Below are 144179 nucleotides of genomic sequence, written 5' to 3'. Positions count from 1 at the left end.
TGTCTTCTCATCTTCAGCCTCTGAACATCTGGTTAGAAGAATGTTATCTGGATAATGTTATTTTCCACTCTGCTTTAGTCATGGTATGTCACATGCATTAGACATTCGAAAGACAAAAATGTGGCCATTTCTTATTATTTCATCCATCCATCCATGCATCCCTCCATCCATCCATCCATCCATTGACTTCATCATTTATTGTTTGCCTATTTACCAAACTCTTTTGGTTCAGACCCTGTGCAGGGTGCTAGATGAAAGGCAAATGTGAGTCTGGCACATTTCTTTCTGCTCAGCTCAGAGGGAGAAGCCAAAATTGTAAATAGATTACTGTATAAAGCTGTGGGCAGGCCCCACCCAGCCTGGGCTTGGGCCAGAAGATTCCAAAGAGATGATAAGGCAAAGAGGAACAGCGGAGAGCAGGAGCAGCGACCTGTAGGCCCCTCACTGAGCTACCCTCAGAAGCAAATAAGAGCCCGCTGTGTCTGGGGTACCAGTGCAGGTGTGGCCAGGAGGAGCCTGTGAGGATGAAGCACAACACAACCCTTGGCCAAGGTTATCTCACTTTTTCTCCCAGGAACCCTGTGACTCACATACTGCCCTAGCTGCTCTGTATGAGGAGCAAGAGGGATGAAGGAAGAAATTCTGGTGGCCCTTGCCTACTGTGACCTTGGAAAAAGGAACTTAAACTTTCAGGGCCTCAGTTTCTTCATATGTTAAATAGGGATCAAAACAGTTTCTACCTCTCAGGCTTGTGAGGATGAAATGAATTTATACATGCAAAGCACTGAGAATAGGGCTTAGGTTCAATACATAGTAGCTATCATTACTAAATCCACTGATTAAGCTTCGTGAGTATAATTAAGTGACCCGAATCAGACAGATGAAAAGGAGCAGAGCCAGAGGTCAAACCACTTCCCCACCCACAACGCTATGTATTGTACCGCAGGACCATGTAGGTCAAAACAGTGCAACCCAGGAAGGCTTTCTGCAGAAGTGGCATCAAGCTGAGTTTGGAAGAAGGGCTAGGGATTTGCCAGGGAAAGAAAGTGGAAGAAGGCATTTCAAGGAGATGGAGCTGATTGTGTGAAAGCACGCCTGGTGTGTTGGGGGGAACTGGGAAAACCAACGTATAGGGGGAGGGAGTGGCCAGAGCAACATGAAAACCAGCTGAGGAATTTGGTGTGGATCCTGAAGACCTTGCAGATTCTTTGTTTGGGTTTTGGTGCTAGTTATGTGTGTTTATATGAAGAGTGGAAAAGAGTGAAAGGGAAATTTAAAAAATATAGGTCATCTGTATTTACAATTTATTTAGTACTTTTCTTTAACGGACTTGCTCTTTTTACTTAAATTTATTTTTAAAAGAAGCTTTGCATCACAGCCATAAATGGAAGGCTCAAAGTACCGAATGTGTTTTGAAATTCAGATTTTTTTCTGATTCAGAAGGTGATATAACGTGTATACTCAACATGAGCTAACACCCACCCCAGGGAGGCAAAAGAATCAATGAATATTTCTGCAAAGAAATGAATGAATATTTACACTAAAATAAAAACTACATATTGCTTGCCTCAAATTAGCTTTGGCTCCAGCCTTACCAAAAAAACCTTTTATTTCAGAGTTTTTTGGATTTTGGAATGTAGATGAGTAGTATCACTTGCTGGAAATAGAAGGTAGCAGAAAATGTATTCATGGCAAAGGAAGCCATGTGATCTGAGTCCAGCTCACCCTCCCTGCTCTGGATGCTGGCAGCCTCTGCGGGCAATGTCAGCAATGCGGGGAGCTGGGTTAGAGGAGACAGAATCTCTAAGTGATATTCTTGCAACTTCGCTAGAAAGCTGAAACTACCTTAAAGTTAAAAGTTCATTTTTTTTTTAAAAGTCGACTTTCTCCTTGACATTAAGAACTGACAGAGAATAAAAAGCAGAATCACCTTCTCATTCCATCATTTCATTTGTTAATACTCTGTCCTCATTCCACCCAAAATCACCTCATGGACTCCCCAACACCTAGGCTTTTGGAAACCCTGGCTGGGGCTGGGCTGGGCCACACTGTCTCTGAAGGTCCGGCCAAGAGCTTAGGCTTTTTCTGTGGATGTTGAGGTTCCCACTACTGGTATGTAAGTAGGTTGGGAGCTGCCCTTGAGAGTTTCATCTGGGAAAGAAGGGTGGGCATTTTGGCGGGAGCAGGAGAACTTGGGCAAGGGAAGGGGAGGGTTGGTGGTCACGAAGGGGTAGACATGGGACAGTTGCGGGAAGACATGAGGCGTCAAGGGGGCAGGAATCCAGGCCCATTAGGGGTGTTAGGCCAGGGCTGGAGTACATAGGACAGTGTGTTAGGGGGCTGGCTGGAGCAGGATGCTGACTTTGAGGGGGCTAAGGGCACCTTACGGAAAATATCTTTCATGGGACTGGAAGCCAGAGCTCAGAGCCAGAGATGCAGGTTTGGATGTCCTCCTTTTGCAAAACAGGGCCCTGGAGCTAGAGGGCATCTCTAAGAGAGAGAAAAGAACCTTCCTCTCCCCCAACCCCTTGCATTCCCAACCTCACCCGCACCATGGTTTAAACTGGGGAGGAGACCCAGGAGACCTACAAACTGGGAAATCGGCAGAGGGGTCCTCATTCTAGGTGGAAAAGGAAGCTTGGTTCTTGGTTATTAACAGTGAAGCCAGTAAAACTGGGATCTGATTGACAGAAGATGGAGACCCTCCCTAAAGGACCCGATGGCCTGGGCTGCCAAAGCAGGGAGTTGTTTTACCAAAGACAAAGGAAAGATGCACATGGAGACATCCTGGAGGAAGCAAGGAAACAGGACTTGCCTTTCAAGGGCCTGGGGACCTGTTTGCGCACAGAGGACACCCATCCTGCCCGAGTGCCTATTTTTGCCCCCAAATTCTCTCCTGTCCATCAGCCCCTTGCCTGAGACACCAACACCAGGAACCCTGTGCCGAGCCATTGCCATTCTGGGGCTTAAGCCAGCTGCGGGGAGCAGGAGAGAAAATGAAGACCTCAGGGCTGGTTGCTGAGCCAGTTGGATCTTGGCTGAAGGGAGAACAGTCCTGAGCAGGGGCCACCCTGGCCCTGGCCTTCCCTAGGGCCCTGGACCCTGGGGTCAGCCCCCTGCCCCCCAGGGAGGGCTGACTGGCAGCTGGCTGTGGGCCTGCGGGAAGCCGGTCAGCCTGACATCCCCAGCAGATGTCAGTCTGGGAACAGGAAGCAGCTTGTTTGGGGCTGCTAAAAATAAATAAATAAATAATAACCACAACCACAAGAAGAGTCTTTTATTCCAAAGTAAAAAAATGCTTTAATGACTAGAGCATTTAACACATCGGGGGTTTTCATTGTTTTCAATTATGTGCAATTCTGAAAGGAGAGCACAAATTCTGAGCCTGAATGGAGAATTGTGGGGCTGTGGATTGGTGCTGTTTTAAACATTTGCTTTACTACTTTAAGAAGAGAACTGTAAAATGGAAATAATGATATATTATTACAAGTAAATTACACTGTGGAGTAGCATTAATATTGCAGTTGAAACCTAGAATTTGAAATAAAGATGGAAATATTCATTTGTACATAGTTTTTGTTCTTAGAAAAATGATTTGGAATTAGGCAAGAAGCTTCCTTCTGTGTGTGCGCCCCCGGCGGGCTGAGCGCTCCCTGGCCCCCACCGCCCCCACCAGCCTCACCGCCCTGCCCGCCTGAGGCCAGCAGTACGGACAGGAGTTCTCAGCCCCTAGGGGCGCTGGCACGGGGTGGGGGTCTCCCAGCTCCCCCCAGCGAGGGGGGAAAAGTAACTCATTGCAGAAATATGGGATTTGGAAAGTGGAAGTCCCTGCCGTCTGGGGTGGTGGGTGGACCTAACAGTCTAAGGTGCTTGGGTTTAGAGACTGGATAAGGGGAGGGTGACAGGCAAGCTTTACTCTTTGGCAATCACTTTCCCTAATGGGAAGAGGGCTGGGAGAAGGGGGACAGGGGAAAGATTGGGGATACAGATAACTTCCTTCTGTTTGTCAATTCAAGTGTTTTTCATTTTTATTTTACCTTCTTTTTTTTCTCTCTATGGGGGAACTATCCTCCCTTGAGTGTTTTTAAAACCAGGATAATACAGCTGGGCTCTGCTGACTGTTTTCTGGACTGAACATCAAGGTCTGCTGTGGTCAGTGACAAAAGACCTTTGGAAACGCATCCTTTAGCGATGCCCCATCGTCCTAGACCCAGGCCTACAGGGCTCACGAGGCCTCATGCCCATTTCTTGCCCTGCCTTGCCCGCTCGGCCCAACTCTCTTCCCCTGTCCCAGCCTCTGCCCCTGAGGGCCGCTGTGCAGGTCACTCTCCTTCCTCATCACCCATGAGGTTCACCAAGCTCACCATTCCAGACTGTACCGCCTCTGTGAAGTCTTCTGGGACATCCTGTCACCCCACCTATCCTACCTACCAAGTCTGTGTTCCTCTAACACCTGGCACTTATCTTTCAGCATTTTCCATAGTGTGTTCCTCACACTTGATCATGAGTTTCCTGAATGAACCTGGGGTCACATTTGTATCCTTTGCCCATTGCAGGGAATAACAATAAATGCTGAATGAATGAATGAATGAATTGACAGTTTGGGAGGTGGGACTGGGAAGTATTATTTACTGAGCATATACCAACCATCCTGCAGTGTAAGCATGATCTCTCTTTCTACAAATGAGGAAACTGAGGGGCAGAGATGTTTAGTAACTTACCCCAAGAGCAAGGATTAGACAGAGCAAGTCTGTCTGACTCCCTAAATCACTTTTTCATCCATATGATGGAGTAAGGACTGACTCAAAGAATCCGAAACATGTACACTGAGCACCACCAAGAGACCTTTATGGCACTTGGAATCTTTAGGACAGTCTGGCAAATACCAAGGGTCTTCTTCATGGAGATTTGCATTGCGTTCCTGATAACCACTCCCTCTCCCACACTGTCTCCCATTCTCATGACCGTTTTTTTTTTTTAATGAAGGTGCTGAGGATTGAACCCAGGACCTCGTGCATGCTAAGCATGCCCTCTACCACTGAGCTGTACCCCGCTCCACAACCTTTTATTTGGAAAGCTTTAAACCTAGAGAAAGGTCAGTAAGACAATGAACATGATTATATACTTCATATTTGCAAATATATATACACACTCACATATATGTATTTTTACATTACAAGTTTTGGGGTTTTTTGTGTTTTGGCTTTTTTTTATTAAACGATTTGAGAATAATTTGCAAGCTCAAATATTTTGGCATGCTTCTGTTACGGAGAAAGATTCTCTTCTGTAGTCACAATACTATTATCACACCCAACCAATTAACATATATTTAATGGTTAATATATGGTCTGTACTCCAATTCCCTAATTGATTCAAGAATGTCCTTTTACAGTTATTTTTGGTTTTTGGTCCAGGATCCAATTGAGGGTCACTAATTTCATTGAGTTATCTTTTTTCTGTAGTCTCCTGTAACCTGAAACAATTTGACTTTTTTTTTCTTTTTCATGATACTAACATTTTTGAGTCCAGACTAATTTTCTTGCAGAGTGTCCCACATTCTGTATTTCTCTGTTTGTTCCCTCGTATTTTTCCCCCAAGAATACTACATGGTGACGTGTATATCCCACTGCGTTGTATCAATGTCAATAATGTCAGTTTGTCCCATTATCAGTGATGTTGTTATATTTGCTTGGTGTGATGGGCAGCCTCTAAGACGGTCCCCACATCCAATGGTCCCCACCTCCTGGTATTCACACCCTGTGAGTCCCCCTCCCTTTGAGTGTGGGCTGGAATTAGTGGCTCACTTCTAAAGACTAGAATATAGCAGAAGATATAGAATGTCCCTTCTGAAATTAGGTTATAGAAAGACTGTGGTTTTCTTTTTGGGAACTGTCTCTGTTTGCGTCACTTGCCCTGGGGGAAGCCTGCTGCCGCATGTGTGTTTGTGTGTTTGTGTGTTTGTGTGTGTGTGTGTGTGTGTGTGTGTGGTGAAGCACTGTATGGAGAGGCCCCCAGGAGTGATATAATTGATTATCATAACTTCTTTCTGATAGCCAAGTTGTCCCAAATTTGGTTAGTAAAAGTTCGTTCAAGCTGAGGTCTGTATCCTTTTGACATGTTTCCGTCAGTCTTTGAGCATTTTCTTACTTTCTGGCTCACTTTGTATTTTCCTTGCCCCAGACCTGGAATCAGCCATCTCTCTCTCTCCAAGGTTTCTTTTAGTGGAGAATGACATTCAGAAACCAGGCCCTGGCCACTAAGTCTGCTCATTGCTACTGAGATATCATTGCTTATAGACCTTTTCACGGACTGAATTAGGAAATGCATTTTTAAAAAGAAGTTTCCTCCAATTCAAATCCAACTCGGTAGGGTTCTTCCTCCCCTTCCCATTCCATGTTTGTGTCTCTTCCTCCAATTCCCAACATCAGTATATTTAATCATTTGCCATATCCTACAACAAACTCAAAATAGTTTCAGAATTGCTACTCCAATACCATTTCCATCAAGAAGCCTTCTAAGAAAAATTCAAGCCTTTGCAGTTCTATTTGTTCTTAGACTGTATCCCACTAAAGGTGCACAGTCAGAGCACAGTATCACTAATCATAGAAATTAACTCTGTGTATGTATGGGGTTGGGGAGGTTCCATTATCAATCTGATATGCAGTTAAATTTCTTTGTTTCTATTTACATTGAGTTTCAGGGTTTGCTTTCTTCAAATCTTTTTAAATTTAATATATTTTTAATATATAAAACTTTCACATGGCTCAAAAGTCAAAACTCTGTATATAAAAAGTATACTCAGAAGTTCTTTCTCCCATCTTTATTCCTTCCACTCCATTCCTGTCTATCCACTATAGACAACCATTTTTATTAGTTTCTGGTTTATTCTTCCTATGTTTCTTCTTCTTATACAAAAAGTAGCATACCATGTCTACTCTTTAGCACTTTGCTTTTTTCACTTCAGTATCTCTCAGAAATCACCACATGATAATTCACAGAAATATTCCTCAACCTTTTCCATTTTGTATTACTCTGTTGTGTGAATTGATCATAGTTTACTCAGTTAGTATACAAATGGGTGAGCATTTAAGTTGTTTCTAATATTTTGTTATTATAAATAATGTCTAAGTAAATAACCTTATAAATATGTTGTTTTATGTTTGTGGAAGTGTACCTTCAGGGTGAATTCCTGCTATTAGGATTGCTGGGTCAAAGGGTAAATGCAGATGTAGTCTTGCTAGCTATTCCAAATTCCCTCTATGCAATCCCACTTTGCAATCCCAACAATGATAAGAATCCCCTTTTCCTTACAGCCTTGCCAACAGAGTGCATTACCAAACTTTTGCATTTTTGATAATTCCATAATGACTAGTATCTTTATGTAGTTCAAATATGCATCTATAGCATTATGAGGGAAGCTAAACATCTCTTCATATTTTTAAGGTCCATTTACATATTTTGTATGTGTGTGTGAACTGTCTATTCATGCTTTTCCCCAATTTTCTATTAAGTCTTAGCCCCCCCCTTTTTTTGATATTTAACTATTACTTATATTCCTAACATTACAGGTTAGCCTGTATCTGTGAATCTGTGAATCTGTAATAAATGTTACAAAACTTTTCTCTCAGTTTGCACATTTTTTTTTTGCCATGCAGAAGGGTTTTTTTAAAATGTTGTTGAATTAATTAATATTTTATTTCTTGCATCTGAATATTTTAGTTTTCATTAGAAAGCATTTATTTGGGAGTTGGGCTGGGGTTGGGCTGGGGTTGGACTGGGTTTCCCGGCATGTTGGTGTTGTGTCTCCCTCTTCTGAGGCTCTAGGGTGAGACCTCGTTCCCCTTCTGCCAAGAAGATGAGGGCCATGAGCCAAGCGAGTCTGACTGGTTTTTCTCTCCTCTCTCAGGAATTCCACAGCCCTCCTTGACCCAAGAAACCTTGTTTGGGGAGAGTCACTTACCTCTCATTTGGAGGGGTAGATGCCACACAGGAGAGAAAGCTGCCCCACATCTTCTCTTTCAGCCAGAGGGGCAGGTACCCAGAGCTGCCCTTGGCTTGCATGGGGTTTGAGTCATAGACAGGCTTTTCCCACACCCAGAGTATAAATAAGTCCACCCATATTTTCTTCTAATACTTGTGTGGTTTAATTTTTTGCATTTAGGTTTCTGGTCCATTTGGCGTTTATCCTGGTGGATGTTAAGAAGTATGGGTCCAATTTTCTGCTCGGCAGGTTGGCCCCTTGGAGAGGGACAGGGCGTTGGTGAGGAGGAATAAGCGGCGATCGCCCTTACGGTGTCCACCGCTAGGTGGCGCTCCTTTAGACTCATTCGTGCGGGACCGTAGGAGGAAATGCTCTAAAGTCTTGAGAAGAAAAAGGAAATGACTGGTTAGGTTTGATTGGCCAAGGGGAAGCCTCTACTGGGAAGTTTCCCTCCATCCACACAACCTAGGCTCATATAGGCCAGCTCGGTACTTCTTCCTTGTGTTTGAAATTACGACTTCCACCATGTCTTTGTTTCTTTCCATCAGGAATGCTGTGTGGGCCAAGAGTGTGTGCCCACAAAGATTGCCCTTGCAGTGTCTCCAGGCCCTGGGGTGAGGCAGTGGGGAGAGAGGTCAAGGTGGCCACTGCCTTGACCTGTGCTCCCTGGGGAGCCTGGGCCTGGGAGTGACAAGACTTGGGCTCCTCTCCCAAGCCACTGCCAACTGGCCCTGTTATCACAAGCCGCTTAGCCTCCTGTTCCTCAGTGTCTTCATCTGTAGAATGGAACAACGATGCCTTTCCTACCCATATGACAGACAAAGCTGTCAGAGGAATACAATGATATAAGTGGAAATGTGTGTGCAAAGTAAAACACTGTATAAATGCATTTTTATAATCATCATAGTCACATTTTATCATATATGGATTTGTCTCTCTGGAAGATATGAAGGTCATAAGAATTTGTAGTGATAGCCTACTTTACTGTATAAGATGATTTTTCTTTTTCTTTTTCTTTTTTATAAGATGATTTTTCCGTGTATCCTCTCATTAAGGCTGTGGAAGCAACACAGCCTTAATGAGAAAATGGACTAGGTTGGCTTAAAAAGGACTGCCGAAGTCGAGGTCCTAGAGGAGGTCTACAATGAGCTTTCCTAAGGGTCCCTACACCCCTGAAATTGTGTACAGAGTTATGTTACGTATGTGTGTCTTTTTTGCAGCTTGTGCCAGATTGCTAAGGGGGCTCTCAGTTCAAAAGTGATTAAGAACCACCTGGAAAAAGGAGCCAGGCTGGCCCCAGGGCCCCCTCCTCGTTTGGCTCTGGAAGGACTGAACTGGTTCTAGGTTATCCCTCAGCCCCCAATTGAATCTTCTGGCTATGGTCTCACTTCCTGCTGGAGCTGGTCTGGAGAGAAGGAGAAAAGAGATGTGGGAAGGGTCTGGAAGGGGTCTGTAGTGTCTAGAAAGCAAAGATGAAACCCTAAGGCACATGTGCAGCTCAGCAAATAGAAAACAATTGTGTCTTGCAAAACACTTGTCATGCCACAGTGGTCTTCCCTGTTCCTGAAATGTGCAAGGTCGTTCCTGTTTTGGGGCCTCATGCAGAAGTGGTTTTGATTACCTAGAATGTTATTGCCCTGGCTTGTCTCCTGACTGGTTTCATATCATCCAGGTCTCAACTGGACTGTCACTTCCTCAGAGGGGTCCTCCCTGATCACACAGTCTCCCCAGCCCCAGTTCTCTTCAAGAGCAACCAACACGATGGGAAATCACCTTCTTCATTCGCTTACTTGTTTGTTGTCTGCACTGCCAGCCCCCCACCCAGCAGAGTGAAAACACGATTTGGGCAGTAACATGTTATTCCCCGAGTCTCCAATAGTAGCTGACACAGGGAAGCATTCAACACAGACTTATGGAATGGATACCTGTTGTATAAAAGGAATGGAGTTCTGGTTAGAAAGTACTGCAACAGCGTTTTGACTCCTCTTCCTCCCTAAGTGCCAGTGTCAAAGTTGTCCGGTGTGTGTTCTGCTTTTGCGAAATGCCTCACCACCATCTCTCCAACCTCTACGGCCGCTGCTCACTCACCCTGGACCTCTCACCCTGCTGCCAGACATTCCTCAAACACAGGTCTCCTTGCCCCAGCGCCGCATCCTTCTCCTCTGCTCTGGTTCAACCCCCACTCCTGGGACAGCCAGCCTTCTCATGCGGCCTCCTGGTCATTTTAGGGGCTGAATCAAAGTGTCTTTCCCCTAGTAACTCCACGCCCTGCTTTCCCAGCCAATAGATTTTTTGCCTCTCTTATTAGTGGAGCCCAAGCATGGTGGGTGGTGTAGGCAGCTCCGTAGGAATCTCTGGAGAAGAAATGTGTCTGCCCCTGAGGTGCGTGGGGCTTCTGAAGGCAGCAGAATGGGTGGGTGTGTGAGAAGTGGCCGAGGCTGGGGCAACAGCCAGAGAGAGTTTTCTGAGGCTGGCTCAGGAGCAGGCCGAAAACGGCCCCCTGCCCCAGGATAGACCCGGGGGACCCTAGACAGCTCTTGTCGTAGGAGGTGCTGGGGCCTGCCTGCCACAAATCACTCAAGCCCTCGGAAGGGCTGGCATGGAGCAGCACCCAGGTGCCGAGATGGCCTTGTCCCTGCCTGTTTTGCAGCTGTGGATAGCCAGCCAAGGGTGAGCAGGTGGTTGTGTAATAACAAGAAGGGAGAAAGCAAACCCAGTGAGTCAGGAGATCCTGGCTTTGGTGATGGAGGAAACACTGACCACAGCTGGTGATGTGGCCCCTCTCTCCATCAGCAACTGTCGCCGGGTGTGGCTGGCAGGGGTTAGCAAGCTCCTGCCTGCCTCTCAGAAGAACCCACACTGGGACTCATGTGGGAAAATGTTACATAAGCTGTTCAGGCGACGATATTTAGAGACCTCTCTTATGAAAGACACTGCATTTCCTGTGAGTTATTAACATTAAGAATATGTATTTTTCATATTAAATGTCTAAATTCATCTACCCTCTAGAGATCATTTCATCTTGTACTGTGTGCTATCTCAGCAGAAAAAAAATGCTTTCCTCAAATGTGTCAGTTCTAATTTTAAAAAGGTTCAGTGACCTATTTCTGTAAATCTCACAGACACTGAAAGAAGAGCAGTCTATTTAGGCTCAGCTCTGTCACCGAAAAGCCAGGTGTTGGCTACAGAGTCGCCATCTTGCTTTGCAGGAGAGAAGCGTAAACAAATGAGGAGGATTGTCAGAGTGAGATCATGGGAGCATAAAAACACACATGCATACACACACTTCTCCATTTTTTAACAGTGTCATGATGACTACAGCCCAACTTTAGCCAAACTCAAATTAGAGGATTGCTTAAGAGTCAGCCATTTCCTGGACAAAGAACTTGAAAAGGCAATTTACAAAAAAGGAACCACAATTCATTGACTAATACATGGAAAATGGTTAGCTCCTCTAGCAATCAAGGAAATGAAGATTCTGACAATGCCAGTTTCCAAAGCTAACCTACGGTGTGAGATGTCAGGCTAGCAACTACCCCTGGGTGGGGTGGAAGAGGGTGGAAGGGGGCACAACAGGGCTTCTGCTAATGTTCAGTTTCTTGATCAGGGTGCTGGCTCCTTAGGGGTGTTCACTGTGAAAATTCGCTTATGATTTGTATACTTCTCTGACTGCATGATAAATCTCACTATAAAGTTTACATAAGAAATCTCACTTTCTACCTATTAAGTTAGCAGCAAAAAAAAAAAAATTCTTTTTTTTAAGTGATAACAGCCATGCAGTTGAAGCCACTGCAAAGTTGGAATTTTCACGTACAGCTAGTGGCTGTGTACTATAATACAGCCCTCTTTGGGGAACAATTCAGCAATATGGATTTAAACTTTTAGAAAAATTCATATTTGTTATCTCGTTAATTCCACTTCTGAGACTCTATCTTAAGAAACAATTCAAAATGTCAAAAAAAGGTTTAAATCGCGATATCATTTAGAGTAACAAAAAATGTGTGACAGCAAAACGTTAAAAGCAATCTAAATGTTCAACTACAGGGCCAGGGTCAATAAAACTATGCTAAATCCCATAATGACATTTTAGGGACTCTCTAGTAAACTAAAGTGAGTCATGACAGGAGGAAACACAATACAGTAAGTAGGAAAAGCAGGATATGGAATTGTAGGCACAATGGCAACTATGTTAAAAAAAAAAAAAGAGGAACAACTCTATGCAGAGAAAATCACAAGAAGATTAAAAAGTGAGCAATGGGAAGAGGGTATGGCTCAGCGGTAGAGTCAGGATTAGCATGCACGAGGTCCTGGGTTCACTCCCAGTACCTCCATTAAATAATAAATAAATAAAACCTAATTACCACGCCACCCCCCCCGCAAAAATCAGTGAGCAATGCTTGTGTTTGGTTAAAAGGTCCATGTAGGATATACTTTCTTCAATTTACTTTCCTATGTTTTCCAAGTTATATTTAATGAACGTGTATTACTTTGGTAAAGGAGGGAACATTTAAAAGGTCAGCCATGTGCCTTCCATTCAGTCTCAGAAGGCACTGCCCTCTGCTTCTCCCGGGTCCCCTATACCCCTGCCTGTCTGTGGTTTGGTGCCTAATGTCACCACTATGGGTGGAATGGAACCAGCACTGGAAACTGTCACCTCTGGGAGTTTTGAAGCCAACTGTCCTCTCCATCGTGGCTAATGCAGGCTTGGTTCTGATGACCCAGTAAACTCCCTAAGCACATCACCAAGGCTACAAATGTGCCATGGTCCTACTAAAACACTTGAAATCTGGTGGTGTGGGGGTGGGGAAATTATGGGCTCAAAAATACGAGAAGAAAAGTGCAAAATTAAAATTTACAATTTTTATTGCCGTAGCTACAAAATGTAAATGAGGTCGACTCCTTTCTTCGTTCCCTTTGATTTCATAAAAATGTCATTAAATTTAAGATCAATTTGTAGGTTAAATTTTTCTCATATTCAAGAGTTTCTGACTATTCGTGACCTTTGAAAGAAATTCATAGCAAATATATATTAAATTCTTTTTTTCATGTCATACAATTTTTAAAAGCAAAGCGATAAGAGAAACAGTGATACAACTATGTTTCCTGTGGGATAGACATGGGTTTAAATGCCTGTTCCAAGGTAGGACAGGGTTGCTGCAGGCGAGAGTGCCTGAGGCCTGGAGGTCTGGCAGGCCAAGGCACCTTTATTCCTTCCCTCAGGTAATAAGCAATGCATCAAGAGGTCTCCCATCACACCCTTGCCTGCTCCAGGAGGAAAATTTATTCCGGTGCTTTCCTGCTGAACATGCCCCCTTAAGAGAAGTCAGCCTTGATCCTGAGACTAGGTGGACCCCCTCCTACCCTCTTACCTAAGTCCTATGCTTCCTTTTGTCAAACCTCTTTTCTTGTTGAATTGTAATTATCTGCCCCTGCCCATGGCCCTGGGAGACCCCTGAGAGTAGGAAACACTTTGTAAAGATCTTTCTTAACGTTGTGAATGCTCCAGAGTGTTGAGGATTAAATGAATGAATTACAAGATGGGAGAGAGGGGGTGAAAAGGGCAGACAGGGGTTGGAAAAGGGGGGAGGGATGGGGAGTTGGAGACGAGGGTGGCCTGAGACAGGTTTGGATTGAGCGGACTGTGGGACCACTTGGTAGGTACAGGTGCTTGGTCCATGTGGATACTCCAGCCTGGCGTGCAGGCGAGGGGAGGGGCTGGGATGGAGTCATCGGGGTAGTGGGGAATGTGTTGAAGCCACTGCTGTGGCTGTGAAGAGGTCACGTAGGAAGTGTGGGTGGAGAGAGCCTGGGGAACCTCATAACTTGTGGGGTGAGCAGGAACGTGGTAAGTGAACAGGAGCTGTGAAGTCTGAGTGGTTCCAGCAGAAAGAGAAAGAAAGCTGTACCAGGAGTTGTGAACTCCGGGCGGGAGGCCAGTTTGCGGTGAGCACTCCTGTGTGTTGACTGTGTGCCAGGCCCGCGCCCTGTACTTTGCATGGATCATCACAAGTGAGCTACAGGGCAATGTTCAGATAAACCCCATTTTACAGATGAGTGAATCGAAGTACAGATTGGCTGAGTAACTCTCCCAGAGACACATAGGAAGGAAGTGAAGATGCAGGGTTCCACTCCAAACTCCACCACAAGGCCAGGTTACCTCCGCATACAAGTGGGGTTGGAAGACTATCCCGGGGAGATGGTTATTAGAAAGCCGCAGTGCAGTGTCTGTGATGCGGGCCCAAGCCCAGCTGCAGGGGACTGGGTGAGTCAGGGACAGGTCAAGGGGACAGGGAGTGACTGTTTCATGAAGCAAAGGGGTACTTGCAGTTTCACCCACGTGTTTGTTTTCAAGCAGCAATTGCAGGGGAGAGAATAGGTCAGCGGCAGAGTATGCGCTCAGCATACCCGAGATCTAGGGTTCAGTCCCCAGTACCTCCATTAAGGAAATAAATAAACCTAATTTTATTTCCCCTCTCAAAAAAACTAAAATAAAAAATACATAAAAATTTTTTTTAAAAGAAGCAATTGCCAGTCAATTCTTTTTATAATCTTAATGTCTTTTAAAAATGATATTAGCTGTTTTGGGGTGGCATGTGAGGTTTGTAGCCGGGAGCTGCTCCTGCCACCAAGAACATGGAAACTTTGTCCTGAGTCCCGCTCTTAGTGCTCCAGCGTCCCAGCCTGAGATGAAGAAGCCGCCCCGGGTGCCTGGCCACCGTGGTGTGCGCTCTGATGGTAGTGTCTTACTTCTTACCACTGGAGGAATAATTGATGAAGTCACTGTCGCACCTCCCAGGGCTGGCTCCGTGACTGATGAACGTGGGCCTCAGAGGCCCGCTGGTGGAGTACGTGGACAACATACTACGAAGGGCCCACAGCCAGCTTCCTGTTTACAGTGGGAGGTTTAGGTTTCATAATCCTGGGCCGATCCAATGTGCCAAACGTTCCAAAACTCAACAGATGTCTTGTCTATACATTGGATTTGTGTCCTATTGAGTATTTTCGTGGCTGGAGTATTCATGAGAATGAAACTGCCAGGCTATCTGAATGTTCGAGTGCCTTTGGAGAAGAAATCAGTGGAAAATGGATTTGCTCCTGTTAATGAAATTTTAAAGGCTGTATCAATCCTCTAACATGAAATGTGAGAAAGAATGAAAAACAGCAGAAAAAGAAACATCTGTGAAAAGACAGGAAGCAATAAAGCTTGGACTAGAGTGTCTTCTGCTTAGGGAAGAGATAAGCTTATCACAGTATTTTTTTTCCTGCTGACCTGTACGGATGTACCAATGATAAGTGGCATTTTCTTCTTAGTTTTTTGTTTCTGAAAGAAAATATGCTCCGTTTCTACAACTATACTGTTGAATAAAATGATTTTTTCCAACCCCCTTAACATTTTTTGGACCTTTCTGATTTTCAGAAATTAATGTAAAATCAGGAAGCAAGATCCCATAGGCTAAGAACCCTGGGTGGCTGCTCAGCTTTGCCTTTAGATACTGCGTGATAGTACATTATTTCAGATATGTATGTAAGACTGCTTCCTACAGTAGGAAAGGAGCAGAAATTGATAATTTTTCTAATTAAAAAAAAACAGTTAAATTTGAACATAGCAATGAAAACCTAAGCACCTCTCCATTGCTTTGTTAACTTCTTCCTTAATGCAGAACTGGCTGTAACAAACACTTGCAAGCCTTTCTGGTCAATATTCAACATTATGGATTTTCTTACAATTCATTTATCCACAGACACTTTTCCAGAGCCCTGCTGCCTGCAGAGCCGCTTGGAAAGTGAAGAGGGAAGAAGGGCCCTCCACCCCTCCTGGAGACTGGGGGCCTTGGCCCTAGGTGGGCCTGTTACCTAGAACTCTCCCCGCCAGTGTCTGCCTGGCTAACTTCCTTTCCTCCCTCAAGTCTTCCACCACTGCAGTGAGACCTGCCCTGACCATGGTAATCCTGCAGCCGGCCCTCTCCCCCCAAACTGCAGGGGCTCCTGTCTCCTGTTCCCTGATCTATTTTGTTCTTTTCTTCATAGCAACTGCCAGCCACTGAGTAATACTACTTATGCAGTACCTTTAGTGTTTGCTGCACATTTCCCCCGACTACTACGGTGCAAGCTCCTCGAAGGCAGGCATCTTTATCTGTTTTGTTCTCTGACTTATCCCAGGTGCCTAGAGCATTCCTGGGCACATCGTAGGCCTTCTGTTCATATTTTTGGGTTAAAAAAAGCAGTTGTCCCAGTGGGCTGTGACTCCTTCATGAAACAGGAAGGGCTTTGGCCAAACTTTGGAAGATAGGCAGGCTTTCCATATGAGAAATAAGGAAGATGATCGGGTAGGGGAGCAACATGAGCAAAAGCTGGGAGATTGGAACAAGTCAGTCCTTTGGGAGGCAGTGACTAGACTGATTTGGCAGTGCCTGGGGTGTGTGGTAGCAAATGCCAGGATAAAGGGTGTGGATTTTCTTTTGTAGACAATGGGAGGGAAGGGAAGGACCATGGAATGGTTCTGAGCAGGGGAGGTACTTGATGCCAGAAATCTTTTAGGAAGATTGACCTGGAAGTGGAGTGCCTTTTGGGTGGGAGTGGTCCCTTCTGGGATATTTTCCTGGATCCCCACCCGCGTTTTCCCCTTCCTCATGAGCACTCCTGATCAGTCTGGGGCTTCTCTGTGCCCCCATTTTCCCTGTGCTCTCACTGCTCCGCACCAAGCCAGAATCAGAATCTGAAGGTGTGTGGCGCATCTTAGATTTGGAGGGGCAGCTTTGGCTCTGCCGACTCCCCTTTCTCTCACTGAAGTTGGGGGAGCCTCTGGTTAGAACTGGCATGTGGCACTTGGGATGCTTCCTCCTGCTCCTCCAGCTTCAAATTCATGCTACGGCCCCAAGAAGGATGAGAGAATGCTTTGAGATTTCCCTAAGCAACAATGAAATTCCAAAGGAGTAAAAGGCGCGGAGACCTTTGCCTGGTACATCAAGATCGTGGACAGATTTAGAGCTGGAGCCTTGTGTTACAAGTCAGACTCCAAGAGGGGTAACCAGCCCATTAGCGCAGGCACCTGGAAACTGACTTTTCTGTCATCTCTCCAAACACACACACACATGCACACACACGTGTGCACACTCTCATAGACACACGTTCACTGGGCCCTGGAAAGATCAAGGCCAGCTGCAAAGCACCCATTCCCCAAGACTCCTAATTTATATTGGGAACTAGCTATAAAGCTCCCCCTGGCCCCCAGCCTTCCCTTGCAATGATGAAGAGCATGTCACATCACACTAAATGTGACACTTAATCAAAACCCATCTTCTTTAACAAATCCTTAACCTCCAGCACAGGAGAGTCACCAAGGCCAAGGGACGAGACGGGGAGCCGACTCAGGTGGCGTACGCTTTGATTAAGATGATACAGATTTCCTTTTATTTCACTTTCATCAGAGTTGTAGAATTCCAGATCTGTCCCCTTTTTGATTTGACAACAGCACATTTCAGTAGAGGTTGACACCAAAAAAAGACCAGGACTTGTGCTCTCTTCAACCTGGAGTAGGCGATAATTTCTCTGAATCCTCTTCAGTAATGATCGCCAGGGCTTCTGATCTTCCCATAAGCAAGTTTTGCAGGGAATGTGGTTAAACTGAAGCACAAACCTGGCTGGCATCTGGTTCCTTTCTTAAGTAGTATCTAAATACCCTTAATCTATCGGCCCTGGAAAAGACCTCCCCTTCTCTGCCTCCTTCCCTCTGTCTTTTTTTCCTGAGACTTAAATCCTCAAGTGAATTCTTTCGCCAGATTTCTGGGGCAGGAAATTTACTTCCTGCCACACAGTATATTAGAAACTTCTGGGACTCCAGCGGCTGTCCATCTCTATACCATGGCCCATGGTTTTTCTCCTGACCTGTGTGGGATTTTGTTTTACAATTATTTAATCACAAGGTAGTTCCTGATAGAACATATTTCTCTCTGTTCAATAGTTATTGAATCCCTGATTATGGATGGCGTAGGTGTTATGAGACAGAAAGGTTTATTTCTGCTTCCAAGAAACTTTCAATCTGGAAATATGATGCAATAACAGTAATATGTGGTAGAATGTGACAAATGGCTACAAAAACTCCAAAGCACAGGAATTCATCCAGTATTAGTCATCCAACACGTGGCAGACCCCATTCTAGGCTCTGGGATATGGCTCTGTACAAAATGGACAACATTCCTGCCTGCAAGGTGCTTACATTCTAGTTGGGTCTGGATTTTCAATTTTTGTGTATTCAGCTTTGAACTACCCATCCTTTCAAACCTTATCCATTGACCTCCTCCAGTCTCCTTCTGTAGACTGCATTTGGACTTTCATGCACACGCTGACAAGTGAAATGTCTGAGCTATTGCACAACCTCATCCCAGCCCAGTTTGTGTAATGTTGGTGCCCTTATTATTCACTAAAAATCAGCAGAAATTTAAAAAAATTGAAAGTGTGTAAGTTCTCATTAACTTATTATAACTGAGACAAAGATGGAAACCACTAGGAAGGAAAAAAGCAAAATGAGAGGATCTATTTAAAACATTGTCGAAATATCACATATTGAGTCTCACGAAGTATAATTAGGATTTTTAAAATTATTTTTTGTTTCTGTGAGAGCAGTCTTCCTTATGATACCTGTTGGCAATAGCTTGGGCAGGTTCTCAGCAAAAGCACTGTTTAGGGCCCTACCACTACACGGGGGCCCCTTTTGCACTCCTCGGGGCTGGGTGCTGGGACCTGGACCAAGAAAGGACCAGGCGTGGCTCAGTATCAGGAAAAGGCACTTACCTTTTACTCAAAGACATAAAGGAGAATAGAATGTCCAGCATATTTCAAAGCAGAAGGAAAAAAAGGTTTTCTAGAAAAGCCTGCATTTTAGCCAAAAAGAGGAGATAAGAAAACAGCAAAGAATCATCTCCTTTCCAAGAACAGGTTAAGGCTAAAGATTGTAGACTGACCTAGAGTGGGAAGATGGAAGTTGGTTCAAGGGCCAGAACCAGGAAGAGACTAAGTGTCACACCTGCACTGTGGAACACCCCCTACCCCGCCCCTGGAGGAGAGGAGACTGTCCGAGGATTATTCCTGAAGACAGTCTATGAAGGAGTCCGGGCAGGATGACAGCACACCAATGGGACAGTGTTGAATGTTGCGGGTGAGGGCAGCCAGAGCCACCCGCAGCTGTAATAAGAAGAACTTTACTTGGTAGTTACAGTGGCATATGGTCCGTGTCCTATTTTCCCTCCCGCAGGCCCCTGAACTGCTCATGCAGCAATGCAGCATGCACAGGAGGAAACTACAGCCTTAAAAGCCAGCGAGAGCTGGAGCAAAGACGTCTGCACTTGTCCTGGGAGACAATCTCCTTCTCCTTCTGACCGGCAGAGGAGCTGAGGGGCTGCTACAACCCCTAGTCAAAGTTTGGAGGGATCATCGTCTGCTGGCCCTTCTCTGTGACCTCCCCATCATACTTGAGAGCTGACCCCTGGTCTCACCAGCACAATTAAGAACTTTAGCGCAGAATTCAGTCACCATCCAGGTGAGTAAACAGGTGTTTGGTTCTCTGTGTGTCATTGTGATAAAATAGTCTATATTTTTAACTTATTTTTCAACATACATAGAAGTATAAAGAATCCCACGTTGTACACAAGCTTACACAATTACATTTCAGTTTTTTAAATTAATGAATAAAAAAACCAAAAAAAATTTTAAAAAAAAACCTCTTCTTCAACCATATGATGGACTACTATGCAGCCATTAAAACCTTAAAATCATCTTACTGAAAAAAAAAAAAGACTCCCATATACCCATCATCTAAGTTTAAACATTAATACCTTGCCACATGCTATAGACTGAAAGTTTGTGTCTTATCCCAAATTCATGTATTGAAACTTAGTCCCCACTGTGATGACATTAGGAGGTTGGACCTTTGGGAAGTGGTTAGGTTATGAAATGGGAGCCCTCATGAATGGGGGTCCCTTAGAAAAGAGACCCCAGAGAGGCCTCTCACCTCTTCCACTAAGTGAGGTTAGGTGCGAGGATAGCCATCCATGAACCAGGAGGAGGGCTCTCATCAGACACCAAATCTGCCAGCAACTTAATCTTAAGACTTTTAGCCTCCAGAATTGTCAGGTGTAAATGCTCGTTGTTTATAATCCATTCAGTCTACGGTATTCTGTTACAGGAGCCCAGATGGACTAAGACAGCAATTTGCTTCATCAGCTTTTTTTCACCTTAAGTATTTTAAAATGAATTCGAGACATTGTATTTCACCCCTAAATAGTTCATTATATGCTTTTAAAGAGATAAGACATTTTCTTATGTAATAACCAGAATACTCCTATCACGCATATCAAAATCAACAATAAATTCTTAAACATTTTCTAATACCCAATCCAAATTCAAGATCAGGGGCGTTCAAGGTGGTATGGCAGTAGACATACCCAGTCCAAATTCAAATGTTCCTGGTTATCCCAAAATGTCTTCTTACAGTTGGTTTGTTTGAGTTAGGATCCAAACCAGGTGCACACCTGCATTTGGTTGTTACATCTCTTCAGTTCCTTTAATCTAGAGGATGATTCTTTTGCGTTAGCCAGGGGGTTGCTCTCACCACCTCTGTCCTAGGCTGCTGTGACTCTCTCCAAGTGTCCTTCGAGGCCCCTCCTGAGCTGTCCGGGTGACCAGACCAGAGTGGCTACAGTCTGAAGGTATTAGATCTGTCTTGGAACAAGAGACGCAGATTTTCAAAATTCCAGGTATGAGACCATGAGTTTTGGGAAAAATGTAGGATGCAGTTTCTGTCCCCTGGTTCCAGACAAGATACAGCTTCCACCTGGAGGAGGGAGAGAGAAGGAGGGCCCCAGAATAGAAGCAGGCTGAGGAGGGCGCATTCCACACACAGAGGGCCCAAGCAGAGGGGCTGCATCTGCAGCTTGTGCTGGTGGGCTAGGCAGCTGCCCTCCTCGGGCTTCTCTGGTGAGCACGGCCAGTGACAGTCTCCTGCTGTTTGTCCAGTGGGAGAGACACCGATCACTGCCAGGAGAACTTTACAGTCAAAGGCCCATGACACAGGGAAAGCCCCTTCATTGGGCTTGGGGGCCCTGGCTACCTAGCGGGTTGGTGGTGCATGGAAGGAAGCCTGTCCCACCCCCACCCTAAACCTGGCCAGCATTGCACTGAGGTCATCCATGCAGCTGGGCCGGGTGACACACGCCTTCTGCTACATCTTTGTAAGGCTGCCTGGCCACTGGCATACTCTCGTGCTCCCTCTGAGAGTTCAGCCTTATGCTAGGCTGATTTTCCCTAGGTTTGAAACTTTGATCCAAAGAATAGTGTTTCTCAGAAACAGACTCACAGACATAGAAAACAAACTTATGGTTACCAGGGAGGAAAGGAGGGAGGTGGTGGAGGGATAAATTGGGAGTTCAGGATTTTCAGATACAAACTACTGTATATAGAATGATAAACAAGGTCCTACCATATAGCACAGGGAACTATGTAATAGCCTATAATGAAAAAGAATATGAAAAGGAATATATCTAAATATATATATATAAAACTGAATCACTATGCTGTACATCAGAAATTAACACAACATTGTAAACCAACTATACTTCAATTGAAAGAAAAAGACGCACAAAGACTAGCATTTCTCTTGTGGGAGCAGGAAGTGCCTGGAGCCTGAGCTTTGTCCTCTAGTGCAGTGTTCCAGCCGAAGTGTGCCCCTGGCCCTCCTGGAACAGAGCTAGCCATGCTAGTGAACAGAGTGGAGAGGTGTGAGCCAACACCCAGATGACAGCTGTGCTCTGGGCCTCGGGCAGTGCAGAGTGCTGGCCTGCCTTCCTGCCTGTGTCTGTGTGGAAACTCGGTCCTGCGGAGTGCGTTTGGGGGATGTTCATCTTTTCTGATGGCCACTTAGTGCTCCTTGGGCCCTTGTCTTCTCTTTATTGGCCTTGGTGGCCATGGCACTGAGAAGGCAGGCTCCTTGGGGACCCCAGACATTCTCACTGTACCAGGATGGTGGGAACTTTGGGGGGCTGCTGCTCTGCTGGCCCCCACATGTAGCACAGAGATCCTGGCAGCTGGAATCTGGTCTGCATCTGATCCATTTTATCTGCAAAGTATTCAGAAAATCTCTCCTCCGGAGAACATGCTGACCCTCTGAAGGAGGGAGTGTAGGGTAGGTTGCCTGTTTGAAGATGTTCTCAGTTTTGATGAGGCTTGTGCAAAGACCCCCGATAAGCCTCAGAACGTGAGCCAAGCGGGTGGGGAAAAGGCTCTCTGGTGACACTCGGCGTCTTCCCCGGCCTTCCATTTTATGTGTTTACCAATTGTGAAAGCAAATCCAGCTGTTGGGAGGAATTGCTTCCAGATGACATTATGGGAAAGGAAAACACACTTTATAAAAAAGCTGCAGAATAAAAAGCAGAACATGTACGCTCTGTGGGCCAGGATCTCATATGGACTATTTCCTGATATTGTGCAATAAGCCAGCTCCTGGGGTAATAATCAGAACGTGCAAATGTTCCCTGTACTAGAGTCAGGAGACCAGGGCTGGGGCCAGTCTTGGCAGAACTTGGGGAAAATCACTTGACCTCGCTGGGCCACCAGATTTTTCTCCTTCTCCAGAACTGCTTCCCACCTTCACCGGGGACCTGTGAAAGCCTCAGAAAATATCTTCTGTATGCCCAGTGATGTAAAAGGAACCACAGCAAAGCAAGGACATTTTGCTTTTGAAGACAGGATTCATTTCTCCGCCCCCCAGCACAGAAATTTGCTGTGTTGGCTTTCTCCAAGATTTCAGAAGCTCTCTAACAAGCTGGAATTAAACTGTCCCTTTACTAATTTGGTTTCACAGGCCACTGGATAAAACCTACTTAGAGTGGTTTGGAAGAGGATTAGGACATTTGCGTCTCTTCCAAGTTGACTTTTCAGGCAAGGGTCAGTCAGCAGCTGGAGACTCCCTTGGCTCGGGGCCAGGGCTCTTTTGTAAGCTGTAAGTTTGCAAGGGCCTGTTGAGCATGCTGTAACTCTTTATCCAAGAAACAGAAAGTTTGCAAGGAAATAAAAACGTAAATGTATAAAAGCAGGACACATGTTCCCAAGTTTGCCTGCCTAGAGAGAAGGCCAGAAAGGCCAGGGTTGGGGGGGAAGGTATAGCTCAGTGGTAGAATGCGTGCTTCGAAGGCACAAAAGGTCCTAGGTTCAATCCCCAGTACCGCCATTAAAAAATAAATAAACAAGTAAATAAACCTAATTGCCCCCTCCCCCAAAACAGACAAAAACAACAACAAAAAACCCCTCAACACAGAAAGCCCAGGGTTGCATTTCCCCAGGGCAAGGGAAACAGCCAAGGCCCTTGAGTTACCTCCTTCAGTCCCAAGGGGGCAGAGTGGACTTCAGCAGCCAGAGAACTGCCTTGAGCTCAGGAGATCTCCTAAGACCTGCATGGTCGCCACTAGCCATGTGTGGCTGTTACAATTAAATAAAATTTAAAATTGTTTTTCAGCCTCGCCAGCCACATTTCAAGTGCTCAGTAGCTATACGTGGGTAGTAACTGCCGTATGAGGCCGTACAGATAAAGTGAACATTCACGCAGTTACTGAGTACCACGGCTGTGAAGGAAGCATCCAACGTCTCTACCCTCAGGGAGTTTCTCTTCTAAAGGGCAAGATAAACAATAGACACTAAACATAATGAGGAACTTTATCCTTTGAGGCACCAGAAGGAAACAGATGAGGCACTCAGTTGAGTGATTGAGAACAGCTTAATAAAGGATTTACCAAGATGTGAGCTGACTTCAGAGAAACCAGCAAGGAATGGTACAGGACCCCAGAACTACCCCCAGTAGCAGTAGGCCTGGAGGCACAAGCGGAGAGGTGATCAGCAGAACCTGGTGAGAGCTGCAGAGAGGGGGCTGTGGCCTCTGCTGGGGACCTGGCCTGGAGAGGCTTATGGGTGGGGGAGGGGCCTAATGACTTGGACCCCCACACTCCTCCCTTCTCAGGGCCTCCCACTGGCCAGGCCCCAGGGAAGCCACCGGCAGGGAGTCCCCTGGGGCACAGCGCACGCACGGTGGAAACTAGAGGAGAGGGAATCTGAAGGGACAGACAGAGTAGCTAGCATCATCATGTACCTATTAAAAGGCAACAGGTGCAGGAGGAAGAGGACAGATAAGAGGGATGAGTTATAGGCAGGCAGCCATGGGAGACAGATTGCCTGAAGCACCGGCTCTCCCACTAGCCCTCCTTTTCCTGTTTCCTTATGACTAATTGTGTCCCTGCCACCAGGTCCTAGTGTCCTCTGCTTTTTCGGCCACTTGTCCCATCCTCTCTGTGGCACTCTGACAAGTCCCTTGGAGCCAAACCAGGGCAGCTCAGCTAAACCTTCAGTGAATCTTTCTGCTCTGTTGACCTTAGGAGCACAGGCAGGGCAATTTTTCATTTTAATTATATTTTAGTTTTTAGAATAGTTTTAATTTTCCAGAAAAATTGAGAAAACAGCATAGAGAGTTCTCATCTTATTTTGTCCGGGGGCCCCACACAACTGCCCCTATTATTACAATCTTCTGTTGGCATGGCAGATGTATTACAATTAATGAACCAATAATGGCATGTTATTAACTCAAGTCCATGTGGCATTCTGATTTTCTTAGTTTTTACCATCAACCTAAGCTGTCTCCAAGCCAACTCTGCCACCCTCTAATCCGTCTACCTGTTTTCACAAATCCCTTTCCAAGCTTTCAAACGCTAAAGAGAAAAATCTAAAACTGGGTGATGGGTCCAGTCTGGTGAGAGAATACGGAGAAACACTAACAGTCACAGAGCAACCTGCAGGTGCAAGGGATTCTCAACAGCTTCAACCCAGTCCCTCAACGTCGGGACGCTCCCCTCCTTGAAGCCATCACGTAGAGGTCCCTTAAACCCTCCTGCCAGCTTCCCCTACTGTTCATAGCTTACATATCATGATACAGTTATCAAAACTGAGAAACCAGCCTTGATATGAGACTATTAACTGGGCTACGGACTTTGCCTGGATTTCACCAGTTTTTCTGCTAATATCTTGTTCTGTTCTAGAATCCAATCCAGTCTTCCACGTTGGATTTGCTTGTTCTGTCTCCTTAGTGTTCACCAATCTGACAGTGTCTCAGGCTCCCCTTGTCTTTCATGACCTTGACACTTTTCGAAGAGCATTAGTCAGAGGATTTGTAGAATGTCCTTCTATTTGGGTTTGGGTTTGATGTTTTCTCATGACTAGACTAGGGTTGTGAATTTTGGGGAAGAAGACCCCAGAGGGAAAGTGCTTTTTTTATGACGTTGTATCAGGAGGTTTATGATCTGAGCATGACATATTACAGAGGATGTGAACCTTGGTCACTTCGTTGAGGTGGTGTCTGCCAGGTTGTGCCACTATGAAGTTACTAATTTTCTTTTCTTTCTTTCTTTTTTTTAAGTTACTCATTTTCTTTTCCATACTCTCATTACCAATAAGTTGCTAAATCCAGCTCCTACTCAAGGGAACAGGAATTAAGCCCCTTCTTTGGGGGAAGACGTGTCAAAGATTTGTGGACGTATGTTAAACCAACCACAGGAATTAATTAGTATTTTGGGGTAGAGACTTCGAGGCTATACAAAGATCCTGTTTCTCCTTAAAGTTTAACCCCCTGATTTTCACATTCCTCAGTGGATCTTGCTGGCAGCAATTACTACTGTGGGACTTTAATGGTGAGTTCCTACCTCCCTCTTCCTTCTACTTTTATAACCTGGAATCCTTCTGTGTGTGTCTCTTCTACTCATTTATGGATTCAGTCATTTATTTATATCAGTGTGGACTCATGGATCTTTATTTTTTCTTTGAGTTATAATCTAATATTATTATTATTAATTTTGTTGCTCAGATTGTTTCAGTGTTGGACATTGGGAGCTCTTTCAGATTTCTGTGTCCCTTCGGCATGCCCTCATCCATTTTTGTGTTTTGCTTTATTTTGAGCAGCACTTTACTTTCTGTCAGTATAAAATGCCTCAAGCTCACTTTGTCTTTCCAGCCCCAGCTGCTTCAACCCTGGAATCTGCCATTTCTCCAGAGGGCCTCCCAGGGCATTTTAAATTTCCCTGCTGATGTGCTAGTGGCTTTATTTAGGGCCTGCTGTTTTGCCAGGATCAGAATCCTCTCCTTACAGGCAACTCTCACGGTGGGAAAAAGCCTGACAGAGCCATCGTCCCTGCCCTGGCCCTTTGTAGTTACATGGCTTTGGGGAGCCATCGTCCCTGCCCTGGCCCTTTGTAGTTACATGGCTTTGGGCACATGACTCTGTAAGCCTTGGTGTTCTCTTCTGTAAAATGGGGAATAATTGCACTTCCTTATGGGGTTTGTGTGAGAACTAAATGAGAGACTGCATGTGAAGCAGTTCACATGCCTGTCATAAATATTCAATACATTTTTTTCCATAAATATTTTTTGATGATAATGAAGATGCTTCTGCTTCTGGTAGGGGTGACTGGTTTTAAGGGTGTAGCAGACTGCCTGGCTATGTAACCTTAATAAAACTCTGTGCCTCCGTTTCTCATCTGTAAAATGGGGATAATAACAATAACTACCTCCTGGAGTTTTGGTTGGATTATGAGAGTTAATACACACAAAGCACTTAGAACAGGGACCGGCATATAGTAAGTACTTGTTAACTGTTAGCTATTACTGCTTCTATAACTATTACTATTATAGACTAAATCTCTGGATCCTTTGGTGTTATCCTACCTATAGTTCATAGGCCAAGAACTATGGTAGAAAAATTTAACTATGTAGTTTTTTTTTTTTTCTAAGCGTGAAATGTAAAGGTAATAGTGGTTAACATTATGCAGTTGTAATACTTAGAAGGAGTACAGCCAAGTTCGGACTCATAACTGTTTTGATCACCAGCACATGCTGGTGACATTTTCTCCCCTGAGGTGTTGACAAACAAAATAACTCAATTCATATTCATCTCGCAATGATGCATTTAGCCCAAATGGCCAGAGTCTTTGGAGAAACTCTTCATAAATCCATCAAATTTGAACATTAAAAAATGATAACTATGATCGGCCAATGCTGAGGGACCCATTTTGTGGAACAAACACAGTTAGTGACACAATAATTAAGATGCAGGGAAGACTGCTGACAATTTGGAGATGTTTTCTTGGAGAAAATATCAAATGACTTACAGATTGTGGGACATTAGCAGATAATTAAATTGGCAATTTATTGCTGCAGAGTGACAGTTGTGGCCTCTCCTCCATGCATACGATGTCAAGCATCCATAGGTAATTCCTGCTCTGCCTTAACTGTAGGATGGAATGTCATGAAAACACCTTCCCTCCGGCTGAAAACCCTGATGAGTTTTCTTGCCAAGAATGTAAGGATTTTCTCACTGTTGGTGTTAAAGTGCAGCTGAAGCTCGCTCAATGAAGAGTCTGGTGGTGTGATGACACGAGGGAAGGCCCACTGGACTCAAGGGTGGACACAGAGATTCCCCTCCCTTCTCTCACTCATCTCAGGCACTCCCACCCCACCTCATACCCTAGGGGCATCCTTGATGCCAGAATGAGTTATTCACTGGATGAGTGTTGCCCCAACCCCAGCCATTTGTGAACAACCTTCCTGGTTTTGCTTTATCCACAAACAATATGGGCTGTCATTTATTTAATATTTTTCTTATAGTAAACTCACTTTTGAAAACCATGATGCCCAAGTTAGCCTCATCTTGACCAACAATATCCGAGGAGCCACAGGGCCATCATAATGATGAGGTCAGTTGACCTCAGCCAATGGCTAGGGGGGTGTCTCTTCTCTGTGAGGAAAAGTCCACTGTGGCCTGGCTGGGAACTGAAGCAGAATGGACAAGAGCCTAGAGAAGAGACTGGGCTATCTTCATGGAGACAGTTCTCTTTAAATAAGTTGACACTGGTGCAGCAAGCCCTTCTAACATGAAGGGGCACATGTCTGTTCACTATGAGCAAACATCAGGGCTCCTGAGGTCCAAGAGAACGAAAGGCAGGGTGACTGAACAGAGTGAGGGTGAAGGTTGTTATATGCATAAGCAGTCTGCAGGGTGGAGGCAGGCACATGGGGCCTGTAAAGCCATCTGGAGGACACTGTGGTGGGGGCCTCACTATTCGAGGAGGTGTCCCCTAGAGTCTGTTCCAGCGATTTGGCAGTCTGCACCACTCTCTGGTTTGGTTATCGCCCACTGTAAAGAAGATAGGTGTCTTCCTGGGTAAAAGCTTAAGGCTGACAGAGATTACAAGCTGCAAACACTTGGATCCCATTAACATTAGTACAACTATTAGTAATGGTTTCTTCTGGAGCATAACACACCAAAGGCTAGGAGGAATTCTACAGTAAAACAACGAAGAAACAAGGGGTTTTATTGGGCTTAACTGAATGTTGCCTAAAACTCAACTACATTTTCATTATCTTGACACCCAATCTTTGATTCCTAACATTCCCTCTTCTCAGATGTACTAAATGGTAAGCCTTTTTTTTTTTTTTAATGATGGTGAAATACAAGTATCCTAGTTAAAGACAATTTTGCAAGAATTTTGTGATGGGCCTTCAAGTCCCTGGGGTCTCCTCCAGAGAACTGCTAAAACACTGTTGGGAAATACGGCTCTCACTGTGGCCTTGCTGGAAGTGGGGGTAGCTATCCTGTTTTCTTTTCTCCTTAGATTAGGCCCTAAATCTCAGAAGATATAATAGCTCACATTTGCATGGCATTTTATAGTTTACAATATCACATGCATTACCTCAGTTTCTCCTCACAACAACCCTTAAGGGAGGGATTATTGTTCCATTTTATAGAAGAAGAAATGGTCTCAGAGAGCTTCAGTGACTCATTCATAGCCTAAAACTAGCCTGAGGCAATGCCAAGACCTAAGCTGATCTTTTTCTTCTAGATCCAATGATCTTCTTGTATTTCCAACTGATTTTTTTTTCTTGAACACATCGTTTTGTTTTTTGGTCAAATCAGAATGTTGGCTCTAAATTTCTGGGATTTGGGGTTGTAATCCCCTCCCCTAATCTAAAATGCTGTTTTCCAATGAAGCCTAGAGGATCACCACTAACAATGGTTCTAGCCCCTCCAGGGCCTGGGATGGCATTTGGTTAAGGGGGCTCAGAGCCCCTCGAGGGCTGAGCAGAGGCCGAGGACACAGGCGAGCTTCACCTAAAATCTTCACCTTTTGCTCATTCACCTAAAATCCTTCCCACTCTACATTCTGCCTCAGGGCCGAGAGCCTGGGAGCCTGGGAGCCTGATCTGCGTCCAAACACTTAGATCTATAAGGAGTTGCAATGCTGCCTCCTACTTCCCCGGGCCCTAAGAGAGAAGCCGCTTGTGTGAAAAGCCTAATTTGCTAAAGAGCCTCCTCGGAACCCCTTTGAGTGCCTTCAATGCGTTTGGCCGGTGTCATCCGCTCATTGTTTGCAGATTCCGGGTCCAGAAGCGCCGGGACACAGGCGGTCAGCTTGGCGAGAGCTTGAAGTGCCACGGCTTCCAGCTCCCTGGGGAGGGAAAGGGTCTTCGCCTCTGCCGGGTGTCCCCTTCCCTTCGGGGCTCGGGGGAGAGGAGCGGGAAAGGGGAGTCGGGACAAGAGGGGGGAGGGGACACAGGGAAGGAGGGGCGTAATAAGGGGGAGGGAGGGAGAAGAGTGAGAGGAGAGTGGGGGTTGGGAAAGAGGAGGGGGGAGGGGAGAGGCTGAAGCCGAGCGAGGAGGGGCGGGGCCTGGAGCAGGGAGGTCCCTGGCCCCGCCCACTGGTCCGCGGGGTGGGGCCTCGGAAGTCGAGCGTGGAGGCTGAGTGGCTGCTTGCGCCGAGGGGAGCGCCGACTCCGTTTCCCGCGCGTCCGCGGGAGGCCTGGGGAACAGCGGGACGTCGGGGCCCCGGGAAGGGAGCGGAAGTCAGCGCCGAAGCCGCGGAAGGAAAGGAGGCTGGCGGACGCCCCGCAGCCCGGGTTCAGTTGTGCTCCTGCCTCTGAAACGCGGGCGTGAGACTGGAGTGTGGCCGTGCAGCGCTTTCTGTAGAAAGCAGTGGCCTGGAGCGCACCTCGCTTCTGGTGCTCACCTCGCTTCTGGTGCTCAGGTCTGAAAGGAGGGAGCTTCATGGTCCGGGGTTCAGTGTGACTCCTCCGATTCCCCCAGCCAACCCCTTCAAGGGGCTCCCGGTTCTGAAAGTGAGTTCTGCATTTCTGTGGTCTCCAGGTGGGAAGCTGGCAGGCCAAGGGGTGGGTGTGAATGCCAGCGTGTACCGAGGTCTGTGAGCAGGAGTGAGCATCCATGAAGGAAGAGGGGCTTTGTTCCAGGAACCCCTCTTCCCCAGACCTCTACTGAGTGGTGGGGTGAAGGCGAGGCAGTTTGTCTGAATTCAAAAAGGCCCAAGGTCCCCAAAGTAGCCAGGTCTTCCAATATGACGAAGTGCTGAGCATCTTAAAGACTGGTCCTGACACCTTGCCTTTGTTCCTGTCCCACCCATGGTGATCTCATGGGAAGCCTATCATTAAATAGTGATGTTCATTGCATTTGTTTCCCCGTCTTGTCTGTTATTCTCTGCTCTGAATCCCAGGTAACAAACTCGTATTTTCGTTCCTGCTCCTGCTAACACTTGATTGGGTGTCTTCCCTTATTTATTATTTGACTCCCTTGGGACTTTGCACATCTCATAGAAGGCAAGCCTGAGTCCAACACTGGAGACGGTTTTGATTGAATCTCAGCTCCGCCACTGACTAGCTCTATGCTTTGAGGCAGATAACTTAACCTCCCTACACTGCAGTTTCCACCATTGTAAAATGAAGGTAATAATAATACCCACCTTATAAGGTTGACTGGAGGATTCAATGAAATAATTCACATAAGTTTATCTAGTCTTATGTGTCCAAGCCATGGGCCCTCTTACACCTGAGTTACTCTCGGTATTGCCTCTTCTACACCCCTTTACTTTGCCACCTAGCCCATTAAACAGGGGGTTGCTTGACATGTTTTCTTTGTCTACATATAGGTGATTGTTTCCTCAACCTGCTTTTTTAAGTTCTTTAAACATACATTTATTTCTTTGTATACTCAGTGACACCAATTTGATACATTGCACATAGCTTGTGTTCAATAAATGTTTGTGAATTGACTGATCAATAAAATCTCACTGATACCTAGAGAGAGATTTTTTTCTAGAAAATTTGAAGTTATGGAAAAGAGAAACTCTTCATGGGGTAGGGTAAATAGAAAAAAGACTTAATAGATGAAGTTATCTTGTTAGTTTAGGACCATAAAAAGGTATCATGTATAATAATCTTAATTATATAAAGAAAATTGTAAAAAAAGACAATTGACAGTGAACATGACCAGTTTTAGAGCTGATGCCCTGCTGTAGTAGGATTGAGTGGTTTTTTTCTCCTGCTTTACACTTTTTAGTCCTTTCCAACTTTTTTACTGTCAGTATGTGTTACTCTGTTACTCAGGAAAAGTACTTTATTTGTACAATTTAGCTGATAAAAATGATCATATTTTAGATATGTTGAGATGGAAGAGGAAAAATCTTGAGAATAAAGCAACAATTTTCCTCTTTTTTTTCTTTTTTTTAGACCAGCAAATCTTTTCTGATTTGTGCTAGAAAATCAATTTATTAGTTTGAAGTATAATGACATCTCCTTTTCGGTAACCAGAATGTCACTTGTCTTGACTTCCTTTGAAGGGTTAAGATCCCAGGCAGGGAATGAAAACCATACAAGAGTTCATGTTAAATCCAGAGTAAAGGCAAAGTGGATGGAATGGCTTTAAAGGTTATTTCAACTAAGTTGTATCAGTCTAGTGAACTTTGACCTTTCCAGTGACTTTTTTTTTTTGGCTTAAAGATACACCAGTGCACTCCTGCTTTTTTTTTTTTTTAAACATTTTTTATTGATTTATAATCATTTTACAATGTTGTGTCAAATTACAGTGTTCAGCACAATTTTTCAGTCATACATGGACATATACACATTCATTGTCACATTTTTTTCTCTGTGAGCTACCATAACATTTTGTGTATATTTCCCTGTGCTGTACAGTATAATCTTGTTTATCTATTCTACAATTTTGAAATCCCAGTCTATCCCTTCCCACCCTCCGCCCCCCTGGCAACCACAAGTTTGTATTCTATGTCTATGAGTCTATTTCTGTCCTGTATTTATGCCTTTGTTTTGTTTTGTTTTTGTTTTTGTTTTTTAGATTCCACATATAAGCAATCTCATATGGTATTTTTCTTTCTCTTTCTGGCTTACTTCACTTAGAATGACATTCTCCAGGAACATCCATGTTGCTGCAAATGGCGTTATGTTGTCAGTTTTTATGGCTGAGTAGTATTCCATTGTGTAAATATACCACATCTTCTTTATCCAGTCACCTATTGATGGACATTTAGGCTGTTTCCATGTTTTGGCTATTGTAAATAGTGCTGCTATGAACACTGGGGTGCAGGTGTCATCCTGAAGTAGGGTTCCTTCTGGATATAAGTCCAGGAGTGGGATTCCTGGGTCATACGGTAAGTCTATTTCTAGTCTTTTGAGGAATCTCCACACTGTTTTCCACAGAGGCTGCACCAAACTGCATTCCCACCAGCAGTGTAGGAGGGTTCCCCTTTCTCCACAGCCTCTCCAGCATTTGTCATCTGTGGATTTTTGAATGATGGCCATTCTGACTGGTGTGAGGTGATACCTCATTGTAGTTTTGATTTGCATTTCTCTGATAATTAGTGATATTGAACATTTTTTCATGTGCCTTTTGATCGTTTGTATGTCTTCCTTGGAGAATTGCTTATTTAGGTCTTCTGCCCATTTTTGGATTGGGTTGTTTATTTTTTTCTTATTGAGTTGTATGAGCTGCTTATATATTCTGGAGATCAAGCCTTTGTTGGTTTCATTTGCAAAAATTTTCTCCCATTCCGTAGGTTGTCTTTTTGTTTTACTTATGGTTTCCTTTGCTGTGCAGAAGCTTGTAAGTTTCATTAGGTCCCATTTGTTTATTCTTGCTTTTATTTCTTTTAGGAGAAAATTTCTGAGATGTATGTCAGATAATGTTTTGCCTATGTTTTCCTCTAGGAGGTTTATTGTATCTTGTCTTATGTTTAAGTCTTTGATCCATTTTGAGTTTATTTTTGAGCATGGTGTAAGGGAGTGTTCTAGCTTCATTGTTTTACATGCTGCTGTCCAGTTTTCCCAACACCATTTGCTGAAGAGACTGTCTTTATTCCATTGTATATTCTTGCCTCCTTTGTCGAAGATTAGTTGACCAAAAGTTTGTGGGTTCACTTCTGGGCTCTCTATTCTGTTCCATTGGTCTATATGTCTGTTTTTGTACCAATACCATGCTTTCTTGATGACTGTAGCTCTATCCTGCTTTTATTACTATAATACTTTTAAAAGTTTTTTTAAATTTACAATTTACTTCAAACAGAGTTACCTTCCATCTTGATTGAAAATTAGGACAATGGCTTGATTTATTACACACAGTCATTCATCCAACAAGAATTTACTAAGCACCTACCAAGCGCCAGGCCCTGTGCTGATGCTGGGAATACCAGGCAAGACCTGGTCCTTATCTTCCAGGAGCTTAGGGTTTCATTGATGGACATACATATATAAACAATGATGTATAGAGAATTATCACAGGAGCTTTGATAGGTCAAAGTAGATAAACTTACAGCAGCCAGTGAGGCAGAAAGGAGTAGCCAGTTGTAGTGAGGCAAGAAGACAGCAAGAAGGAGGAGGCAGGAAAAGCTTCATAGAAAACTGGTTATCTAGGCCAGTTACAAGTCTTTAGCTTATAAGTGGATAGTCCATCCTGATGTGGGACTATTATTTTTTTCTGTACTTTGCCCTCCTCATCTGAGTACATTTTCTGATGCATTTGGAATGCTTGGTGATTCCGTCCTTCCTTGATAGGTGCAGTGAGTTCATAACAGTCAAGTCCCATTCCATCATATTCCAAGGATTGGCCAAAATTTAAAAATTTGATTGAGACTTATAAAATACCTTAAACCCTAAACTTTTTACTTTTACTTAGAGCATATAATTGTACATTCATTCCCCAGTCTTTAGATGTTGGGCTTAATGTGTGGGTCTGCTCATTGAAATTAATCATCATTTTTGCTTGCATTGGCCCCCCACTCTTGATTCATTGGGTTTAGGATTTCTAGCTTTTGTTTTTCTGTAGTGGGGAGATAATGTAAAGATACTTGTAAAACAGTTTCAGCGGGGTTTTAGGCTTTACAATTTCTTTCCTCATCTTTTACTATTTTCTAGCTCACAACTAATTTGACATCAATTTTTATTTATTTTTTAGTGACCAGCCTTTATAGAGTATTTTCAAATCATTCAGCTTCATTTTATATCATTTTTCACGCCTGGTTTATTTACTTGTTTTTTTTCTTTTTGTACTCATATTTCATTGTTTTATGTAATAAAACATAATCCCATTTTAAAATAAATAAGTAATTCTAAGCCCACAATTCAACTGCTCTATACTGTTTCACTGTTTAAAATGTTAGTCATGACGCAGTGAATTTATTTCAACCCAGTAAATTAATATGAAGACCTACAGTTTGAAAAATACTGTGTTAAAACGTAGCCTCCTAGCATTCAGTGCACCTGGCATCAGTGGGGGTTACAGGGGGTTAGAGAGTGAAGGTTAATCCAGTGAGTGAGTTAAGCAGTATTTCATTAAGAGGGCTTCTATGGTATTAAAATTTTGTTGGATTAAATTTCTGGGTCAATCACTAGTGTTTGGAAATCTCATTGCACTCAAGTTTCAGCTGTTGTGGTTTGATTTGTAAAGAAACTTGGCTTGGATCTAAAACTCTCAAGCTTAGAGTTAGTGCTAATGGCCCACAGAGTTCGTATTCTATACTTAACCAACCATAGCTGAGCCATTTTAAGGCCTTTTGACTTACATCCTTTTCTATGGATAGAACAAGGAGATTAATTGATAAAATGTCTAAGCTAATCTAAGACAACATTTTTCCTAGTTTATGACAATGTCTGGGATTCTAAGAAACTTCATTTAAGTCTTAGCCCTGTATTCTTTCCAGGGACACAGGACTTGAAAGATACTTGATGGTGCCAGAAAGGGAAGAATGTTTGTTTAAGTTGAAGTGAAGACCTTCCTTTTCCTCAGTGGAGCCTCCCAAATACAAAAGGTACTGTGGGCTGTCCTGCCAGAGAACATACTAAAGGCAGGTGGGTATTTTCCTGGGTTGATAATGTACCCTGGTCTGCAGGACTAGCTGTCAGAAGTTTACCCTTTTTCAAAAATTCTAGTTGTTCAGGGAAGATGTGGCCAGTAAAGGATGGACTGTCTGTGGCAAAATATCTGGGAATCCCTGTCTGTGACTCAGGTACCTCCATCCCCTTTTAACGTTAGAGCATGCTGTATGCCATTCTTCCCCTTTGAGGATGTCAGTTCTGGAATCTTAGAAGTAGGTTGGGTGTGGAGATTGCTGGGAAATAGGGCTGGTGAGTGATGTGCACTAGGCATATCTTCTGGCTTCGCTAGCTGTTTTTCTGACTCTTCTGAGATGGAGCTCCCTCTTGTAGTTATAGAGAGGCCACAATAATGTCAGAGAGAGAAGCCAGCTAGTTCTGCAGAGAAGTTTGAGGGGTCATCACAGTTGTGTAGTCCCCAGAACTCACATTATCAATGCCGCCAGAGTGACCAGGTTCTCAGGGACTGATTCATGCTAGTCAGACCCACTGAAGACACCTGAGTGAACGTAATGCCAGTTCACAATGGGGGCATTCATGTCCCATGACCAAAAGACTACTGTATGTTCTCCAGGATCCTCACTACTAAATCCTAGGTACCTGGGGATCTATCCTAGTAACCAGAAAGTTGTTTGGTTATCTCCAAATCACAAGAGAGAAATGGTGGCCTTATGGGTTGAATTGTGTCCCCTCCAAATTCATATGCTGAAGACCCAACTCCTTGTACCTTGGAATGTGACCTTATTTGGAAATAGAGTAATTCATTGCAGATGTAATTGATTAAGAGTAAAGTGGCCCCTAATGTACTATAACTGGCATCCTTATAATAGGGATGGCCTCAAACTTAAGTTATTATCAACTTAAAATATACTGTTATAAATGTAAGTTGTTATATATAAGCCTCATGGTAACCACAAAGCAAAAACCTATTGTAAATACCCAAAAGATAAAGAGAAAGGAATATAAGCATAACACTAAAGAAAGTCAGCACACCACAAAGGAAGAAAGCAAGGGAAGAACAGAAAGGGATTACAAAAACAGCCAGGAAACAATTAACAAAATGGCAATAAGCATATACTTATCAATAATTACTTTGAATGTAAATAGATTAAGTTTTCCAATGAAAAGACATAGAGTAGCTGAATGGATTAAAAAAAAAAAACCCATCTATATGCTACCTACAAGAGACTCACTTCAGATGTAAGGACAAACAGACTGAAAGTGAAGGAAAAATATATTCCATGCAAATGGAAACCGAAAGAAAGCTGGAGTACCTATACTTGTATCAGACAAAATAGACTTTAAAACAAAGACTGTAATAAGAAACAAAGAAAGGCATTACATAATGATAAAGGGGTAAATCTAATAAGAAGATATAACACTTGTAAATATTTATGCACCAACATAGAAGCATCTAAATATATAAAGCAAATATTAACAAACCTTAAAAGAGAAATATACTAGGAGACTTTAACACCCCACTTACATCAATGGATAGATCATTGAGACAGAAAATCAGTATGGAAACATTGGTCTTATTAGGACAGATGGACTAAGCAGATATTTACAGAAGATTCCACTCAAAAGCAACAGAATATACATTCTTCTCAAGTGCACATGGAACATTTTACAAGATAGATCATATATTAGGTCACAAAATAAGTAAATAAATTTAAAAGAATTGAAGTCATATCAAGCATTTTTTTTCTGCCCACAATGGTATGAAACTAGAAATTAATTACATGAAGAAAACTGGAAAATTCACAAGTATGTAGAGATTAAACAACACACTACTGAACAACCAATGGGTCAAAGAAGAAATCCAAAGAGAAATTAAAAAAAAAAATCTGAGATAAATGAAAACAGAAAGGTAACATACCAAAATTTATGGGATGCAGCAAAAACAGTTCTAAGAGGGAATTTCATAGTGATAAATGCCTACCTCAAGAAACAATAAATCTCCAAGTCGGTAGTGCCTGTGAGCTGCAGGGGAACCTTCTGGCAGTGCCTGCCCAATCACTGGCCTGAGGGTGCCATAGGAGCAGGTCATGACTGGAAGAGCCTCAGCCTGAGTGTTACCTCCTGCCACCCCTTTTCAGGATCACTCAGACCTATACACCCAGTAAAAATAAATAAATAAATAAACAAGAGTCTCAAATAAACAACCTAATTTTATACCTCAAGAAACTAGAATAAGAAGAACAAATGAAGTCCAAAGTTAGTAGAAGGAAGAAAATAACAAAGATTAGACTGGAAATAAATGAAATAGAGACTAAAACAGCAATAGAAAAGATCAGTGAAACTAAGAGCTGGTATTCTGAAAAGATAAAATTGACAAACTTTTAGCTAGACTCACCAAGATAAAGAGAGGACTCAAATAAATAAAATAATAAACTAAACAGGAGATGTTAAACTGATGCCACATAAATACAAAGGATCATGAGACTACTATGAACAACAAAACATTAACAAATTGGACAGCCCAGAAGAAATGGATAAATTCCTAGAAACATACAACCTTCCAAGATTGGAATGATGAAATAAAAAATATGAACAGACTGATGACTAGTAAGGAGATTGAATAAGTAATCAAAACCTCCCAAGAAACAAAAGTCTAAGAGCAGACAGCTTCACCAGTGAATTCTACCAAACATTCAAAGAAGAATTAATACCAATCCTTTTCAGACTTTTCCAAAAAATTCAAGAGGAGGGAACTCTTTCATACTTACTTTAGAGGCCAGCATCCCCCTGATACCAAAACCAGAATAAGGATGTTGCAAGAAAAGAAAATTACTGGCCAATATCCTTGATGAACACAGATGCAAGAATTCTCAACAAAATATTAGCAAACTGAATTCAGTAATACATTAAAATGATCATACACCACGATCAGGTGAGATTTATTCTAGGGATCCACAAATCAGTCAATGTATATACCATATTTACACAATGAAGGATAAAAATCATACAATTGTCCTAATAGTTGTAGGGAAAGCATTTGACAAACTTCAACATCCATTTAGACAAAAACTCTACAAAGTGGATGTAGAGGAAACATACCTCAACATAGTAAAGGCCATATGTGACAAGCCCACAGCTAACATCATATTTAATGGTGAAAAGCTGAAAGTCTTTTCTCTAAGATCTGGAAAAGACAAGTTTTTCTCTAAGATCTGGAACAAGAGCCAGTCTTGCCACTTCTTATTCAACATAGTATTGTAAGTCCTAGCCAGAGCTATTAGGCAAACAAACAAACAGACAAAAAAAAAAAAAATCCAAAAAAAACCCTATGCAAATTGGTAAGGAAGAAATGAAACTGTCACTGTTTGCAAATGACATGATATTATATATTGAAAGTCCCCAAGACTCCATCAAAAGACTGTCATCTCTAATAAATTCAGTGAAGTTGCAGGATACAAAATCAATACACAAAAATCTGTTGCCTTTCTATATAGTAATAATGAACTATCAGAAAGAGAAATTAAGAAAATAATCCCATTTATAATTGCATCGAAAAGAATAAAATACCCAGGAATAAATTTAACCAAGGATATGAAAGGATATAACCAAGGATTGAAAACTGTAGGTCATTAATGAAAGAAACTGAAGAAGACACAAATAAATGGAAAGATGTTCCATGCTCATGGACTGGAAGAATCAGTATTTTTAACATGTTTATACTGCCCACAGCAATATACAGATTCAGTCCAATCCCAATCAAAATTCCAGTTGCATTTTTCACAGAAATAGAACAAACAGTCCTAAAGTCTGTCTGGAACTATAAAAGACCCTGAATAGTGAAAGCAGTCTTGAGAAAGAACAAAGCCTGAGGTATCATGCTCCCTGATTTCAAACTATATTACAAAGCTATGGTAATTTAAAATAGCATGGTATTGGTATAAATACAGATACATAGATCAATGGAACAGAATAGAGCAGCCAGAAATAAACCCACATATATATGGTCAATTAATTTATGACCAAGGAGCCAAGAGTATACAATGGATACAGTCTCTTCAGTAAAGGGTACTGAGAAAATTGGATGGCCACATGCAAAAGAGTGAAACTGAACCACTATGTTACACCATACACAAAAATTAACTCAAAGGATTTAAGACTTGAAAGTAGACTTAAACCATAAAAATTCTAAAAGAAAACATGGATGTTAAGCATTTTGACATAGGTCTTGATTTCAAAAAATCTGACACCAAAAGCAAAAGCAAAAATCAACACGTGGGACTACATCAAAAGCTTCTGCACACCAAAGGAAACTATCAACAAAATGAAAAGGCAACCTACTGAATGGGAAAAAATATTTGCAAATCATGTATCTGATAAGGGGCTAATATCCAAAATATATAAAGAACTCACACAACTCAATAGCAAAAAGAAAAAAGTATCAAAAAACAAAAACTAGAACAATCCAATTAAAAAATGGACAGAAGATCTGAATAGACATTTTTCCAAAGAGGAAATGCAGATGGCCAACAGGCACATGAGAAGAAGCTCAACACTGCTAATTATCAGAGAAATGCAAATCAAAACCACAGCGAGATATCATCTCATACCTGTTAGAATGACTATTATCAGAAAGTTTAGAAATAACAAGTTTTGGTGAGGCTACAGAAAGAAGGAAACTCTCATGCACTGTTAGTGGGAATATAAATTGGTGCAGACGGTTCTGCAGACTATTTGTGGACCTTGACAAATTACCATATAACCCTCCCTAGGGACAAGATTATTTGTAATCCCTAGATCTAGTCTGTCTCTTGGGCAATACTGGAAAAACACTCCCCAAACTTTGGCCTTTGGTTTCCTTTTTCTAAATCCAAGAACACCTTCCTTCCTTTTATATGATCTTTATTCAGATAGGTCAATACCACGTACCATATCTCAGTTTTCTTTGCCATACTTGACTTGTGGCTCACAGTACATCTGGGTTGCTCCTTCCAAGCATTTACAGGCATTCCTCAAACTATTCTCAGTTTTAGTGAACAGAAGAGTCAGCTGGAGGACTGCTATTTAAAAGAAGAAAGAAAGAGAAAGAAGCAAACAAACCAAAAAAAGAAGATTTGTGACCCTTGCCTCTTGAAATTTTGACTTGTAAGTTTATGGTGGGACCCACAGATAATCATGTTAAATAAGCACCACAGGTCCTGTTAACCTCATTGATTATCTGTTGATTTGTGCTAGTTTCTTTCTTAGAGCATAATCTAAAATTCCAAGCTCTGGAGACACCCAACTTGGTCCAACTTTGGTAGATCCTACTCCTAGCTTTAAGGACTTAGGCATTCCCCATCTAAGAGTCAGAAGGAGAGTGGGTGTCCAAGCCAGTCCCAATTCATTCATTCATTCAATAAAAATTTTTGAGCACCTAATATGAACTAAATACTATTCTAGGTTATGGAGATATATCAATAAAACAGACACAAATCCCTTACATTCTAGCTGGTAGGAAACAGTCAACAAATCAATAAATATATTAGGTGAGCAGTACTATAGACAAATATAAGAAGTATGGAAGGATTGTGAGTGCAGAGGGTCTGCGGGCATTGCATTTTTCAACCGTGTCCTGGGTGGGCCTCATTGCCAAAGTGACTTGAAGATGAGCCATGTGGTTTTCCAGAAGCTGAGCACACCTGGCACGGTAAGAGAAACAGGAGGCCAGTGTGGCTGGAGTGCAGTGAGAAAGGGAGGCAGGTGGCAGGAGCTGAGGTCAGAGGTCACCAGGGAGTCAGAGCATGTCCTTACAGGTCATTGCAAGGTCACTGGCTTATATTCTAGTGAGATGGGAAGCCATTGGAAGATTCTGAGCAGTGACATTTTCTGACTTACATTTTAAAATTATAATTCAGGCTGCTGTAGGAGGGATAGGCACAGAAGCAGGGAGACCAGTTAGAAGACGATTCCAGTCATCCAGGTGAAATGTTGAAGGTTGGCAACAGGGTGGTAGCAGAGATGGTAAGGGATGGTTGGATGTTGGATAAAATTTGAGGGTAGAACCAACCATTTTCTGACAGATTGGATGTGAATGTTGGACAAGCGACATAGATGTCTAATCAGGGTGAATGTTAGAATTCTTGCTTGGAATGCCGAACAGAAGCATCCCCAAATGCAGAAGCACATGGCCTGAACTCAAGAGCCAATGAGTCCTTTGGTACTTAGTTACTTGCCTGCAAAGCAGGCTTACTGCTACTCCCATCCTGAGATGTCTCTCAGGATGAGATGTCCCACCCTGAGATGACTCAGATGTCTCTCAGATGTGTTATTTGCCTAAAGAAACTTCTCACAATTCCACCAGACCTCAGGGATGACTTTCCCAAAACATTCCCTCTCATGCCTTTCCCGTCTTATTTGTCTCTTGGAAAACTGTAAGCCCCTTAGAGAACTGTGTCAGGAAGAGGGCTGGCAGCAGAAAGCCTGAATATGTTAGCACAGCATCCCTGTTGGTGGGAGGAGTAGTAGTGGTAGGATCACCTGTATTAAAATTGAGAGCAGAGATGAATGGACTTGCCCGGGATCAGAAAGTCTTCTATTTCAAATCTAAGATTGGTTTGTCTGATTAACCAATCACAATTCATCTATCACATGGAAAAGAGTAGAGCTTTCAGGAGGCCATCTGGCTGGCTGCTTTACTGACTGGTAATACGTTGGTACAGGTATCACAGAGCTGACCCTCAGCTTTATGATCCAATAACTTTTGGACTCCTTGACTCAGAGTGATTAAGTGGGAAAGGATTAATTCATTATAACCAAACTTATAAGAAACTGATTATAAACCAGCCTGTCAGACTATTGATAATAGGAAATATTTCTCAAACTTGAAAGCTGGTAGACTCTTGAACAGTTCCCATTTTGAAAAAAACTGTATTCATACTTACATTATGAGACTTTAGGTGATCACTTGTCCAAAACAGTCATAAATGCAAATCTAGTCTGGGTATTGAGATTACATGGCATTACTCTATGGAAAGGTGGTGATCTAGGTGATGCTTGTATTGAAATTTTTTTATTATCTTTAAAATGAAAATGCAAAATTCTGAAAGCATTCTAAAGAATTCCTGGACCTCTAAGAATATGATCAGAGACTCCAAAATGAAAAACAATGCAAAAGGAGAAAGGCTTTGTTCGAAAACTGTAGCTGGTTATGTATACAGGATGCTCTAAAGCAAGTCCACTCAGGAAACCGGATTGCAGATCAGAAGGCAGATTGGTGGGTGTAGAATAAGAACAGAGGGAGGTGGCTGTTCTCAGGGAACACTGCCCTCAGACAAGGGTAGTTGGTTATCCTACCTGCATTTGCTCTACAAATATTTATGTTTTAAGACTCTACCAGTCATGGAGAACACAGCTCCATCTTTCTTGCATTATATTAGAGACGCACTGACAAATTACTGTTCACGAACTTCCCTTTTCCTAGACTTCATCATGAATCCATGAACTCTCCCTGCCAATGCATCATTTCTAGGTAAACAGGAATTGTGCTTTTCTCCTGTCAAGGAAGGGACTTGGACCAGGCTGATGGAATTCCAGAGCCCAAGTTCTTTCCAATTAGCTGGTTTTTAGTATTCAACTAAAATTGTGAGGGACACTTATATACTATTGGGGATGGTAAAAGCAACTTTTAAATCTTCCAACTTCGTGTACAGCAGACTGAGAAATCCACCATTCTTTTCAAATGACTTCTCCCCCTGTTGTCTGCCTACCCTTATCTTAAGTCTGTTTTCGACTAACCCTCCCCTTTCCCCATCTCCAACTTCAACTGAGTCAGTGCTAGGAACTAGGAAGCACCCACCATTCATTGCCAGGTACTCCCTCCTGGCTCCTGCACCAGATTGGACTCCAGCCAGATTCAGCTCTGGGCTGCCTCCAAGCAGGCTGAGAGAATGCACCCTGTTTCCAGGCGGCAATTCCAGAGGCAGCATTCAATTGCCAGTTCTTCCCTGGCCCGGCGGAGCCAGGCAAGGGCATGGAATCCCTTAGGCCATTTGGCAAATGCCTGCTTGTTCTCTAGGATGGTCAGAATGCAGGGGTGTAGGTGGGGTGGAGGGGTAGGGTGGGGTGGGGTGCTGGCGGAGGCCGGTGCCTGGCCAGTTTAGAAATGATAGAGCCCCTAGGGAGCACGTCCTGACCCCCAGGGAGCCTTGATCTGGAGCACGCGGTCATTGCTGATCCCCCTTACCTGGTCTGCTACACCCACTCAGAGCAGATGCCTGCGCAAGCGCCACCAGTGCCCTCCAGAGCCTCTTGGTTCAGCCACTGCTACCTTTCTCTACCCCACTGTTTCTTAGGAACGTGTGCCGCTTAACTTCTTCCCACAGTCTGGAATGCTGGTCCCTTTTAGCTCCTCCTCACCAAATCCTCCCCAACCTACCTTCCTGCCTTCCTGCCTTCCACCTTTCTTCCTTTCTTTCCCCTTCCAGTTTTACTGAGATATAATTGACAGGCAGTGTAAGTTTAAGGTGTACAGACTTGACTTACATACATCATGAAATAATCACCACAATAAGTTTAGTGAACATTCATCAGCTCATATACACACAAAATAAAAGAAAAAGAAACAATTTTTTCCTTGTGATGAGAGCTCTTAGGATTTGCTTTCAAGAACTTTCATATAAAACACAGAGCAGTGTTAATTATCTTTATCATATTGTACATTACATCCCTAGTACTTACAACTGGAAGTATGTGCCTTTGATCACCTTCATTCAATTCTCCCTTCCCCTACCCTCTGCCTCTGGTAACCACAAATCTGATCTCTTTTACTTTGAGTTTATTTGTTTGTCTGTTTTTGAGGTATAATTGACCTACAGTGTTAGTTCCTGTTGTAGTGATTTAATATTTCTATACATTACAAATATGATCACCAGTCCTACTCATCCTTTAGAAGCCACAGCTGAAATGAGCCCTCCAGAAAGCCTTCTATGATCTATGACCAGAAAGGATTCCTTCTTTTTAGATCAACAGCCATACCCATTTTCCTGGACCTGTTTTAAAACAGACAAATTTCTGGTTTCTATTGTAGCTATTGAGGTACGTTTCTTATCTGTTCTACCTGGAAACAAGGTAGGACATGAGGGCATGTCTGACTGCCTTTGCTTTTCTCATAAGGTTCTGCACATTTTAGGAACTTAGTATTTGTTGAATGAATAATAAATCAGAAACATTGTACACATGGTGCACAAAATACAGAAGATGAGATCCTTTGCAAGTTACCCTTCAGAAGCTGCCCCTAAGCAGGGCTTTCCTGGGGTCCCTCTGATCTCCCCACACTCCTACAGCTAAAGGGGCCTATTGCAGAGGAAGGGGAGCCTCCAGGTCCTTGATCCAGCAGTAAGTCAGCATCCCTTCTGATTGGTCAGTGCCTAGGCCATACCAGTTGTTAAATATTTCGAGTATCAGCCCTGCACCTAAGACAGAAAGCACTCAACCAAATGACACAGGAGAGAGAGTGGTTACAAGTGCATGTTATAGAGTAAGACATCCCCATTGTGTGTGAGGTGCAGGCTGGGTGTGCTGAGGGGAGTGCTGGAGGGTGGGGGAGTTGGGGGTTGCTGGAAGCTGGGAAGGAGGGAATGATTTCAGTTTTCTGTAATTACGTTTGTAACCTTGGGCAATAGAATGCTGGTAGCAGTGAAGAGACCCAAGTTCTAGTTCTGGTGCTGACCCCTGTGCTTGGATCCTGGGCAAATCACTTCATCTTGTCAGAGTCAATTCATCTACACAATAGGGGAATGGTAAGGTTATAGTGAGATACACGGTTACTTGGTGCAAGTAGAAAGTCATGAGTGGAGCCTCAAGAATGAAAAGGTCAAAGGGATAGTTGTTTGTATGTTGAGCCTCCCTGTGGAAGAGAGCACCTATTTCCTTCCTGTGCTTTAACAAGATGTATTTATTGGTTCTAGACCAAGCCGTAAAATTGAGCATCTGGCAAAAGATGTAGAAAATAAACAGGTATATTCAACATCAGTCTGATAATGTGCCCAATAGTCTGAAGGTTTTTTTTTTCCGCTTGAAGCAGGAAGTGTTTCTTATCAGTTCAAGTCACAGTTACACCATGCTTTCTTTTCTTTGTAAAGACAATTTTTTGTCTTTTAAGTTCTTTGTTATTTCTCCTCTGAAAGGGCTCACAACACATTGCCAGATGTGACCAGTGAGCATGGAGTAGGTTATGTAAATGTCTCGCACAGTTTAGTTTTTTATCATTGTTTGTATTACTTGGTTTAAAAAAAAATCACTTGTTGGTTATAGTTTCCTGTGCAAATAGAATTGCTTAATAGAAGAAAAGGAAATAGAGCAACTATTACTAAATGACCCAAAAGCAGAAGTTGAGGTCCTTTCACATGAATATTCAAAAGTGTTTCAGCTACACACTCTGGTCTTGGCAGCCCAGAGCTGGGGAAGGCCTGAGCAAAGTCAGAAGTGAAAATTTATGCACCACCAGAGGAATGCAGGCAGGAAGTAGACGTGTGGAGGTGGTACTGGGGGTGAATCTTTGAGCAGAACCACCTAGTAGCCACGAACACCACTCACAAATCCAGTTATAATCATGTAACAGAAACACATGTTGTGAACTTGCTAATTTCTCAGACACATGTTGTGTTTCAGGATTCTTGAAAGTTCCCCATGGGAACTTTCTCTAAACTGGTTCTGCTCAAAGTCAAACCCCTGGCTAGCTGACTAGTAAGATAATTGTCTAGATTGGGGAGCCCTTTGAGATCTGAAAGTCTTAAAAAGAAGCATAGTATAACAGCTTAGAATCTGAAACAGAGATTATAATTTTAACAATATGCATTTAAATGTGAATTATCATTGGTTATACAGATACCAAATTTATTCAACACATAATTCTCAGCCTCTTTTTTCCCCATGAAAGTCATAAATATAGTGCCAAGTGGAAAGTAAAGGCTGCTGGGTGATTGGTAAGACAGCTGATTGTTTCTCTAGCAAAGGAAATTTCATAATTTGTTCATAAGCCACTGCATTAATGCTAAGACTTGCTTTCAGCTATTAATTATCCCCTACAGAAATTTGGTTTCTGTTTTCAATCTTGATAAGAAAGCAGTTGTTATTGTAGACTTCAGAGGAAGAATGCTACCTGAGAGAGTGGCACTGACAGGCAGGGCCAGAGTTTTAACGAGGGGAGCTTTGCTACACAGAAAGATTTTGGAGGTGGTATTTTAACACAGTCTCCCTTAGAAGATTAAGTTTTCTGATGGCTTTTGTTGTTAAAATGCAAGTGTCTAAAATATGTCTGATTAGTTTCATAATAAGAAGGCCAGTCCCCCATTCTGCTTATACCAAATATAAGTGAATGCTTTATTTTTTACCTTAAAGTTTGAAGAAAAACTTTAAATTTAAGTTTAAGTATTATAATTAAGGAACAAACACAATTATCTCCAGGTCGCTGATCAATGTCACCATCTTAATGAAGTCTATTTTGACCATTTTATTTAAAATTGTGTTGGGGGAGGGTATAGCTCAAGAGGTAGAGTGCATGCTTAGCATGCGCGAGATCCTGGGTTCAATCCCCAGTACTCCCCCAAACATAAATAAATAAATAAACCTAATTACCTCCCCTCCCAAAAAATAATAAAAAAAATAAATAAATAAAAATTTAAAAAGTTGTGTTACTACCCCAACCCTCACACTCTTTTCTCCATAGCACTTACCACTTTCCAATTTACTAATTTATTTATTTTTTATATTTATTGTTTATAATTTTTCTCCTACTAGAAGGTAACCTTCTACACGGCAAATGTTTGTCGAATGATTAATGGACATCTATAAACCTGCACTTCCAAAACCTCTTCTGTTTATAGGATACTACAAACATCTAAGAACCCTAAGGTGCCTTTCTTAAAGGCACTACAAGCCCTGTGGAGGCATGTGATCGAAGTGTAGTCAGGGAAATCGTGTTGAACACAAATGTTTGGAGCTCCAATTGCTCTTTGAGCATTTGCTAGAAGCAATTGAGTGCCAAGTCTGCATAGGACCTAAGGAGAAAGTTCTCTCAACTAGAAAATCAAGACAGAATGTATTTGTAAAGCATTCATTTCTCTGAACCCAGGGCTGAATCCACTGTGAGGTTCCTCCAAAAGGAGAAGGCCCTGTCCTTGTTGTCAACAAGATAGTCCTCTGGCTGGGGAAGTTTCTGTAGGAATGGCTACCTATGGTTCATGACTCTTATTAGCAAAAGGGTCCACCTAAGTTTAACAAAGGAACTGCTCCAATTTGAGGACTTTAAAAAACAAACAAACCTCAAGTCAATGAATATCATTGAAAGCACCTGTAACCACTTGCTTAGCCCAGTAGCCAATTCCTTTGACCTGGTAATCAAAGCTTTTCAAAAGTAATTGTGCAGTGAGGCTTAGCTGAATATTTTCAAAGTATCTCCGTATCAGAGTGTGCTTGTGATAAAGAGAGCTTGTGTCCCTGCTGTCCTCCGCTTGCTGTAAACACCTCAGCCTCTTGTCTAACTAAGGCACAAGTCTGTGCTTGACTCGTACCCTGGCTCGCCAGTCAGAGCCCCTGGGTCTCTCTAGTGAGTTCCCCAGTGTTCAGAGTCTGTTGGTCCCTGGTCCCTCCACCTCCAGCCCCTCCTGCTCACTGGAGCCAGAAGAATCCTTCGAAATCATGGCTTTTACCTTATCAGGCCCCTCTTTGGGAATTAATTTTACAACATGCATAGAACTAAATCCAAACTCCTCACAGAATTTTAAGCCTTCCATCCGAAAGTTCCATGCGGCTTGGATGACCTCAGCTCCTACCTCTCGCCACGGTGAGCACTGTGCTCCAATCCTGGCTGTGCTCTTCTTTCCCCTTCCACTTTCTCCTTTTCCCTTTCCCAGCCCTTGCTCTCCATCCTTATAGCCATCTCTTTGCCTTTGTTTGTACTGTTTCTCATTCATCCATCCATCCATTCATTCATTAAATTGATATTGAGCAGCTACCATATATGAAGCAGTGTTTTGTGTCCTGGGGCTACAAACTCAGCAACTTGGATTATGCCCTCTTCCCTTCTCCTTCAATGCAAGGCAATGCAAACCATACGCTTTCCTCAAGAGCCAGTTCAAGCCTCACCTTCCTGAAGGTTCCTGACTGACCCCTTTGGACAGTGGTAGGCAGCTGAGTGTAATGGTTAGGAGAAAAGGCTTGGGAATCAGATAAATCTGGACTGGAATTTTTGCTCTGCCACCCAATATCTATGGACTATTAGGCAAGTTCCTCAACTTTTCTAAGCCTTCTATTGCCTCATCTACAAAATGGGAATCGTGGTACCTCATGGGTTTGTTGTGAGAATAGAGAGAGGTGACAGTCAATGGTGATGTTGCTGTTACTGTCTTTCTCTTCTCTGAAACCTTATAGCAGATAAGTGATTCTTGGCCACTTAAGAATGAGTGAACATTATCTGTAGTGCTTTTGTGTGTTTCATAAAACTCCTTCGTCACTCAGCAGTACTTAACAAGTGCATTGTGGATGTGTATGTACAGTAAGAGGACACTTGGCCGTCTCATCATCTCTCTCCTATTGGGTCCCCAGTTCCTCAGGGACACCAGCTTCAGGCTGTCCTTTCTATACCACCTCCCTGTCAAGATGAACCTTTTCTGTGGACTGAAAGCCATCAAGATAGAAAAGGAGCTGCCTCTATTTGATCTGGGGCTAATGGGAGAGGGAAGCTTTTACAAACTGAAGGGTGCCTGAATTTCCAGCTAGTGTTAAGTGACCATAGCAAAGTATAGCCCATGGCTGCAATTTGGTCTGTCAAAGATGGAATTACAAGTAAATTTGAAGTTTCACAACATAGTTTCTCTCTATTATGGGTGCTGCTGTGCATTAAAATTGTCTGTGTGAGGCTCATTGGGATGGGCAGAGATTCAATCACTACTAATGACTTGAGGAAATGGGGTGGTGAGAATTAGGGTCATCCATCCCAACTGGGGCAAGAAAGAGAACCAGGAAATGTGTTTTTCAATCTTGACATCTTGCCAGCTGGAGCTAGAGGGAATTTTTTTTTTTTTTTTGAACTCACTGAGCAGCCTACTCACAAATCAGAGAGCTGCATTCAACGGGAATAGAGATAATTTTTAAGTGGTCTAGTTAAAGAGTGGCACCACCCATTCCTGGTTGTGCAGAGCACCCCCTAGGGACCCTTGAAACCATACCACATCACTAGGTAGAAGCCCACTTTAGAAAATGCCATGATAACTGGTTTTATGCAGTGAGGCCACTTACACATCCTCAGTAATGGTTTGGACTGTTATAAAGAAAATATAACATAGCAGATGTGCTCACCAAATCCTGCGTATTTAGCCGTCAATAGATAAATAAGATATTATCTATTAGGTATAATATTTAGGTGTGGTATCTGGTTAAGTAGTCTTAAAAAGAATAAATATTTCAAACAGGTTACAAACCAACCTTATAGTTTTCAAAATCACTTCTATATGCTCTCATCTGGTTCTTATGACAACCCTGGGACATGGGCAGGGTAGAGAATTATAACCATTTTACAGGGAAAGAGAGAGGTTAAATAATTGTCCGAGGTTACAAAGCCTCTAAATAGCAGAACTAGGATGAGAATCCTCGTAGCCATTATTATTTTTGTTATTATATCATGCTGGCTATTATATTGACTCCCCAATACACGTCATATCGCTAGTTTTCTTGCTCTCTGTCCTGTACACAGAGATTTCTGGAATGCATGTGCCCCTGAGCTGCTCTGTCTCCTCTGGGCTAGGGACTAGAGTGTCCCTGACTGTGTTCTTGACTTTCACAGGGGCAGATGGGGCCCCAAGCCTCGCCTGGCCCTGCTGGCCCGTTTCCTCCTTTTGCCTGGGGCCAGGCCTGAGTGGGATGGTTAGAACTGGAGCCCTTTTTACATTTCATGTTTTTCTGGTTCCTGAAAACGAAACAGGGCAAGAAACTCCTGCAGCAGGAGTGTTTGTTCCAGGCAGGGCGTTCAGCCATCTCCTCCTGCAGGAGGATCTGCCTTGGGGCATTCCTATTCCCCTCCCTTGCTGTGTGATCACTCTGATAAGTTTTAAAGATACATCACATTCAGGGTCCAGATCAGACTGTTAGGCTGGAGTGCAAGTTCAGTAGGTTACATGATTTCATTTCATTTAAAAAAACTATGCTTGAAGTTGGGAGGTACACGTGTTTACTAATATTATGCTGAAGCTTTAAGAAGGGTCCATCCCCCAGCTCCAGAGACTTAAGTTGGATAGCTTGTCTGGAAGGAGCGATGATGACCAGCACAGGCTGACACATGCTGGTTTGGTGGGGCAAAGTTCAGCCTGGCCTCTGGAGGTTCATTATCTGAAAGAGAGATCATTCACCCGCATTTGGTCTTTGCTTGGATTTCTTCTGGGAAGAAAAAATAAAAGAAGAAATACACCCAAAACTCCACGAATGGAACTTCATTAAATTGGAAGCACCACCGAGGCTGTGTGAATGGGGAGGGTGTTAGCTGAACAAGAAAATGTAAAACCCTGCGGCTTCCCAGCTGGAACTCCTCCATGTTGCACATCTGCATTCATCCCGCTGCCCGTGCTTTTCACGATTGTTTCTGAGGCCAAGGACCTAAGTTTTGGATGCTCACAGATCAGAACCGTGCCAGGGGAAACCCAGAAATATTTAGCAACTCTACCCAGAGAACACAAAACAGTTACCCCCTCCATTCAGTCCCCTTCACACGCCCCCGAGACACCGTGGACTCCAGAGGCTGCAGGGGAAGACATGACTTTGAAAGTCTCTTGAATAGGCTGTAAGAACATGCTTTCTCCCACATGTCTGAGACATGTGGGGAGAGAGAGATTGGAAGAAAGGCAAGCGGAGGCAGGGAGACCTCTGTATAGAATAAGCCAAGAGCGCAACAGCAGCTGTAAACGTGCCAGAGGGAGGCAGGCAGAGAGCCAAGGACCTCTGAGCACAAGCTGAGCAGCCGGGCAGGCTGGCTCCCAGCACTCTCCAGCTTGGAAGAGTCGGATGGTGCCCACCAGTTGCCTCAGCAACCAGGCAGTGTTTGGAACCCCCGGGAGTTTGTTAGAACTCTGGGCTCCGAGGAAGGGCCTCCTTATTCTTTCTGGGATGTGTGCGGACCAGCTGGAGGGTATGAAGGGGCCGAGGTGGTCTGAGGCTTCTCTGGAGACTCTGCCCCACCAGCAGAGTCCTGTGACTGGGAACGGACTGCATCACGGCCACAGCTGTGTGTCTCTCCAGCTCAGTCCGTATGTACAATCATTCTTGGTATTGTATCCTCACCCTTTCAGCATAGATGTGACTTAATTTTTGAATTGTCCTTTTGCTGTCTGGGGATTATATTCTTCTCCTGTCTCTGCATCACAGTTCCTGAGTCTCCAGTGGCCTCCACAACTTAGTTTTTCCCTTCTCTTACCCAGGCAAGAAAGAAACTCAGCATTGTGATGCTTAAAGTGTGTCATCCTCCAAGCCCTAAGAGAATCAGACCTTCAGGAGAGGAGGTGGCCTCATGTACACCAGCTGTGTGCCATCACATCCCGGGGGCGGCAGGGGGAGGGCCACCAAGACCAGCCTCCTCCACGCCTGGCACCACGTCTCTTGTCAACCCCCTTCCCTTCGAAAACTAAACTGCATTCCCCAGGCTGTCATACTCTTTATTTCCTGGCTCCCAGAAATCTTTGGTGTGAGAAGAGGCAGAGGAATCTCCTGAGGGGTATTTGGAGGGAAGGGAGTAAGCTCAGGATTGGATAACTTCCACGAGCGAAATCTTAACCTTGCCGCGCAGTGGAGTCAGCTGGGAGCTGTTGGAAAACTGAGACTCTCCGGCCCAGGCCCAGGCCCAGATTCAGTGCATCAGACTTGCACAAAGTTTTGTTTTTGTTTTGTTTTGACAAAGGTATATTTTTTGCAACCGTTCCCAGGTGCTTCTGAGATGCGACCAGGGTTGAGACCCACTGATATAAAGGTGAGTAGCCTGGCCATGAACACAGTCAAGGTCCCTGTGTGCAATATAAGGAGTCCTAACCTTGAGCCTTTTTTATCTGCAGAAAGCCCCTGAGCCAGTCAGACAGCTGTGCTCGGTGGTGGTGACCTCTTTCTTCCCCTCTGTATCTACCAGATTTGAACTCTAACTTGTTCTAAACTTGAGAGAGGTGATCCTGGGTAAAAAGAACTCAGTTCTGTGGCACCGTTACGGTACGGGAGCTTTTGGAAAGGCAGCCGAGGAGGAATACATCTTCAGAGCACTGGGGGAGAAGGAGTGGTTTGTTGATTTTTTTTTTTTTTTTAACATCTAAAATAAAACCCAGAGGAGGGGTGGGGCAAAGACAAAAGGAAGGAAGAAACAGAAGTGAAACAGCAGACAGAGTCATGAACGAAAATGAGAGAATCCAGAAAGATTACCACCCCACCCCCCACGCCCCCACACACCTGTTCTTTGAGAATCTTTGAGAAGGTGGGGCTTTTGAGTCTAACAATTAAAATTCCAAATGGCCTTCCTTGGAAATCTGTCCTAAAATTCTGAATAGCTATAGCTCTGGCAGCTGCCTTGGGACAGTTATTTCAGTGTCCCAGAGGAAAGATATTTTGGGGTTTAGTCCTTGCCAGAAATAAGAAGCCAAGGGAAAAGGAGAAACATTACAGAATTTCCAAAAATATTTTGATAGCAATGCAAAACTTTGTGGAGTCTTAAAGAAAAGTTAGAGTACCCTCTTACTGGAAGAATGCCTAATGGCCTTTTATTTTGGCTAGTAGATTAATTACGTTATCCTGTGGTGACATCTGCAGAAGGGCCTTTAAGTTCACAGACACACCTATGAGAGTGCATGTATATACATGTGCATATGCATATGCATGTGTATGCTTATTTATACATTTTTAGTATTTTGATTTGTGTACATGGAATAGATAACTTCTATTTAAGTGATATATATAAAGAAATTTTCCCTCTTCGAGAAAATGAGGGCGATGACATCAGGTTCTAAGTCTGGCAGGAAAGTGAAACAGAGAAACAGGGGTGGCTTCAGTTAGTAATTTAAGTTGAACTACACATCTCAAGAAACCAAATGCGACCCTACCTCTTGATGGTCATCAGGGCAGTGCTGGCCTATTACTGTCATGCAGGTGGACCTGCTGGGAAGTAATGCACTCCTACCTAATAAAGCCTGCTGTTTTCCTCCTCTAACCCTTCTCTCTACCAACTCCCGCTTCTCTTGCATTGCTTAAGAAAAGTCTCTTCTTGCCAGTGCATCCCAGTCTCCGTGGTTAAAGGACTTTGCTCCTCCCCAGTGGCCCAGCAATAAGGCTATTCTGTGGATTCTTACTTTTAATGAGTTTAAGCTATTAGTTGTTCTGTAATACTTTATTTGTTATAATGTGCTCATTTTCTCCACAAGTACCCAACGGCTGTGTTGCACAAGGTGCAATTTTAAAAATAAAATAAAATGATGTTAATTATGCCCTGGAGGTCGGCAGATGTGAATTGAAGAATTATTGCATTGTAAGGGCATCCCTCAGTTATGTTCAGACACAAATATCTGCCCATCAGTTGGCTTGTCTGGGCAGCCAAATCTGTAGAATCAGTTTGGGATCAGAGGTACTAAAAATGGCAAAGCTTTGCTTATCTCAGCAGAGAAGGTCTTCATGCAATTTGGGGCCAAGTAACAAGCATTACATGGTGTAAAATGAAAGTAGAGGACTTAAAGGAGCAAGATTTTACTAGCAGTCAAAAGTGTGAGCCCTGTTGAAGGCTGGGCAACTAATACTGAGCCTCGTTCTGCCCTATCACTCAGCAACTGAGTAAACAAGATCTTATCTGCTCCATTAAGTGTATATTAAAAAAAGTTCACCCCAGTGGGTATTTTTTTTTAAAAAACTTTACCTTGATAAGGGAAAGAAATTGTATTGTTATTTAAAAGAGAAAGAAAAAGTATCTTTATTCATATGATTATACCTGTAGGAATTTGTTTCTTTGCATTTTGATGTTGGTAACGTGTACTGCTCCCCCCGACCCAACATACACACCAAAGCAGAGTTTTAAGTTCATATTTATTTATTATTTTTTTTGGAGGGGGCAGGTAATTAGGTTTATTTATTTTTAGAGGAGGTACTGGGGATTGAACCCAGGACCTCCTGTGCATGCTAAGCATGTGCTCTACCACCTGAGCTATACTCTCTCCCCTCTCAAGTTCATATTGTTGCTAAATTTAAGATTGAGTTTAATTAGGAAAGTCTTCAAGTTGAACGTTCATTGATAACGGTAATTAAAATTTGACAGTTCTTTCCAGTTTATAAAAAGCATTCATCTGCTTGCTGATTTAATTTTCACAACGTAGAGAGGAAAATGAGGCAGGTTTTACTCTCTCCACTTTAGAAGTGGAGAGCCCAAGGCTCAGGGAAGTGAAGGGTCTTGCCTTAAGTCATAAAAGTGGCCCACGAGGAGTGTTAGTCTTCTGATCCCAGCCCCATGCTCTTCCTTAACTGCCAACTGGTTAGTTTGGTGAGGACTGTGAAAATCTAGTGAATTATGGATATGAGACTTGGACCATATGATTTCTTATTAAAGTCTTGAGCTCTGGGAGGGTTCTTTAAGAGAGAATCTCAGCAGGTGAGCCAACTCAAGCTTCCTATGCTCCCTCTGTCCCATACGTGTCAGTCTTATGGGCTCAGGCAGCTGTTTTTCCTCATCCCAATCCTGAATGAGATCTAGAAAAATTCTCTCTCCTTTTAGCTGAGACCAGCCCAGCTGTGACAACATGGGGCCCTTTCAAAATGGGCTCATCCTAGTAAACTGAGAAAACAATTGTAAAAACACCTACATAGATTAGTTTATGGAACACAGATTTTTAAGTCCTAACTCTAGTCGGGCCTATAGCTGCATTCGTGTTCAGGACAGACACCCAACTCCAGTTCCTATGCCTTGCCTTGCTTTAATCCTGTTTGGGGTGATGGAGAGGATGTGATACCAGGGTATTCACACACCTAGCCTCGGGTGGATTTCAGGTCTAGCGAGGTAGTCGGCCCTCCAAAGTATTATTCTCCAGTGTGAGTGCTCTCGCTCCGTGAGTCCGTCCTGCTCCATGTCTGTTCTGTAACCACTTTTAGCTCTTTTGGCCCATTTGATCCCACAGGGTGTGTTATTTATGATATGATAGAAAAGCAGTATGCTGGGAGGAAGCGGCCAGGGGATAAGACCAGGTCCCCTTATGTGACACTGGCAAGTCTCTTTGCCTTCCTGGGTCTCAGTCTCCACATCTGGGCAGTACCTGGGTTAAACTGGATATCTGTCGTATTTTCCCCAACCTCTGTCCTGGACCTCTCTCAGCAGTCATGGGTTCCACTGGCCAGAACCTAAGAAGATACAGGCTGAGGCGATGAGGAAAATGTGCATATGGGAGAAGGTCGGGTTGGACATGCGACCCAGAAATGCAGAGACCCTGATTCTTTAAAGACTCAGGGAGCAGAACACAAACTCATTTTGGGTCCAGAGATGTAAATAACAGAGACAAGCAAGATGACGAGCCTTAGAGTTAAGACCTAGAGAAGATGCAGAACTACCACAAAGACTGACAGACGATGCCCAGATGGGACTCTTTGCTACTAGGATGTAAACTTCACCAGCGCAGGGATTTTTGTTCTGTTTAATGATGAATCCCTCACCTGGACACTCAATATAGGCCATTGAATGACAAATGAATACTTTAAACTTGTGATAAGCTACATAAGCAATGTGAGATTATCTAATTTATCTAACTGCATCCACCCGCAAATAACCCTTGTGTCCTGGGGCTGGCCTCTGGACAATTCTGAATCACTAGCTAAGCCACTGTCCGTGGAGCCACTGATTGGCTTGGCCTTTCCTCCTTCTACTTGCACTTTCCCTGGTGTGACCCTTGCCTGCGGAATGGCTGGTCTGACATTTATGGCTCTGCCCATCATCAGTTACTAAACTTCCCTGGAATAATTACACCATAACAATTCAGTCATTAAGCTGAAATGGTCAGCAAGATCACACAGTCCTCTGGACTCTGACTGGGGAGAACTGAGGGTGTGGTAATGTGTGGGTGAATATGTAAGTCAGCAAATATTAAACTGAGAAGAAGAGGAGGAAAAAGAGGAGAGAGCTGCCATGTCTCTGCATGTGTCTCTCTCTGATAATCGGGGATGAGCTCAGGTCAGTTTCTCTGCTTGGCTTGTGTTCCACTCTGAAAACAGACTTAACTTTGTAAAATGATTTCATTAACATCACTGCACATATAATAACAGGTTCTTTGAACACACAAAAAAAGCCTGACACAAATAGGGAACAGTCCAAATAGGGTAAGAGGGCTAGGAAAAACCTGGCAGCTCTTGCAAAACCTGAGTGGAGCCAGGGTCAAAGCTCCGAACGACTGTCCAGCCACACCTCCTCTGAGGCAGGGGTGTTTCTGGTTGCACTCTTCCTCCTCAGGCAGGTTCACGGTGCTCTCTCTTTGGTTTCTCTCCTCTTTCACAACCTGATGATTTTGCTCTTTTGCTTAGTTCCTACTAATAGTTGCTTTTTATCCTTTTCTACCAACCTCTGTTTTGTCTGAGTCTGTGTCTTCTTATGAAAGCTTTCCTCGTGGATTCAGCCAGGGCACTGAACACATTGGTTATCTCGTGTGTTCCTCCCACGGGGCATGTGAATTTTCCTGTTTGAGTTACGCATGATCCTTGCCCTCTAGGCAGTTTACAACCATGTAAACAGATGAGGCAGGTAAATATTGGATGAAGTGTAAAGAAGTAAATTAACTATGACAATATAAATTACAAAGAATACATTCAAAACACATACTTTTATAAGAAAATAGGACCAGCTGCTTTTAGTAGAGAGGGGAAAAAGTTCTGGCAGATAAAATGGATTTGTGGTCTGTTCATTCCTTCATCCAGTGATAACTAAACATGCTATGTTGGATACTGTAACAGAAAGAAGATGGGTAAGACATGATTCCTACTCTTAAAGGTTATAGCTTGGAGAAGAGACATGATGTGTGCACATGCCTAGCTAAAATACAAGGGAAAAAGTGTTCAGTGTTTCGAGAGGTACACAAACAAGGCTTAGGCAGGGGAGCAATACTTTTTGGTTGGGGAGGAGGTGGAGGCATTTGAGGTGGGCTTGAAGTATAGGTGGGATTTCATATTTTCAGGGTTTTACCAGATCTCTGATGCGTCAAGGTAAAAATCAGTCAGAACTGAAAAGAAAACAGTATTTTTTTTAGCTTTGGTCCATATCTACTATAGTGGCATTCTCAAAACCTGACAAAATCTTCTTGCCTCAATATTTTGTTGGCAGTTGCCAGTTCTTGACCATTTGAGGATCATACCTTTTTTTTTTTTTTTTTTTTTGCATCTGAGAAACTTATAGAACCTATTTCCAGAAAAAATAAATGTACATACCCAGTGAGTTGCATGCAGTTTTCAGGAGTTCATGAACCCATCCTTGCAGCCTGTTCTTAGACTCCCAGGAATCCATGCTCCCCAGTTTAAGAATTCCTAATACAGACAGTCCCTGAAGTGTGGCCACTGTCAGTGTTGAGAGCTACATAGCCTCGGGAACTCTCTTGTACGGAAGCCACACCATGTTCTCTGGAGTCCTCAGTGCTCCTGGTGCAGGCTGACCTGTATAAATCTGAGGACCATCTGCGGTGCCAAAGCAGTGCTCCTTGCTAGTATGCATCCATGTGTACACACACACACACACACACACATAATCAGAATGGGGAATGTATTTGTGCAGGGTGTACATATTTTTTAAAAGATTCCCTGGTGATTCTGATAGCCATGATGTGTCCCTCCACACCCACTGCCTCAGGATGTTATTATCTGTGAGCCTCCTCCATCCCTCTCTCTGCCTGCCTGGCAAGCCCATTAGACGTGCCCAGACAAATCCGAATCCTGGCTCTGAGCCCAGCTGAGGCTCAGGCTGGGACATCCCTCCACTCTCCTTCCATGTTGAATTAATCCTGAAGCTGGATGGCAAAGTCCCCAGCAAGGAAGCTCTAGAAAACAGGCAGTTTACAAGTGTTAAACAAAATATTTCTGTATCACAATTTCATTGAGCAGGAGCTGGGCTGGAACCTTTTAGAATCAAGGATGTGACCTGGGGTTGTTGGTTCTGATCTGCAGCTTCAGAATTAGACTAGCTTCTAGGACTAGGGAGGAGTAGTTTGGGGTGAAAACCACATCCCTTTTCCTATTTTTTATACCACTTAACATCAATGTGGTATCTCCCTCGGGACCAAGGCTAGATTACCCAATGGGCAGAGTAAGCATGTGCTTAAGACACCCCTGTCCAAATTCTTTCTCCCATGTTAATCAAAGCCCTGTGGGCTCTTGTCCCCATCGAGATCACCTTCTCAATTGGAAAGGGCAAATCAGGCAGAACTTCATTCTGGGGGTATAATGGTACCCTTTTATTTCTGGAGGGCAGTCTGTATCTCTGAAAACTTGAGGACAAATACATAGCTTGTATATAACCCCGTACTTCCCAAGAATTCTTACACTTCTAATAGTTACTAATAAACACCCACTCTATCTGGGTATTTTGTCAGGCATTTCAGAAAGGAACCATTTATGGTGAGTTTGTGGTAGGGAGATATTCTGGGGAATGTGTGAGGAGGAGTCCTTCCCCAGTCCCCTTGATTCACAACACAAAAGTGACTACGCTTACTGTCTGTGAACTGGGCCTTCTTCTTGCCTTGTTTTTCTTTTCTATTTATTTTTCTTCGTGGCTTAAATTTAACGTAAAACTTTTGCCATCTTTAATGTTCTCATTTGAAAAAAAAAGTTTGGGGGAGAAAGGAAGCTTTTAAATCTTTCTGGTTCTTTTTAATAACTTTCAGTCCTGACATTTGCCTTGAAATTGTCATGACTTTAGATGTTCTAAAATGGGGCCAAGGAGACAGGGAAGCAGGAAGAGAACTCCTGGCCTCCCTGACCCTGACTTCAGCCTGACCTGGGCTCTTTTCCTTGTGCTTCCCTGTGCAGAGGGAGCCGGGAGCCGCAGGGAAGGGCTCAAAGGCAGGGGTGCTCACAAACGGTGGGCCAGGGAGCCCAGCTCTGCATAGCACTAAAGCTATTAGAACAGATGGTTTTGAGGTTTGGGAGCTGAATTGTTTAAAGAGGTGGGCTTTTGTTAAATTTATTTTTTTAACTGAGAGTTATTACTATCTTTGGATTTTATTTCCTTGGAGGTTGGTGGTGGCCTGAATTTGGCAGTTTTCAGGGGTGTGCTTTTGACTTTGCTTTCATTTCTCTCTTCTCTCCTAAAGCCTGGGGCTGTGAGGACTCAGGGAATTGCTTCATTTGGAAAGGGAACGTGTGTTGACAGTGCTGTCCTATAGGGTGCCTAGACTTACAGGAGGTGCCCTGAATAGGAGCAAGCAGGATTCAGGACTGAGCTCAATATTTAAAACAAACCAAAACCAAACAAAAAGCCAAAAACAGCTATCAAAGGCAGAGAATAGGAGAGAACATTTCACATCTTTACATATCAAAATACCATTAAAAGATAAATTAAATACTGGGGGGGGGGGATCTATTTGAAACATATACAAGACAAGTTTAATGTCACTGGAAAGTGCACTTTCAAGTCAATAAGAAAATGGTGAATGCCTCAATAGAAAGTTGGATAAAGGGTATAAACAAGTAACGCACAATGTAAGAAACACCAATGGTACTAACCATATAGAAAGGCTCACTATCACTAGTAAAGAAATACAACTTAAACAAAAAAAAAGATGCCTTTTGGGGGAAGAGGGCAGTGAGCTGGATGGTTTTCATGGCTACTGCCACCCAGCTGGGACAGCAATGCACCCATCTTCACAGGAGGGCTCCAGCTGCTAAGCAAACATCCATGTCGCATCCTCAGCACCTTTTCTCCTGGATTGTGCCTCCGTAGCATCCTTTCCCAAGAATGCTGTTTCAAAATTGACTGCTCTCCTTCTTTTATTTGGATCTTTAATCTCATCAATCCCACTGATTAGGCTGCAGACTGGTACTCTCTTCTACCTTTTGGCCTAAAAGACAGTCTTTCTTTCATGATATTTTAAAATGCCATATTTTTGATTATCAAATTGGTAAAGATTAAAAATAAAAATAAAAACTGAGTTGGTAAGTATGTAGAAAATGTGTACCAGTTGCTAGTGAGTGTATAAATTGGTAAAACCACTCTGGAGGGCACTTTGGCAGTGCATATCAGAAACTTTAAAATTGTGTGTACCCTTTGATAAAGCAAGTCCATTTAAAAGAATTTAACTTTAGAAAATTATCATGGATCTGTGTAACTATTTAGCTATACTATGAAATATAATGCAGATATTATAATGATGTCATAGCTGTTTAATTGTATAAAAGGATATTCATAATATATCAAAATTTGAAAGTTAATTAAAATTAGCATATAACAGTATAACACAATTTTTACAAAAGAAAATCTGATGGATAGAAACAAAGACTAACAGGATATAAAAGAGAGTTAACAGTTATAACCAGTGGTTTTTCTAGGATAGTGAAATTGCAAGTAATTTGATTTTCTTCCTTGTCATCATCTCTGTTTTCTAAATCTTCTACAGAGAATATGTTTTCTTTTCATAAAAATAAAAATAAGCCTTTATAGCTTTATTTACTTAGCCAAATGGTGGTATATTTTTACTAAGGTTGGTGCCAGAGGAGAAGCCTCATGGCTTCAAAGGTAATTTGCACAATGACCTCTGTCATGTTCAAAGTTTAAATAAGAATTTTTTGAATTTGAAGCCATTTGATTTTGTTCTTTGTCAAATAGTCATGTGAAAACTCTGTCTAGAATTAAAAATTCATTCTGACTCTTGGACAAATGATTTAATCCCCTTTTAAAGATTAAAATGATAGTCTGAGGAAATTAAAGTCCACAATGACTAATGTAACCACGAAAATAAGCACTGACATTTGAAGAGTTTAAAAATAAGTTAGGGCCACAAAGCCCATAACACCAGTCTAAACACGAGAAAAACATCAGACAAACCCAAATTGAGAGCAGCATTCTACAAAATACAATTACTTCTCAAAAGAGTCAAGGTCATGAGAAGCTAGGAAAGACTGAGAAACTGTCACAGGCCAGAGGACATGAAGACAGGACGACTAAACACCGTGTAGTATCCTGAGTTAGACCCTGGAACAGAAGAACATTAGTGGAAAAACTGGTGAAGTCCAAATAAAGTCTGGGATTTAGCTGGTAGTAACTCACGAATGTTGGTTTCTTAGTTTAGACGAATGCACCATGGTAATGTAAGATGTTAACTTTGTAGAGTCCTGGTTTGCCTGGGAAACGAGCTTTCTATACGCAAAATGTAGCCTGCTCATCTTTTTATTATCTTGCTGTTATTTGTTGTCACCTCCTCAAAAATGTTTCCATGATTAGTTAAACCCCTTTGTTTACAGGTCCCTATGCTATTCTTAGAGAGGTTTTCACTTTCAGTATTCTACTAGATTTTTTAAAGTGAAGATTCTACTTACTTTTCTTCTCTCCCACTAAAAAAAAAAATCAAGGTATAGTTTACATACAGTAAAAAACCCTTTTCAGGCACAATTCTATGAATTTTTGACTACTAGGTTTTTTAAAATAATTGTAACTCAAATATTCTCTTCTTGATTCTTAATAGATGTTTGAATTCATCAATAAAGATAAAGGTGACTTGGAATACTTATAGACTATGTCTATACCAGTTATAATAAAGTCCTCATTAAATTAGTGTTTGTTCCCTAAATATTCCTTTTCTCCTGAATACAAGATTCAGAATTATTAAAGTTAAACTTCATGGAGGACAAGATGTTGGTAAATTTTGTAGAAAATCAATGATTGAAAGTATCAGAAAGTTATGATTTAATTTAGAGAGTCAGCATGGATTCACATCTATCTCAGTGATGTGAAATAACCTCTGGGTCTAATGACAAATATCAGCTGAGGGAAGCCATGAACCAATTACTTGGGATAAAGCACCATGAAAAGAATACTATACAAACAACTAATCTAGAAGTTAGACAAGTATGGTATAGGGATGAACTACCTAAGTAGATTACACATTGACTTTGATATCAAAGTGCAGAATAGTTTGGAATGGATGGGTTACAAAACTCCAGGGATCAATATTAGGACCAATTTTATTCATTTGATATGTCAATGACTTAGAAGAAGGAACATGCAGTAAGCTTGTTATACAAAACCAGAGGGAGGGACAGTCGATACAAAGAAGGGATGAAATGACTTGAGTAGACTAGGAACTAAGCAGATAAGTGGCTTTTTCAATTCAGGGTGGAGGAAATATGAAGTAGAAAGATTATCTCACAGTAATATGCAATCACAATGTTCAAAATAGAGTGAAAGAGTGAAAACTCATTAGATGAGTAAATAAGCATGCTAGAAATAAATTAGAATAATTCAAATGCTATGAATAAGGTGGAATATTGACTATAAAATTTAAATACTGGTATTTTAAATAAAAATATTAAGTATGTTTATAATATACTAGACTAAGAAAATAACTCACTGGAATATATATATATACATACATACATATATATATATACAATTGGAGCAAAAATAATGACACTTGCTGTCAAGGATGATAGAGCGCTTGTATTCTGGGTAGTCTATCAATACAGGAAATATCTTTTTGTTTTTAAACAACTTTATTATGGTGTAATTTCTGTGCAGTAAACTACACATATTTCAGATGAATTTTGATAGATGTGTACACCTATGAAACCACCACCACAATCAAGATAGCTAATATTTCCATCATTCCCCAAGAGGTGTAATTTTTGAATTCCTAATTTATCCCAACCCACCCCCTTTACCCCCTGGTAACCATAAGTTTGTTCTCTATGTCTTTTAGTCTGTTTCTGTTTTGTAAATAAGTTCATTTGTGTCGCTCTCTCTTTTTTTTTTTTTTAGATTACACATATAAGCTATATCATATAGTACTGGAAATAAATTAGGTGATCAAATATATATAAAATATAGATGTGTATCAAGTGGTATATAATAAAAACGTTTAAAGATTTCCTTACAAGTTTTTGATGATTTGTTCAGCTGACGAATACTAGTTTTGTGGCTCCTTTACAATCAGCAGGTCATGTTACTAGCAGTTTCTCTATCAAAATAAGATAGATGTATGAAACTTTAATCGTAACAGAATACAAATTCATGGCTTATTGAAATCAATGAATCATTCAGTAGATGTGTGTTGATTATCTTCTATTTGCTTAACATATAGAATTTTCTTGAACTTCTATTAAACATGTGTTTTTTGATAAAGCATAAAAAATGAGTATTTTCCTTTAATATTTGAAATTCAAATAAATTAACATTATAGCTTAAAAAAAAAGTCCCAGTGGGACAAAAGGGCTTTTTCGTTTCAAACCATACTCCTCTCCTTCCTTGAGAATCACTGCTTATAAGCCACAGAAGAAGGGTAAGACATCATGTTTGGGCACAAAAGACGTAGGATTTAAACAATGGTGACAATGCTGTCATGAATTAAGTGTAACATTCAGGGTACATACTCTAAGGGTAACAGAAAGTTAAAAGTGAAGGAATTACTAGTTGCTGGAAGCAATGGCTTTATGGAATAAGGTTAAGACTTGAACTGAAGCTTAAAGGCTTGTTAGAATTTGCATGAGCACAGAGGAGAAGGAGGAACAATCCTGGTGGTAGAATGAGTAAACGTTCAGCGGTAGGTGTGATTAAATGCAGGGCATTGAGGGGTTTTGAGAGAGACCCTTGTACATATCGTGGGGATCACTACCGGTTTTGGAGGTAAAGGTAGGTTAGTTTGGAGGCAGATGCAGAAAAGGAGCAGGAAAGTCTGGAGTACCATCTAGAACTGCAGAAGTCCAGACAGGGCAAAGCATGCTTTGATCTCTTTCAAAAGGAGCTGACTAACACTCCGTGATTTCTGAATTTGGAGTATTCTCTTTTGGCAATGCACCTAGTGGAGTTTGGACTTTGTTGATTCTCTTCCGTTTTTTCTGAATTTGTGTATGTTTATGTTTTGTCTCTTAAATGGATTATCTGCTTCTTGGAGGTGGGGGTCATGCAGTATCTTACAGAGTAGGGTTCAATAACTTTTTTTTATTTCAGTGAATGGGTAGCTGAGACAGATTCTGCAGGGAAACTTGTTAGCACCTGGTAACTGGTGGCCAGTGGGAGAAGAGGACGTGTCAAAGGCAACTTCGTGGATGGGCATCTGAGAACACGATAGCATTGCTGTCAGAGATAAGAATGTCACGAGGGAGAAGGGAGCTGGTTCTGCAGAAAGTTATGGGCTCAGCTTTGAACACTGAGTTTGAGGTGAAAGAGAGACATTCCAGAGGAACTTACAGTGCTTGAAGATACAGAACTGGGACTCAGGTGACAGGAGGTAACTAAAGAGAAGATTTGGGGTAGAATTTAAAGACAGGGCTGAGATTGCAGGAATGGTTGAACTTCCAGGGGATGAGCTTGTAAAGAAAAGCTCAGGGAATCAAAATCTGAGTTTGGAGTAATACTCACTAAATTTAGGAGCTGGAAGGAAGAAAAGAAACTCTAAACCTGCACTGTTCAGTATGGTCATCACTAGCCATATGTAGTCATCTAAATTTAAATTAATTAAAATGAAAGACAATTAAAAACTCAGTTCCTCAGTCACAATAGCCACATTTCAAGTGCTCATTAACCACACATAGTGGCTACTGTAGTGGACAGTGCAAACAGACTGTTTCCCTCGTCACAGATGGTTTTATTGGACAGCATTGCAAAGGTATAGAGAAATACTCATTTGAGAGATAAACTAGAGAGCAGATGACCTTTCAAGGGAGGAGAGAGTTTAAGGAGGAAATGTTTATAGTGTCAAATGCTGAAAAAGAATGAAAATCGTGGTGGGGCAATCTGTGGATTGGCAATAAGGAAGTCACTGGAGACCTTTAAGATAGCAATTGCAAGGAGCGTGGTAGGGGTGGAAACCAGGTGAAGCATTAAATTAGGAAGGCAGTAGGTAGAGAGCAGATTATTGAGACCTTGGACAAGGAAAGGAAAGAAAGAAGGTCATAGAGAAAACTGCAGTCACATGGGTTTGTTTTGTTTTGTTTTGTTTTGTTTTGTTTTGTTTTGTTTGTTTTTTAAGATGGGAGACTTGTTCGTGTTTGAAGAATGGACAGAGGCCTGTGAAGATGGTAAGGGCTTTGTCTGGGAAAAACTTCCTGTTTCTCCCTTTACTCTCACACTCACAATCCTCAGAACACTTCAGTTCTACTCACCAATTGTGTGCATTTATTCCCTACACCAACTGATTCTCTAGCATCAGCTGGGTGTCCTACAATTCAGTTCTGACACTATACACCTATTATCTCACAGGTTAAAGGCTCAGCCTCACGAGCCCGTCCCCATTTCAGACACCAGTCCCAAGTCCTAGGTTGTTCCCAGGTTCCCAGTACTTCTGACTGACTGGCTATAATTCGGGGTTCCCGCAACATCCTTCTTGGGTTTGATAGTTTGCTCGAATGTCTCACAGAACTCAAGGGAACACATTTACCAGTTCACCATAACAGATGCAGATGAACATACAGATGAAGAGATACATAGGGCGAGGTCTGGGGGAGGGGTAAGGAGCTTCCATGCCACCTCCTGGCATGCCACCTTCCTAGCAGCTGGCAGCCTGGAAACTATCTGAACTCTGTATGTTAGGGATTTTAATGGAGACTTCATCATGTAGACAGGACTGTTTACTGACTCATTTTGCAGCCCCGCTCTGGAGGATAGGGAGTGGGGCTGAAAGTTATAAGCTGCTTTCAAAAAAATTTTTTTTTACATTGATATATAGTTGATTTACAATGTTGTAGTCTTCTGGCGTACAGCAGAGTGATTCAGTTTATATTTGTGTGTGTGTGTATTCCTTTTTATATTCTTTTTCATTGTAGGTTATTACAAGATACTGAATACAGTTCCCTGTGCTACATGGTAGGACCTTGTTGTTTATTCCAAGCTTCTAATCATGGCTTGGTCTTTCTAATGACCAGCTCCCATCCAGAAGTCCACCCAAAGTCACCTCATTGGAACAGAAGATACTCCTATCATCCAGGAAATTCCAAGGGATTTAGGAGCTCTGTGTCAAGATCCAGGGTCAAAGACCAAATATTTGAACAAAAGACGTACCTAGTGTTCTTATCACTTAGGAAATCACAAGAGTTTTAGGAGCTCTGTGCCAGGAACAGGGGTGGGGGCTGCTGGAGGGATGGAAGTGGGAGGCGGAGAGCAGGATATGTATTTCATTATTTCACAAGTTCCCAAATCCCTGCCTTGCATTTGCTTCTCTTTTTAGATATGGGTTCAAGTTTACAACAGTTTGTTGGATATCTCCTGAATACCCTGTTAGCCCCTCCAACTCAACACATCTAAAACCAGACTCAAGATTGTCCATCCCATATCCATTCCCATTTTTTATATTCCTTATTCCAGCTCATCTTTCCAGTTACTAAAGCTGGAAAACTTAGTCATATGTGAATCATCCTCTCTCTTCCCTCCACAGCTCAGTCAGTCAGCTGTCTGGGCATGCTTATTTTACTTCCTCTGCCATGGACTCATTTATTAATTTATTCTTTTTGTTTGCTTAAAATAATAATCATGAAAATATTTCAGGCAAACAAGGTAGTAATAGAGAACAGTATCATAATGAGAATATACTCAGCCTAGTTTAAGTAAACTTGCAAATACAAAGCCCTGAGGAAATCCATTCAGATCCCATCCTACTCTCCATACCAAAGGAAATCACCATGTAAAATTTAGCATGTATCATTCCCATGCAAGATTTGTTGTTTTACTCCACATGTATGTAGCCACATATAGGATATAAGTTGGCATGTTTTTAAACTTTATATAAACTATGGTATAATGTTTATCCTGCTATAACTTTTTTCAATCATTATTTTTGAGATTTATCCATGATGAATCATCTCTTTTATTTTAAATGTTATTTAATGAAAATACCACAATTTATTAACCATTGTGCATTATACTGTATATAATGTGTGTGCATATATAGACACACATTTGTATATATAATAAATATATGTATATGTGTGTACAGTTGCTTTTATTATTTTACTCCACCTCTTGAGTTGAAATGGAGGTATGACATGGTGCAGCTTATTTACTTATTTTCCAACTGGAAAAATTCTATTCCTCAAGGCAGGTAAAAACTGTTTTCAATAGTTTCTACAGTTCTATCCAACTTTCTCTCTGCCACTTCATTCTTTAGTTTTTCCCATTTCTCTTACCTCCTCTAAGTAGGCTTGCGTATAGTTAGCTCTTTTGAGAATAGTTGATAGATGTCTGGTTTATAGGACTAAAGCATAGAAAAAAAATTCCATTATAAGAAAGAGATTTAATCATGAAATAAAGTATGAATACACTTCAGGCTGAAGGTTATTATTGCTCATCATTTAAAGACACTATACCTTAATGGCATCAAGTTATTTATTTTTAAGAAAAGTATTACTGAAGTATATTTCTAAGTATTATTTATAAGTAAAGCTACTTATAAGTTTGCTAATTTACAGCCAAGAAAATTTCTGGCATTCTGTATTATTCTAAGAAAGATAATTAACAAGATACTTTCTAGCATTCTATATTCTTCTAAGATTATTAACAAGGTAGAAATGCGTAATCCATTTTTTCTCAGAAAATTGCAACAACTCAGAAGTAAGTCAGAGGACTAAGCTTACTGGACTGACATGAAGATGACTTCAGAAGTGTACCGGATACTTTGAAAATTTAGAATAGCCTGGATAAAGAGAACAGGATTCCTTGAATTATAAAAACATCAGTCCTTTTATACCATGGTGATATCATTGGTGTGGAGCTTGAAAGAAAATGAGGTCTAACTCATTTGGGAAAGGTGATCTTGAAAGAGGTGTGAACTAATATAAGGTCAAAGAAATTTTATCATACAACATTTATTGATTACTTCTAATTTTTTAAACTCATCATTCATTTTTCCACAAGATAATTGTCTTGACAATCTTTCTGCTTAATTAAATATTCACATGTTCGTTATTGATTAGAACATTCAAAATAAATAACCCCAACACAAGCAGCTCGTATTCTAAGAAGACTTGCTTTAAAAATAGTCTTCCTTATAGATACATATTTTATCCATGTTATTGTGTTTCCTTTCTCTTTATTTTTTACATAATGGTTAGGTGAATCTTTTAAACTGATCATTCAAGACTTGATATGCTGATTGGTGAGACTGATATGTGGGTTTGAAGCCTGATTCTGCCATTTATTTGAAAATGACAGTGTGCAAGTCTCATAACCTTGCTAGCCTCAGTTTCCTCATCCATAAAAGGATGAACCTATGATACCTCCTAGGGCTGTGAGGATTAAAGGTGCAAATGAGTTGGCACATAGCAAAAGCTCAAAGATGTTACTTCTCCCCTTTGATAGATTAAGTAAAAGTAAGACAAGAGACGTGGCTTTTGAGGTATATTTTTGAGAGCAGGGAAGATATGAAACACGAAGGGGGTTAAGTATACCTAGTCAATGTCAACTAAAATGCTTCTGAAATATGACAGTGATTATGTAAGTAGAACAAGCTTGAAGAGATTTGAAATCCAGTGTGCACAGCTTAAAGAGATTCAGAGGTAGGTAAAAAGGAGGGTCACAGTCATAGAAACAAAGGTTATGTTAAATAGACAATGATTTAGGTGGAACTATACAAAATTGCCACCTTTTTAGATATAAAATGGTTGAATATTGGCAATTTTATGTTGTTCACTTAACATGTTCAGGAGGGAAGAAAGGCAGCGGGGACTGTGAAGGAAAGAGCAAAGCCCCTCAGGTGGGGTGCAGTTAACCAGGGCTGTCACTGGTTTTCCTACCGAATGGTTAGGCTCTTGCAGCTGTGAATCAAACATTATTTAGTGGCCTCTTCTCTTTGTAGCAAAAAAGGTGATTGAAGATGGGTGAAAAAGTTCATGCCACTGGGTCTATTGGAATCTTTGAGGCCCTTTGACATTTACCACAGTTTCCAAAGGATTTAAGAGAACTTACAAAACATACAAAATAACAAATACAAAAACAAAGGAAATTGAGAAAAAGGGAAAATAAAGTGACATCCAGATCTCCTGCTGTGATGTAAACAGTGGTCAGCATAGAGCTTCCTCAAATCATGTTTGGAAAGGAGAAAGTATAAATAATACCCAGCAGAGTGCTTCCCTTCCTGATACACAACTGCAATTTCTGGGTTCCTATGTAATGTAGCAGTAGGCGCCATTGAGAGGCTGTCTTCTACCAAGAAAACAAGTATCTTTTAATTAAAATAAACTATGTCAAGATTTGACTACAGTACTGGAATAGCTAAGAAAAGGTGTTCTTTCCAGAGACTATCTTCATCTCCAGCCTTAAGACATTCCATGATAATAACTCTTTTCAGTGCGGTCTGAGCGGGTCCTCTGAATCTAATTATGCAGTAGTGATACTTTTGGTATATGCATCTCTTAAAAGCACTGCATTAAAAGCAGAGTAGTTAGATCTGTTAGGTTACTTTTTCCTTTCAAAAGATTAGATGACTTGTTTTTGCATCTTTTCAGAATGGACTGTGGACCAACAAAGTTTCAATATGATTTTTTCATTTCATTTTTCAGTTGGTATCAATGAGGAATTGAATTCCTGTGGCCAAGAACTTTGCTCTCTCTGGGTTGCTGGACTAAGACTTTGTACAAGGGGCATGGATATATTATGCTTAGACCCATAAAACACATCCCCACTCCTAGAAAAACACCTAAAAATATCAGAAATATCTCTTCTAGGGAAAGAGCTATCCTCACTCCAATACATCCATGTAAGTAGAGTGACAATACTGTGACTTCCCTTCCTTGCTCCCACTCCACTTGTTTTCATTTGTCCTTCCCTTCAAGTCTCCTATCCCTCTGTTTCTTTTTTTTCCCTCCAAAAATCAGCTTCTTCTGTGACACTTCAGCTTTCCTTTAGAATTTCAGGGTAAAATAGTACAGGCTTTATACTATTTATGTTTTTTTTAATTTTATTTTTTATTGAAGTGCAGTTGATTTACAACGTTAGTTTCAGGTATACAGCAAAGTGATTCAGTTATATGTATAAATACATATATATTTTCTTTTCAGATTCTTTTCCATTATAGGTTATTAGAAGAAACTGAATATTGTTCCCTGTGCTATATAGCAGGCCGTTGTTGTTTACCCCCTGTTTTATATATAGTAACGTATATTTGTTAATCTCAAAATCCTAATTTATCCCTCCCCCACCCTTTACCCTTTGGTAACTATAGTTTGTTTTCTATGTCCATGAGTCTATTTTTGGTTTGTAAATAGAATTTGTATCATTTTTTTCATTCCACATATAAATGATATCATATATTTGTCTTTGTGTGTCTGACTTATTTCACTTAATATGACAATCTCTAGGTTCATCCATGTTGCTGCAGATGGCATGATTTCATTTGTTTTAATGGCTGAGTAATATTCATGTGTGTGTGTGTGTGTGTGTGTGTGTGTTTGTCTGTCTGTCTGTGTGTATGTATATCTCACATCTTTATCCAGTCATCTGTCGGTGGACATATACTACTTTTTAAAGTGATTCGTTACTTATACATGAGACCAAAAGGTCTATTAAAAGAAATCAACTCCATTCTTGGATTCAGAATTTCAAGTCTTGTTTTTGCATGTTGGTGGTTTTTAGGTCATTTCTCTAGTTCTATCTTTTGTACAGTTAAGTATCCAGTCACCGTACGTTTCTGATCCTATGAGTACAGGACAAAAATATAAGAACAGAGATGCAAACTCTGTCTCTCCTAAATGGATTAAGAATTCTTTTCAGTTAGCGCACACAAAATCTAATTCAAGTGCTTAGACTTTACAACTCCAGCCCCGGGGCACAACTTTGTCAAACAATCACAATTAATTGGAACACTAATTCTTGTTGGAGTCAGATTTCTAACAAAAAGAATACTAAGGACAGCATTTTCATCTCTTGAACTTAACCTCCTTCTTGGCAATTAGATCTGAAGGTAATAGGCAGAGATGTCTCTTAGTTGGCAACACACGCACACGTACACAAAACTTGAGCATTTTCCCTTCCCAGGATGACAGCAAGGCATTAAGGATGCCAAAGAAGGAGTGTTAACCTAATCTAGTAAGTGATATGAGACATTAAATTAAAATATAACCAGATGTTCCAAGAAAATAATTCGCTGCAATTCACTGTTTTTAAAAATGTTGGCAACTGCTGTTGATGGGCTTTTTCGGATGTTCCACTTGTTATCAAGACAATTAAAAAGCAGGGAATATGTTTGTGCAGCATAACGACTATGTGACAATTTTTAAAAAAAAAAAAGATTCTGTCCCTTTGAATATACACATTGCGTATTAGATGAAATATACTTTAAGTGCTTGTTTTGGTGCCAGTGGCCAGAATGAAAGCTCTTCTATCTGTAAGGTGAATTGAGATTTCTTCCCTGTTTTAAACGCCTGCTTCCAGGGTACGTAAAAGTGGGAGACGGTTTGGAAACCAGGGGCTAAGGGGGATGGGAATGAGATGGCTCTGACTGTGAATCTAAGAGCTGAATGTGTATGAGAGAAAATCCTCCTCCAGCCTCGGAGGGGGTGTCTCCCCCAATACCAGCTCCCTCCCCCCCGGGCTCGCGGGGCGGGCCTGGTTTGCTCAGTAGCAGCAGCGGCCGCAGAAGCAGCCCCAGGGCTGAGCGGCTGCGGCCTTCTGGCAGCGAAGGGAAGCGACGGCACCGAGAGCGCGAGGCCCTGGGGAGATCCGGCTGCCGCCGGGATGGAGGAAGCGTCGAGTGGAGCCCGAGCCTCCGGGGACGGATTTCCTCCCCAGCTCAGCTCTCCTACGGCTGGCCGGGGCCTGCTCCAACCACCTGCGAGGTGGAAGAGGCCGGCGCCTCAGCCTGGCAGCGGCAGCCGGCGATCGAGGCGGGCACAGCGGAGTAACAGGCGAGCCGTAGCCGCTCTCGGGAACCTACGCCGCCACGGCCGCTCATTGTCTCTCCTCTTCCACCCGGGGGGCAAACAGGAAGCGCGCCTCCTGGTCGAGTGACGGACCGGCGTCCGGGCCAATGAGCACTGCCTATGGAGAGCGTGGTGGCGAATTACCACGGAGAAGAGGGGCGGAACTTCCGGCCGGACTGTCACCCTCTTCCCCCCTTTTGGGCTGGAGGCTCCACCTTTTGTGTTTCCCGCACAGTCAATCAAAATAGGAAAAAAAAATCCCCGGACCGCTCCGGCCGTGTCCGCCGCCGCTTCCCGCATCCTCTCCCGCCGCCGCCGCCTTCGCTCCTCACCATGTGTAAGGCGGCGGGGAGCCCCGCCTGAGGTGCCCTAAACACACTATGACCGGTACGTAAAGCCGAGAGAGAGCAACCCTTGCTGCTGCCTCTGCCGCCGACTACAGCCAGCCCCGGGCCGCCGCCGCCGGCTCCGGGCCCCCTGTATGAGACCGAGTGTCTGTGAGAGGCAGAAAGCCGCACTCCCTTCCGCCTCCCTCCCCTCCCCGCCAGCTACCGTCCACCCCTGAAGCCCCAGCAACGCCGTGTCCCCGCTGGGCCCGGGGCTGGCGGCCCGGTCCACCGGGAGCGCATCCCCCTGTGTGCGGGCGCGGGCGGCGGGCGGGCGTGTGAGTGACTGACGGTGCGAGAGGAGCGAGCGCGAGTGAGAGCGAGCGGCGCGAAGGGAAAGGGGAGGAGAGGAGAGGGGGCAGGGGCAGCGCGGGGAGGAGGAGGAGGAGGGAAAGAGGAGGAGGAGGAGGGTTACAGGCAGCGGCGGGCGGGGGCAGCAGCAGGAGGGGAGGAGGGAGCCGCCGCCGCCGCCGCCGCCGCCGCCGGGGGGCGGGTGGGGGAGGGGAAGGGGACTCGGTCCGGGCTTTCGGAGTAATTTCGCCTCGGCCCGCGGGCCCCCTCCCTCTCCTCCACCCGCCTTCCTCCCCACCCCCACCCCCCCCGCGCTGTGCCTGCAGCTCCCGAAAAGCCCGTGAAACAAGAGGAAATGGCTGCCTTGGACGTGGACAGCGGCGGCGGCGGCGGCCACGGCGAGTATCTGCAGCAGCAGCAGCAGCACGGAAACGGCGCGGTGGCGGCGGCGGCGGCCCAGGTGAGGAGCGGCTTAGCCCCGGCCCGGCTCCCCCCTCGCGCCGCTTTCTCCTCCCCTCGCCTCTCCCCTCCCTCCGCGCCTCTCTCCTCCCCTCCCCCCGCCCCGGGAGCTGCCCGCCCGAGGCGCCAACGCTCCGACCCCGCCCGCGCTCCCCCGCCCGACGCCTTTTTGTGTGAGTGTGAGTGAGTGAGTGTGTGTGTCTGTGTGTGTGTGTGTGTGTGTGATCCAGAAAGTGTTGCCCTCCCGGGGGTGGGTTCCGGGCGGAAGGTGGAGGCCCGGCGCGCAACCCGCCGCCCGCCTTCCTGCGGACGGTGGAGCCGGTGTGCTTGCGAGCGGGAGGACGCGAGGAGGAGGAGGAGGAGAGCGCGGGCTGGCGCTCGCCCGGGCGCAGCCGGCGAGGCCCGAGTCGCACTTCCTGTGCGAGCGGCGGCTCGGCCCTAACCGCCACCCCCTCCCCCTGTCTCCCTCTCTGAACCCGCCCATCGGGGGTAGGACACTCAGCCGTCACCGCTCGCTCTGCTGGCCGCTACCTGCAGCAAGATAGGGCCGCCATCGCCGGGCGACGACGAGGAGGAGGCGGCCGCCGCAGCCGGGGCCCCCGCCGCCGCTGCCGGAGCGGTAAGTCTCGCGCGCGCGGCCCGCCTCCGCCGAGGCCCTGGGCCCGCCATCCCGGGCCTGCGGCGCGCCCGCCCGCCCAAAAGGCCTCCCCGGCGCCCGCGCCTTCCCCGAGACCGACTATCGCGCAGCCAGGGCGCCCTTTCCTGCTCTTTCGCATGCCTGTTTGGATCAGAAGCTAGCCCAGGCTTTCTCTAAATTGTCACTGCGGCACCTCCATCCAAATTCACTACAAAATGAAGTCTGAGAGGGTGGGGGTAGAGGACTCCAAAATGGATGTTTGAGCAGTTCGTATCAGTGCCGAAAACTCCTTCGCTGAACACTACAAAAATTTCAAGCACAGCCTATCGGCCATAGATAGTATCAACTGCAGAGGCAGTGTCTTTAGTTCCTAGTAGTTTTTGAACCCGGAGCTTTTTTCTTTTTTACTGGAAGTTACTAGATCTTACTGTTGAAATGTTAAATCGTTTAAAAAAAAGGATTGAAGGTTTATTCTTTGAATTACCGTTTTGTATACAAGAGTGAACAGTTCAACACTTTTTGAATGCTTTTTAAATGGCTATTCTACATTGTTGAATTTTACTTTTTGCAGATTACCTAAATTTGCAGTAATTTTTCATAAATGGAGTAAGTGACCGTTGAAATAGGCGAAGTTACTTAGTACTTTGGCTTTTGAAACTTAATATGAATACCAGTGTTAGAAACAAAAGTACATGTAAGGAATTATGTTTACATACTTACAGTTGAATTTGGTTGGCAAAGCTATATTTTCATTTTATTGTGATTGCTAGTCTGATGGGATATGGTGGGATTCTTTTTGTAGGGTTTTTTAGTTTGGGGCAGAGGGAGGAGCTGGCCAGTGTTACAATGAGGGCTTATTACAAATTAGCTAGAAACAGTCTTTAATAAAGACTGTTGTGAACTTCGTATTCGTTTTAATCTTTGCTGTTGTGTTTAACATGTAGATGTGTTAACTTATTAAAATATTTGAAACCTCCCCTATCATTTTTTTTAAGATGGATTATAGCATTGGCTTGCATAGTATTTTGAATTGTTACTGTAGACAAAAAGTTTGGTATAGTCTGCAGGAAATTCTTAGTATGCCAAGGCATTAAAAGTGAACCTAATAAGAAGCTGTATTACTGTTAAGTATTGTATTTGTAATTTTAGTACTTGAAATTATACTGTAGAGGGATGTGAATAGATTTAATGACTTAAAAGTGGTTTTAGGTTTTTGTGCTTTTGTCAGCAGACTAAAAATGTAAAGGCATAAAATTATGTTTGTAAGATGCGTTGTTACTTCTAAACAAATTTATGGATTGATACCTTTCTTATGAACTATATCCCTTTAGGTCCATAATGCCAAAACAAATAGTTTATCTTTAAAAAAAACACTTCATGAGTAAAGTTGCAAAGCAGATTGCTTCTATTTATCTTTTTTAAACTTCAAATAGAACAAAAAACTTTTTGTAAGTGCATCTTACCAAGTTTAGATACTAGTTTAGAGGTTGAGGGAGGGGAGAAATGAAGGAGGAAGTTACAGGAAAAAATATGTTTATGTACTGTTTATGTGAGTCTCACCCGGGGAATAGATTACTGTCTTCAGCCTTAACCTGCTGAGGCTATATACTTGTAGGGAAGTTGTTTCCATGCCTCTTCAGCTCCTCTTCTGCACTACCAAATCTCTACTGACATCACATTTCCCGCCAGATGAACATGAACCAGAATCAGTCAGAGCATTTTTCCCTTGTCTGTTTGGCACCTGTGCACAAAATTTTTCACTGAGTAAAATTAGTAAGACTGGCTTGAGTATGTTTGCCTTAGCAAATGGGACAGTTATTTTTCAAGCTGAAAAATGAATTTTAGACATGGACATCTCAGAAAATGAAAGAATTTAAGTGATTTCGTAGGGATTTTTTTTTCCCCACTTAAAAACATGCTTAAGTAATCTTACTTTAATTACTCAAATTACTGGGAATTATGATCAGTCTAAGGAGAGCTTTTTTTTGTGGCTGTACTTTCTAAAAATTTTACTTTGGGTCAATTCCACATATATAGAAAAGTTACAAAGGTAGAAATGAGAGTCACCTTGAACCCTTCACCCAGCTTCCCCTTATGTTAATATAACCAGGTTAAATTTGTCAAAACTAGGTAATTTACTATGATACAGTATTATTAACTAAACTACAGACTTTATTCTGATTTCACCAGTTTTTCCACTGATGCACATTTTCTGTTCCAGGATCCAATTCAGGATTGCATATAGTATTGTTGTGTTTAAAATCAAGAGGAAATTGCCTCCCCATCCCCTAATCAAGTGGAAATATAAGTATAAACTGCAACTTTATACTAGTTTAGTTTGGTATTTTAGGATTAAAGGGGCATTGGAAAACCAATCAGCTGTTGCAGATTTGTTTTAAATATTTTCTATTTAGAATCTATTATAATGTGATAGGCATTCATCCTACATCCTGGCCAAGAATGTTTGGTTACCTTCAGTACAGTGCTGAATAGGTCATAACAAGGCAGTCTCACCTTGTCGTATAGCATGGCCTCTCAAAATTGATTTGATGGTAAGACTCCTTCGTACTTCATTATGAAAAGTTGTGTCAGTAGTTTTAGCAATAAATTAGGAAAAAAAAAGTAGACCTTTATGTGATTTTTTTTTAATGTGTTTTATTGAGGGGGGAGATGATTAGGTCTGTTTATTTAATGGTGGTACTGGGAATTGAACCCAAGATCTTGTGCATGCTGAGCATGTGCTCTAGCACTTGAGCTATATCCTCCCCCCAAGTAGACCTTTACGTGGTATTATTTTGTCCAATTTACGTTTGTGTGAACTTGTGGATTATTAATTTGCTTATTTCATTTGTACTTTAGTGTAATAAACTGCACAAATAAATGTTATGAAAGGCATTGCCTGAATTTCAGTTTAACTTGTAAATTTAGTGAGGTATAAAGTGAATGATAGTTTATTTCAAAAAAAGGTTATTTTGGCTGTTACTTAAAATAAGACCAACACTGTCATAAGGAATTCATTGCACAGTTTTTTTGTTTTTGTTTGTTTGTTGCAGTCTGTGTTCTTTACTCTTCCTTTCAAGATTTTAAGGAACTTAAATACTTGCCGAAGAATGGTTCTTAGTTTGTTTCTACCTTAGCTTCACACTTGTACATGTTTTTAGCTATACTCCTTCCTTGCCTATTTCTGGCTTTTGTAAAGCCATTTGTGTAAACTTGAGAGGTTAATAATATTTTCCAAATGCGATGTAATAAGTGGCTATGAATTTTTTCTTTATTCCCTTCCACAGGTATTATCTGAGACGATATCCTTGGGTCCTCCCCTCCCCCCTCCCATTTTATGTCTGGTTACAGTGGAGAATGCCTTTGTAATGAATTGCTATAGCAGCATCCCAGAGCTACTTAGTTATGGTCTCTTTTACCATGTGATTATGTGTTTGTATACAGAGGGATACTGGGACTACCTTCAGTTACAACTTTTTACAATAATGCCAATGTCCATTTTAATTGCGGTTTTGTTAGTTGTCAATAAGAATATTAGAATTACTGAGAGAAACACTGGTGGATTTTCTTTTCAGTGTGTAAGCTTAATGTAGGTTATCTTGAACCTAAACCAAATACTAGTTCTTGTCTGGGTTGTGTGTTTTTATGTCTCTCTCCCTTTGTAGCCTAACATCAAATATTTTTACAACTTTTATCTGGTCTCAGGTGATTTTTAATTTATCTCTTGCTGGTATGCTGCTGATGAAATTTCTCTTGCAAGTGAATGGTCTTAGTAGGCTTTGTAGTTTTGAAATATTTGGGGCTTATTCATTGTGGAATTGGTTTAAAATTGGTGTAGAAATTTTTATAGAAGACTGGTATCTCAAGGTCAGTTTTATTGATCCATTTTTCCTGTCACTTTCTTTGCAGTGATTTTAAAGTAAAATACTTTTATTCATTCAATAAATATTTATTGATCATTGTGCTACGCACAATTGTATGTTTTTCAAATCTGTCCTCATAATCTTAGTCATCATAAGGGTATTTTAGGATTTTGTAGTGTTTTACAGTTTATAAAGCTTAACACTTTGTTAGGTTCTTATGACCCTGCAAGGCAATATTTTTCCCATAAGGAAACTGAGTCTTGCTGTAAATGACACATAATTCCACAGTTCTAGCTAGAGCTAGAACCCATTATGAGTTTTTTCTTTTCTAGGATAATGTACTCCTCTTCTCTAGGCATTTATAGTCTTAGCTTAAATTGTGAAAGCCTAGTACTTTCTGATTTAGTGTTCATAAATATTTTTTGTATATGCTTTTCACCTTAGGTTTACTCAGAAAAGTTCAAATACATAATTTTGTCCTAGGTTTGGGGATTTCCCTTCGGTTAAGGGCCAGCATTGTTGGGAAAAGTGGTACTGTAGTTCATTTAACTTGTAGAGAAGGTGGTGCTTGGGTAATGTTTACTCAGACTTGTCATTTGAATAGTCATTTATTTTCAGGGAATTTCTTGAACTAGAAAGCTGTTCACTGATGGTTGAATATCTGCGCTTCTTATGATCTTGTTAAGAAATACTTTAGATGCCATTAATTTGACTTTTTATTTTAAGGATGAAAAAGAGACAAAATGCCAGTACAGTTGTCCCGTTGTAACTGGGTTCTGCGTCCTTGGAGGGCTACCTCTAGTACACCATTTTATGTAAGGGAATTGAGCATTGGGGGATTTTGGTATCCGCGGGGTCCTGGAACCAAGCCCCCGGGGACACTTAGGGATGACTGCATTGTAAAATTAATTTGTATCTGATATACTATATTTTTTGACATAAGTTGAAAAAATTGTAAGTTTAATGCTGGTCAGAAAAAATTCAAGGTCTATTCTCCAAAGGAGAAGAACCTTGAAAAGATAAGGATTGGATCTGAAACACTATACTTTAGTGTAGATTTCAATATAAAGTATAGATTTAAATATCTTTACTCTACTTAAAATAACAAGAGACCGAAATGGAACGTGAATTGTACTCTACTAATGGGAAAAATGACTTAAGCTTGTAATTTCTATAGCAGACAGACGTTGAAGAATGATATGCAGCTTTAATGTCTGGTGCTTCACTTTAATCTTTTAAGTTTGATAAGTTTAAAAGTTTGTATTTAAAAGATAGAGCATTATTTTAGTTCATGCCTTGACATTTGTACTGGGTCCCACAGTTTCTCTGCCTATATTGTCTTCTGCCTTTCAGTCTCCTTCATCGGGTCTTAGTTTATCTTTGTAAAGCACAGATCTGATTGCACCATTCACTTGTCTTAAAACCTTTTACAGCTTTTATCCACTATCTGTAGGATAAAGTTCAAACTCCTTAATAGGATCTACAGAGTTTACTGTAGGCACTGATAAAAATGTCTAGTCCTGTTCACCATTACTTTTTTCTCTGAATATGAGTTTTTTCTAGATCCTCTCTTGAACTCCAAACTACACATTATTCTTTAGTTTCTTTTTGTCTGTGACTTTATTATTTCTATATCTTATTAATATCTCTGTCTCTCTCCTTATTGCCCTCATTGAAGTCTTAAATTTTATTCAGGATTACTTTCAAAATCTCTTATGTGAAATCTTTTTTTTTCCCCCATCTTTCTGTGTTCCCCACAAGTGTTTCGATCATATGCCTAGTGCACACCACTATTCACATAGTAGTGACATGTATGTGTATGTCTGCTTGAATAGATTATGAACCATTTGAACATAGAGACTGTATGTCTCATGTACTCACCCATATATGCTTATTTCTTCTTGGCAGATATACTCACATGTCTTGATTTGAGTCATTAAACTGTGGTTCATCCATTGAAATACATACTCTCTAACTGTGTCTACATGAAAATTAGGTAGTGAATCTCTTTAAGAAACTTAGGTTCTTTTGGTTCTATAATATTTGTATTAAATTCTGTGGAATGGTTTATGTTGAGAGAACAGTATTTGTCTTAACCCCTTATAAAAAAAGTAGGTCACAGACATCCTTTGAGAATATGATGAAACCCTAGATAACACCCCCTCACCCCACGCCCCCACTTTGTCAAAAAGTTGGTATGCTATTTTAGAGGATTCAAAGATCCCTTGAACCCCAGACATGGATCCTAGGTTGAGAATTCTGGGGTAGATATGCTCATGTTTTCATTGTCTAGTGGTGTGTGGAGTTATAGGAAATCACATATAGTTCTAGAAGGAATTGGGATAGGAATGGCATTATTTTGATGGTGAGTAATTCATATAGGGTCTCATTCCCCATGTCCCAATTCCCACTGGTCTTAATGGGAGACAAGTATGGTATAGTATTTAAGGGCCTGGGTTCCAGAGTTAGACTGGTTTAGTTTTAAATCCTGTTTGGGCCTTTGATAGCTATGTGATTTTGTCCCTTATTTTCTCTTCTGTGATCACAATAACTACCTCATACCTAGTAGGAGTGTTGTAAGGAATAGATGATATAATCTTATAAACCCCTATCACGTTGCTTGGCATATAAAAGAATGGCTGAAATGTTAGACATTACTGTTACCATTCCCTTAGAAAGTATATCCTTTGACATTGATATGTTGGGTTTTATTGCTTTCTGCTTTCCTATGTTAGTATTTCCAGTCTTGTCTAATCCATAAAATACGGGGATATGGGGATACCTGAGATTCTAACAGGTTACCGAATGCAAAATTGATATATCTGGCGTTCTGCTGCAAACTTAAATAGAGGTAGTAGGTAAAGCAACAGTCTGTATCCTCCAGCTTTTAGATTCTAGAAGAACCTTTTAAATGGGGTGACTTTGCAATGTAATCACAGAGCAGTAACCTTTCCTCATTAAAATTTTTTTGGGATCTAATTTTTTTTTTTAAAGTAGTCCATGGGAAAAGTGAAGAATTTGATGGCTTGCTAATGGAATCACCCTCACCATTTTACTCTGGACTACATGAATACATGCTAGGAAAGAGTAGCTTTAATTGTTTGATTTAAAGTTGATAGTAATATACAGATCTTAACTTTTTCTACTCAGATAACTTGATGACACTGCTCTAATAATGTTTATTTTTTGTACACAAATATAATGCACCTGATTTAGTGATATGTTTTTAGAGGGTTTTATACTTTATTGAACTCTCTTCAGTGTTTGAAGTATGTTTGGTTTGAGCTGTCTGTAATCTTTTCTAGCTACTTCTACTTTTATTTATTTTTACTTTATAGCATTAGAGATCATAGGTGAGGGATTAGAAAATCAGTTTATGGTCATAAAATAAAGAATATTCTAATTGAATTTTCTTTCCTACTCAAATAGCACGGTTATCTTTGCAATAACAAAATTGGAAATGATAATTATTGTGGTTTATATAGTACTTCCGTATTTGAACTCTGTTTTGCTACTAGGAAGCCTTTCATTTTCAGGTGGTAGGATTTATATCAGTTTTTAGAGATTTTTGAGGATTGGATCAAATATACCACAAATACATATCACATAACATTTTTTGTTTTCTTCATCCAGACAGGTGATTTGGCTTCTGCACAGTTAGGAGGAGCACCAAACCGTTGGGAGGTTTTGTCAGCCACACCTACAACTATAAAAGATGAAGCTGGTAATCTAGTACAGATTCCAAGTGCTGCTACTTCCAGTGGGCAGTATGTCCTTCCCCTTCAGAATTTGCAGAATCAGCAAATATTTTCAGTTGCACCGGGATCAGATTCATCAAATGGTACAGTGTCCAATGTTCAATATCAAGTAATACCACAGATTCAGTCTTCAGATGGTCAGCAGGTTCAGATTGGTTTCACAGGCTCTTCAGATAATGGGGGTATAAATCAAGAAAGTGGTCAAATTCAGATCATTCCTGGCTCTAATCAAACCTTGCTTGCCTCTGGAACACCTCCTGCTAATATCCAGAATCTCCTACCACAGACTGGTCAAGTCCAGGTTCAGGGAGTTGCAATTGGTGGTTCATCTTTTCCTGGCCAAACCCAAGTAGTTGCTAATGTGCCTCTTGGTCTTCCAGGAAATATTACCTTTGTACCAATCAATAGTGTCGATCTAGATTCTTTGGGACTCTCGGGCAGTTCTCAGACAATGACTGCAGGCATTAATGCTGATGGACATTTGATAAACACAGGACAAGCTATGGATAGTTCAGACAATTCAGAAAGGACTGGTGAGCGGGTTTCTCCTGATATTAATGAAACTAATACTGATACAGATTTATTTGTGCCAACGTCCTCTTCATCACAGTTGCCTGTTACTATAGATAGTACAGGAATATTACAACAAAATACCAATAGCTTGACTACTACTAGTGGGCAAGTCCATTCTTCAGATCTTCAGGGAAATTATATCCAGTCGCCTGTTTCTGAAGAGACACAGGCTCAGAATATTCAGGTTTCTACAGCACAGCCTGTTGTACAACATCTACAACTTCAAGAGTCTCAGCAGCCAACCAGTCAAGCCCAAATTGTGCAAGGTATTACACCACAGACAATCCATGGTGTGCAAGCCAGTGGTCAGAATATATCACAACAGGCTTTGCAAAATCTTCAGTTGCAGCTGAATCCTGGAACCTTTTTAATTCAGGCACAGACAGTGACCCCTTCTGGACAGATAACTTGGCAGACATTTCAAGTACAAGGGGTCCAGAACTTGCAGAATTTGCAAATACAGAATACTGCTGCCCAACAGATAACTTTGACGCCTGTTCAGACACTCACGCTTGGTCAAGTTGCAGCAGGTGGAGCCTTGACTTCAACTCCAGTTAGTCTAAGCACTGGTCAGTTGCCAAATCTACAGACAGTTACAGTAAACTCTATAGATTCTACTGGTATACAGCTACACCCAGGAGAGAATGCTGACAGTCCTGCAGGTGAGTCTGGCTTAAGTCTTGTCATGCCATAAATAAGTTTAGTGATTTGTTAATTTATAAGGAAACTTTTGCTTTAGGTGTTTATCAGCATCTGGCTATCTTTAAAGATTATGATACATTTCCTTATGTCTTTATGAAAAGTCACCATCAAATGTGTTCCATATTGTTCTTCACTGAAAGTTTGTAGTTTTTGAAGTCAAGGATTCATTTCTCTATTATGACAGTTACATTTGTAGTTTTTCATCACTCAATTTTATATATGTTTTCACATCTGATTAATATTGTCAAGCATTACAAAATTTTTATTTGGCAGGTAAGGTGTCTTTGCTGTCCTTGGTGTGATGTAAAGTAAATGTTTTATGCATTATATTTAGTGGGCAGTCAGGTTGGCACAGTGAAAACATGGTACTGGGAGTGGGTGCTGTTTATGCTGTCTCGCCCACTAGCTAGCTGTATGGTTTTGGCTAAGTTCCTTTTTCTCTTGCAAACTCAGTTTTCTCATCAGGTAAAATGGGGTTGTTGGACTAGGTAACTATATCTAGGGTAACCCAAACCTAAAATTCTTTGATTCTGTGATAGTTTATTTTTACAAGTGTGAGGTGAGCCTTAAACTCAGCTATGTTAGGTATATTATTGATAGTATGGGTAGAAATTTGAGAAGTCTACTCTTTGTTGTGTAAGAATTAAATAATACAATTTTAAAAGAGATAGTATTATCATTACCTTATTAATGTTATTTATTTAGATAATGTTTTATCAAATATTTTGTTGTGTACTAAATCCTTACTTTCTTATACTTTGCTATTTGGTTTTTGGGGAAATTTTGCTATTATAACCTTCCACTGAGTCAGTGATTCCAAACTCTTAAATTGGTACGCTTGGATTTAATTTATTGAGGTAATGGTATTACCTTTTTTCTTTTGAGAAAATTGCGATATCTAGAAAAGTGGAATTGTCTTGAAGCCTCAGATTTGTACTTGGATAGTCTTTAATTGCATTTAAACTTTCTGAAGCCATGGTTTAGAGCAGCAGTTCTTGAAGTGTGGTCTGTGGACCTCTAAGGATCCCTGAGACCTTCTCAGTGGTCTTATGATGTCAAACTGCTTTTCATAATATTAGTAAAATTATTTGTGTTTTTTGTTGTGTTGACATTTTCTCTGATGGTAGTCAAAACTACTGTGTCTTAGCACAAATTAAAGCTGTGATACCAAACTATACTAGCAGTTGTATTCTTTATGACCATGCTCTTGCAGTTAAAGAAAAACGCTAGCTTCACTGAAAAATGACCTTGATGTACCAGTCAAAATAGTTACATTTACTAAATCTTGACCCTTGAATGCTGCATGTCTTTTTAAAAATAACAGCTTTATTGAAATATAATTCACATACCATAAAATTCACTCTTTAAAGTATATAATTTAGTAGTTTTTAATATAGTCACAGACTTGTACAGCCATCACCACTGTCTAATTTTAGAGCATTTACAGTATCTCCCCCAAACCCCATACCCATTAGCAGTCACTCCACATTCTCCTCTCCCCTTTGCTCCTGGCAACCACTAATCTACTTTATGTCTCTTTGGATTTGCTTTTTATTTCGTATCAGTACAATCATACAATACATGGCTTTATGTGTCTGACTTTTCATTTCATCTGTATTATAGCCTTTATTAGTACTATATTCCTTTTTGTGGTTAAATAATATTCCATTAGGTGGATATACCACATTTTATTCATTTATCTGTTGATGGACAACATTTCCATTTTTTAGCTACTAAGAATAATGCTGCTATTAACATTTGTGTAGTTTTTTGGTATGGACATGTTTTTGTTTCTTTTAGGTATATACTTAGAAGTGGAATTGCTGGGTTGTATGTTTAACATTTTCAGGAACTGCCAAACTTTCCAAAGTGACTATACCATTTTACATTCTCACCAGTAAAAGGGTTCCAATTTTTCTACATCGCTACCAACACTTATCATTATCCTCCTTTTTGATTTTAGCCATACTAATAATGAGTGTGAAGTGGTATCTCATTGTGTTTATGATTTGCAGTTCCTGCTGTATTTCTGTATTCTTTGTGACAAAATGGGAAGTGTACTTTAATAAAGCACTTCTGCTACATACCAAAATAAGATGATTGTCTTTGAAAAATACATATATATATATATATATATATATTTTTCAGTTGAGCAATTGTGTGAGTTACAAGCTGAAGTAGGTGCTATTTTCATGAAACATGTTTTACTTGAAAGACTAACTGACAAACTATGGTTATTAAGAGGCTTGTGTATTTAAGTGACAGATACTTTCTTAAAAAGATACTTTCTTTAAAAAAAATGAATTAAATGAGCCTGTCCCTTAAAGGAAAAATTCCTGACTGCTACCAATAATAAAATTTGGGCTTTCCAGCAAAAATTAGAATTTTGGAAAACTTGAATCTACTACTATGAACTTGAAAACTTGTTAATAATTAAATACTTTTCTGATGAAATGGACAGTGATATTAATATTAATAAGTAGGATTTTTTTGGATACTGTACTATAATGAAAAATGCCAACATTTGGAAGATCTTTATGATAACTCAGTGAACCAGTGGTTTTCAAATGACCAACTCATGTTACAGAATCATGGATGAGTAAAAGATCCATTCAGATTTCGAGATTTCAACTGACCCTTAAGGAACTACCACTTGTAATTTGTATAGTATCAAAGGATACCCACAGTCGGCTGAAAGGCTGTCAGATTACATCTTCCTTTTCCAGGCACATATCTTTGTGAGACTGGGTAGTCTTCATATGCTTCAGCCCAAACCACATATTGCAACAGATTGCAAAAGCAGATATGAAATTCCAGTTGTCTTCCTTTAACCTAGATGTTAAAGAGATTTGCAAAAATGTGGAACATGGCCTCTCTTCTCTTTAAACTTTTTTGTATATTTTTAGAAAATTGTTTTTCGTAAAATACTAATTTGTGTTGACATGTAATGGATTTTTTATTTTCAAATGAATTAAAAAATGAAAAATTTCTCTTCTAATTCCTAATACAGTAAATACTAAAATATATACCCTACATGAATAAAAGCTTCTTAGGGACCTCAGTAAATTTAAGAGTTTAGAATGAGTCCTGAGACCAAAAAGTTTGAGAATACTGGTAGAATGACACACTTCTGAAGAATGACACACTTCTGAAGACAGTGGATAGTTTTTAGAAACTAGTTTTTAAAGCTTACACAAAGTTAAAATTATGGAGATTATATATGTTAGAAAAACACCTCTAGAGAATTGATCTGTGATTTTGTGATTTATATTGGTCATGAAATTAGTTTGACATAAAGTACCAAGTGCTCAGTACAGTGATTTATTTCCAAAATACTAATACACTGGCAACACTGTTTGAATTAAATATAAAATTGAATTTTTAGGGTGATAATTTATTAGTTTCTTGAATGTTGGCAAGGAAGGGTAAAATAAAGAAGCACTCCAGAAGACCATTCAGTTAGAGTTTTTCCCCCAGTTTTAAAGGAATGATGAAAGGACTTGAGAAAATAAAAGTTAAAGAGAATGAAAATTAAAATGCTGTGTAGTACACAGCAGCATATTTAGAAATAAAAACCAGGAAATTGTAATTTGGGGATAATTTGGTAATAGGAAAACTATACCGTGGTGTACTGTCTTAATTGACAAGAAGGAAGAAATTATTTTAGGATGTGTTTTATGTGAAAATCAGAGTGAAAAAGTTTTGTCTGTATTAAAGCATAGTTTGCCCAGATGAAATGTTTAAAACTTTGACACCGTTGGTTTGTATTTTCCTTTTTGGTGAGTATGGAAATAATATAACAAATTTCCAAAATAAGTGAAACCACACTTTTTTTTCAAGCAGGGCTCTGAAATTTCTTTGACTTTTTTTTTTTTTTTAAAGCTCTCCTTTAACAAAAATGACCTCTATTCCAGCCTGTTTTAAGAGGTGAATCTGACTCTGGGCCTCTCATGAGGGGTATGTTTAGTGCCTTTTATCCTTTAGAAACCAAACACCCATCTTCCTTGGAAAATAGAGCTTATTGGACCTGAAGCAACAACCCCATTCTCACTCCTTTTATTTCTTCTGTTCCTTGCCCACTGAGAAATGCATGCTGTTTTTGAAATTTAGTTTTTACTTTGTCCACCATTTGCTATGTATTTGAAACTGAGTGAGAGGAGACAAAGTATGAATTTACGTTATCTTTCCAACATCTTTTCAAGTCGGAAAATTTCCCCCAAATTCAAGCCAAGAGTTATTCAGTTTCTCAAATTTTAGTTTTCTATGAGATTTTGACTTTATCCTTTAAGAGTGGACATACTTAAAACTTGGTATCATATACATTTTTGAATATTGTCATAATTATACTGCTTGTATAGTTTTTTTTTTAATCCTGTTTAACTTTTAGCTGCTTTTTTTTTTTTGTAGGATGAGCATATCTGTTAAGCATTTAGGTCAGGAATTATATCCTACTTAATTATCTATTAATACAAATAAAAAGACCCCACATGAGAAAGAGCTGGGAGTCGGAGTCTCTGCTTAAAACCAAGATCTGGAGTAGGGTTCCTTTTTGTAGAGGAAAGCTTTGGGGGAAAAAAAAAGTTTGTTACTGTCTCTTACTCCAAGGTATGACTTAAATGAGGATGTACACTTAACAGAGATGAGAAGAGGACATAGGGAAATAGGAGGACATCAAGACAGTCCTGAAATCAGCTTCTGAACCAGTCTAAGCCATTGAGCTGTTAGTTCAGCGTCTAGATTTATGGTATCTCCAATATTACCTCTAAAGCCTGGATCTGCACTAGGGTGAGAGAGACTTGGTGGAGACACTTGCAGAAATGCCAAGCATGGGGATGTAATGCAGAGAGAAAAAATTTGTACTCATTGTAAGCCTGAAAACCAAAATTCCAAATTTCATCAATTTTGCCTTCATCATGTAAGATAGCCAATAAAATCAACAATCAGGAGATGAATTCATGTCCGTTTTAAAGAAAGATAATTTTAAATTCTGTTAAAGACTTTAAAATCAGTATGTTTATAACTGCCAGTGAAATAAAGGAAGCTGTAGCATCTTTAAAAAATGAAGTGGAACAAAAAGGTAAGATGTGTAAAAGGAACAAACAGAAATCCTAGATAGGAGAAACATTTCATTGATTCTAAGATACATATTGTTTAACATTTTAATATTTCTGAGATCTGAGTATATCTTACAGTCTGTGGCACATCAGTGTTTAATTTACAGTGCTTTTTCTTTTTTTTACTGGTAGTGTGTTTTGTTAGCATTGTCTTAAATTAGATGAAATAGGAAAATTTGGGGAGACAAACAGGAGAACCCTTAGGCTGAACATAGAAAAAAATGATTGAATAGTAAAATACTAAGGAATTTACCCAGAATATAGCTTAGAGATGACAAGCAATCAAGAGACTTGAAAGATAGATTGAGAGTTACCAACACAGAAATTTCAGAAAAAGAAAATAGAATGAATGGCAAGAGAAGCAGTATTTGATGAGATAATGGCTGAGAATTTTCTTGTGTTGAAGATACGTAGTCTGCAGATGAAAATTTTGCTTCAAGTTCACCCCTGTCTTAAACTAAAATTATGGAGAAAGAGAGGTGATCTTGAATTTTAACAGATAGAAAGGGCAAATTGCTAGCATAAAATTAGATCTACCAACTTCTTACCAGCCACACATATTCCAGAAGGTCAGGTAGTAAATATCTTTATGTACTGAGAGAAAATAACCAGCAGCCAAGAATTCTATAGCGGTTAAAATCCTACTCAAGAGTTAGAATATAATGAAGACATTTAAAATAATCAAGGACTGAGAGTTTATTATTCAAATACCCTTATGAAACTACTGAAGGATTAAGTAGAGAAATAGACCCAGGTGAAATGAGGGCATAATAGTGATTACAGTGGGTAAAAATTAATAATTTAACTGACAGTAAAATAGTAGTAACTTTAAAAGTTACAGAAAACTTTAGAGATACACAAAAACAGAAATGTATAGTGAACCTTAATGTAACCACCTCCCAGCTTCAACCATTATCAACATTTCTGCCGTTCTTCTTTCCTCTATTCCCAGCATTTAAAATTTTACTCTTGCTGGAGTATTTTAAAATAAATTTCAGACATTGTATCATTTTACTCAAAAATGCTAATGGAGTGAGTGATTCTCAGTGTGTGGCCTGGGAGTCCCCAAGACTTCTCATAGGGGTCCCTGAGATCAAAGTTATTTTTGTAATGATACCAAGATGCTATTGTATTTTACTTTCACCTCACGGATGGAATTTTTCAGAAGTTTTATCACAAATCATATGTGATAAGATGATACATTGAACACAGAAGCAGACAGGAAGATCTAGCTGGTTTTTTAAATTGAAGTATATCTGATTCACAAAATTGTGTTAGTTTCAGGTGTACAGCAGAGTGATTGAGATATACATATATATCCATTCTTTTTCAGATTCTTTTTCATTATAAGTTTTTACAAGATACTGAATATAGTTCCCTGTGTGTAGGTCCTTATTGTTTACCTGTTTTATATATAGTAGTATGTATCTGTTAATTCCAAACTCCTAATTTGTCCCTTTCCCCTTTGGTAACCATAAGTTTGTTTTTTATGTCTGTGAGTCCATTTCTGTTTTGTAAATAAGTTCATTTATATCGTATTTCTTAGATTTCACATATAATTAATATCATATATTTGTCTTTCTCCGACTTAACTTCACTTAGTATGATCTAGCTACTTTCTAAGAAGCCAGATATTAAAGATAATTCGCCAAATTGTCAAACTATTCTTACTAATTTTTAAAAAAATGTGTTTTTGGTAACGAGATGTTACTTACGTTAACACTTAATGAATTTGTTACTTTAAAGTTAATAAATACACCCTTTTAATTTTTCCAGTTTTGATTCCTAATATGGTAAATATTATGTAAAACGTATGTAAACAAAGACTCTTTGAAATCCTCAAATTTTTAAAAAATTGATTTTTTTCTATTTTTTATAAAGACAGTTTACATATAATAAAATTCACTGTAAAATTTTAGTGTGCAATTCTGCAGTTCTGTTAACTGCACACAGTCGTATAGTCACCACCATAATTAAGATATAGTGTCATTTTATCACTCTTCATTCCCACATGCCACTTCATAGTCAACCATTCTCTTTCACCCTTGTTCTCTGGCAAATAGATGTAGCTCACATAACAAAAACCCCTTGAAGTCCTCAGTAATTTTTAAGACTTAAAATGATCCTGGTATCAAAATGTTTGAGAACTGCTGTGCTAACGAATAAGGATTTTAAGAAACATAACCACAGTACCATTATTTACAATACCGTAAATTTATAGTAATCTCTTAATATTATGTAATATCCTTATTTAGTGTTCTCCAAGTGGTTAAAAAAATGTCTTTTTAGAATTGATCAAATTAGGATTCAGATAAGGATAGTGTCTTTTATTGGTTCATGTGCTTCCAAGTCTTAGCTTTTCAAATAATGGTTTTAGTAGCTTTTCATTGTTGTCATTTGGATTCATTATTTCATTAAGGTTTGCAAAATGATTTTTTAATTTTCTCATTTTGTGTTTGTAACTGATTTTTCTGAAAAGAACCTTCCCTTGTTAGCTCTCTGGTTACCACGAAAGCACATTTGTACAAGAAAGGATAAACTATTAAACCCATCCCTTGTATTTATCTGTTTTCAGAATGAGTTGATGTCTTAGCTGCCTTCAGACATTCTCTGCATTTTTTTAACGTATCATTATAAGCTCATTTTTTTTATGTGTGTTTTAATACATGGAAGTCATCATTCTTGGTAGTTAATATTTATATTGTTAGGAAATGGAATGCTCAGCATGAAAAAATTAGGGGTGTGGAACTGGTGGGGTTGGTTTCTTGGGTAAAGAGTGTCATTTTTAGGAAGATTGTCTTTATAGAGAATAGTTTTAGCCTTTTTACATCAATTTATAATATGGATATAAGTAATTATCAAGAGAAAAAAATGCAATTATATATATTTTTTAATTAAAACTATTTTTTGGAACAGTTTCAGGTTCACAGCAACATTAAAGAGAAGGTACAGAGATTTCCCATATACCTCTGCCCCAACACATGCATAGCCTCCCTTATTATCAACATTCCTCATCATAGTAGTACATTTGTTATAACTGATGAACCTACATTGATACATCATAAACACACAAAGTCCATAGTCTATATAATAAACTCTTGGTATTGCATATTCTAACAGTTAGATAAATGTATAATGACATATATCCATCATTATGATATCTTACGAAGTATTTTTACTGCTCTGAAAATCCTGTGTTCTCTCTATTGCAAAAATGCAATTTTTAACTTCTAAACTTGGGAAAGAGGTAGAAAATTATCAATCCAACAGAAAATAGGAAAGAAGTGTAGTAAAGAAAAAGTAATAGCAGATGTAGAAATTCAGGACAGTCCTGACAAGGAAACAGGAAAAAAAAGTACTAGTAATCCCATAGCCAGTAAAGTTGTTAAGTTACTTGCGAGTATTCTGCTGTATAATCTTCCAGTCTTTTTTCTGTGCTGATTGTGTGTCTTTATAAAATTGGGGTCATGTACACAGTAGCTTTATAACTTTTTTCCAAACAATATATTATGTGCATTTCCCCACATCATTAGTTTTCCACATAATTATTTGGTTTTATTACCTAAGTGTATTTGTGCGAGTATTTCATGATTTAAGTAATCCTCTATCATTAGGTATTTAGGTTATTTCTCATTTTTACCTGTTACATAAAAATCTTTCTCATTATTTCCTTATACAGAAGTTTTTGAGGCTTTTATAAATATTGCAGAAACACTCTCACCAGCATTGTATATGAGTATGGGTTTTTTTTGTACTCCGATATCATTTTATCAAATGGCACAGTTTGGGGATGGTATAAATAGAATCAAATACATTCATTTAGTATTGGGGAACTTGAACATTTTTGTATATTTATTGACTATTTGTGTTTGGTCAGTTCCCTTTAATGTTTTTTGCATGTTTTTCCCCCACTACTGATTTGTAAGAAAAATTGTTTTTTTTTTTTTTTTAAAGACATCTTTATGTGTGAGGGACATGAGTCTTGCCACATACCACAGATATTTTCTCCATTTATTTGCCATTAAGTATGGTCAGTGGTGAGTTTTAGTACATGTAAGTTCTTACTACACTTTTTTTTGAGTAAAATAAGTTAGAAACTTTGAACCATATTTTTGAGCTTAGTTTATATTGATTTCCAAGTCATCTAATGCAATTCAACAGTTTGTGCAAGAAATTAGGAATTTCGAATAATTTCTATGACTGGAAAAATACCTAGAATACATTATGTGTCTTTTAAAATAAATCATTTTAATGTATGTTTTTGGTCATACTTGTTATTTTCTTAGTATTCTATGGAAAATTGGTGCTCACAGATCCATGAAATCCCTTGAGGATGGTCCTTACGGAAATATCCATTTAATTTAACATTGGTAAATATAGTGACAGTATTATTGTCATATGGTACATATCATACCTTTGGTATATGTAATACCAGTATTTTGTATCTATGTGATTTAAACCATGGAATCTTAGGTCATCTAACTCAGCTCATTAGATACATCTTCAACAAATGGCTGCTCAGTGTCTGTTTTAAAATACTTTTTCTCTTTATTTTCTGAAATAGTATATGAATTTTTATATTAAATTTATATTATATTTATGATTAACCAAGTTTACCCCATAATGTAGTAATAATGTAAATTAGAATTCTGGATGGACACAACAGATTGGAAGTCATGTAATTAATGTGTGATTTTCATTAGTATGCTTTTTTGATACATTTTTCTATAGTTCTATATTATTTTTAATCTAAGAGAATAACTTTATTAGAGCTAGTCTTTAACCTGCTTGGTCATTTTAGTGGTTCTTGGCGACAGATTTTTGTATCCAACTTTAGTTTGTGGGAGGGTACCTGACATGGGACAATTCATAAATCTGTCTCATAAACTCTCCTCTGATGAATAGTACCATCATCTTGCCAGCAACTTAGATTAAAGAAGTCAGTCATCATTCATTGAGTCAACAAGTGTTTGAGGTATACTACAGTTTTCCAGGTAATGATTTTTAGGTTCTTTGCAACAGTAAAAGAGACAAAAGTCCCCACTCTCATACCTTTTGTATTTTAGTGGATGAAGACAAGTAAACACAGTAATTTTATATAATTAGTGTTTAAAAAATAGAATAGGGTTATGGAATGGTAGGGAATATGGAAAAAGCATGGAGGATGGTGGTTATTTTAGGTAGGATGGTTAGAAAATACCTCCTTATAAGGAGGTAAAATAGAAATTCAGATCTGAACATTGAAAAAGGAGACTTACTGAGATATGGAGGAAAAGGTAATGAACAAAAGTGGCTGGCGTTTAGTGAATGGGAGGAGTCAGAAGATGAGATTGGAAGTAGGCAGGGGCTAGATGATAAGACCATGGTAAGGACATTGAAATTTTTTTTTTTAATGTGAAAACATTGGAGGGTTTTGAGTAAGGACATGACATCTTAAGTTTTCAAAAGATACCTGGGACATTAGCAGGCAAGGCTGGGTGTCAGGGCTGGGGGTCAGGGCTGAGGGTCAGGGCTGAGATGACAAGAGTAAGCGCAAGGCTAATGCAGTAATAACAGGTAAAAGAAGATAGTTTGGCTAGGCTAATAATAAGGGTTGGGTAAAGGGAGAATTAAGACTTCTGTGGTAGCTTTGTTAAATTTGAGCTACCTAGTAGATATCCAGGTGGATGGTTTAGGTTAACAGTTGGGTATCAGAATCTGGAGCTCAGGTTGGGCTAGAGATAAAATTTTGGGAGCCATCAATGTAGATAGATGTGACTAGATGGAAAAATTTGGGTCATAGCTTTTTAACATTTGGGTGTATGGTAGACTCTCACAGGGAACTTTTAAAAAATTCCAAAAACTTGTGTTCACCTTCCTCCTAATTCTAAGTTAATTGCTCTGCATTAGGCCTAGGAAAGATGTATTTTAAAAGCCCCTAAGAGATTTCTGAAGTGCAGCTGGTTTGAAAATTAGTAACTTAATAGGGAAAGAATATAGATAAAGAAGAGAGTGGAAAATACTATCATTCTAGGCCTCAAATTAAGTTTCTAGATTTTTTTCAGATGCAATGTCTAGTACAGAATCAAAGGTAATCAGGCACATGAGGAGGTGATGTGCCATAAATTAGAACCAGTAGAAACATCAGACAACAGAAATAACACTTACTGGAACTTTAGATACCAAAAGTAGGCTAAAACAGCTGTTTTTACTATGGTCTAGGAGATAAAAGTCAAGCTTGAAAATTTTTAACAAAGAGTTGGAGACTATAATAAAAATGACATGGCAGATTTGTAAAAGAATCAAATACAAATTCAGGGACTGAAACTTAAAATGACCAAAATTGAGGAAATCCTTGCTGAATATGAGGACATTTTCGACATTTTAGAGAGCTACAAGTAGAGGAGGAGTCAGTAGAGGAAACAGAAGGCACTTCCAGCCAAGAGTGATACCTTGGAAGCCAAGTGAGTAAACTGCTTAAAGGAGAAGTCCTTAACTTTTCAGATATTGTGGAGGGTACATAAGATGATAAAGAATGGGAATCTAGTTGTTGGTAACAAGTGGTTCCAGTGGCATGTTGGGGAGAAAAGCCTGAATTGAGTGATTTAAAAGGAGATGAAGAGGAAGTAGCAATAGTAATTACAGTAATTATCTAATGTTTTAAGAATTTTTTCTGTTAAGAATGTTGAAATATAGGACATTGTAGTTGGAGGTAGGCTTGAGGTCAAGGTGGGCTTTCTTGGGAAAGTCTCAATAAAGAGTAAGAAATTGATGATACAGGAGGAAGGTATAATAGAGGAAAATTATTAAGAACATGAGCTAGATGAAATACAGGACACAGGTTTAGAGGTTGACCACAGAGTGGGGATAATCATGTTTTAACAGGAAGGGCACAGGATAGAGCTTTGCAGATGCAGTTATGTTGGTAGGAAGAGAAGGGCATTTTTGTCAGATTGCTTCTAATTTCCTTTTGTAATAAGAAACAGAGATGGGTGAGGAGGACAAGTGTTAAAAATTTAAGAAGGAAGAAGGCATGAAATGGTCATCTGAGAAAACTGGAAAGTGAAATTATTGGTGAGGCATAGAATTGCAGGAGTAATTAGCACAGTTGTTTTTTCTCCAGTTATGTTTAGCTGTTTGTATGCAGATGCAGGGTTAACTCTTCCCTGTTTCCTGGTTGGGAGTTCCAATTCCTTTTGGTTTTATCTCTGCCAGTTTTTTTGATCTGTTCTTCCTGTCCATTCTTGTTTTATTAGTCTGGCTTTTATTGTTCTCCTAGGCTATTGTTATAATAGTTAATTTGCTTTTCATGCTTCTAATCTTTCCTCTTTCCAGTGCATTTAAAATTCTTTATGGAAAATTTATTTCTTCAATAAGTGATACCTGCACAAGGCATACATTCAAAAAATATATGAAAGAACACTCATTAAGGAGTTAGTCTTTTTCTCTCCTTATCTAAACCCCTCTGTTACTCTCCCTAGAGGTAGTCATTATTGCCAGTTTTTTTTTTTTTTTAACTATGTAATATCTCTGGCGGAAGGATACATTTACAAACATTACCATCCATGTATATTCTCTGCCAGTCTCTGAAATTGTACTCATTCTTCTACATTAAAAGTTTTTACGTTGGATCTCTTAGTATTACAAGAATAGAGCTATCTCATTCTTAGCAAGGGCAGTGACAGTATTCTGTTGAACAAATATCTTGTCATTTAATAAGATCCTTATTGATGGGTATTTATATTCAGTCTTACTTCAGATTATACGGCAGTGGATATCCTTATATACATATTTTTTTCCTCTTATGGAAAGTATGTATATCTTAAGAATACATGTAGAGATTATGTATTTTTTTAATTTTGGAAGATATTAGAAGTTGTTCCAGTATATACTTTACATCAGTTACCTTCCCTAAACACAGATCTTCTTGTTGCCTTCTTTAAAAATCTTCACTGGCTCTTCCAATGCCTTTATTTTTTATTTCAGCTGTATTGAGGTATAATTGACACATAAAATTGTATTCTTTGCCTTTAAATTGAACATTATTGAGTCTACCAATATGTATACAGTTCAGAGTTCCAATACCGGGCATACAAAGATGAATAAGATACTTCTTGCACCAGAATTGTTCATACTCTGAAGATAAGACCAGGGATTTTCAATCTCCACATTATTGATATTTTAGACCTGATAATTCTTTGTTGTGGTGGCTGTCCTTTTCATTGTAGGATATTTAGCAGTATCCCTTACTAGATGCTGGTTGGTCCCCAACCTCTTCATTCGTGACACTAAAAAAAATGGCTCCAGACATTGCCGTATGTTCGCTGGAGGGCAAAATCTCCCCTCCTTTCTTTGAGAACCCATTGGGTTAGGCAGTCATGTAGAAGATTCTAATGTAATGTGGTAAATGGTATACTAACATTGAACTACAGTTAGGAACAGAGAAGAGTAGAGAAGTAACCTTTGAGTTGACATCTTTCAAGGCTTAGCTCAGATACTACCTCATCCCATAGCCTTTCTTGATTCCTGCCTGCTTTAAATTTCTGCTTTTTAGTTGCACTTGTTCCTTTTCTATTATAGTTAACATAATTGTCTCCTTTTGGAATTCAGCAATCATTTCTTATTCATCTTTCTATCTCTGTGCTTTTTGTTGAGAATGAACAATGAAATATCAGTAATAGATACAGAATAAACATAGATTTGTGTGGCAACATATAATGGAAATTTTACCTGTTTACCTCTGGAATAATTTTGTTCAGTTATGTGAGATGCCTGGTACTTGTTTATTTTGTATTACTTCCAATTGTGTAATTGTGTTAAATTTATAGCTTTTTAAAGGTTCTTGATATTGAGAGTTATATTTTAGAAACCAACTTGCAAACCTATGGGAGAAAAAAACCAAGAGAAGCAGAAGGAATTTTAGATTTAGTCTTGTCTGCATATGAGGAGATTTAGAAGAATTAAAATCCAGAGGCGTGGAAGATCAAAGAGAGTTCTGGCTATGTCAGGGAAGATTTTATGGAAAAAGGAGAACTTCAGTAGAGGAATCTAGATTTCTGTAGGTAGAAAGATCAGGGGAATATCTTACCTAACAAGGCAAAAAGCCATATAAATGAGAATAGGTACAGCCTATCCATAAGGTAAGTTTAATAGCCCAGCATTTTCCAAAAAATGGCTTGTAAGATACTAATGAGTGTTATTAAATAGGTTATGAAAATTCTCATTAGCATGTTAAAGTCTGAGAAATCCTGTGGAAAATAAACCTGTTTAAGGAAAGGAAGCAGCATCCTTTTTCTTTTTCAGATTACACATCTCTGGAGATGAGTATTTCATTAGGTTAATTGTGAGGAACACTTCGGGAAATGCTGTAATAGCATAAATAGAAGGCTGCGATGTTCTTTTGGGACTAGAGACTCGTGGGACACGTTTGGTTAAGAATAGAGAGCTCTAAATACTATTGGTGAGGATTTTAATGTTTTTTAACTTAAGCCCTGGAAGATTTTTGAACAAATGAATAACATGAATAAATCAACTCTTGGAAGATACACTTCAGGAATAGATTGGGATGGGAAGAACTGGCAATAAAGATGATAGGAAGCTATTTCAGTTACACATGGCTAAAGTAAGGAAGTAAAAATGCTAGACATTTCAAAAGATGAATCTATAGAATTTAGTGATAAGCTACCGAGAATAAAAGATGAGTCCTCTAAAAAGATCATATTGTTGTCAGAGTTGGGAAGGGAAATAAACTAGCAAGTGTGGTTTTTATGGTTATACTTAACTTTTTCTGTCTTTGTGTATCATGTCTGTGAAGGGACGTAGATAACTTATTTTAGTAAATAGATCTCTGTGAAGAAGGGCCACATCTGGACCTGAAAAGGTTATTTCCACATTGTTCACAGATCCTGACCTTTAAGGAGCTTGACGCTGTAACTAGGTGGGATTTAGGGGTTATCTTCTGTATAGAGGAAACAGATGTATCCAGATGTGGGACAAAGAGTGTATTGAATATTTGACCAACATAGGGACTTGGGAGTCATGATTCTTCATAAGTAGACTACTTGTCTTCTAATCACATAATAGGATTGCCCTTTTATGTCATTTTTGATGTCAGGCATGTCCATGTGACTCACTATGGCCAATAAAATGTGAATGGAAGTTTAAGAGCAGGATGTGATTTATCACATTACCTTTTACCTTCCTTGGCAAGACAATCTTGGAAGCATGTGTCAAGTGGAGTCCTGAGGGACCTGCCAGTCAGAATTGGACATGTAAAGTTAATGAGAAATAAACTGTTGTGTCAAGCCATTGAGATTTTGGGATTGTTTGTTATTGTAGCACCGCCTCACTAGTTCTGATCGATGTGTTAGGTTATAATTTTAGTCACAGTAGGTGCTCAGTAAATGTTTGAATTGAATACATTGAAATTTGAGGAAAGAAGAAAGTGTACAGATTCTACAACTGCAGAGATAACAGCTTTTAGGCTTATATTCCTTATAATAGGCAAACCCACACATGGACTAATTACCTTTTATATATATAGGTAATAAGGCAAAGAGATTATGTAGAAGGCACAGGAAAAATTAGAAAACAGTGAAACTTGTAACATTTTAACTAGAAATAATTGTTCAAAGTTATATGTAGATGTGATTTACTGGATTATTTAAAACATTTTTTCCCATTTCTGGTGGTAGTAACTCAAATTAAGATTGTTGAATCCATAGAAAGGGTAGTGAATAATCCTTAGAAAAATAATGTGCATTTTAAACACAGGATTGAGGAAATCAAGGGAACCTTTCGTATAAAGATAATTTTTTAAATAAGGGGGCAAGGGAAAAACCCCAAACCATTATTTTTTCTAGTTCTAGTGTTTGTGGCAACAACATCAATTTTAGTTCAGTGCTGGAGTAGAATCTTTCCTCAAACGAAGCCTTAGGTAGAACCCCGGGGTACAAAACTGATGGTATATGATTGCTCTGATTCATATGAGAGCCTGAGACTCTGTATGTAGTCATCTTTTCTGCTGACACTGTCCTTTAAGGAGCTGCAGTTTGAAAATGCCTGGGTTGGAGCCATGTACAGTCACTGTGGCTGTCTTCATTTTTGGGGAGTTTGGGTTTCTTAGGCGAAGCCTTCGGTGCTTTCTTTAGGCCTCATTTATCCAATATTTATATATAGTTTTAACAATCCTGGCTGATTTCTAAATTTAAAACTGGCGTGGAAGATATACCTTGGAATGGACGATGGATGTAATGGCCTGGGAGGTAAAGGATGATACCTGCAGAATTGGGAAGAAGGTAAAAAAGAAAAAACAAAAAAATGAAGTAGATAGAAGAAGTAAGAAACTGAAATTCTGTATGTTTTTAGTACAGTGTTCTAGGGGCTTATTTAATACCATAAATTATTTTTAATAATAAATTTGAGTCATTAGACTGAGCTTCCCACTAAAGAAAGCAGGGAAATGTATAATTAATTCTGAAGAGATTTCCATTCAAAATATGGTAACTTGTAGTTATCTGGTAAATTACCATCCTAAACAACTTATGCCCTGAAGGTTTTGAACTTTAGAAGTTTTTGGTGTATTTTTAAAGTGATATACAAATAATTAAACATTGAAATAGTAAATCATACTCTTTTCCAATGTTTAATTTTTTTTAAAGTTTTTAGAATTAAAACTTAGAAAAGAACACAGGTTATTTAAATTTGAGAAAAAGTTTATTATATGCCATTGCCATTGTATTTCAACAAATCGTAATAATATATAGTATCTAAACAACGTAACTGAAATATGTTCTGTCATAGCTATTTTTTTTTAAAGAGTATTTTAAGAGATGACTGCAAACCATCTAGTTTGGAAGAGAATTTTCTTGCAACATGAAATTAGAGTGGATTAGGAATAGAATTAATGTAGAGCTATGTTTTGCATTCTTGGTGAGTAACAAACATATGTGAACATGGGAGAAGATATGTTTACTGGATGGATGATAGGAAAACTGAGAATTGGATTGTGAGAGGTGAGCTTTTTAAAAAAAATCATATATAACTTACTGCTGTTTTTATATATTTCCTCCCTTGGTCTTACTAAAGAAGACTTTAAAAAACAACAAACAACAACAGTGTCTTTTCTCCTGAATTGCTTAGACTAAGAAGGTGTTTTGCTTATTCCAATGAAGATTAGGTGATAGATAAAATGTAGGGAGCCAGTTTATATTATGGTCATGGTTTGTTTTGAATGAAGCTCAAAACTTATATCTTCCAGTTTAAATACTTAGTATTTTTCATAACATGTGAATTCAGATCATCTTTAGTTGTCTCTAAAAATTGAATGTACTTTTAGTGTGAATGTTTGGTCCTGTTAGGATTTGAATATGCTGAGAGTTGTGGCAGCTGCTTGTAACAAATCACTCATTGTTTCTCAGATGGCAGTCAGGGGTTATTGGGAACTATCTTTTCGGTATTATTTTAACTTCAGGGAGTGATAAAGGAAAACAGTTGTTTCTTTTTAAAAAAATTTGAGAATAGCTTTAAAGTATTCTCTTTAAATCTGGAATTAGAGAGACAGTTAGTCTCAACAGTGTATGGGGGAAAGGATGAGCCTTAGCAAAGAGTACTGTCTACAGCAGTATCTTGATGTGTATCCTTCATAGTTACTTTGAACTTCTTATCTGTGACACTGAAGATTTTATCTGTAAGGCTCCTAAAATAAGTCGTCTAGGAGAGTGGGAAGCAAGAAGGGAGATTTTCCTAGATTTTAAAAAATTATAGTAAAAATCACATAACATTAAATTTACCATTTTAACTGTTTAAGTATATAATAGTTCAGTAGTGTTAAATATATTCACACTGTTGTGCAACAGTCTCTAGAACTTTTCATCTGGCAAAACTGAAACTCTGTACCCATTCCCTCTCATTCCTCTCCCTAGCCCTTAGCAACCACCATTCTACTTTCTGTTTCTACGATTTGGTCTACTTTAGATAACTTCACATTAGTAGATTCATGTAGCATGTGTCCTTTTGTGATTGGCTTATTTCACTTGGCATAATGTTCTCAAGGCTCATCCATGTTGTAGCACATAACAAGATTTCCTGTTTTAAGGCTTCACAGTATTTCATTATATGAATATACAGCATTTTCTTTATCATCCCCAGATTTTTAAAGTCCCATTAATTTGATTTGAACAAATTACAATTAAAGCCACATACTCATATGTAAGGAGATAGAACTGCTATTCCTGGGAACTAGCCCTGGGAGGGAACTGATCTTTAGCAATACTTGTGATATAGTTTTGCGTAATTCTTTGTTGTATGTCCTTTCTCCATCCATTTTTAACTGTGTGACTTCAGGCAAACTACTTAACCTTTTGTTTTCTCATGCAGAAAGCAGGGAAAAATACTACTAAAACCTTAGGGTAGAGGGAGTATGAAGTAAGTTAATGTAAAGTGCCTGCAGTAGTATCCGACAAATAGTAAATCTTGTGTGTTATCATCTGATAGAGTAAAACACTGTTGCCTTTAACAGTGACTTATCTAGTACTTCAGATTGAATAAAGTTAATATTTCACTATTTTTAGTGTATTAATTGCAGGTCATAGTCTTTCTCATATTTGTGATATATCTATAAAATAAGGTCTTCTATAAGGCATATTAGAAAATCAATCATTTCCAGTTACGTTTATATCTATGTGTGTATATCCTATAAAAGTTTGTATTATCTGGATTTACTAGGAAGAATAATAATTAAAGTATAATCTCCAATTGGGTAAAAAGCTTTGAAAATAATTTGGGAAACTTATAAAAAAAAATAGGGGATCAGATTTGAAAGAGATGAGATTTAAGATTAAATTTACATGGAGTGGGAAGGGAGCAGTCATAGAAGAGTAATGATCCAAATCTAAGGAAATAGGGTTTATGGCAAAGAGATTGCTTCATGTTAAAGCAGAAATTACAGAGAGAGAGAGTGTTTACATTTGGTAAAGACAAAATTTTATTTTAAAATCTCCCCCTAAAGTGTTAACTTCTTTTGGTCAAATTAGCGAAGTTATACTTTTAGAAATCCATGCCTATAATTTAGAACTATCCCCTTGAAAGAAAAATTAGGAAAAAAAGACTTCTGGTAACTCTGAAATGTCCATAGGAATCTAAATAGTTATGAATGTGAAAATCTAATTAAATAATATATGAGATCTTGTAGGATTATCTTTTAATTCTGTTTAGGTGATTTTTATGGCAAGTGAAATTGATTAAAGGGAGAATGTAAATAAAATACACTTTTAGAATCAAATGAAGTAATTTCATCAGTACTTAAAAACTGAAGGCAGAGAACATGAAAGCCTTTGATAAGAACAACAAAATCCTAATGATTTGCTATTGATAAAGGAGCATGTCTCATTTTATCAACAGTACTGTAATTTGTATTTATCTAGTGTTACTTAAATATGCATCTTTCAGACTTGATAAAGCAGTAAAGAATTTATCTTAAATATTCTCTTAGCTCTATTGACAAATAATTAGCAATTAGTCTTAGGAAGAAACATTAAGCATTTCCTTCTGGCGGTATTTTTAATAGAAATCTAGGCAGGCCCTGAGTTATTAATGCTTAACGCTTAATATTGATTATACAAATTGCCATTGATGCCTTCACTAATTCTGTGTGAGATTTTACATGTAATATGCCTGCTCACTCGTCCATTTTTTGCATGCTTTTAGCATGCTGCTGCATATTGCTGTTTATATATGCGTGAATGTGCTTGAATTAAATGAATTTGTATTTTCTGGTTTTAACTGAATAACCTTCAAAGTGGACAAGTGGCTTTAATATTCATGTAAAGAAACCATGGATTGAATAGAGAAGAAATGCAAGTATCACTGAAAATGGTAGACAGTTTCCATCTGTTATTGATACTGAATCTCACCTAAATTTTTTGTTGCAACGTATATGCTGTCTAATACTGAGCTATGGTGATTAACAGTACAGTTTTTTCTTATATATCTATTTGTGTTTTATAATTAATAATCAATTAGAATAGTATTACATTTATATGCTTAATTAAGAAACATTCATGAGGTGCATGTTCACAGCTTACTAATAGTGTCAAGCAATCAGGAAGATTTGGAGAGCACTGGCTTCAACCTCTTTTAATCCACAGTAACAGCCAAACTCTTTGATGTTATCAGTGCTATTTAGTGGTGGCTATGGGAAATTGGATTCATCCTTAGCCACCCTCACTACCACACTTCTGTACACCACTCTCTCCTTTTTTGGTACTTCTCTACTTAAAGTGTGCTAATAACATGTTAAGCTACAACTTACAATTTTGTGATTGTCCATTCACTATACAAGAAAATTAGTCTTTGTAACCATACTCTGTGTGTGTGTGTGTGTGTATTTTTTCATCATTTAAAGTTCTTCTTTTTCTTTAACTCTTCCCCAGGTGTGCAGGAAATTGGAAAAAAATTTTCATTTTTATATCCCTTTCAAAAACTTGTTTTATTGGGGTAAGCCTTGAAAACAATCATAATTATGGAACAAAGTTACTAACAATCATATACCAGCCAGATGAAAAGGAAATATAAACATTTTGAGATAGAGAATAGACATAATAAAAAACCAGTGCTGTTAGTTTTTAAAGTTCTTATATGTATATGGAAATGTCCTTGAGAATTTCTATTTACATTACTTACTTTTTTTTCTTGCATTTAAACTTGTTTTTCCTTATGTACCAAAAGTCAAGTTTGTATATTCACTTTTTATACTACTAGTGTATATTATATAGGTAGTGTAAACTAACCTTTATTTTCGGTAGCACTATTTCAGTTACTCTTACATGTTAAATCTACCCTCGTGGGCTAAGCTTAGGAACTTCAGTGCCATTTTTATAATGCTTGATTTCCTGGCAAAACTCTTGGAAGAAGTTGTATATACTTGTTTCCATTTCATCTGCTTTCCATTCTCTTCAATCTACTCTGGGCAGAGTTATATCCTTACTTCTCTATTGAAACAGCTCTTGTCAAGATCACCAATGATTACCACATTGTTACATCCAAAAGTCATTTCTCAATAGTCATTTTACTTGACTAACATTGACTAACAAGCATTTGACATCTATGATTATGTTCTTGAAATGATTTCTTCACTTGGCTTCTGGACAGTTTCCTCCTGTCCCACTGGCTTTTTTTTTAATCTCCTCTGCTTGTTAACTTTAAAATGCCCCAGGAATCCCCAGGATTTCTTCCTATATAAACTTAATTCCAGGTGACTCTCAGTAACCAACTATATATGTTGACAATGCCCAAATTTGTATCTGTAGGCCATATTTCTGTCTGAACTCCAGATCTGTTAACTGCTTGGTCAACATTATCATTTGGATATTTCATAGGTACCTCAAAACTTTCATATCCAAAAATGGACCCCTGACTGGCACCCTCTTCATAATCTTTTCTACCTCCAGTCTACTCTGTTTTGGTTAATGGCAACTCCTTCTAGTTGCTCAGGAGTGAAACCTTGGAATTGTCTTTAACCCCTTGTTCTTATACCTCACATGAAACCCTGTTACCAAATCTGTTAGCAAATGTCTTTAACTCTACCTACAAAATATTTCCTGACTCTGACCATTTCTTACCGCTTCTTCATTAACAGCTAGTTTTAGACTATCATCACCCCTCTACTCTCAGTGGCCCTCACTAAATAAACTGTAAACCTCTAATGGCCTGCAAGGTAATACACAATGTATAACATCAAATATGATCTTATCCCACCTTTGCATTTTTATCTCTGCTATCTTACCACTTAACTACTTTCCTCTGCATTCATTTCACTCCAGTCACACAGGCCTCCTTGCATTTCTCTGAAAACGTTAAGCATACATCATCTTGCCTTTCCTTCTGCCTGGAATGCTTCTTGCTCTTTTGCCTCTTTCAGCATTAAATGTCACTGTATTGGCAAAGCTTTTTCTGACCACTCTAAAACAGCTAGTACTCCTCTCCTTTCTCTCCTGTCTGTCCTTACACTACTTTTTCCAATAACAGTTAACCACAACCTAAAATACCATGTACAGTTGACCTTTGAACATGAGTTTGAGCTGCTCAGATCCATTTACACACAGAGTTTTTAGTAGTAAGTACAACAGTACTACACCATTTGTGGTTGGTTGAATCTACAGATGTATATGACTGTGCAGAGGGACAGCACCCCTAACTTCTGCATTGTTCGGGGGTTAGTACTTACATGTTTATTTGTTCTGTCATCTCCCACGAAAAAGGAAACTCAATAAAGGCATGAGCTTAACTCTTGTTAAGTTTTATCCTTAGAACCTAGAACAGTGACTGGCATATTGTAGTCACTCACATATTTATTTAACATATTCTAAACTTCAAATTATGGACTTAATTTTTAGAGCACAGTCATCTTAAGGTTTTTACGTTTATGTTTTTGTTTTTTAATTCTGATGATGCGAGAAGGAACTACTTGATTGTTTAGGAACTAGAGATGAAACCACAACAAACGTTGATTGACTGTCTTTAACAGATTTCCTAAGTAATCTCCTATAGATTACTTTAAATTTTTTATTCAGAATAATCTTTATATTGAATTGTAATATACACTCAGAAAAATGTGCAAAGTATATGTGTGGAACTTGATGAATTTTTATAAAATGAACACATAGGAAAAATTATCACCTGGATCAAGAAATAAGATATTGCCAGCAACTCAGCCAATCTCCCTATACCCAGTCATTCCCCCCATAAAGGTAGGCAGTCACTATATAGTAGTGTTGTTTTGAGCTTTATTTAAACGGAGTATCTATTTATATATATAGATAAAGATAAATACGTATGAGAGAAAGTGTGTGTCTTGTTTAAAATTATGTCTGTGATTTCCTGTTGCATATAAGTTGTTAATTTCATTGTTTTAACATGTTCCATTGTATGAATGAATATATCATGATCTATTTTCCGTTCCAACACTAATGGATATATGAGTTGTTTCCAGTTTAGAATGAATTTCTGTACTTCTGGTGTCATGTGTGTATGCATTTCTGTTGGAGTGAAGTTACTTGGGTTATAGAGTATACGTAAGTTCAGCTTTAAAAGATACTGTCAAAAGAGCTTCCAAAGTTGTTATACCGATGTACACACCCACCAGCAGCGTGGGAGTTTCAGTTGCTCTACTACTTTTTAAATAATTGTTTAAAAAATTTTAGCCATCTTGGTGTGCAGTATATTTATTTCACTGATGTTAATTTTAATTCTGATATCTAATAATATTGAATACCTTTTCATACTTTTGTGGTCCATTTTGATGGCATTCCTTCTTTTCCTGAGCTTGATCAACAGTAGATTTCTAAATAACTAGGTACCATGTAGAGCACTAATAAAGTATGGGGAAAAATACTTGTCTATTAACTACACTGAGATATTGAGGAAGATATAAATTTGACTGCCTAGTACTGAAGACTTCTTTTTAAGGTGTCTGTTAAACTGATATGCCAGTTTTAAAGGGGAATTATTTGAGATTTACTAGATTAGTTAAATTTATGATTGATTCTAAGATATCTCAGATGTGTATGAGCAAGTAAAATGCTTAAAAATCGGGTGTAACACTTGTTGGGCAATTGATTTATTGTCTTAAGTGAGCACTTTGGGGTCTTGTCCATATGAACTGACTCTTAATCTTTAAAAAATCTTCTCTTTATATATTGTTTGCATAATACATACAGATAAAAGGAGCATAGGAAAGTAGAGGACAAAGTTTTTCCAGGTAGATTATTACCTCTATTAGAAGTTCCTCCGTAAGAGGGAAGGGTTTGTTCATTTAGTTGGATTGTAATTTCTGAGCACTTTTGAGTGAAGTATTCATTATCTAAAGGGATATTATGAACCAATAAGTAGAATTAATTCTACCATAAGCATGTATAGAGAAGATGACATTTGAACTATAAGTAGAGGTTAGATGAAAAAGGAAAGAGCTAGAAACCAGGCTAGGCAAGAGGCACATGTGAGGGTGTGGCATTAAGAAAGGATATGTGTTCTGAAAATGAGAACTTCAGTATTTTAACACTGAAGTTGGAAGAGCAGGTTGGGGCCAGATTGAGAAGGTTCTTGAATACTAACTTAATGAGTTAGGACTTAATATTGTAGAAAACAGAGGATTAGTACAGGTAATGAATCAGGAAAGTGATGCCATCAGATTTTTGTTTAGGAGGAAAATTCTGGGAGCTGTATAGAAGTTGGATTGGCAAAAAAGAAATGAGAGGCAGGGAATGGACTGACAGGACTCACCTGAAGTTGATAGTTTGAACAGTTAGATGGCTTGTAATTATTAACTAAGAGGGGTGCAAGGAGAGGGTTTGGTGAGTGGACAAGATGTGTTCAATTTGGACATGGTAAGTTCTTCATACCTATGTTATATTCAGATTCAATAAGGAGAACTTTGTTATAGGTATCTATGCCCATGACACACTATAAACATATTTTGTAGGTTCCAGAGAGAATTAGCAATATGAGCAAGAACACCCTGTAATAGTATCTTTGTCCCCTCAGTCAGATTGCATTTCATTCTTGCTCTCTCTCATCAGTTGCTTTTTTTTTTGTTCTCTGTGTTGTCTTTAAATTTTTCTTCTGTCTCTCTAGACTCCTTTATTTTTGCTATTAGTATTCTGTCCTCCTTTTTTCTTGCTGTCTTGTCACAAATAATGTAAGATGAGCAGCTTTAAAAACATCTGATAAAATTCTTCATTTTATGGACTTAAAATTTATCCAACTTAGGATATGTAATATCCATATGCTGTGTCTTTTATTTAACTTATAAAAAAACTAGTACTATGCAGTATTTGTGCAAGTGATTAAATGTTTTATCACAGTGATGCAGGTGGACACCTTACTGTAAAGGAACAGAGGTCAATACTCATTTTTGTTGAGTTTCTGGGTGAATTTTATACATATCTAGTCTTTTATCCTGAAATTTCACTGAGGAAATAAAAACCAATTTCCCCTTAATTTCCAGCTATCAAATTCTCTCTGCATCTGGGGTCTAGCACAGTTCATGGCACATGGTAGCTAATTATTTATTGAATGAACAAATGTGCCTTATGTCTTCTTCCCTCATGTAGTAGAGGAAGAAGTAGCTGTGCTCCATCAGCTCAACTCCCTCCCCCAGACTGTCTTCTTTGATCCCCTTTAGCCTCTTCTGCCATGTTTGTCTCCCTCTTAAGCCAGACATTTTGAAAAACTTACCTATACTTGTTATTAAACACTTTTTCACTTCTTGCTCATTTTCTTAGTTTCTTTCTTGATTTTTGGCAGTATTTGATATTGACCACTTCCTTCTTCTTTCTTTAATGTAGCACATTTTCCTGGGTACTCCTTTCCTTTGCACATTCTTCATCTTCTTTTTTCCTTAAATGTTTGTGTTCCTCATAGGCCACTGTTTCTTCTAATTCTACACATAGCCCTTGAATGATCTAACCTGTTCTTTGGATGGACTCCCAACTGTATATAAGTCCAGCTTTTTTACTGGTTTGTCTCACAAACAGTTTAGATTCCATGATCTTCAACCTTGAATTTATTAACTGTCCTTCTTTACCTCCCTCTGGACCTTCTCCAGTATTTCCTATCTCAGTGAATGGCACCACCATCTGCCCTGTTGCCCAGGCAAGAGTCTCCTCTCTTCCCATTTCCCTCCTTGATTCTTAGTTGTAGTTATTCTGATAAACTAGTTTTAAACTGAGACATTTTTCTTGATTGTACGTTCTAGTTTTCATTGTATAAATTCAAGAGTTATTAGGGCACATTTGATTTTTTTTCGGCTATTTTTGCTCCAATTGTTAGACTGATAGATCTAAAATAATAAATTTCCATTAAGATTTTTAGTTTACATGAATCAAAATAAAAATTTGCAGGAATTTGTTTTACCAAAGATGGTTATATTCAGTGTTCTAAATTCTTTTTTTTTTTTTTTAAGAATTAGTTTTCTGAGATGAAAAACCTCAGTTTCACATAGAAAATGATTTTATATCATTAGCAATACAAAGAAAGATATTTGGCTATGCTGAGAAAATGATATAATTTCCTGCCATATCCACTCTTCCTCTCACCATTGCATGCTCATTTTGTTTCCCAGCCTGGTTTATAATAAAACTCCTTGAAAATAGAAACTCTCTTACACTTTTTCACCTTCTTGCACAGTGATACTGTGGTGTGGCCATTATAGATATTTTAGTAACTAATGACTTTAAAGCTTAGGTTTGTGAGTAATAATTTCACAGTACCTACAGAGAGGCTTGATTGCATTCCCATAGTACCTACATTTTGTGTTCCCATAGTAACTACAGATAGGCATAATTGATAGGCTGTAAAAGAGAGGTTTACAGCATTAGAATTTGTTCCAATTGAGTTGACCGTTGGATTCACTGACTATTTGAACAATTATAATTGAAGTTTCAGATTGTTTTATGACTCAGCTTGCTCAAAAAAAAATGTTTTTCTTAATGAATCTTAAAAAGCAAGCTCTCATGCTGGCTTTACTTGCTTTTTGGCTTAATCTCTTATATTTAGAATAAAATATATTGTTTTGAAAGAATAAGCCACAACAAGGAGCAGTGTTTATGCTCCACAAATGGATGATTTTTGACTTTTATCTAGTATTCTTTTTACCTTAGAGAGGCTCAGATCTATGCTATCTTTTTGGGCCAATGGGCTGCTTCTCATCTGTATTTGTTTTTTTCTTTAGATATTAGGATCAAGGAAGAAGAACCTGATCCTGAAGAGTGGCAGCTCAGTGGTGATTCTACATTGAATACCAATGATCTAACACATTTAAGAGTACAGGTGGTAGATGAAGAAGGGGACCAACAACATCAAGAAGGAAAAAGACTTCGGAGGGTAGCTTGCACCTGTCCCAACTGTAAAGAAGGTGGTGGGAGGTATGCACACATGAAACATACTCTTTTTCTTTCTTTTTTTTTTTAAAGACTTAATATCATCAGCCTTATTTTTGAAATACTGCATGCCCTGTCACTAAATTATGGAAATTATTCATTACATGATCATTTTGTGTGTTTGTCTGTATGAGTGTGGCAGAAAAAATTAGAACAAAATATGTGAAGTCAAATTTTCAGATCTAAATGCCTTTTTTAAACTAAAATTACTTAGTTTACTTTCTTTAAAAAAAGTACAGCTAGATACCATTTAACAGGCCTATCAAAAATTAGTCTGTTTGCAAAGTAGCAATGGAATTAGCCTAAATACAGATTTAAAAGTTGATTCTTAGCTTGAGAATAGCAGTTATATAATATAGAAATAAGAAGTTCAGAAATAGTTGATAATGATAAAGCATAAATATTTTCCATTTTCAACAGAAATGAGTAATAAGCCTTGATGGAATTTTTTAAAAGTGGAACTGTAATATTTCAGTTCATTGTTTTTTTAAAATAAACATAAATAAAGACTTAACATGACAGGAGTAAAACCCAGAACAGATCAGTAATTATATTAAATGTGGTTGGATTAAGCTTAATAAGAGACTGAAACTCAGATCATATTTAAGAAAACATAAAATCCAGCCTTTTTGATTATAGGAACATCTCAAATTGTCACAGGAATGTTGAAAATAAAGTGATGGAAAAGATTTATTAGGCAAATGTTAACAAAAAGAAAACTTGGGTAGCAGTGTTAATATCAAGCATGGTAAGATTAAGGTGAAAATATCAAATGAATAGATAGGGATATATTTCTTAATAATATAAGAAGATTTAATAGCCATGATACCTTTTTCACAGTTTTGAAATATATAGGGCAAAAACTGATAGAATTCTAAATACATACTAATCATATCCTCCAGTTACAGTGAAAGGGCTTAACATACCTCTCTCAGAAATGAACTCTTTAAATAGACTGAAAAAAACTCCACAACTGTTAATACAGTTAATGAGCATGAACTAATAGAGCCTGTCTCCCTTTGAGTTGGTTTGTACATTGGCCAGCTCATTCACAATAATAGTAATGACTAATAACTGTTAACACTGAGAGCGTTCTGTGTTCGAGATGGTCTTATAAGTGAGGCATGGAGAGGTTGAATGACTCTTAAGAGCATACAGAAGTGGGATTTGGACCCATTTTCTTACTCCAGGGCCTTAACCACTACACATACTGCCTCCCAAGTGGATTTGCTTCTGCATCTGATCCTTAGGCATTTGTATTACTACCAGTAATTATTCAGTTGTCTGAAATTTTATTCTTTGAAATGTTTTGGTCAATTTAAATAAATTAGTGTGGAATTCTGGTTAGGCAATAACTTTTCTGAAATTTACCATCATTTTTAGAGGAACTTTCAAGATAAATTGTTCATGGAAGTCAAATCTAATTGAGAGTCAAGGCCTTGCCTATGTTTTGCTTATTCTTTTTAAATTGAAAACCTTCTTAATTTATGTTTATTAAACTAATGCATGCTTATAAGAATTTAGAAATATAGAAGAGTATTAAAAGAATACCAAACTCCTACCCCACTTCAAGATGACTACTGTAGCATTTTTGTATATATCCTTCCAGAGTTTAAATATGTTTTAAAGTAGAATGTCTTGTTCTCACTGTTTTACATGTCTGTTCTTTTGAAAATTTTTGTGATCATATTTCCAAGTCTATATAGAGTCTGCATCAATTTTTTAATGACTTGTAATAGTATTCAGTTGTATAGCTGTATAGAGTTTAACATCGTTTTTGGGAGTTTAATGTTGTTCTAATCCTTACACATCTTTGCACATCTGTCTGATTATTTCATCAGTATAGGTTGGCAAAGGTGGAATTGTTGAATCAAAGGGAATTTAGAAAGGTTGTATCAACTTATACTCCACTAGTGGTACATGAGAGTATCTGCTTTCCCACACCCTTGTCAACAATGGATTTTATCATTTTTAAATATATTTATCACTTTTAAGTCTGACTGATGAAAAGTAACACCTCACTATTTTATTTAGTATATTTTTGTTACTTTGTGAGATTGAACATTTTTGATGTTATTTTACCATTTCACAATTTCTTTTGTGAATTGTTTGTCTTTTGTGTATCTGTTAATTTGTGTGTTTACCTGTCACATGTGCAGCTATTTTTTCCAAGTTTTACATTGCCTTTCAACGTTGTCAGTGGTTTGCAGAATGCATTTACACAAGTAAAGAGAGTTCTACCACTTAAAGTTTGCAAACTTTTTTTAAGCACAAAATTTTTAGTTCAATCTTTATATGAGATGCCTTGTTATCATGCTATTAATCTCCCTTATCCTGAGGATTATAAAAGTACTCATTTTTGTTCCTTTTTGTAACTTATTCTAAGCAGTCAAAATTGAAGTTCGTAAGAAAACTATATTGTCTCTTAGAGCTCATTTGAACAAAATCCAGCTAATATATATAAGATAGGCACAACTGTATCATTGACAGTTGCTGCATCTAATTAATAAAAGCATAGCATAGTAAATCCTGTTGTGCGAAGTGAGGTAGGTAGCACTTTAAACATTTTAGAATATTGGCCTTTTTTTCCTCAGCAGTACTCTCTTAAAAAAAAAAAAAGACTATGTGTAAGATGGTATCTTAAGAGAATTAAATTTTATTTGTTTACCTTTTTGAGCAAGATGTAAAATATAATTAAATATTTTAAAATTGTATTTATTTGGGCATTTAGCCAATATTTATTAAGCAGAACCAGCTGTCAGAAACTTTTTACACTAGTGGAAGAGACAAATAATTTTATAAAGTAAAATAAATTCTAAAGGCATTGTTGTTATATAGGTTTTGTGTGGATCTCAATCCATTTTTTAAAAATTATTTTGCAAAATCTGTTTTCTTCCCTGTCAGCATTTCAGTTTGTGCTCTGTTTCTCCTGTCCCAAGCAAAAGACTCAATTTACTTAACTTTTCTTAACCCCTCTACTCAAAATTTAGTTTTATTTATCATGTTACTCTATCTTTGCATTAAAATTTTGGGAGCAAGTTTAAGCAGTCAAGAATAGAAACTTAAAATAGCTTTTTTAGGTCATGTAATGGGTATTAGGGGGTATAACTGGATAAATCAAGAGGAAAACTGATGGTAAATCTTTTATTACTTGATGTTTGTTGAGAAATTCACTTCAGTTCTCTTCCTTCACATCACATGTCATATATCCATATCTAGATTTTACCTTGAGTGAAATTTTTTTAATAGAAACTTTGACCTAGGTATTGGGCTTTTCCTTATATATTTTCATGTGCCCCGTCTCCATTTTTTTCTTTTTTAGATGCCTGTCCCATTTTCAAACAATGAATATGTCTTGTTTCCTTATAATTCAATTGATGAAAACATCTTTCTCTGGATTCTTGGTTCTTTGAGAACTCATATTTGTTGCTGTAATTTGTTACAATCTTGTGGCTTGTACTCTCAAACTAAATTTTGCTAAGTTAGTAAAATAGCACTTTTGAGTTTATAAAAGCACATTGACTGACCTGAGTGGTAGGCATAGAAGAGAGGCAATAAGTTATGTATAGAGTGAACTGAATTGGGTTCTCTGTGAAATTGCTATGGTGAACATAATATGTAAAATCGGTTTGTACACCAATAGCCACAAACATTGCTCTTTTTCTTAGGACTATTTAAGAATAAAACAAATTTAAAAAGCTAAATTAAATGGATATAATACTGGCTTGGTTAAGACTTTGGCATTGCAGGTGAGCCAGAAAAACCTGTTTCACTCTACTCAGCTCTTCAAAGAGAGTTGTAGAAATTGGGGGTGGACTGGAGCAGGAGCTAGAATTGTGTTAGATTATGACATCCTTGCCCTTGAGACAACAGCATGACTCCTCCTTGTCTTTACTTATGCTATTCCTCTGCCTGGAATGCCTTCCCTCCTTTCTATCTAAATCCTACCCACCTCCTCCACGAAGCCTTCTCTAACTACTGGAGCCCACATTGATGTCTCCCTGTTCAGAACACCTATGGCATCTAACAGCCAGCACGGCACCGTTTAGCACTGTTTGTCCTATGGCAATTTCACATGCTACTGAGTGTGAGTACATTAAAATATAAATGTGGGGAAATATGCATTTTTCCAGTAAAATTTGAGAAGCGATAGGTATGTTATATACAGGAGGATTTGCAGGCTTATGGAAGGTTTACAGGCTAAATTTAGACTGAAATTGTGGGAGGAGGGGAAGTTGGGGGGTCTTAAATGTACTTTTTTTTTTATCTCAGAGAAACTGCAAAGTTTTTATAATGTGATTTTGACAGTTGATGAGTCTGAAATGTCATGTTTTCTTATAAACGCATTGTTTTTATTCAGTAAACTAGCCTAATTTTTTTTTAGGTTAAGTAATAACATTTTCTGTAGTGTTTAATACAATTTGAATATCAGTTCAGGAATCAAAAAAGTTTTCTTCTTGCTTAGGCTAAGATACCTGTGTTCACTCATCTAAGCACATAGTTTCTAAACCCTGCTCTTGGTATCAAATACTGAAATGTAACAGATGTCAAATTTTGCAATGTGGAGAAACTGTATTATCTCTCTGATTTATAATTTTGAATATCTTTGCATGGTTAATATGAAGGGAATTTTAACTATAAAGATAATTTTAATTTATATTTATTTCATATAGTGCTAGAAATCTAAGATGATAGTTTTGTCTAGATTTTTTTTCTCTGTTTTTCTCTTAAGTCAGTGTATATTCAGGATGTGGACATAAAAATATGTGAATAAATATGCTTAAATCATGTTAATTTAAAGTCTGATCAAGGTGCCTTAATTGTACCTGTGAATAGTTGCACATTTATTATTGGTTTATTTACTTTTGAAATTAGCTGACATCATGACTTTGAATAGACCATTTAGTTTCTTGTACAACTAACTTAATTGGATTGGACCTATGCATAGAATTTGTGAATGGTTCTGACAGAATAAAAAATAGCTGTATTATACATATTTTATGTATGAAATGGCCTTTTAAATTATGTATTTCTTGAGCATATTTACATTTGGACAGCAGTCACATTAATTCTGGAGTAAAATTAATATGTAAAACTTAAAAATTTTTTAATTTAAATTGCTTTTAAATGGTCTTGGTTTCTGATTGACCTCATGGTGATAGTGTCTTCTATTTGAAATTCAACATGGGGCATATATGAGTGGTAATGTCCATTTGAATATTTTCATATAAGTATATATTATTCTGTGTGTGTTTTTTAGAGGTACCAATCTTGGGAAAAAGAAGCAACACATTTGTCATATACCAGGATGTGGTAAAGTCTATGGGAAGACCTCACATCTGAGAGCCCATCTGCGTTGGCATTCTGGGGAGCGCCCTTTTATTTGTAACTGGATGTTCTGTGGTAAAAGATTTACTCGAAGTGATGAATTACAGAGGCACAGAAGAACACATACAGGTTACTAATATTTACTTTTAACAGACAAAAATGAATTATAGGACTACATATTACCTTAAAAAATTTTTTTAGCACAGCTTACTGAACTGAATTTTTAAAATATGACCAATTATATCAAATTTCTATCTTCAGTAATGCCAATTTAAAAGCACTAATTACAGACAAGCCAGTGTGGCTTATAAAATAATGTTTTATTTTATGTAGATTTCAGTTATCTCTTTTTTTTTTCAGTTAGCTTTTTTGTTTTGTTTCCACATTATTGAATGTCTTAAGCCACATTTATGTTACATTATTAATTTTAACTTTTTAAAATTAGTTGCCTGCTTTTACTCTTGATCTTAATTTTCTTCCTCCTCCTCAATACTATAATAAAGAATAATTCCTTTTCCTCTGATAAATTCAGGCATTTCACCTTTTATCTTGTTTTAATATCTGTGAGGTAAGCAAAAGACATTTCATAGAGGAATGGCCAAGGCAATATTGATGTCAAGACTTTCATTAAATTATTTTTACATAGTGTTGTGTGATTGTTGTATGAAATGGACCTAGGAATGACCCAAATTGAATCCTAACTAAATATAACTTATACAGATAGTTTTATCCTACTACCATGTAATGACCAAGGTATTCATCAGTCTGTGCTCTCAATACCGAAGAACTGAAAAATAGTGCATTTACAGTGTCTAGAGAGCTTAAAAGAAGGAACTATGGTGAAACGGATAGTGTGGATTTTGAAGTCTCCTAGATCTAAATGCATACAATAACCTACGAAGTCTGTAGTAGTACACATAATATATGCTCTACTTGTTTTAATTTCTGTCTCATCAAATAAGTAGACAAATAAGCTTTGAACTGTTTGAAACTAATAATATAAGAAAGTAGATAAAATATGCTCAGAGGCAGAGATTATTATTACTAGGGTAGTAAGGCATTGTTGGGCAGTAGGCAGGGATAGGCCTTAAGATAACCCTGTAGAAGAATTTTCCTCAGTGGAATTTGAGCAGCAGGATATAAAGAGAAATAATGTAAAACAGAAGAAAGCTCTATGATCAAATAAGTGTAGGAAATACTGTTAAAGACGGTTGCTACAAGTACCTTCAAGGAGCGCCTCTTAGGGCCTTAAACTGAACGTTAATGAGCACTGTACATCTCCAAGTGGGGGAGGTAATGTGTGTAGCATTCCCCAACTTTTCATCGTGCCATTTGCCATGAGCATCTCTCAGGACTAATGTTCCACAAGCAACTGGGACATAACCTTCCCAGAGGAATAGAATAGTGTGTGAACAGAGAAAGAGGGAAACTATTTGTCATGCCTGAAGATGAGATTTTATTTAACACATTTCTGTTACATAGGATTGAGCCACATTATAGAGGTCTTTGGAAGTTAGGTAGTGGAGAGTCTCAACTATTTAGTTATCTGCAAGTTACTCTTGCATTTCCGTACCACTTGATACAAAGGTGAAGTTTTGTGCTGTGATAGAATTTCACGTTTAAGAAAGATTTGTCTTGGCATTGATTGGTTGGATTGGAGAGGAAACAGCTAGGGTGTCATTGCAGTATAGTTTCAGGCATGAGGTCTGATGAGGACCTACTAAGAGGAGAGTTGCTAGAACAAGAGATAGGTAAGACATTGTGAAGAAAGTAAAGAAAATGTTAGATTTGTTTGCTGATTGACTTCTCTGGATTGCTTTTAAGTTGGCTTTTTGCCTTATCTGTCTTTCAGAAATTCTCTTACATAGTAGGTCTTCAGCATAATAGAAGTTCAGTCTGTCTTTTGTGTTTTAAAAAAAGTTTTATTCATGCTGGGAAATAATTTTAGGCATCAGAGTCTTATTAACTTTGACATCATGATATATTAGGGTTGCTCTTCATTATTCCAGCTGAAATCAAGTCGGCTAGCTATCTCTATTCTTGGGATTACTCAGCCTTTATTGGACTTCAGGGTTGTGTCTTTGCTTTAATTGAAAAGTACTCTGTGTAGTGACCTGAATTCACATTTAAAAGTTAAAGGTTAAGTATCAGGGATCTGACATGTTAATAATATCTTAAATATAGCTTAAAACAGTATTTTTCTTTGAAGAAGTACATTACAGATGGTCATTTTTAAGCTGGCATTTTGTAACAGATATTTCAACAAACTATTAACATAGTTGAGGTATTAAATTGGTATCTGAATATCAGTGTATAATTTAATAAGGTTGAAGATAGCTTTTCATCCAAAAATAAAGATGACAGATTTATTTTGAAAAATATTCTATGAGAAAAATCTTGCAGGGACAGCCCATGAAACTAATATAGTCCTAAATGAACTCTGCTCCCTGTCCCTGTCACTGTTGGCTCATTTTCTTTCTAAGAAAATGATCAGTGTATTAATGCTGAATTTAAAAAACTTAAGTAACTTAATTTTTTTAACAGGTGAGAAGAAATTTGTTTGTCCAGAATGTTCAAAACGCTTTATGAGAAGTGATCACCTTGCCAAACATATTAAAACACATCAGAATAAAAAAGGCATTCACTCTAGCAGTACAGTGCTGGCATCTGTGGAAGCTGCACGCGATGATACTTTGATTACTGCAGGAGGAACAACACTTATCCTTGCAAATATTCAACAAGGTTCTGTTTCAGGGATAGGAACTGTTAATACTTCCACCACCAGCAATCAAGATATCCTTACCAACACTGAAATACCTTTACAGCTTGTCACAGTTTCTGGAAATGAGACAATGGAGTAAATATTACACAAATACTTATTCATTGTGGTTATTTTTATACAGTAGTGAGAAGAATATTGTTCCTAAGTTCTTAGATATCTTTTTATTGATGTGCAAAAATTTTTGGATTGACAGTAACTTGGTTATACATGACACTGAAATGCCTTACTTTGTATGATATTCCATAGTATATTAAAAATGGTAAAATTGCATGGGTTTTTGTAGGTACTTTTGGAATCTAGAAGAAATGAAATTTTACCAAGTTATATAAAGAGAAAATTGAATTTAACAATGCGAATGGTAGTCTAACCAAATGCATCAATCCTGTGTGGTTTAGTGTAAAAATGAGAACATGTTGGTATTTATCTATTGTAAGATAAAAAAAAGTTGGTGGGTGAAAGAAATCATGTTATGATAAAAAAAATTTTTGTAATTTTCTTGATGACTGGAATTTTTATTATGCATAACTGACAAATCAAGTTTCCAAGCAAATGTTACATAGTGTAGGCTTTACTTAGCTTATCAATTTGTCATTTTGAAGCTAATTATTTTAATTAGGTTAACTATGTACAATATTTTAAGCATTACTCTTGTAAGATTTTGAAAACTACATTTTAACATGGAACTCTAGGAATAGTCACCTTTTAAATCCTGTTGAAAAGCCATGTTTAAGATTTAATTTGCCAAAATAATGTCTTGTTAATATTCTTTCAATAACGAAGTTGGGCAATATAACCAATGTTTAAAAAGTTTAAAATGTATAGGTTGAGGCATTTGGGTGGTAAGAAAACGTTATAGTGAATTATCCCTTTTCTTGAACATTGGAGGACCAAAAAAATACGGTGTATTGCGTCTTAGCAGTGATTTTTTTTTTTTAATCCAATCTTGTTTCCAAAAACCATATGTCTGCCAGGGCCTTAAAAGCCATCATGTAAATTACCAGTAAAGTATAACATATGCAAACATAACAAAATCACTTCCATAGTGACGATACTCCAACCATATGGATATTAGTCATAGAAAACTAGAGGTTTTATGATATTTTTTAAGTCTTTTTTTTTTTTTTTTTTTGGTCTAGGTAGTCAGTCTGCACTTAAATATCAACCATTTTCCTTTTTTGCTTTTTCCCTTAAAATTTATATGTTAAAATTTATATGTATCCAGTACATTTAATTGAGAAATGTATGTTTTTTATTATGCTGTATTTTCTTTTTATTTTTTAATTATTGTTTATATTTTCAATTATTAAAAAATGTACAAAATAAAGTTTCATTGCTGGTCTTGTAAGAGCTATACAATTTTCCTAAATGTATACCTATAACTGCAGCAGTTCACCTATTTCAAAAATTTGGAATTCTGTTCATTTGTTATTCTTAAGACCACCTCAAATTTAAAGGCTACCTTATTGTACGTTTAAAAGTGTATTATAACAGTGTGGTAGTTAATAAAACACTATTTTTTTTTCTTTTGAGTTTGTTGTATTCCTATGCATTTAAAATAATTGCAGTGGTATGGGGTAAGAAAATCTGTATGGTTTATTTTTCTTAGCATTTTATTTGCAGATTCTTTATTTCAGACACTGAAATTATTGTAAACAGGTATATTTACTTAAAAAGTAGAGGCTTTAGCAGATTACAATTTTTTCACCTAAGAATAAGCTTATTAAATAGAAGTTTTGAAAATCTTTTAGCCCATGTTGATTCATAAGAATCTTATCAATGCCATTTTGCAAACCTTGTTTTTTGTTTGTTTCCCCTTTAAAGCAATGCAGAATATTTTGATTTATAAAGAATTTGAGTTTACATGAAGATTCTTGAATACAATAGCATAAGAGAAACTTTGGTAACCATGGCAAGAGTTATTTGAAAAGACTGTTTTTGAATTTATGTATATCTAAGCATAAAGGCAGGGTAGGAGGGAAGGAAAAATTACCAGGATATTAATATGAATATTTTAGATATTTAAAATAAAAAATCCAGTTACTTTATACATGTATACAGTGGGGTTAAAGGTTTCCATTGTTTATTTTCCAGTCCCAATCTGACACTGTCAATAATATATTTGAATGCATAGGACAACTCTAGCTAAATACACATAAACACAAAATTTTTTTAAACTTAAGCTTGTGATGTGAAATAGGAAGTATTTGGAATTATAGAAATTAATCAGTGGAATGTACATTTAAAGTGACAAGGTTAGAATTTGAACCTTCAAATTCCTTGAAATACTTTTTAGAATTTTAAAAATTATTTAGGATGTTGAAGAGGATAATATGAAGAGGTTGATCACTTGAGCAAAATACCCATTAAGTGAGAAGATTAAGAAACTTTATAGAGTGTGATAGTAGGGATGTCCTTAACACTGAAAATTTGCAGTAAATTTATAGAGCATTTTTGACCCATGAGTTTTCAAGACAGTTTTATCAGTTCTTAGAACATGAATGCAATGAAGAAAGCAAGTAGTCTTAAAAATTGTTTAAGTTTTCAGATTTTTTTTGAGTGCCCACCTGGAACATACCAGTGACTTTTGGATCTTTACCCAACAAAGAAATGAAAGTTAGTATTCAACATCAACCTAGGTGATTTTAAATATATATTTTTTTTGTATTTTAAAAATGTTGAATATACTCTGGAAACAATATATGAAGAATTACCTTGAGGAAATTTTTTTCTATTTATAAAATCTGTTAGTATTGTATATGGGTATAATATTTCTTTGTGTAAATATACTCTAATAGGTGTTTTTGGCAATTGCTTTATTTTTGTAAAGGCTAGTGTTAGTGCATATTCAGTATATTTACATACAAATAATTCCTGTTAGCATACTCATCTAGTGGATTAGGTATCTGTACTCTATACCTCAGTTTAAAGAAAATGTCACTTAAGAAAATTCTATTTTCTATAGATTGAAACTTAATGACTTTGAGAAGTAATTAACTTAAAAATCACATAAAGCTTTAAAGGAGTAGACGTGTTGCAAAAAGTCAGTTGCCCTGTAACTTCGGGCACAATAGTGAAGATCCTCTAAGTTATTTCAGAATAGTGAAAATGCTCAAATAGTAAAAAATACATGTACATATAAGTTGAAGGCATGTCAAACATATTTCGTAAAAAGTAGTTCTTAGCCAGTATTGTTCATCGGAAAATGCTGGGGGTGTTTAAAAATGTCCACAAGCCTAGCTTCATCCTTGACCTAAATTGACACTTCTGGAGATGGAGCATATATATATTTGACCCTTGCTTGAATAGTGGGTTTGAACTGTGTAGGTCTATTTATATGCAGATTTTTTCAATGATAAATACTACAGTACTACATAAACCGAGGTTGAATCCATAGAAGTGGAGGAACCAGACATAGGGAGGGCCAACTCTTAAGTCACACATGAATTATTAACCCCTGTGTTGTTCAAGGGTCAACTGTATGTATTTTTAACAGCTTCTCAAGTGGCTCTGATTAAATACTCCTGGGTTAGAATCACTCAAATAGAGCAAGCATCCCCTTAGTATCCGTTGTAGTTGGGATCCTATTACTGGACTATTCATGATTCCAAAGTTTTGTTTTATTTAAAATTTTACTGTATGCAATATTGTTCAAAATCGGGTTATTACTAGTAACACTTGGTTTTAAAATATATGTGTTGGTCATGCTACCCTACCTGCAGATAACTTTGTTTTTGGTTTTAATTATGTTAAGTAGACAAGAATTGTTTTCAGTTTAAGAGAACAATTTGTTTCAGTGAAAAGTATTTTAAAAACTTTCTGCCATAAATGAGTAGGAAGTCTCTGGTGGCTGATGATCCTCACAAAACAAATTGGTTGATATCTTGGGAACAAGATTTGATATTTTAGTGAAATCACCATTTTTATTTAGTGTTGGAGACACGAAAGATAATACTGATTTGGCCCCTTGCCTTGTTCAGATTTGTATATAATCAAATATATTGTGGTAAATATATGCTAGAGGCAGATACAAAGTGCTCAAAACTTAGATGAGGGAGAGTTCCTTGTGGAGAAGTCTGGGAAATCCAGGCAGAGGAAATGGCTTTAGCAAAGGTACAGTGTGATTTGTTATGGATGACAAAGGGAAATTGTGAGAGATGGAGTGGAGATGTTTTGGAGGAGGGGCTGTCAAATTGAAAAGGAGTTTGGGCTTTAATCTTTACCAGTGATTCCTAATATTTTGGGGATCATAAGTCATCTTAGAAAATGCACATTTAATGCATTCTCGTCTAATGTTCAAACAGTGCACGGGGATCTACTTGAGCTAAGGCCTGGACCTTGGAAAACAGCCACACTGAAGGAACTGGTGGAGGAAAAGGAGTCAAGGAGGCTGACTTAGAAACAGTGTAAAGATGGTGATAAACATCAAGTGCAGTACGGAGGTTAAGTTGCAAGAAAAGTGAGAAGACTCGATTTTGACAATTGCCAGCTGACCTTTGTAAGCAGTCAAGAGTATTTGAGTAAAAGACTGAGGACACAGAAGAAGCCATGGAGACATAGAATATTAAGTTTAGTGATGAAGGGAAGAAAGATGGGCAGATGTGTAGCTGAGTCAGGATTATAAAAATTGGAAAAGTTTCTGATTCTGATTATAAAAGTGGCACTTTTTTATTGGTAAATAGTAAGAAATGAATGAATTTAAATGAGCTCAAAGCTACCCAGAGATAACTATTATTTCTTTTGAAAATGGCTACCAAAATTGGACTTGTGAGTTTTAAAAAAGCTGCATGATTTGCTGTCACATAACATGATTTATACCATTTTATTAGATATATTCAAGATACAGGCTTTTTTGGGGTTAAAAATGATGTGCTGGAAAAGGAGTCTCTATGTCCTTGAGCCTTCCTCTCCCCACTCCCTGTTTATTTAAAAACCATGCCTCTTCTACATCCATATTAAGCCGAATACTAGATGATATTGGATAGGTTTCTTACTTTCTTAAAACCTAATTTTCATCATCCATAAAAAGGATAAATAACAATAGTGTCCCTCATAGGATTTTTGTGAGGATTAAAATGTAAGCATTTAGCATATCCTGGCTTACAGTAGCAACTCAATAAATGGTATTTTCTCCCCACATCTGTTTGTTAACTTTGGAGAAATCACTTATTTTGTGGTGAAGGGACCATATTTTGGGGTTTCCATTGTTTAAATATGGTTCATGCATTGATTTTCACCTTCAGAATGAGGGGGAGTTTTCAATGCAGAAATCTGAAAAGAAAACTAGAGAGTAAGTTGATAGTGAACGATGTGTCTGAAGTGACTCCTTCATTAGAGAGGATGGAGTAAGAAGAAAAGAACGAAGCACAGAAATTACACCCTGATAGAGAATTCTATCCTATTTTAACATTTCTAGGAACCAGCTACAGAATCTTTAGGTTCATTTTGATTGAAAGGGAGCATTTAGCATTTAATGGTTCCAAACTTAAATTGGAAAAGGCCTTCAGAGAAATACAGCTTTTTTCTCCAAAAAATGTCTAAGCCTCCATTAATAGGCAACAGCAAAATACAGGAAATTTTAGAATAGGTAACTTTTAGGATATCTGCTCAACTCATTACATCCCGTTTTCTTAGTATTACTTCCTGCCACCTTCAGGGACGAGCTGTTTAGATGATTGGACAAGGAGTGGCCATCTCATCAAATTTGAGCCAATTAGATGACTTTTCCTAAGAGTTTGGAATTGGAAAACTGATGTCTTGGGAGGTAGCATTTGGAACCTACATGTGTAGCAGAAAGAATAAATCAAAGATGAGAGACCATACAACCACAAGAAAAAGATGAAGAGAATGTCTGCCTTGATTCCTGATAACTGTACCAATGTTTTGTGCCTGTGTACTTCCTGCTCTTGGGTTTCATAAGATACCCTCAAAACCTTTCAGAGACTCCCCCAGTTCCACCTTTAGTTTTTTCTTAAGTTTGGGAGGTTTTTACTTGCTACCAAATAGTGCCAACTAAAACATCTGAGATACAATTCCTTCTTGAACAAAATACCCTGGTTGAAGCAGCTGATCACTTAGGCCTATAGAAAATATCAACAAAAATTCAGGGCTGATGCCAGATGAATCAGGCTTAGATGAGGGAGAACTCAGCATAGAGCCTGAATAAATCAGAAAGGATGGGCTTTGAAAGGTCAATAAAATGTGCCCAGGAAACCTGAGTAAAAGGCCTTAGCAGTCTACAGTCTGAGGACACAATCAGAGGGCTGTGTCTATGTTTGTGTCTTGTGTTTGGTCTTAAGGATCACTGACTTTCTGCCAACATTAGCTTTATAGTTAGTATCTCCCATCACATGGTCTTTTTATTTTCATTATGTATTTGGGCTCAGGTGCAGTTTGGCCTCACTTTTAATTGTATGTACCCAATTACTTAGCTTCCTCACATCCCGATCCTTTAAAAATTCTTTAATTGCATCTTTCCCATTTTTTGCTGTTGGTAACTGTGTGGCTTTTCCATCTCGAATCCTTTAGTAAAGGTGAAAACTCTCATAGTATAACATAGTGCATAGATTTTGGACTTGGGCACATATGGGTCTGTGTCCTGGCTCTGCTGCTTACTAACTGTGTCAATTTGGACTCCTACCTTTCCACCCTGGGCCTCAGTTTTCTGAAAAGTGAAATGGGGATAATATTAGCATCATCTTCATAAGGGTGATGGAAGAGATTAAGTAAGTTAATGCACGTAAACTACTTCCCACAGTGCCTGGCACATAGTTAAGTACTAGTAAATGTTAGCCTTAGAGAACTCAGCACCCTTCCTACACTTGGAAATAATTATCCCCATCTTGTACTAGGGTGTTCATTCACTTAGATCCACCTAGTTGTCTGTCAGCAAACATTAACAAAGTTGCTAGTATTTGTGCCTTTTTATGATGAAGCATTAAAAAATGTACAGAAAAAAATATAGAAAAGAGTATAACGAATTACCTGTATATCCACTCTCCAGCTTTCACAGTCTTAATCATTTTATACATATTTGCTTGTTTCTTTTAAAAAAAAGAAACAATTATAGCTATAGTTGAATTCTGTACAGTCTGTCTCATTCCATATCTCTCCCTTCACCCACGGGGGTAACTGCTGCTCTGACTTTGATGTTTATCAGAATGACACCATGAATGGTTTTATATGCTTATTATATGTGTGCATATATAGGATTGTTTTCATGTTTTTGAAACTTTATATAAATGGTATCATACCGTACATAACCTTCTGGGACTTGTTTTTCCACTCGTGTTTTTGAAATGTATCCATGTTAACACGTTTTGCTAAATTATTCATTTTAAATGCTGTAGTCCCATCTTCTTGTTGATGCACATTTCAATTATTTCCAGTTTTTGTCTACTATAAACAATGCTGCAATGAAATACCTGGCATGTTTCCTTGTGCACGTGTGTGTGTTTCTCTGAGCTATGTATCTAGAACTTAAGTCACTGGCCAGTAAGATATTCTTATCTTCAAATTGACCAGATACTGCCAAATTGATCTCTGCAGTGTCTGTGCCAAGTCACACTCCTAACACCGTACAGGAGATTACCTTTTCCCACATCCTCCCCAGGTCCTTGGCCTTGGCAGATATTTCTTTCTAATGAAAAACAGTGCAATTATATTTTGAAGTTTGACGAAGTGATTTAAAATCCAACTGGGAGAAAAACAAGCAAGTGTAAGTTAAAAAGGAATCAGGAAAACAAAGCCAGGCTGTATCAAGACACTGATACAGTAGGCATAACAAACATACAGTAACTAGCAGAAGCTGCATGTTGTTTAGTGGTTGCACCCTTTAACGCTCATTCAGCCCCACTGTGCTGTCGTACACCCCACAATCTCACTGCAGCAGTCTCCTCACCCAGCAGACAACCTTCTTGGATTGAATGTTGGAAAGAAGGCTCAGGCCCAGCCAGCTGTTCTCCATGGAGTTCTCTTCACCCGGGGGCGGGGAGTATAGTCTGCACTGTGGCCTCTTCCCTCTGCCCAGTTTCTCCCGTTCTGCCCCCTCCACCCTCACCCCATTCCAACTCAGGCACTCATAGATCAGCCTGTCAGCTGCAGAAGCCCACTTCACACTGGAGACATCCTTTCTTGCACGGACCCTCAGTATTGCCACATAAATGTATTTTATATATATAGCTCCAACCCTACAGGGTGGATATGAAATAACTCATGATTTTGATTCTTATTTCTCTGTATCCTGGTGAAGTTGAACATACTTTTGTTAAGTTTGTAATCCATGTTTCCTCTCGAAGGAAATGACCTATTTCCTTCTTTGCCTGTGTGCCTTTTTGGTTATTTGCATTTTGCATTGATTTTTAATAAATTTCAGATGCATATTGGGGGTAGGGTATAGCTCAAGTGGTAGAGTGCATGCTTAGCATGTATGATGTTCTGGGTTCAATCCCCGGTACCTCCTCTAAGGATAAATAAGTGACTTAATCTAATTACCTACCCCCACCAAAAACAAAAGCAAAAACAAAAACACTTCAGATACATATATTTTAGACATACATGGGCGGATAATATCTTTTCCTAGTCTGGGGCTTATCTTTTAACTTTATTAATGGTATTTTGTTTTGTATGTGTGATGTTGTTTTAAGTTTCGGGTTTATGGAATCTATGAGTTGTAGCTTGTCTTTCTCAAATTCTCTGCCTGGTATCATAAAAATATTTTTCTCCAAAAATTTTATGACCTTGTCTTTCAGTTTGGCTTATTAGTCCACTTTGAAATTATTTCTGTTTATGGTGTGAAGGTTCTAATATTTTCCATATGGATAGCTTGTGCCCATGTCTCAGCACAGTTCATTGAATGGCCCAGTTTTTCTCCACTAACTGTAATGCTACCTCTCATTTACCCCGTTTCCATTTGTGTGGGGGTCTGTTCCTTGATTTCTTTCTGTCTTTCCTGTGTTGAGATCATAAAGTCAATACCATGCCTTCACATCTTGATTTATCTCCACTTATTCAAGTCTACTTTAATGTCCTTTTTATAAATTGTTTTCTCTTTGAAAGGTCTTACACAACTTTTTTTACATTTATTCCCATGTAACTTTTTTTTTTTAAGTGTTGCTATGGGGAGTAGGCTGTTTTTTTTAAGTTAATGTGTAAATTGATCAATGCTGGTCCATATAAATGCTATTGATTTTTGTATGTCGATTTTGTCTAACTATTCTACATAATTATTTAGCTAGTTCTAATGGTTTGCCTATAGATTCTGTAAGATTTTCTATGGAGACAGTCATTTTGGCCTCAAATATGAAAAGGTTTGTCTCTTCATTCCCAATGCTGATACCACTGTTTTAAAAAATATATTGCATTGGCAGCTTAAGATTAACTAGAAATGGTGGTAACAGGTATTTTTTCCCTGTTTCTGACTGCCGTTTACTTTTCACTCTCACGTGGAACCTTATTTGAGTCTTATGCTATATGCTTGGCACTTGAGATAAAAACATGATCAATTTATAGTTTCTGTCCTAAAGGGTACAGAGAGGCTGATGATATTCTGACTACAATTACCTTTCTGACTTAAAAAAAAATTTTTATCTAGTTTCCTGTACTTGTTCCATTATAACAATATATTCCCTTAATTTCAAAGTTAGGGGAAGATTAGCTTTTTTCTTTCTTTCTTTCTTTCTTTCTTTCTTTCTTTCTTTCTTTCTTTCTTTCTTTCTTTCTTTCTTTCTTTCTTTCTTTCTTTCTCTTTCTTTTCTTTCTCTTTCTTTCCTTTCTTTCTCTTTCTTTCTTTCTTTTGTTCCTTCTTTCTCTCTCTTTCCTTCTTTCTCTCTTTCCCTCTTTCTCTCTTTCTCTCTCTTTCTCTCTCTCTCTTTCTTTTTCTCTCTTACACATGATCCTTTAAGAGGTAGAGCCTAACCCTGCTAAAGTGTCCACAGATGTGACATCTGGAATATCATACACCAAGCATGCAAAAGCCTGATATAGGCCCTCTGTCTGCTTGACATGGGGTTATACGCATGAGGGCAACTAATAAAGCTTGTATGACAGTCAAAGAAAGAACATAATAGGGGCTGACTTGCTCAGGCTCTAGTGTTAAGCTCAAAGCTTACTTGATAGGCCAAATTCAGGGTGGGAAAAAGACAAAGTAAGGAAAGTTGCTTAGGGTCTGTCTTTCTGGCCAAAGTCTCCTGAAATCTATTCCACTGCTGACACAGTGACTCAGCCCTGAAGTGGAAACTGGAGACTACAGGCAGCAACATATGCACACAACCGACTTTCTAATCACAGGGGGTGGAGGAGGAAAGAGTAAGCATCCTGCCCTGTAAAATCATGGCACATGGTGGAAGGGCAGTAGGTGTCAACACCACCCAAAGCCAGGGACGCTTGTATTATCTGGCTCCTCTCTGCTGGGCTGTTTCCTTCTTCAACTGGCAAAAGAGAAAGGCACAGTTTCTGAGATATTTCTTGTGTCTCAAAATTTAAACTTGGGACACAAAGAGGAGAGGCTTGGAGGAAGGAAGTGAGCAGTTAAGAACCAGGATGTGGAGGAATGTAGGGGAATCAAGGGGCGGGGCTCAGCCTTCAGCCCTGGCACTGGGTGAGTGCGTAACAATCAACCTACAGACCCTCTGAACGTGTTCACAGGAGCCAACTGCTTGCTGCTGGTACAGGGTCTTCACGTTATTTGAAGATGGCTTTTGGGACTCTGCCCCTGTGTCTCTGTTCTTGAGGCTTTCCCCCACAACTTAAAAGCTGCAGGGAGCAAGCTGCAAACTTTTACTCCTCTTTGGTGTTGCTCTGCAAGGGCAGAGAATCTGGCCTTTGCAAACAGTCATAAAACTAGCAGGATCACAGGGCAGCTTCTATCAAGTTGCTCAACAGTCAGGCCTCCAGCTGCAGAAGGGCCTTGGTCATGCTCATCATGGATCTTGAAGAATTTGCAGCACCAGGTGGCTGGCTAACTCCTTTGTTTTTTTGGCCAAGTTTCTTCTACCTTAATTTGTCTCTTGCCAGATGGGCAGGCATCGCAGGTGAGTGAAGTCAGCTTCTTGAAAGAGTGGTCCACACTTTCCACCTCCCCTTCTTTCACTCTCTTCTCAGTTTCCCCTCCCCTGATTTCTGCCCCAGTGCTCCACTGAAAATGCTCTTGAAAAAGTCACTGATGCCCTCCAGGTCACCAAACCCCATGGCACCTAAACATTCTCATCCTGGTTGACCTCATGCGTGCTCAGCTCAGTTGGCTGTTCTCCCCTTCTTGAAACAGTCTCCTTCCTCGACATCCACGGCCCTCCTGAGTTTCCTGCTGCCTCTTTCCACGGCTCCTCTTCTTTGCTGGCTTTTCTTCTTTTTCTCTCTGACACTTAAATATTGGGTTTTCTCGCGGCTTGATCCTGAGCTGATTCCTCTTCTCACTTTATGCTCTTTCCCTGGATGACCTCATTCATTCTGGGGATTCCTTTTACTCCAGACATGGACAGCTCCCAAGGGTTCTGTTTCTATTCCTCCTCAGTTGAGTTGCAGTTAGGCTCCTCTGTTGGACATTTCAAGGGTACCTCAAAATCAGTGTGTTCAAAACTCAACCTCTGAATGTCTTTCCCTAAACCCAATCTTCAGGATTTATCTGAATGAATAGCATCATCGTATACATCTAGATGCTGGTGCCAGAAGAGTGAAAGTTAACCTGGACCGCCTTCTCCTTCCCGTCCCTCAAACTGGTCCTGTTGATATTCCAGGCGTCTTGAAACCATAAATCTCTCTACGTCTCCTCTGCCAGCATCCTGGCCAGCAGCCACTATTTTTGCCTGGACTATGGCAATATCCTCTATTTTGGGCTCCTCATAACCACTCTTCTTGAATCTCAACTAATCTACTCCCCAAATAGCAGCCCAGGGTGATTTTTTTTTTTTTAAATCAGTCTCCTTAAATTTTTTATTGGCACTTCAAATGGCATTCCGAGTCTTTGCTGTGGCCTGGGTGGTGCTCAGGTGAGCCTGCTCCTCATCTGCTGGCCTCCAGCTGCGGCACCTTCTCTCACTTCCTTGGGTCCCTCATGGGCTCACGTATTCTGTCCAGGCTGCATTAGGACTGTTGTGGGCTTGAGGTGCTTTTGCCTTTATGGGATCCTTCATAAATAATTTTAAAAAACATATATTTTATGACAATATTGGTACCAAGATGAATATAATCCAGATTGGATTTTTTTCTTTTTCTTTTCTCTATCGAAATTAAAATCACATAACATAAAATTAACCATTTAAAAAAGTCCAGTTCAGTGACATGTTGTGTAACCACCACCTTTGTCTAGTTCCAAGACAGTACCCCAAAGAGAAACCCTGTACCCATTAAGTAGTTGCTCTCCTCCCAGTCTCTGAGAACCACTATTCTGCTTTGTCTCTACAGATGTATCTATTGTGGATATTTCATATCAGTGGAATCATACAATATGTGGTCTTTGTATCTCACTTCTTTCACTTAGCATAATGTCTTAGAGGTTTACTTATGTTGTAGCCTGTGTCAATCCTTCATTCTTTTTTCATGGCTGAATAATATTCCATTGTATAGATATAGCACATTTGTTTATCCTTTCATCCACTAATGGGCATTTGGGTTGTTAACCTTTTTGCTATTGTGAATAGTGCTGCTATGAATATTTGTGTGCAAGTATTTATTTGAATGCCTGTTTCAATTTTGGGGGTGGGGTATACACTTAGGAGCATAATTGCTGGATTCATTATTCTGATTTTAAAAGAAACTAAAAACATGTTCAGGGAACCCTAAACATATCATGAACCTCTCAGCCCTGAGCCTACTATGCCTGACAATTAGGTGGACTTGAATTCTATTCCTTCTGTCTGAGATGCTTCTGTTGGATCTTGGCTACATCAGGAGAGGGCCAGCCCCAGTTCACAGAAGTTCCATTGGGAAGACCTCCTGTGCCTTGTAGAGCAGATGGGGACCACAGAGTAGGACAGAGAGGGGATTTATTCTCAGTTCCCATCCCTGGGAGAAATAAGAATCGATGGCAACGATCAGTCGGAGCTCAAAGCAGAGAACTGCTCTATGTAGCGGTATAATCAGCTCACTGTCCGCTCCCTCAGCTGGAGCCTCTCCCAGGTCCCCAGCTTCGGGCACCAGGGTCCTCTTGGTTCTCATGCTTTCACCCTACTTCACTCCTCCCCTTGGAGAATCTGACCTTAACAAAAGAAAAATGGCCAATCCCTCTAGTCCTGAGGATGGCTCTGGTGGTGTTAGAGAGTAAAATATAACCAACCACGTTATGCTGACCTGAATAATTTTTTCAAGACCTTGTGCTTATTGGAAAGTCTCAAGTAAAATTTGAACTTTATGAAGAAAGAAATCCCCAGTCGGATAAAGTATAGCAGAGAACATGGTGAAGTCCCTGGCACTCTGCCATTTATCTCCTCGGGCATTTTTGCAGCAACCTGCAGGAGAGGGAGGAGATAGCCTTATTTTGTTTGAACACGTCCTTCTCTTTTTATGTTAACCTCAAGTTTCTTTATTTTTCTTGACTTCTTTTTCTTACATGTTAGTTCAGCTGAAAGACTAAAAGGGGACTAGTAGGGCTTTTATCAAAGGGGATGAAGTATCTGAGTTTACCAGCCTTACCACTTAGAGTTATCTCTGTCTTTCTCATTATTTGGCTGTATCCCGAGTGGTTAAGAGGAAGAGCCCAGACCAGTCTGCCATCGTTTCATGTTCTTTGCATCCATACTTCCTTATGCTGACATTTGTAACAAGAGAAGATTATAGTCAGGAAAAGTCCCTACCCATTTTTTTTTTAAGTCAAACCCACAATATTTTCCATTCCCCCTTTTAATTACATTTGCTCTGTGGCTTGGGAAAGCAGACCGCATTGCTTGCTGCCTAAATTATTTTCTAACTACCAAATTGCTCTGTCCCTGAACACATGCCCACATCATCTCCTACATGTTTTCAGGCAAGCTGTCTTTTAGGACATTGAATTATGTCCTTTATTATGATATATAATTACAGCATCAGCATCTGTACAACTTTTGTTACAAATACATGCTAATTATTTTTCCCTGTTACAAGATTATTAAAGCAGTTCTTAGGTATTAAAGGGTACTGTCAACTGAGTAAATATTGAACAGAAGACTGAGGGGGATCCAGAGAAATTAAAGTTTCTGTAGATGAACCTAATAACTTTACCCTTGCCATGATTCCTCTTAATATGTTTTTGACAGTGAGTAATCAGTAGATTTCCCTTCCTCCCTTTGAATTATTCTGTGAAATCTAATAGGTCATCTTCACGTGAATGATAAGACTATTATTACTAAGATTACTGCATAATCTTATTTTATCATGTCAAATTTAGCTCCATTTTGAGATGTGCCAATAGTATTTGTCAGTACTTAGCAAATGTTTCACCATGATACAAAATTGCCTCTAGTTTTGTTAAGAGCTCAAGGTGATAATAAACCCCGTGGTAAGACCGAATGGCTAATGGGTCTGGGAAACCTGAGAACATAGGCTAAGACTATTGTGGATTCGAAAAAAAAAAAAAATGTAAAGAGGAGAAAGAGTAAAAAGGGCTTTCTGAATACAAGGTGCTGTGAATTTCCCCAAGAGTCTGTATTTTATGAGAGAAACTGGACATAAAAGAGTTTTTCTTAGCCTGTTGGGGAATTTTTCTCTCCTCTACCTTAGTTTCACATCTTTTACTCTGATTTATAGGTCTGGTTTTTATTTCAAATTTTGAACATGGGACCTGGGCCCTTAACAGTTTTAATTCTCAATTACAGGATCTATTTACTGAAATCATTCTATCTGGTGACCCAGCAACGTGCAGGGAGACATAGAAGGTACAGTGTGAAACTCAAAGATAAAATCTGGGCTATAAGTCTGGTGGCTGACGGAGCTCTAGTTCCTTGCCCATCGATATTGGGAACCTGAGTGATGAAGGCACATGTCTACGGGCCCAGGGTTCACGATGTACCTCATTAAGATAATAAAGCCAAGCCTTTCAAGGCTTTGCCGGAATTAATTAGCACTTCCCATTGTCTGATGTTTCATTACCTCCTGATGTTTCTTATGGACAGTCTCGCAAGAGGTGTTTTATGAACAAGTTGTAACTATTTTTTATGGATTTTAGTGATTTAGACCGGATTCATGACCCACAACCGCATTTGCCATTTTGAGCAATACAGACTTTATTTTTTCCAGATTTTGTGCAGTGAATATCAATTTTTCCCTCTTTTGAGTAGCGCTTAAGAATGATGCTTTCGGAGTGACTTTATCTGGTCCTTTACCACTGAAATGAAAATGAAAGATTCTGAGATATAAACTAACCTTTGCCCCTATTTGAAATCCTGGGATCTGGCAATACGTTTTTAGTGCTAAGTGCCAGAGGCAGGTGCATAGAATGTTCTGGGAGAATAGAAGAGGGTCATTTAAATGAGAGTTGGGGTTCATGGAAGGCTTCCCAGAGAAGTGACAAAAGCTGAAGATGAAAAAGTTGGCAAATTAGGCAGGCAACGCCACATGTCTATTTTGGTTAGCACCATTTCTTTAGGGCTCAGAAGACCTGACTGAGCACAGCAGGCAGTCAGTAAATACTTGTTGCACGATTGTAAGGAAGGGGCTGCTAATGTCCCGTCCCTCCAAAGTAGCAAGCTTGCATTTAAGAGGACCATTGAGAGACACGATCCCTGAACCCCATGCAAACATTTTGGGCAGCAACAGACCATTGGGAGAAAGAGCTTAAGGGCAGCTGGCCCCTCAAATTAAAAGCCCCTGGGTGGCTACCTCTTCTGTATTCAGCATCAGCATTGCATCAGCATTGCATCAGCATTATGTCTGATCGAGAATGCTGAAGGGAAGAACCAAGGAAGTAAATGCAATGGTGATGCATGTGGCATTCCTTCTTAAGTGGGATTTGGGCTCCCATCTGGACCCACCAGAGATGCACAGTGCTCTACAGAGGTGGCCGCGATCCTGGGGGACCCCAGATGACCACAGGTCCAAAGTGAGCCTCAGAGTCCACTTCTGGCCAGAGGAAAGGGTGCAGAAAAGAGTGGGCAAAACAAAAAGAGCCTTTGCTGGTTATCTTCATCAGGTAAGATATTCTAAGGCCAGAAGGGATTTTCTTTGAGCCTCTCCGGGCTGCTCTAAAGAGATAATGAGCTAATTGGCCACTTCCTCTTTGTCAAAATATGGTAGAAGCAATCCTGCAAATGGACGTTGTCCTGGAAGCTTCGGGAGAAATAACCTACAGGGCACAGGGATCTCCCTAAAGATTCTGGTATTTTTTTTTTTTGCAGTAAATAACAGCAGAGAAGAGAGGATAAAATGTTTCATTTTCAATTTCCAGAGTAGGAGTCTAGTAGAATGGAAGCTTGCTCTCTTGTCCTCTGACACCCTGGCAGTAGGTCAGTGTACACAACGTTTCCAGTACAGACTTGGCTCCAGTAGCTCTGTCATTGAAAATAATTTAACTGCCTTGATGCTCTTTCCTGGGCTGTAGCCTCCTGTCTTCTGCCACCTCCCAAACAAGCCTGAGTATCAGGAGAGTGACTGAGTGACGGTGGCCTGGGTGCACAGTTGACATGGAGGTCCCTTGTCGTGCTCCCCAAAGTGGAGAAGATTGTGCCACCAGGAAGTATCCGCATGCTCTTCTCCCTCCGTGGGCGAGAAAGGCTTGAAAATTATTTTGTTGCAGGACTGCCACGGCAGAATATCTGTAATCACGTTCTATGCCAGGGTCGGTGGAAAGATGTTTCAGAGCTGAGTTTTCTTGTACTTCTCAGGCACACTGTTTTCTTTTTTTTCATAGGAAGCAAACTTATGGTTACCAGGGTGGGGGGAAGGGAGTGGGGAAGGACCCACTGGGAGCTGGAGATTAGCAGGTGTGCTTATTACTATTAGGGTGTCATTGCGTCTAGGCCTTCTCAGAAGACAAAAGACTAGGAAATATACCAACCCATGCATACATACAGACAGTTATTTCTGTGTCTGTCTATCTCGGTATATTTTAAAGACCATGAGTTCATACTAGTACCTCCAATTCCAATTCAAAATCTTGGGGTTCATTTAGCCTCCCCTCTTGCCTATGTTTAACTTCTTCCCCTGACAGTGAAAAACCTGGCTTTCTTTATCTACAGCATAGTTACCTATTTGCATATAAAGTAGTCACCAAATTGCTAACCTATGTCTGTGAGAAGTCACCCGCTCTATCTGGATCCTGCTTTGCTCTGGCTAATCCTCTCTCTCAGTCAGGCTCTCTCTCTATGTGGTGACTCCCAGCATCTGAGCTTACATTTTCTCCTCCTGATTACTTTTGAAGAAAGAGTGCTTCTTTCTCTTTCCTAGGAGTTCCAGAAAAAAGTTCCAAGATGGGTTCCCACCAGACTTACTGGGTTCTGTGCTCATCCTTGACCCATTCACTGTGGAGCCAGAGGAGTGGAACAAGCTGACTGTGCCGCCCCTGGGTGTGTTGGGGGGTGACTGTCCCTCCAGACCATGAGGAATCATGCAGACGGGGGATGGTTCTTCAAAGGAAAATTAGAGCCCAATTATCAGGAGCAAGGGAAATAACTCTGGGCAGGTTAAACCCACAGATGTCCGCCGTCTGTCAAGTGGGACAGCAGTGTGACAGTGCCAGTCCGGAGAGGCGCGGGGTGGAGGGGAGACATGCAGGTGTACTGTTTAGATGCAAGCGGCCACAAACAGGTGAGCTTTTAAAAATGTATGCACAGTTGATGGGAAAGGACTATGACTCCAGTTTACCAAGACTTATTGCCCAGCTTGTTAGCTTGACCTCCTTTAAAAGGAAATAAAGAGAAGCTTGCCAACATGAATGCTTTTCACCCAAATTCATGCGGAAACTCTATGAAATGGCCTCTAGACTCTGTTTACTTCCAGCAGGTCACGTACCCAAGATCTGAGCAGCTGCCACCTTGTGGCCACGGCTGCCCCATGAGAGACTGGAGGGCCCAAAGATTTGGAGATCAGCTTTTTTGTGTTACTAATCAAATGGCTGTAGCTCTAAGCTTTTATGCAGCAGGAAGACTTCGAAATTCAATCCGCATTGGTAAGATTGGAAGGCTGCAGAAAACTTGGAAGTAAGATGGAGAGTGTTGGTGTTTTGTTTTTGTATTTAAAGATGGAAAGTTAACCATTGCTGTTTAGTCTTGGGCTCTGAATTTATTATAAATCTTTCCTTCAGGCCAGACTTCCTTGGGGTTTTACTTGCTCTGGTCTTTAGCCCTCAGAAAAAACCAGCCCCTGTCCTGAGTTTGAGAGAGCGTTCCAGGGCCAGACGCAGGCTCTGTCGGCCTCACTCAAAGCAGGGGAGTATTTTCCTTGGGAAGCTCAGTAACCATGCTGCTAACGTCTGCTCCCTCTTTTACTGCCTCTGGTCAATTAATACTACATTTACATAGAAAGAAACTTCTTTAATTAAACATTGCATTTCATCAATCTAGCATTCTGTTCAAAATCACATTTTAACCAGACTTTATATCTCCCAACCTCTTTCAAAAGTCCTCTGAATCTTTAAAGGAGCTTAGTCCCTTTTTAATTCTGAGTGGTTAGAATGTTTCTACCATAGTTTTCCTGCAGCTACTCAGTGCTTTAATCACAATGCAAAAACAGCAGTGCTAATCTGAACAATCTACACGGATGACAACTCACTGAAATAACTGTCAATTAACAACATAATTGTCACTTACACGTTGCCAACATTAAAGTAGGCAATTGTTACTTCCACGAGGCTTTTGTGCTTTCTTTTTCTTCTCTTCTCAGGGTGTGGATATAGGGCAGGGATCTGGGTTGCAAAGTTTAAACTGATGACCAAGTTAATTGTTGTTTTAATCACTGGATCACCTTTCTTATCGGTCGTTGTGAAGTGAAAACAGTGGCGCTGGTCATAAAATTTCCCTGCAGGCTTGGCGGGTGAACCTTGCTTCGGTCCTGAATGTCTACAGCATCAAATGTGTTGCCAGGTCTGTATTCTCTTTACTCAGGGGCTGTTGTAGACAGAGCGTGCCGTGTGTTATTTTGCTCTGTCAAGATCATGGCAGAGAAAACCCACCCTCTGAATGAAGGCAGAGTCCACTTTTGCTAAAGCAGCTGAAAAGAATTTAGGCCAGCGCGGTCAGAGTAATGGCCCCAGTGTCTTCCTTGCTACGCTGTGTCAACACAGCACCCCCGCCACCCCCAGCCTCTGTGAGTGAGTGGCCAGCAATAGCAGAAGGAAAAGAATCTGGAGCAAGAGCATGAAGATCTAAAGTGCCCGGCCCACCCTACATGTTGCATATTTCTCACTTGGCAGAAGACAGTCTTCAGTATGGAACCAGGTTCCTGGTCATGCGAGAGAACCTTCTGGAAGAACTACTTCAAGGTAAGACTCCAGCTTGTACTTGGGTGCAAATGCCTCCATGGTGCAAAACCATCTTCCACCAGCCAAGACCTGGAGCGAGCTGACATTGGAATTAGGACATAAATACACTGGTTGTTTTGTGTTAGGCCAATTCATCTGCACACCCACAGGTGGTACTTTTCCATTTGAAGACAGAAGTTTGACTTGGAACTTGCGGGAAGCAGCCACTCCCTCCTTGGGGGGCATTGCAGTGGCGTGGAGAGAAAACTGCCTTCCAGCCAGAGCCCCAGGTTTGGAATAGCAACACTTTGAGTGACTGCCAGCATGGCCGGGTTCCTTTCTTGGATTTTTAATTTATTCCCTCTAAAATGATGAGAGTTATTCCATTTTGTAGGGTAGTTTAGAGGATTAAGTAAGTTGACACATGTGAAGTGTCTGGTGTACTGTTTGTGCTTACAAGTGACTTGGTCACTATTAATTTAGAGAAATAGCAACAAAGACACTTTTACTGACCTAAAAACATTTCAGTTAAGGAATTCGCTTTGCTTCTTTGATCTTAACGAAATGGAATTTAGGGGGGAGGGTATAGCTCAAGTGGTAGAGTGCATGCTTAGCATGCATGAGGTCCTGGGTTCAATCCCTGGTGTCTCCTCTAAAAATAAATAAATAAGTAGACCTAATTACCTGCCCCGCCACCCCGGATCCCAAATATATTGGGGGGGAAAAAAAAAAGAAAGAAAGAAGGGGAATTTAAATTCTTTAAAAAATTTTAAAGTCATCAGTGTTTAAACCCATTTTTAAAATCCTGTGAGCTGTCATTGTTATTATTATGTATAATGGCTTTACTGAGCATCAACTTCTGAATCAAGCTTTTCTGTGCAGCTGGGTAGGTGCTGTTTGTAAGTGAGCCAGTTTTGCAAATAGACTGTGACATGTACAGGTGGCATTTAATAACAGTATAGCACATAGCCTTTGTCTGCCCCTGGTGGTTACATCATTCAAGTGTTTGTGGTATAGCCAGCCTTCCAAAAAAAGCCAGACCTATTATCCTCATTTAACAGTCATGTCTTACTTGGAGAAGATGCGACTCTGCTTTTTATGCCCATCGGCTTAGCGTTGGGAGGAACGCACTTTAGGTGCCAAAGAACAAGGTTTTCAGTTATTTAATATTGTGCGTATCTTCCCTTTTTGAACACTTCCCTTAAGCCAGCCCACTGTTGTGCTTGCCCCTGACTACTTTGGTGACTCTAGACGTGTGTGTGACTCTCTAGCTGTGTGGGAGATGCCCTTCACCTGGGGGCTCCGCCCTTCAAAGGTTGCATTTGCCGCCCGGAAGAATGGTTGCCTCTGCCAGTAGGGAACTTCTCATTGCACCCCCTTTTCCACGCCATCTGTCTGACCTGGACCTGTTCCAAACACTACGGCTTTGTTGGCAGAAGGGTCTTCCTGCTACAGAAGTTTTGTAATCTGCTAATTGACAGGGTAAGGAAAATTTATATTTGGGTTACAGCTGAAAAGTTGGATGTTTCTTTGATGGGGCTTTAAATACTGACATATGCTGCACTGGTTTTTGATTTTCCGCGTCCTCGTCTGTGCCTGAGCACGCACTCTCCCCTGTGTTCTCTGCCTCATTGAGAATATGGCATCTTTCAGAGAAGAACACCAATATGGCCTACCCGGGAATTAGCCTCTACTTAGTTTACTCATTAAGCAATGATTTTATTATTATTGTCTCTTTGTAGTAGGAGACAGATGGCAAAGGAGTTTGCTTTATTAAACAAGACGCAGTGTTGGGCATGGCAAATCTCCTGAATGGTTAATATCTTCAGTCATCATTCTGTCTAATAAGCATCTTGGCTTTTGTACATGGCCTGGTCCTACACTCCACTCTTAGTGTAAGCGCAAAGTTGTTTTTGATCCTTCTTCTCTACACCAGCCTGAGGGCTGAAGAATCCTAGAGAAGGAAGTCTTATTAAAATCGTGCTGTTCATGTTGACATTGGTCAAAAGTGTGCGTGAAAACTCAGCGTGAGCTAGCCCGGGGTCAGTGAGCGAGGTGGTGCTCCCGCCCCAGACCCAGGTCCCGACGGCGCGGGAGCGCGAGCCCGTGCTGGGGGCGGTGCCGAGTGGGCTCCCCGGGCCCCTCCCTCCGTGGCAGCCCCCTCCACAGCGCCCCGCACAAAGTAAGATGAGAATGAAAGAGGATTTCTTCCTACCTTTGAAAACTTCAAAGACATTGTGCCCAATCTGCTTCTGATGATCCAGGTCTCAGGCGAAGCGCACACAAAGATTGGAAATCTGCACACTGATCGGAAATAATCTTTGGAAAATCGGGTTTAATCCCACGAGCCAAATGATCACTACCAACAGCGATCAGGGAAAACCAAAGTCCACAGCAAATTTTAATTTGGCAAGTGCATAAAATGTTCAAAAGAGCAGAGGTCTCATTTACATTCCTCCCTCTTATATGGGATTTTCTTCTGTATTAGTAATTAAAGGGTGCAGGCTATAGAGTGCAACTATATCCCATAATAGCCATCGGGGACACGCTAACAACTTCCTTGAAGTAACGCACACTAGGGTGTTTATGGTTCAGTGTCACATAGGCTCTCTTTGATCTAAATTAGGATTCATTGGCAAACTCACAATAGGCTCCACATGTACCCCTCTCAACCTCTTTCTTTTAATCATGGAAATTAGAGATGGAAAATACCCATTAAGTCACTTAGTCCGCTTCCCCGCCAGGGTGAAATTGTTGCCTGTGATACGAGGGTAGTGCTGGGTCCAGCTGAAATTTAAATGTCTCAGGGGATAGGCAGCCTCCTGATTTTATAATTTTCCTCTTTCGCTTAAACTTGAGGAGGGGATGCAAAACAGAGGAGATGTCCTCCCCTCCTTATGGGTTGAAGGTAATGTTGGTGGGTCGGCGCACGTGCTCACACGGTGTCAGCTTTCTGGAAACCACACCTCTGGCGGTGGTAGTTTCATTACTTGTAAGGGACAGAGTGAAATTCAACCCCTGTCCCCTCAGTGTGTTTTCAGCTCAATGGAGCGCTTCAGATTCCTGGACTATGTCTGTGCGAGCAAGCCCTCCAGTTTTGGTAACGAAGCGTGAGGTCCAGCAAAGGAGAACCTATGTCTATTTCAGGCTTGCCGATTGGTGAGTTGTAAGCTGCCCAGGCCCTCCTGGTCAGAGTGTGATGTCACCCACGTGGTGTGAGCTCACGACTGGAACACTGCCTATCTTTTCCAGTCAGTGTCCAGTTGGAACATTTGGCATCTGAAAATACGAGAGTTGTGCGTGGTTGCACAATGTGTCCTCTCCCTGACTCACACTCAGCAATAAAAAGAAGACTGCCATTCAGCATCTGCCTGCATCTCCCGCTACAGAAATCACTTCGATGGAAAAGTAGCAAAACCCACTGACCATCTCCCCGTGGGATCTTTAGCGGAGAACACACGGCAGTGGCTGAGATGAGATTTAAAAAGGGGAATGTTGACCCAGGATGAGATTCATATTTTGGGATTGTTTCAGAGGCTTTCTTTTAGTTTGCTATAGTCACCAGTGAGATTACACTACTTTTTGAAATTCTGCTAAGTGAACATTTCAAATTTTGGTATAGACGTGTTAGAGAGTGATTATTCACAGTAGAAGATGTACATCTCCTCCCTGCCCCACCCTGGCCTCAAATTCAACGTGGGTTCCATGAAGTAGCTAACTTTCCTAATGCATTTGAAGGAGGATCAGGTTTGCAAAGTCTCATGCAAAATATGTCTTAGGAAGATACTTATTGTGGTTTCTATTAGATGGAAAAAGTCTTTTGGGATGTCAGTATTAATTGTGCATTCAAAGAGACACGTTTCAGGGCTTCTACAATGAACAACGTATTCCTGGGATGATTCTTATTTTAAATACCCCTGGATAGCAATGGATAATGGGTCTTCGAATAGAAAAAGAAAAAAAAGATTGGAATAAGTTACAAGTTGATGGCCTGGAGTCAGACTTCTGCTGGATGTGGTTCTAGTATTGGATCCTACACTTTGCTAACGAAAAGCTCACATTTTAAAGCAGAAGTGGTGAGACTGCTTGCTATTCTCCCAATATCCATTATCCCTGATTTTTAGCACCTCCATCTCCCGCCTACCTGTACCGCCGACTCAGCTATATTCTGGCTGAGAAGACTTGAGGGAAGTGGTGGAGCCCCCTGCGGGGTGTCCTGAGGGACAGACGCCCTTCCCCTCCTTCCCCGCTTCCTCTTGCTGGCAGTCTAGATGGCGGACAGGGTGGCTGCAGCTCCAGCTGTGGTCTTAGATCTCAGGGATGAAGACCACACCCTAGGAGTGACTGAAGGTGGCCGGGTCCCAGGTAATTTCATGGAGCTGTCAGACTAACTGTAGAGAACCTGCCTCTGGGCTTCTTTTACAGGAAAGGCTAAAACCTACTGGGTTAAAGTCACTGTTTTCTCAGGACTTCTGTCACCAGACTTAATCTTGATTAGGCAGATACTGAACATCTTGTTAAAGTCGAAATATTTCCATTTCGGTTGGTAATCAACACCAGCTCACATTTATTTCTCTGAATATGGCCTTGAAATGTTTGGAGACATAGGTGTGTGGAATAACCCCAAACTTACAGATTCCCAAATATACAGTCAGCTAAAAGAAAAAGAAAGACATTGAGAAAAAGAGTTCTCATTCAGCTTCTAATATCTGTTCTGTTCACAACACATAGGAATACACCCACACTCATTCGGTAAAGGGCTGAACGAGAGCCCAGACCAAAAGAATGGTGTATAAATAAAAATAGAGGGAGGGCGAGGAAAAGCATCAGTAGGAGGTCAGGACCAGGGAAAGGTAGAAATGGACAGAGGGTGTAGATGGAGCCCAGAGAGGTGTGTGTACACTGAGCCTGATTGTGGTTTGGGAGGTCAATACATTAGAATCTTTCGTGAGAGACATTTTTCATCCAGAATGAGAGACGTTAGGATTTAGTGCTATTTAACCTGTGTCTGTCTTGTGCTTCCCTGGGCCGGCCCCTGACACTTCCAGAAGGCGTCTTGAGGAGCCCTGGGCGAATGTCCGCCACCTGGAGTGCCCACATGGCCTCCCCGTTTGCTTGGTTGCTTGCAGCTGGCTGGGGCGTCTTGCAGTCCCATGTCCAGTTAAGTGGGTTTCTGGTTTGTATTACCCCCGTTTACGTATAGCCTCACAAAAGGAGGACAGTAGCCTAAAAATATTTCTGCAGAGAAATTGCTAATTTTGCTTGTCATACTGGTATTATCTTCAAGCAAAGAAGAAAATGGCAAAGCTGGTACCAGGGCCGCTTGAGTAAGCTCTTTGTCAGCCTCATTAAAAGTAAATATAATCAGCTGAAAGAGGAGGCTAAACAACTTTAAAGTTATTAGAAGACCCTTTGAAATACGGGTTTATATCCCTGTCATCAACAATGAACTTCGGCCTTTGTGAATAGTATGCTTTAAAAGTATCAGGCAATAGTATGTAACAGGTCCATGCATATAATTTACATAAAGAAATAAATATAGTTCTACTAAAGGTTTGTCTTTACATTTTTCCTATGGAGATGAGGCCCCTGATATAGCCTATGAAAGTCCACAACTTCAAATTCAAGTTTGATTCTGAGCTTCCTATGGAAGCTTTAAAAAATGAGAGAAAAAGAGGTAGATGGTGGGGACATAATTTTCATACTCAGAAATGACCAAACAAAACAAAAATTCTATTTCCTCAAGATAAGTAAAGCTTTTCTCAGCTTTAAAAAAAAAAGGGGGAGTTTTTAATGGGGGTCTTTCCTATGAGGCCTGGGTAATACAGTGGACAATATCCTCAAAATTCTTCCCATGGCAGATGCTGGAACAGTTTCATTTGACTGCTTCACAAAGGATTTTTTGATAAATGTTGACAGCAAAATATCCAATGCAACTTGAGAGAAGAAATTCTGTGAGGGCAGAGGGTGACAGTGCAGGTATCCAGCTTTCTGGTGGTCCATTTACATGCAAGGCTCAAACCTACAGTAAGTATAGCTTCTCATAAATGTCACTTCCCCCAGCGAGCATTTGGGTTTGAGCAGGTTGCAGCCGGTCTGAGTCAAGGTTCTCTGACAGAGCTGGAGTGCTGGTTACCTTAGGTGCCAGTTGGGGCAGATTCATGTGCTTGGGAAGCTAAGCAGAGGGACCATCAGTCTGAGAAAACAAAGGAGTTCAGAGATGCCCTGACCTGGGGGGACATCCATCCCACTTGTGCCGAGAGGGTGGTACCCAGGGTTTCATGTCTGTGAAACTGGGACCCTGGATCTCACGGCAGCAACACCAAGGGGTGAGCACGTCACCTGCTCCCATGATCCCTCGGCCCTAATGTGGGCAGCCAGGTCAGGGTTTTTCCCACTCACGACCTTGATCAGATTTCAGGCTGCAGAATTCTTCCCCGCTTTCACACTTTCAGTGAAGACTTTTCCTCAACTCTGATGTGTGTGTTTCTCAGGGAGTTACTGTCTGGTCAACAGTATGAGCCCTGGAATGGGGCTACCTAATTTTGAGCCCTGGCTCCACCGTGTACTAAGATCTGGGGAAATTTACATCTCTTCCCTGTGCCTCAGTTTTCTAATTTGTCAAATAAATAAATAAAGGATGAGACTAATATCTCATAACAATGATAATTAAATGAATTAATAATACCTGTAAACTGCTTAGGACAGTGCCTGGGACCCAGTAAGTACCTGCAAGTGTTACAGATTTATATCAGAAGCAAAAGG

The 144179-nt window shown here is 39.7% G+C and overlaps 1 protein-coding gene, 1 long non-coding RNA gene and 1 pseudogene across 7 annotated transcripts; all 3 read left to right on the top strand.

The window, feature by feature from the left end:
* Positions 1-14614: 14614 nt before the first annotated feature.
* LOC116152929 (oligosaccharyltransferase complex subunit OSTC-like) lies at positions 14615-15114 on the top strand (annotated as a pseudogene).
* Positions 15115-29781: 14667 nt separating this feature from the next.
* On the top strand, positions 29782-70314 carry LOC116153043 (uncharacterized). Of its 6 annotated transcripts, none has more exons than XR_010380613.1 (6): positions 29782-30178; positions 35062-35169; positions 40219-40336; positions 64353-64632; positions 65374-65422; positions 66167-70314. It is a non-coding gene; the product is annotated as an uncharacterized LOC116153043 (long non-coding RNA). The 6 variants fall into 6 exon arrangements; XR_010380614.1 differs by lacking the exon at positions 64353-64632 and adding an exon at positions 52138-52181; XR_010380616.1 differs by lacking the exons at positions 40219-40336; positions 64353-64632 and adding an exon at positions 52138-52181.
* A 2182-nt stretch (positions 70315-72496) lies between these two features.
* Positions 72497-119586, top strand: SP3 (Sp3 transcription factor). Its single transcript, XM_031451679.2, has 7 exons — positions 72497-72637; positions 73254-73387; positions 73880-74005; positions 81520-82879; positions 109740-109932; positions 115208-115404; positions 117820-119586. Exons 1-7 carry the CDS (start codon positions 72631-72633, stop codon positions 118134-118136), a joined length of 2334 nt encoding a protein of 777 aa, XP_031307539.2. The 5' UTR covers positions 72497-72630; the 3' UTR covers positions 118137-119586.
* The last annotated feature ends 24593 nt before the right edge of the window (positions 119587-144179 follow it).

This window comes from Camelus dromedarius, chromosome 4 (genome assembly GCF_036321535.1).
Source record: "Camelus dromedarius isolate mCamDro1 chromosome 4, mCamDro1.pat, whole genome shotgun sequence".
NCBI classification, from domain to species: domain Eukaryota; kingdom Metazoa; phylum Chordata; class Mammalia; order Artiodactyla; family Camelidae; genus Camelus; species Camelus dromedarius.
Note: the sequence above shows the minus strand (reverse complement) of the source record. Positions and strands in the feature narration are given on the sequence as shown.

Bases quoted from the DNA above. Each gene is read 5' to 3' on its own strand.
- SP3 (XM_031451679.2), top strand. The intron at 82,880-109,739 runs GTGAGTCTGGCT...TTTTTTCTTTAG, and splicing joins GAATGCTGACAGTCCTGCAG to ATATTAGGATCAAGGAAGAA. The intron at 109,933-115,207 runs GTATGCACACAT...TGTGTTTTTTAG, and splicing joins TGTAAAGAAGGTGGTGGGAG to AGGTACCAATCTTGGGAAAA.